The sequence below is a fragment of the Apodemus sylvaticus genome, chromosome 11, assembly GCF_947179515.1.
Source record: "Apodemus sylvaticus chromosome 11, mApoSyl1.1, whole genome shotgun sequence".
NCBI lineage: Eukaryota > Metazoa > Chordata > Mammalia > Rodentia > Muridae > Apodemus > Apodemus sylvaticus.
Genome location: NC_067482.1, coordinates 3,945,343 through 4,089,521, shown reverse-complemented (window position 1 = coordinate 4,089,521; position 144,179 = coordinate 3,945,343). Strand labels below are relative to the sequence as shown.

Below are 144,179 nucleotides of genomic sequence, written 5' to 3'. Positions count from 1 at the left end.
TCCTGCAGCAGTGGAAATAAATCTCAAAGGAGGGGTCGCTTTGTGCAGAGCTCTGACGCTTCCTTCCGAGTCCGGTTAGGTGGGTTGACTCCAGGTTTCCTGGGCTGCTGGCCCACACTGTCTAAACTCTGGACACAGTAAGAACATGGTAAATATTTGCTTCTACTGTTCGTAAGTTGGGACTGCAAAAGAATATCAGAAGAATTTCTCTAATCCTGAGCAAGAAACTAGGAAAGAATAGCTCTCAAGGCCATGCTAGAGGGACTGTGGGGACGGCTCAGTCAGTAAAGTGCCTGCCACAAGCAGTGGGACCTGAGTTGGGTCCCCAGAGCCCCGCACACTGACATGCCTGTAGGCCCAGTGCTGGGGAAGTGGAGCCTGTGGAGCCCTGTGCAAACCCTGAGCAGCCACTTCAGATCTAGACCAGTGAGAAGCTCTAAAAGCAAGGTGGACAGGTCTGAGGATTGACATCTCAGGGTGACCTCTGACCTCTGCACACACTCACATGTGAAACTGCGCACACGTGTGAACCCCACACACTCGTGAGAAAGGACTGGGAATAAGCACCAGAGGTCGGGGATGGGATGTAACTCAGTAGAAAAGCTTAGAATTTGGGGGCTTAGTCCCTGATAATCTCTTTCTGTCTCCCCATCTCTCTCTCTCTCTCTCTCTCTCTCTCTCTCTCTCTCTCTCTCTCTCTCTCTCTCTCTCTCTCTCCCTGTCTCTCTCTCTCCCTCTCTGTGTCTGTCTCCCTTCCTTCCTCCCCCTTCTTCCCTCTCTCTCTTACACACACACACACACACACACACGTGCACGCGCGCGTACGCACACACGCACACACACACAAACACACACCATAAAAAAGAAAACCCAGAATGAGTGCCATTATCAAAATCAAACCCTTGAAACCTCCTCAGGGACGTTGTCCATAAGTGAAGCAACTGCAGAAGGAGGAAAATTTGGAAATCACACAGCTAAGAGACACGCGTGTCTAAGATATATGAAAATGCAATTCAATAATAAAAGGATACATCCTTCAATTTATGGGCAAAATCATGCATGTGTGGTGTGGAGCACTCATAAACATAAACTAAAACGTATTTTTAAAATACCAAGAAACATAAAAGGGCATATCTCTAAAGAAGGTTCGTAAAAACACCGACAAGCACGAGGGAGAAGCGTTCCACATCTTCAGCCTTTGGGAGAAATGCAAAGAACCGTGGTGTAGCCTCTCACGTACACTAGAGTGGACACAATTAATAAAAACAAAGAAACTAATAATAAAAATGTTGTCAAGGCCACAAAGAAGGCATGTATGGGCCTTAAACTTTTCCAGTATAAATGTAAAATAGTACTGCCACTTTGGGGACCAGTCTGGTAATTTCTGACAAGGTTGAAAATAGAGTTACATTCATAACTGAAGCTCGGCCTCCATCAGACTGGCCTGCGGACATATCTGTGGAGCATTTTCTTTTCCAGGCAGTACAGGAGTGCTGTACTCACCGGGGTGGCGCTGTCCTCAGGCGGGTGAGCTTGGTCTCTATACATAGAGGGAGTGGCCAGGAAGGAGTCTGACTCTGTTCCTGCCTTCACGTCCCCACCTCGAGTTTCTGTCTTGGCTTCCGATATGATGATGGCCTGAAATCTGAAAGTATGAACCAAACAAAGCCCATGTTGCTTTTGGTCACCGTCTCATCACGACATAAATCAAATGTGATGAGGTCACCATCTGTGCTAGCTATTTTTCTTATGACCGTGACAAAATGATTGACAGCCTCCAGGAAGTTGGCTCACCACTTGGAAGGCTCAGTCCATTGTGCTGGGGACAATGCGGGGGGAGGGTAGGGGGGGAGAGTGGGGGGAGGGTGGGGGGGAGGGGTGCAGCTCATGCCACAGCAGAGACGAAGCGGAGAGAATGTTTGCCTGACCTTCGCCCATCTCCATTCTGTCCACACACGCTCCACAGCCCATGGAATGGAGCCCTCCACATTCAAGGTAGATCTTCCACTCTGAGTTAATCCTATCAGAAATGCCCTTACAGAAGTACCCAGGGGTATGCTCCCACTGTCCTGTGTGCTCCCACTGTCCTGTGTGCTCCCACTGTCCTGTGTGCTCCCACTGTCCTGAGTGCTCCCACTGTCCTGTGTGCTCCCACTGTCCTGTGTGCTCCCACTGTCCCGTGTGCTCCCGCTCTCCCGTGTGCTCCCACTGTCCTGAGTGCTCCCACTGTCCCGAGTGCTCCCACTGTCCCGTGTGCTCCCACTGTCCTGTGTGCTCCCACTGTCCTGTGTGCTCCCACTGTCCCGTGTGCTCCCGCTCTCCCGTGTGCTCCCACTGTCCTGTGTGCTCCCACTGTCCCGAGTGCTCCCACTGTCCCGTGTGCTCCCACTGTCCCGTGTGCTCCCACTGTCCTGTGTGCTCCCACTGTCCTGAGTGCTCCCACTGTCCTGTGTGCTCCCACTCTCCTGTGTGCTCCCATTCTCCTGTGTGCTCCCACTCTTCTGTGTGCTCCCACTGTCCTGTGTGCTCCCACTCTCCTGTGTGCTTTGAAGTCCAGTCCCTGACAAGATTAGCCATCGTTCTATGTGGACCAGCTGTCCTGTTTCTAAGTATATACTTTTTAAAAAGATTAGTTTGTTTTTGTTTAACATAAAAATTATTTTATGGGCTGGTGAGAGGGCTCAGCAGTCAAGAGCATTGAGTTCAAATCCCAGCAAGCACATGGTGGCTCACAACCATCCATAATGAGATCTGACACCCTCTTCTGGGGTGTCTGAAGACAGCTACAGTGTACTTACATACAATAAATACATCTTTTAAAAAATTGTTCTGTGTGCACAGGTGTTTTACCTGAATGTATGTCTGTGTGCCATTTGCACACCTGGTACTAGCAGAGGCCGAGAGGGTGTCAGAGTGTCTGGAACTGGAATTACAGTTAGCTGTAAGCTGCCACGTGCTTGCTGGGAATCAAACTTGGGTCCTCCAGAGCTGCAGGCAGTGTTCTTCACGGCAGAGCCATCTCTACAGTACTGTGTGTGTGTGTGTGTGTGTGTGTGTCTTCTTTGTTTATTCCTTTAAGCAGGGTCTCTCCCTGACCTGGAGTTTGCATTTTCTTAGGCTGAAGACCAGCTAGCTCCCCCTCTCTCCACTGCTCTGAGGGTTGTATAGGTGTGTACAATATGCCTGGCTTATTACATGGGTCCTGGAGCAGGAACTCTAGGTCTCAAGATTGCTCGGCAAGTTCTCCTATGTGGAACCATTTCTCTAGCTCCCAAGTATATACTTAACAGAAACGATAGCCTACGTTTATAAAACTAAAATGTCCACATGAACAGGTAAGTGCAATGTATCATTGCAAAGTATCATTAAGTAGGAAGAAGAAACGAGGCACTGCTGGCGTGCGTGTGTGCGGGACTTTTAGAACACTGTACTTTTAAAAAAAGATGCTGCTAGTGTGGTGGTTTGAGGGAGAAAAGTCCCGCGTGATCTCGGACTTTTGAATACTCGGTTCCCAGCAGGAGGGTGGCGCTGTTGCGCGGAGCGTCTGGCGGTGAGGTCCGCCTGGAGGAAGCGACACCCACCAGGCTCAGGCTGTGAGATGGAAAAGCGGCCTTGCCCGCTTTCAGTTTGCTCTCTGCTGCACACTTGTGGTTGAGGTGCGGGCTCTCAGCTTCCACATTCAGCTGCTGTGTTAGTTGCTATCATGCCCCCCATCCCCACCCCCACCCCCCACGCCACCCCATCCCCCACCCCATGAATGGCTCCGCCCTCTGGAACTGCAAGCTCAAATGTCCTCCTTCTGTAAGTTGCCTCTCTTGTGGTGTTTTTTCACAGCTACAGAAAAGTAGCTGACAGATAAAAACCACCAACATGTGTGTGTGGCTTTTTGGTTTTTGTTTTGTTTCTTTTTGTTTTGTTTTTCTTACACACCATTCAGAATAGAATTTCTAACTGTAGGTATCTATCTATGTGGGAGGTTTCCAGCACCAACCTGTTCTCTGATTTAACTCGGTAGCAGCAGCCCTCAGAGGCTGAAGGCTCAGATCAGCAGAAACTCTCCTTGCCTTGACATCAGATTTTAATTGCAAGCCTCAGGTTGTAGTTTGTGCTTCTGACTGAGCAGCTATTAATCAGGGCTCCTATGGTCTCTTCTGCCTGTTAGTTTGCTAAAGTTGAGGGTGGATTCCAGGGACCCAATGAGTTTATATTGAGATATTCATCATAGAGCTTTAGAAAAGATGCAGAGCTCTAGGTGTGGCAGCAGGGCCTCAGAGGGTGTACGCTCTCTGTAGGCTGGTGTGGGAGCCTCTCCAGAAGCTGGCCTGGACCATTGTTTTGGGTTCCTATGGGAGCACAATTGATTACCCCGGGCATTGCTGATTGAGTCAACCTTCAACTCCTTTCCTCCCCAGAGTTTAAGAGATGGGGTTGAGAAACTCTGAAGTTTAAGCTCGAGATTGTTCCCCTGGTACCACCAGGCCCCTAGGCTGAGACTGAGCAAGGGCCCAGCCACTAATCATCTCAAACAAAAGACATTCTCACCCAGAGTCCCCAAGGTCTTCTAGGGTTATACGGCGGAAATCAGAGTCAGGCACTAAACATGTGTGTATGTGTGTATTATGGTATTATTATCATCATCGGCATCAGCGTCGGCGTCGTCGGCGTCGTCATCATATCACAATTTCAAAGTCCACTTTCTTATTTCTGGCCATAGAACATTAGATCCAAATCATACAAACTTCAAAAGATACTGGCGTATGGCCAGGACAACTTTCATGCGTGGGTCATTAGTTTGGCCGTTGTCATATTGTATGAAAATGTCTCCCCGATTTACTTGAGACGTTAGGTCTCCATTCTGCCTTTCCAGGTCTGAGAGGAAAGAGCGGCATCTGTAAGCTGCATCTCTGCTCTTCCATGCATTCCTAAGAGAGTTATCTCTATCTCTGAGCATTCCTCGAGTGTTAATGAACACCAGAGTCCCAACATTACACAACCCTCTAATTATGTTTCTCAATGACTCAACGGACATTCTTTCTGTTTCACCCAAACTTTCCACCTTTGAAGGGACATTAGTCTATTAAGTTGGTCTGGAGCACTAGAGCACCTGAGTTTAATACCCAGCAGTCACATAAAGAGAGCTGGGTGAGCTGGGGTGCTCTCGGTACCAAGGAGTTAGAGACAAGCAGTCCCTCAGCCTCACTGGCCATCCAGCTTAGAATAATAAGCCAAAGAGATTGTCTCAAAATAACAAGTTAGATGGTTCCTGAGAAATAGACCTAGGGTTGACCTCTGGCCTCCAAACACATATGCACGCACGCGCATGCGCACGCGCGCGCGCTCACGCACACACACACACACACACACACATGCACACACATCAAACACAAGCAAGAACAACAAATAAGCTAAAAGAGAGAGAGAGAAATCATATGAATTGCATTTTTCTGATTAATGAATCAACAGGAAATGAAAGATAATGTCTAGGTTGTGGTAAAGAGTTCTGTGTGCTCTACATAGATGTTCTACATTTTAAGAATAACCTAAAGAGGTTCACTTTCCCCCATATCCACTTTCCACCTTGCTCTGGAGACAGGAGTGACTTCTAAACTGTCCAATGGCCTCTAGAGCTTACAGCAGGGTTGGCCATGGGGATCCCAGGACATCACGTGGAGGGAGGATATGGAGCACTGTCCCTCCAGACAGGCCAGCGGGTAACTGTCACGCGGAGGGTGACAGGACGCCTGCCTTATCTAGCTCCTTCCTTACCTGTTCCTTGGAGCCTCTCTGCAATCACTAGCCTTGCACCACCCTTAAGGATTCCCTCAACTCTGCTCAGTTTCCTTTTGGGACAACAAACCAATCTCTACCATTGCTAAAGGTAGAGGTAGACCAGAAGGACATGGCTGAGTAGAACAAAGGGATGGGCAGCAGCAAGATGATGTTTAATATACAGTGCTGGATACTGTGTTTTATAGAAGTACTGTAATACACACACACACACACACACACACACACAGATGCTGGGAAGCTCTGGTTACTGTCAACAGAGGTGAATGAACATGAGGGGCTGACATGAGGGGCTGGGAAGATGGGTTGTTCAGTGAAGCGCTTGCCCCTTAAACATGAGGGCCAGATTTCGCTCCCCAGGACCCATGTGAAAATGCACAGGCGCAGTGTTGTGTGACTGTGATCCTAGCACTGTGATGCCAAGGCTGGAGGCTACCATAGGCTTGCTGGCCAGCTGGGCCAGGTGAAAGGGCGAGCTACAGGTTCAGTGAGAGACTGTCTCCAAAAATTAAAGTGGAAACTGTTTAAAATATTTTCTGACTTGACCTCTGGCTTCCACAAGTATACACACACACACACACACACCAGCCCTCCCCCCACACCCCCACATGCTTGCACAGGAACATGTATGCATACAGACACAGAGATGATATACCTATTCTCAATAAATTACTAGTTGTATTTTAAAATAATATTTTATACATTTGTTGAGAGAAGGAGAGAGAGAGAGAGAGAGAAGAGAGAGAGAGAGAGAGAGAGAGAGAGAGAGAGAGAGAAAAGAGAGAGAAAAAGAGGGAGAGAGAGATCTCCCTTTTACTGGGCGAGTCCTGAGGATTGTACTTGGGTTGTTGGGCTTGGCAGCAGGTGCCTTAACTAGCTGAGACATTTTTCTGGCCTCTGGGTTTGTCCTTTTGTGGTGGCAGGGATAGAATCCCCGGCCTTGTGAGTACTGGGCACGCACTGTACACTAAGCTGTATCTCTAGCCACCCCAAAGTAAAATTCTAGCTTCACAGCCTCCCAAGGGTGAAAGTGCCCATTTTATCTTCCCTGTGGCTGGGCCACATCCAGAGAACTGTTCTGCTCCCGTGGCACATGGGAGGGTCTCTGGGCCATCGCTGCACACCTCACTGCATGTGTTCTTCCTGCTTCTGGCCCAATCTCTTGCATTCTCAGACATGAGAAAACAGAACATTGAAATCATATAATTTGACAGGTAGCCAAGAAACCATTTTCAAAATTGTCTTTCTCCCCTAAGTCTTAAAATAATTGTTTTCCAACTAAATTTCCATTAGAGTAATCTCTTAGGAGAATTCTGGGCTCTTCATGTCCTGCCCATAAACTTCAGCCTCGAGCCTGGCACCTCTAGAGCAGTCAAGGGTGCAGAGCAGACTATAGATATAATATATTTTCAGGCATAACACAGATGAAAAATAGTGTCCTGTAAGTCTAGCGTTAGGTATATAGTGAAATTCAAGTTGAGGTCAAATAGTGCAAATAGTTTCAGGACATTCACCCTAGAAGTGCTTCTAGTATAATTTAATGTACATCTCTGGCTTTATGGTGTGAGGAACCAGGACTCAGAGAGGCTCTGGTGGGAATAAGCTGAGTTGGAGGGAACTTTGTAGGCCTTACTCTTTTCTCCGCAATTACCATATCCAAGAAGTAAGAAAACGTTTACAAGTCATTAATCTGCTTTACTTGAAACTGAACAGATACATGTTTGTCAATTTTACCGAGACTTCTAAAAGAGGCGCTCTTATCTATTTATTACAGAACATATTATGGAGACTTTTATGTGCTAGAAACCGTCTCAGATGCTAAGCAGTGAGCAGCAGAAGAGCAGAGCTGACTGCCGACTCTGGCCTTTTAGACTTGGGAGGGTCTCCTGGTGCAATGAGAGAATTCTTGTCCTATGTCCTTGGTAGTACCCAGGGGTACCCCGGTGATCCTTGCCCCTGGTGATCACCCCCCCTTGCAGTTCTGCGGCAGGTGAGTACTGCAGAGGGGACACTGTGTAACTCTGAGTTTGCCCTGAGGACTCTACAACTGTTCTTCCCTTGGGTCACTTTTGTAGGGGAAGTCCTCCATCATCAGTACTAAGTTTCTAGCATGTGGGGGAGCATCCTAAGAGAGCAGACCTTCCATCGTCAGGCCAGCAGATACTGACTCCCTGGGTGGCATTATCACCACTGCTTGTGACAACCCTGTATGTGACAGGCACATACCCTGTGACAAAGCTGTGCACTAAGTGAGCCCCAAGTCCCTTGTTCACAGAACCATGAGTCATACTGTGTCTGACATTCTTCTATCCCAGTGACATTAGATGGTTGGTGCCTGACCTCACACTGAGCTTACAGAAGGCTCCCTATAGAAGATTGGTCCACAGGTTAAAAGAGATGATGGGCGTCATAGCTCTATAATCCCTCCAAGTTTGAGGCCAGTCTGGGCTATAGAATGAGTTCTAGGTCATTAAAAGTTAAAAAAAACAAAACCAACCAACGACACAAAACACTGGCCGTTTCCAATGCCATTTCCCCCCTTTGTTCTGGTTTTGTGAGAGTAAAACGTAGCCCACCATCCTCCCTCACACTCACCGGGAGATTGTGAATTCCTGTTAGGAATTCTCTGGAATGCTGGGGGCTCTAGGCCTGGACCACCAGTCCTACCTCAAATCTCTAACTTCTGCTGGAATCTTCCAAACTGCGGGGCAAATGGGAATGGGAAAGACAAGAGCAAGCTCGGCTTTCTAACCGACCAAGAGAAGGTGATCTTCGTAATAAAGAGAAGAAGGCCTCTGCTGTCACTCAGCAGAGGCAAGGCCACAGAAATCACTGCAGAAACAGCAGCAACCCAGAGAGACGATTTGCCAATAATCTATTTTCATTAAAAAAAGACAACATATCCTTGGCAGTGTGCCAGTTCTCAACAAGTCTCTCTCGGGAAAACAGACGATTAAATCATTCTGAAGTCTTTGCTACCTGAGGTCATTGTGGCTGTTCATAAATATTCTAGCTCTCTTTTCTTCCCAATCTATGGTGTACTTTTTTGTTTTTGATAGAATCCAAATTGGCTTTGAATTTGAGGATAAGTTCCTGTCTCTACCTCCCCTAGAGAAAGCTACAGGGTTAGAGAAATGGCTCAGCATTTAAGAGCACTGACTGCTCTTCTGGAGGTCCTGAGTTCAAATCCTAGCAACTACATGGTGGCTCACAACCATCTGTGATGAGATCTGATGCCCTCTTCTGGTGTGTCTGAAGACACCTACAATGTACTTACATACAATAATAAATAAATCTTAAGGGGGGGTTGTGATTAGAGTTGTGTGACTCCCATACCCAGTTTGTGCAACCCCAGGCCTCATGAATGCTAGACGTATACTCTACAAAATGAGCTGCTGCTGAGCCTGCTGGTCTGGTCATCCTTGGTTCCCACCCACTGACGGCAGAAGGTACTTCATCATTTGCTCTGGCAGACAGAATGTACGTAGAAACACTGCAGCCCAGAATGACCGTAGAGTCTGACCCTTTCTGTGTCAGGGCAACCAGTCATGTTTCTGAACTGGCCAGCTCCGTCAGCGTGGGGCTCACAGTGAAGACGGCACCGTGTAATGAATGGAAACACTTCCGGGTGCTACCCTTAACCCTGGCAGAAATTCCCTGGCATGACTCAAACACTAGGAACGGAAGCTCACGTTGCCCAGTCCTGTCTTGGTGTGTGGCTCTCTGAGCAGAATGGGGTCCATCTTTGTCAGACCTTGTAGGGTCTTCATCCTGTAACCATGCTTACAAGAGGCCACCACGAGCAGGCCTGATGACCGCTGACCCTCTGTCAGAGAGGAGGGGTTGCGTAGACTCATTAGACCCTCACCTGGAACTCTAGCCATTCCTCTCAGACACTGGCGTACAGTTCTTTCCTAATTACTCGACAGCCGCTGGAGTATGTAGCCAGAGGGAGGATAACCGGGAAGCCCTCACGGGTGCTGGATGAATGCTTTCCCGTGGGACTGCACTAGGGTCACCCTTGCTCCTACCTGCGACCCTTACCCATGCTCTGTAAATAGCGCAATAAACTCATTGGTTCCCCAGAGCAAACTTGGATGGAATCATACTTTGGTTCTGTTGGGACTTTATACGGGAGAGGGGTGTAGATGCCTTTTTATTGTCTTCTCAGAGAAGGGATTTTCCTGCACGAGTCTCTCCCAATGCTGGTGTCACAGTTTTTGGTTAGTTAAGAGTGGCTGTGTCTGAGTCTGGCTGAGTGTGTCTTCTGTGTGTCATTCACTGTCATAATAAACTGGAAAGTCAGGTATTATTAAACTTGAACTTACAAAGACCCTGAGAGCACAGGGCAGTGGTGATGCACACCTTTAATGCCAGCACTTGGGAGGCAGAGGCAGGCAGATTTCTGAGTTCGAGGCCAACCTGATTTACAGAGTGAGTTGCAGGACAGGGCTATACAAAGAAACCCTGTTTCGAAAAACCAAAAACCAAAAACCAAAAACAAACAAACAAACAAACAAAAAGATCCTGAGAAATGAAGTGATCTTTTTCCCTCCAAGCTTGCTGGTGAGAAGGATGACTGGGACAGGAGCCCAGGCTTTGTGACTATGAAACCCCCTCGGAGCTACTGTGCCGCACCAAGACCACCCATCACCAACGACAAACCAGGTGATTTGATGCTACACGGAAACTCCTGTGTCCTTCCTCCAGGGTCAGTCACTACTGAGTCATCCTCTCGGCTCTGCCTTCCTATTCTCTCCGAGAAGTAGGTCACGTGAAACATTCCCCGGGTTCCTCTGCTTAGAGGTAATTGCCGCTCTCCCACTTAACAGTAAAGAAACAGTTGACACGCTGCCTCTGCGAGGTACGTTCAGCATTCTGTATATATTACGTCACAGATCTGTTTTAAAAGTGGGATGAAGAAACACAAGGCAAGTTCTTTAAACTGTCTGAAGATTTAGTTAACCCTTCGTAGGTGCGATTTTTTTTTTATTTTGGTTTTTTTTTGGGACAGGGTTTCTCTGTATAGCCCTGGCTGTCCTGGAACTCACTCTGTAGACCAGGCTGGCCTCGAACTCAGAAATCTGCCTGCCTCTGCCTCCCAGAGTGCTGGGATTACAGGCATGTGCCACCACCGCCCAGCTGGTGGGATTTTTTTAAAAAGATGTATTTATTTTGTGTATATGCGTACACTGTAGCTGTACAGATGGTTGTGAGCCTTCATGTGGTTTCTGGGGATTGAATTTAGGACCTCTGCTCACTTCAGTCCGCCTCGCTCTCCCCAGTTAACTTTGCTCGCTCAGTCCCTGCTTGCTCCGGCCCAAAGATTTATTATTATAAATAAGTACACTGTAGCTCTCTTCAGACACACCAGAAGAGAGCACTGGATCCCATTACAGATGTTTGTGAGCCACCATATGGCTGCTGGGATTTGAACTCAGGACCTTCAGAAGACCAGTCAGTGCTCTTAACCGCTGAGCCGTCTCACCAGGCCTGGAAGTGGGATTTAAACCCAACTTCCAACTCCTCATTCTGTCTGGTACCTTTTCCCACAGAGACAGATTCAATGTATCTCAGTCCTCATTGAGGACGTGGTGAGGGGGATGGGGGGTAGGGGGTGGGGAAGTGGGGGTGGGGTGGTGGGGTGGTGGTGGTGTTCCCAAGCAGCTGGAGAGGACTAAACAAACCCACAGCATGGCTGCCTGGGCTCTCCTCCCTACATGCTGGCCAGTCTCCAAAGACTCAATCCGTTTGAAAGGGCGGGGCCCTCCAAGTTCCTCAGAATCAACCCTGAAGTGAGATCAGCTGGAAATCTATTTTTTTTTTTTTTGGTCTTTTGGTCTACATGTAGGAAGTGATTGATATATGTTCCCTCAAATTTTTCAGTTTTGCTCTAGATAAAAAAGTTTTGTGTAGTTTCTGTCTTCAAGAAAGTCTCAGACACTTGGCAGATTCTTTGGCTGGGCACTTCTGGTCCATCCACTGACTTTTTCAGTGAGTCCACTAACGTAACGCAGCAAGGGTTTCTTATACATGTTAATTTATTTTAATTACTCTTCATTGGTTCCCCTTTTATATTATAGTTATGGCTTAAATGAAAGTCCTGTGTTCCAGCAAGCCTCAGTCCTAAACAGATTAGGACTGTTGGTCATCCTAGATGATGTGTTTCCTCCTAATGTATGTGCATATGTGTGTAATGTATGCACATGTGTAATGTATGTGTATAATGTATGTGCATATGTGTGTAACGTGTGAGCATATGTGTGTAATAGAGGCCGAATATTTTATTTCATGATGGTAAAAGGTCTCCAAAGCAATTGTGTCAAACAGGGGCGGATCAGAGTGGGACGGGGACACATCATCCTAGAAAAGGCTCTGACTCAGGGACTGCTTCAGAATGTTTCCACAGGCTTTCCAAAGAGGGGAAAGTCCACCCAGATCCGAGTACCAACCCTTCCCACACAGATGAGACAAACAGCTGTGAAGCTAGAATCCTGCTATGGGTGGTGTTGGTACGAGACCTGCGAGCCCTGTGATGTCATATAGGTGACAATTAGAACTATAGCTGCCATATACCCAGAATTCAATGGCCCACCTTTACCTGTAATCTACGTCATCACCCGTATATAACTGGGCAGCATTTCTCCCCCACTCTCCTTCTCTCTTTCTTTCCTTCCTTCTTCCCGCCCACTACCCCTTTCCCATTTTAAATAAAGTCCCACATGGAACTGTGTGGCCTGGTGTATCTCATTGCAGCCCACATCTCCACCGCATTCCTGCGCCCGCACAGCTGGCAGACAGGTGGCCTGTGCCGTGGTGCAGGCAGACGGACCTTTGCGCAGAAAAACCAACATTCTGGCAAGCCATCCAGGAGATCCTGCCTACAACTGCTATGAACAGGGCTGCAGACACCCCTGGGACTTCAGATACCCCCACCATTATCACCACCACTGCCGCCCCCCCCCCCCCATCGCTTCTGCTACGCCGCCGCCGCAGTCATACTCGCCACTCTGCGCTACAGCTTGCCACGTGGGTTGTCTCTGGGCCAAACAGTTCCACACTCCCGGCTATCGGATTGCGCATCTTTAACAAACATGCAGTGGCTTATCGGTAAGGTGCTTCGGTTGGCTGGAGGGAATCTTAGCTGCAGAAGGGATCTGGCCAACCTTTTCTAGAGCTAAGATTTGCCTCTCCAGCTAACACTCATGATAGGACACTTAACCACCAGCTGTACCCTAATCTGGAAGTGGCCCTAAAACCCCCATTAGCTTTTACAGCTGCAGACAAAGTCCTGGCCCAGGCGGGGCACTTCTTCAGGTGTTCTGAGAACGCCCCAGCTCCTAAAGGCCTTCGTGACGGCCTAGGCCCTTTAGCTTAGCTGCATTTTTGTTGTTGTTACTCTTCCAGGACACTGGATTTGTATCCAACAACATTCCTACTTTCCTACCCACCTGATGGGTAATAAATTGTCTTTGTCGGTACCTCCAGGCACCCCACTGGGATGTCTTCTGGAAAATCTCAAGTCTCTAAAACTAACGCACAATTTGAGGCAGTCAAAACTAATAAACCTCTGTAATAAGGTCTGGACTCAATATAAGTTAGACAATAATTCCAAATGGCCACCTAATGGTACCCTAGATCCAATTGTTTTAAGGGATCTTAATACATACTGTCAGCAATCCAGTAAATGGGACCAAATCCTATACGTTCAGGCCTTTATCTATCTTCAGTCTAAGCCTTCTCTTTGCGCTGCCTGTTCCCCATGTCAGCTTCTCCTAGCCATGAAACCTACCCACCCTCCGCTAGATGGTGCTACCTTTGATCCCACTGATGAGTCACCACCCACCTTCCACAGGCATATTGAGACTGCGAAATCCCAAACTGCAGCCTCTGTCTTTCCTTCTCACCAGGTCCAGGAGTCTACCAACCCGACCTCCCCAGATCCCTCCTCTCCCTCTGTGCTAGGTACAGGTCACCCCAACTGGCGCCAACCTTTACTCCTCCGTTTACGCGTTCTAAGGCTACAGCCAAACCCCCAAGTTCTTCTCCCCTGAGGACACCTGACCCAGCACCAGTCCTTCCTCTGAGGGAAGTGGCTGGAATTGATGGTCTGGTTAGAGTACATGTTCCTTTCTCATTGAGTGAACTTTCTCAAATAGAAAATAGACTGGGTTCTTATACTTCTAACTCCTCTAACTTTATTAAAGAGTTTCAGTACATTACTCAATCTTACAACTTGACTTTTCATGATGTTCATATGATTCTTACTAACAATTTACTTCCTGATGAACACAGGCGAGTTTGGGAAGAGGCAAAAACGCATGCAGACGAAATTCACCAGACAGAAGAAGCTATCCAATTGGATCTCAGGCAGTGCCTGACCAGGACCCTCAATGGAATTATAATTCCACAGCTGGTATTTTGGCCAGAGACAGGTTTGTTACATGCCTTCTGGCTGGTCTCAGAAAGGCAGCCTTAAAGCCAATACATTTTGAAAAACTCCAAGAGGTTGTCCAGGACAAACAGGAAAATCCATCTCAGTTTTTAGAACACCTCACGAAGGTTTTATTACAATACACTAATCTAGTTCCCAAGAATCCAGAAGGTAAGCAACTTTTAATGACTTATTTCTTTTCTCAGAGCTACCCCGACATAAGAGCTAAACTTAGGTGCTTGGAGAAGGGGCCCCTAACCCCACAAGTGGAAGTCTTGGCACTGGCTTTCAAGATATACCATGGGAGAGATGAAAAAGCCCGAAAACAAAAGTACCACATGCTGGCAAAAGCTGTCCGACCAGCTCCAGCTACCACCCCGGGCCCCTGGCCTTCCAAGGCTCAGGTACCACCAGCTCCCCGCTATAGATGTGGTCAACAAGGTCACTGGGCAAAGACTTGCCCCCCCCCCAAGCCAAAAGGACCATGTCCTAGGTGTCATCATGAGGGACATTGGGCCATCGATTGCCCTTGGGTTACACAGAACAGAGGGCCATCCCGTCCAGAAACCCCTACAACTGACCTCCTAGGCTTGTCTGTGGACGAATGAAGGGGCCGGAACCCCCTCAACTTGACCTTGCCCATCACCAGCAGAGAGCCCCGGGTAACTATCGTGGTATATGGGAGGCCCATCTCTTTCCTTTTGGATACCGGGCCACTTACTCGGTCCTGGTGGAGTTCTGGGGTCCCACCTCACCTTTGTATCTTCCCATAGTTGGGATAGGAGGACAGCCTTACCTTCCTCATCAGACCCCACCACTTAGCTGCACTTTTAGAAATATACCTTTTACCCATTCCTTTTTGGTAGTGCCAACTTCTCCTGTTCCCTTATTAGGAAGAGATCTTTTAGTTAAGTTGTGGGCTTCAGTTTCTTTTGCTCTCCCCACTTGCCTGAACCCAAGCTCGCCAGCAGTTTCCGTACTTCTCCTTCTAGCCATTCAACCTAATACTAACATGTTATTTCCTCTACCAGCTTCTCAGGTGGACCCCAGAGTTTGGGACGTCCAGAACCCCCCTGTTGCTAGACATCATTCTCCTGTTGTCATCCAGTTATTGGACCCTACCAGGTACATCACCCAAGCTCAATACCCTCTCTCTCTCCAGAGCCTCAGGGGACTTAAGCCTATCATTTCTGACCTCTTAAGGAAAAAGCTCCTTTGTCCCACCTCTTCTCCTTTCAATACCCCTATACTTGCAGTTAAGAAACCTAATGGTACCTATCACCTGGTTCAAGACCTCAGGCGCATTAATGCTGCAGTGGTTCCTCTCCACCCTGTCGTAGCTAATCCTTACACACTTCTACTATCCCCTCAGGAACTTCTCATTTTTCAGTCCTAGATCTAAAGGACACATTTTTCTTTATTCCTCTTGACACCCAGTCACAGAACATATTTGCCTTTACCTGACACCCACTTTTCTACCCAGCTTACCTGGACTGTTCTACCTCAGGGATTCCGAGACAGCCCACACCTATTTGGCCAGGCTCTGGCTTCTGACTTACTCTCTTTATCTCTCCCTAGATCTAAAATTCTTCTTTATGTAGATGACGTCCTTGTCTGTAGCCCATCTCTAGAGATTAGCCAAGCAGACACCTCTGCTCTTCTAAATTTCCTTTCTAGTTGAGGCTACAGGATCTCACTTTCCAAAGTTCAACTGTCCACTCCTCAGGTTACTTATTTGGGATTAACAATTACCCCAACCCACAAGGCTATTACCTTAGATAGAAGGAATCTGATTCAGTCTTAACTGTTCCTTCTACAAAGGAAGAGATTTTATCATTCCTAGGAATGGCTAGCTTTTTATGTTCCTGGGTTCTTTCCTTTTCCCTCCTCTCTTGACCTTTATATGAGGCAGCGTTAGGCCCCACCCACGAAACTCTTCTCAAATCTGTTGCCAAGCCCTTTCAGAGGCTCCAACAGGCTCTCCTTAAGGCCCTAGCCTTACATCTCCCTGACCTGACTCGCCCTTTTTCCCTCTATGTAACTGAAAAAGAGGGATTTGCCCTTGGAGTCTTAGGCCACCAACTGGGACCTTCTTTTGCACCTGTATCATACTTGTCAAAAAGACTAGATTTAACCATCCAGGGATGGGCACCTTGTATTCGTGCCTTAGCAGATGCTGAACTCCTTATTCGAGAATCAAAGAAATTAACCTTGGGATCTCCTATAACTGTGCTCTCTTCTCATAACCTGTCACAGCTCCTAACTTACAAAGGCTTGCAGACTCTACCTCCCTCCAGAGTTCTTTCTCTCCAGGTAGCGCTAATAGAGGATTCCACGTTCACCTTCCAATCATGTCCTCCTCTTAATATTTCTATTCTTCTTCCCCGACCTAATACTAACTACTCCCTGTCTCATTCCTGCACTGAGACTTTAGAGCAACTATTACCCCATCCCTCACAGATACAGGAGGGCACAGTGCCTCAAGCCACTTATACTTGGTACACAGATCGAAGCTCCTTTCTATATGAAGGGACTAGAAAAGCTGGCTATGCCATAGTGTCAGACACCGAGGTGGTAGAGGCACAGGCCCTTCCTGTACACACCACTAATCAACAGGCTGAGCTGATAGCTCTCACCCATGCCTTTCAACTGGCACAGGGACAATCCCTCAATGTCTATACAGATTCCAAATATGCTTTCCATATCCTCCTGTCCCACGCTACTCTCTGGACAGAGCGCGGGTTACTTACCACAACAGGAGGATCAGTAACTAACGCAAACCATATTTTAGCCTTGCTAAAGGCCTCTCATCTCCCCAAAGCTATTGGGATTGTCCACTGTAGATCCCACCAGACGGATGACTCTATTGTATCTAAGGGAAACAACCGAGCTGATGAGGCAGCTAGAGCTGCGGCCCTTAGGGGGCTAAACTCATCTCATCTTCCCCAAGACAGCCTTACACTACAACCCACATCTCTACCTCCACCCCCTGAACTCCATTCTATCTTCAACTCTTTCATCCTAACAGTCGAGTGTTATCTTCTTTTGTTAAGACCCGCTTACAGCCTACTTCTGAAGACTTAAATTTCTTAAAATCTATCACTGCTTCTTGTAAAATCTGTCAGATGTCATATTCCAACTCGAGGTATCGTAGTACCCCTTTCCCTACCCATTAGGCTAGAGGTTCCCTTCCTGGAACTGACTGGCAACTTGACTTTACCCATATGCCTACAGTCAAGCATTCCAAGAACCTCCTGGTCTTGGTGGACACCTTCTAGGGGTGGGTAGAGGTCTTTCCCACCACTAACAAAAGGGCTCAGACAGTCTCTGATCTCCTCCTCTGAGAGATCATCCCCCGATTTGGTGTTCCAGCCTCCCTTCAGTCAGACAATGGTCCTGAATTTACTTCCCAGATCTCTCAGAGTCTATCTAAGGCCTTAAACATCCCTTGGCATTTTCACATTCCCTACTATCCTCAATCTCCAGGTAATGTAGAAAGAACTAATCGCTCTTTAAAAACTACTCTTGCTAAGCTATCACAGGAACTTCACCTTGACTGGGTAAAACTCCTACCTCTGGCTCTTTTCAGGCTACGAGCTCTCCCCAAATGACCTCTTCTTATCTCACCCTTTGAACTCATGTATGGACGTCCAGTTTTAACTCCTGGTCTCTCACTTAAATGCTCTCCCTCCCAGACCACCTACTCACACCATTGCTTTGCCACCTTCACTCTCTCCTATGGGACTTTGCTGACCACCACCTACCGTGGCCACAGACTGTCTCCTGTCCACTGCCTATCAACATTGGAGACCAAGTCCTCTTATCCCCTCTGGATCATTGGCCCTCACCCCTCTCTCCCAAATGGCAGGGCCCTTTTAAGGCGATTCTCGTGACCCCTACAGCGCTAAACTCGAAGGATTTCCTCATTGGGTCCCTCTATCTCACCTTAAACCTTTCATCCCTCCACCTAAAGATAACTCTTCTTCATACTCGTCAACCCTGACAGGACCGTGCTCTATTAAGCTCCGGAGGACATGGAGACCACCCACCTTGTCCCCAATTCCAGAACATGAGACTCCACTCCGGCAGCCGAGCTCGACCTCATTGGATTAGACATGGGTTTCTTGTCCTACCCCTGCTGTTCTTCATTTCCATCCAGGGCAGTCCTTACATTTGGAGATTCGAGGTTCAAGAAACCCCCACAGATAACAGTCTTTCCAAATAGGTCCAGGAAACTGCTCCATAGCTGGATGCCAGGAACCGATCCAAATCGCAATCATCCCTGTATCTGTTATCCCATCTAAGTATTATGATCTCTATACTTGCTTTCTCTTTGACCAGACAGAAGATTACTGTAAAAAAATGGCCAGATGAATATGGGGGCTGCCCATATTGGTCTTGTCAGATACATATGCTAGGATCACGGGTCAATCATTTCTTCTATCAACACCGCAAGACACTTTTCTTCTACATACAACACCCATGGGATTCCAGGTGGGAAACAGGAGTTTTTGGTAAGCTCTATCGTAAAAACCAGCCCAGTTCCCCAATAAGTACCATCCATATTCAGAGAAAATATATCTCAATCGCCCAACCCCTAGATATTGGAAAAGTAGGGGAGATAATTAAACACTTCTCTGAGGTCCTTGATTCTTTGACAGCACCCCTCATAAATGGCACTAACTTGTCATTTAGCCTGTTGCTTCAAACCTTGACCTCAGCATACCAGCTCCTTAATGTCACCAGGCCTGGTCGCTTTAAAGATTGTTGGTTATGTGTACCCCCAGGAATTGACTCAAAACTGTCACTTACAGCTTCTCCAGTGATACTGCCAAATAACCTTACCTCTCACCTTTTGTTAGCTGTCCTGACTCCGATGTTAACATGACTCCGTACCTTACCTCTGTCCCTCTCTTTAGCATGGCAAACTGTTTTAAGACCTCTGGGACATGTTCCCTAGGAACACTAAGCTCCCTAGACTGTAATGAAATCGTAAGCCTTGATATATCATCTCTGCCACAATGCCCTGCAATCCAGAGCACGTCAATTCTTTGTGGCACTCAGGTATATCATCGCCTACCTGCCAGCTGGTCAGGAGTTTGCACGTTGGTACTCCTTTTCCTTGAGCTGGGAGTGATCCAGGGAAATGAGCCCCTGCCAATCCCAGTTGTAGATATGATAGCTGCTCGACTCGAGAGAGCAGTTCAGATCGTGCCACTCTTGGTCGCTACAGGAATAGCCGTAGCTGTTGGTACTGGTGTGGCAGGAATAACGACTTCTCTGGCCCAATACAATACATTCACTTCCCAGTTTAAAAGCAATCTCCAGGGAATGATTGAAACTGTGCTTACTATCCAGAAGCAGATCAATTCTTTGGCAGCCCTGGTGCTTCAGAATTGACAGGGCCTAGATGTCCTGACAGCTAAAGAAAGTGGTCGTTGCCTGTTCCTCAAAGAAGAATGCTGTTTCTATGTCAACCAATCCGGGATAGTGAGAAACAAACTCCAGGAGCTTCAGTCAGACATAAAGAACTTCAGAGATCGTGAGACCTCCAGTTCTGGCATTTTCGAAAACCCTATATGGAAATGGATACTCCCTTTTGTAACGCCTTTTCTAGTCATCTTCCTGGTGTTATTGTTTGCTCCCTGCCTAATTAATCTTGTTTCTACATTCCTCCAACGGCAAATAAAAAAAAATTCTAACCAAACTATTAATCAACAGAATTACCAGCCGCTGCCCATGAAAGAGCCGCTGTCCCTAGATGTACCTGATGCCAACATGCACCAAGTGGGCCCTGATGATGAAAGTCAGCTACACCCTGAAGTTGGCAACGCCCCTAGACAGCAGGAAGTAGTTTAAGAGACACAGTGCCCTCACTCCTTTTCATCATCGGGTCCCCCCCCCCCCTTTTCTTTTTCTTTTTAATGGAAGAAATGCAGGAGTGTTGGTACTGAGACCTGCGAGGCCTGTGACGTCATATAGGTGACAATTAGAACTATAGGGCTGTTGCCAAGGCAACAGCCGCCATATACCCAGAATTTAATGGCCCACCTTTACCTGTAATCTATGTCATCACCAGTATATAACTGTGCAGCGTTTCTCTCCCTCTCTTTCTTTCTTTCTTTCCTTCCTTCTTCCCACCTGCTACCCCTTTCCCATCTTAAAAGTCCCACGTGGAACTGTTTGGCCTGGTGTATCTCATTGCGGCCACATCACTGCATCCCCACGCCCTGCGTGGCGGGCAGACAGGTGGCCTGTGCCGCGATGCAGGCAGATGGATCTTTGCGAAGAAAAACCAACAGGTGGCGTTTGACATCTGTATTCCCAGTACCCAAGGCCTCCAGCATGCGCTCAAATGGCGCCTGGGCTGTTTCCCTTCAGAAAGCAGAGAGCAGGAGAGGCCTGCCTCTTCACCATCCTTCTGTTTTGTGGCCTGTTTCGTTTTGTTTCTGTTTTTTTATTTTTTGTTGTTTATTTTTTTCTTCTCCTGGATCTTTACAGTTCCCGCTGTCCTCAGGTTGAAAACTGTCTACAAATTATGTAATTTGTTTAAGTTCTGGCTTTACAGGCTTTGACTTCACTCTGACCAAATCTTTCTGCATCTAAGCTTCCTACATGGTAAAGTATGGGTAACTGGCACAGTAATATGTATTATATGCCTCACCGAGTTAATGTGAAGAATGTAGAGAAGAAATGGGCTAATATCACCCATTTTTAGTCCAACACAGCATGTGGCTAATGAACTTTATGCATCGTTGATCCTGAGCCTACCCGGCTCTACTCTTCCAGGACAATTTGTAAGTCAACAGCTATTATTTTGGATATCTTGACCTTCTTTTTTGACTTGGTCCACTGATTGCCCGAATCTATGTGGTGCATCACACAGAAACCAGCAAGTGGCTAGTAGGCAGCCATCTTGGCATCCTGCATGTATTTATTTTTTTGTGTGTGTGTCATTATTTTTATTGTTCAGATGAATCCCTTCACTTGTACTTCAAGTTAGATAAATGACACATGACATTTCCTGAACAGTATAACAATGTTTTTTCTTGCCAATCTTGTTATGCCTGATCTTCTTAACATATTTTAACTACAATTGTTTTGGTTGTCATTATAGTACAAGCATTTCTTTGTTCACAAAATCACAAGTAGCAGTGATATACTCAGCCCAGATATCCATCTGAATCTTTCCCTCTTCTATTTTGGTAGAAAGATGGGAACAGACACCCTCTATTTGCTTGACTACACCATACAAAGCTGCTTCTTAGGGGATGCTCTTAGGGGTAGGGGGGTGAGGGGGTAGAAGCGGGAGGATCAGAGGCCGAAGGTCATCCTTACCACACGAGACCTTGCTCAAAACTCAATAAATCTAATAACCACTACGGTGAGGTAATATGGCTGGCACGGCCCCCTTCTGCATGCTTACCGTCTTTATAAAACAGGGGGCATGGTGTGTGCCTGCACTCAAGGAAGGCCACATGAAGCCTGCTGTGGCATCCATGTGGTGGGTAAACTGAGGCAGCAGCTGTTGGGGGTCAGCGCTTAGAGCTACTGAGGTGGGTGGATCCAGACACCTACAGAGGTTGTTGCCAATGGCAGCCAGAGATTAGAGAAGTTATTCAGCAGACTTCTCTCTGAGGGAACAAAGCGTAATTTACTGGGGCTGGCACTACCTGTGGCCAGCAGAAAAAACTATGAACTCTTTTAACTCCTTGGGGCTGGCAAGGAAGAGAAAAAAATTCACACACACCCCCCACTGAGTGGATGAAACAAAAGGCAGAGTAGAACAACTTCATACACACAAATATATACATGCAGACATACACACAGACCTACAGACAGACATACACATTCACACATAGAATGGTTAAAGCAAAGCTCCAGGAGGCAGGCTCCAAGTATTTCACGCATACACATACATACATGTATACACACAAGCATGCTCTAACACACACCCAGACAAGCTTTACATATATACATACATACACAGAGCTTATGGGCAGAAGAGTGTCCAGCCCCCCACTCAACACAAACCTTACATATATACATACACAGAGTTGAGGGAATTATGTTCCAACTTGCACTCACACAAACTTTACATATGTACATACATACATACATACATACATACACATAGTTGATGCATGGAAGGAACAATGCTTCAACCCTCATACTTTTATTTTTTTCTTCCATAGCTTATAGACCCCAGCAAAATCTTTCAACAGTATAAAATTACAATGGGTTTATGTTTTAGTTTTCTCCCAGTGAATGATTATGAAAACTGTGGTTTCCAATACCATTATAAGAAATAACATTATGTAGTACAGGTAGAGAAAACAAGTTATTTCCCAAACCCACGCACATTTGTAACTAAGCGACTTGTTATAGATTAACAAAGTGTAAGTTTTCGAGGGGAGTTCCTCAGCCAGTGTCTCCTACTGGCAGGTAGCGATTGTCGTTATGAAGAAAGGATTAATTATGCTATGATTTATCTTTAAAAGCAAACTTGTGAGAATCTTGAGAGAATCACAAATCTAAACTTTTATGTAAAAATCAGTCCTATCTACCTTAAATCCTCAGAATGCATATCTATTCATCAGCAAATCTTAATAAATCATATCAGAAACCCGAGGGCAAAAAATAAGTATTAGAAATCAGTCATCAGCAGTCCAGCCTCGGGAGGGTCACGTCAGCCAGGGCTGCCCTTGTTCTTGCTCCCTGGCCTTAAAAGCTCCCCAGCCTAACTAATGAGAGTGCGCCTTTCTGAACCTCAGATTGTTCCCCGAGACGATCTACATCACAGCCAGTAGGAAAAACATCTCAGCCTAGCTTCACTAACATTATTTTTCCAAATACTTTCTAAGGCTGGTGGCCACTGCTCACAATCTGCGTCTCTAAGTTCTTCTCGAGGGTAGTGACAGAATCATCAATCTGCTCCAGGACCGTGAGTGCCAGAGATGCTGCCCAGGGAGGGGCTGAAGACCCCTGGAGTTTTCACACAGTTTTTAGATCAAGAGGGGAGTGAGGGCAGCAAGCAGAGCAGAACTGCACCGCAGCATGAAGTCCTCAGAGCACATGGTCCCAGGACCGTGCCACACTGAGGCGCACCCATGTGGCTGTACTAACTGGTGGGCTAAATTCATTCCATGAGTTCTAAAGGCATTTGTCTTTCCTCCTGCTTGGCCCTCGGCAGGAGCTGTAGCGGGAAGAAGAAGCGGTGCTGCTGACACCAGCATCCAGGTGAAAGCACCCGGGTTAATCCGCCCAGAATTTGGTCCTTTGTCATGGAGCCCTGGGAGTCTGCTATGACTTCTTACTCACCTTATGGATTGTTTTTTAATTAAAGCTGCTCCTGGGACTAAATCCCATCTAAGTTTCTTTAATTCCTCATCCTTTCTCAAATCCTTTTAGAAAATCCCCAAACCTCGGTCTGTAGGATCCCAGCGAGGCAGGGAAGAGTGAGTGTGCATTGAAGATCTTGGCTCCGCACGGTGACTTGAGCGCCTATCATCACAGTGACTTATTAGTGATTATCTTTACAGATTAGGAAAATGAAGGCCAGAGGTTACATGTTGACTACAGTGATCAGGCACTCAGCAAATGCTCATTAAGTATCAACCGAGCTCACAGTGCCTGGTGACACACATTGTAATTCCAGCTTTTTGGAGGCAGACCCTGAGATCATTCCAAGTTCAAGGCAAGCCAGGGCTACACAGTGAGACCCTGTCTTCAAACAAACAAGATAACAATAATAAGTCTCCCCATGTCTAATAGGAAAAGAAGGCATCAAACAAGCCTACAGATGCGAGAGGATAGGAGAGAGATTTTTGTAGGAACTCTGAGCAGAAGGTCATATAGTATATCACGTCAGAGCAGGGGGTCAGGAGAAACCACCACGTATGCTAAGCTGCACCCCGAAGAGTCAGGTAGCAGGGTGAGGAAGAGGTGTGGGAGGCGCCCTCTTTATTGTCTCGTAGAGCCCTCATCTTAGAGGGAGACTAGGTCAGTTCTCCTCCGCTGTGGCACACACTGGCTTTAGATTATCAAAGCCCGTTGCTCTTTATTTTTTAATGTATTTTTATTTCTGTGTTTGCCTCAAGTTTTTATGCAAATACACCATATATATTGAAGCAATTTTTCTTACCTGACTTCTGCCACAGAAGCCAGAATGTCAAAATATCTGTTCTCATTCAAATGTTGGGAGAGGTCACTAAATCTCTCGCTCTTAGGTCTCCCAGACCCTTGTTTGTTTGTAGCTGAACACATGACTCACGGGCTCCTTCACGGCCCAACCTGCCTAGGGACAAACAGGAGCCAGAACACTAAGTCCAGGGCTCGATGCATCGCTGGAGGACTGTAGCTTGATGCATCGCTGGAGGACTGTAGCTCGATGCATTGCACAGAGGACTGTAGCTCGATGCATCGCTGGAGGACTGTAGCTCGATGCATTGCACAGAGGACTGTAGCTTGATGCATCGCTGGAGGAGTAGCTGCAGCCTGTTTCTTCTTCTCCCATCTGTTCCTTATTTTGTCTCTGAGACCAGGTCTTGCTCAGGCTAGCCTAGAACTCACTACATAGCTGAGGTCGGTCTACAGTGTGTAATCTCGTGCCATTGTCTTCCTGGTACTGGACTGACAGATGAACGCCACCCGCATGGCTCTCTGTTCTGGTCCGTGCTAAGCTGTTTGGAAGCCTCCAGGCTGTATTGCAAGATCCGGCTGAATCTATTTGTAGACTCTATGTTTGGGCTCACAGAGCCAGCAGCCTTTTGAAGAACCCTAATTTAAACTCCCTGGGCTGTCCTGCTGTTGATGCTTCTTGTTAAGACAGGTAGAAAGTATCCAAGATGACTTTTCCCCAAAGTCTGAGTACAATAAAAACGACACAGAGGAGCTTAGAACCCTCTGGCTGAAGGGGAAATGGAAAAAGACGGAGCGGAGGAGGAGAGTCCAGCCTGTCTCTTTGTTAGGCCCAGCAGAGCGGAAGGTACAGCCTCCTGAGGAAAACCATTCTGGAGACAGAAAGGCCCTCTGTCTGGCTTCCTCCTCCTGTAAGTCGTTAGTCCCACAGAGGTGTCTGTAAAAACAGACTGGCTCACCGTGTAATGTCCATGTCCTCTCACTGAGAAAGGCTGCTCTGTCATTTACCCTTGGAGCATACTCTGGGTCTTTGTAAACCAAAGCTACGTTTGCCTTATTATAGAAAGTGTTCTCTGAGTCAGACATTTTGATCCTCCTAAAGCTGGGAAGGGGCCAGACGAGCACCACCGCCCTCCACCCCACCCCCGCCGCCGCCCCTAGGCTCAGTAGCCTATCCTGGGTGCCACGCCCCTGAACAGTGGACCCGGAGAGAGTTCAGGAAGCTACACTGGCTGGCTTTGCCAAAGTCTCTGCCAAACTCACTCCAGGCGGAGCACGGAGCGCCTCTCTGGACTTGAGACTCGAGGCTGTCTGGGTGAGAGAGCTTCACTTAGCCGTACAGTTGCAGCTGGAAAATTCTTCAGGGATTGACGGAGACAGCGGTAGGGAAGGCTTGTCTCTCTCACAGTCTGAATCAATCCCTTTATGTCATCTCTCTGTCCTTTCCCCCATGATGTGCCTGCTAGTTCTCTTCTTTTTATTAGCAGACGAATATAATGATTCCTTGGTGTGAATCCAGAGAGAGCTAGTGCGAACGACTTTGCCCTTTGAGTAGATCCTTCTGCACAAAGCGCCTTTGTGAGCCATCAACAGGCCTGCCTCAGACCAGGTAGACAGACACCTTTGAGCCAGTCAAAGTCACGTGGGTGACTTGGGCGGGCATGGGCCCACGTGACTCCTCTGAGCCTGGGGCCTGTGGATTTGACTCTTCCTATTAGAAGCAGCTGTGGAATAATAAGATAGTCCCTGGGACTTCAGGCCCCGGGTGCCTGATGTGCCTGAGCAGACAGCCTTATCCGTAATAAAGACCACAGGGCCACAGTGAGGCGTTAGCAGAGTAAAGGCACAGGCAAAGGCACGTTGTAACCTGTTAAATATTATACTAACGATAACCTTATCAAAAGGGATAACCTCTGGAGCCTTGTCTATCTATTTGGTTTTGTAGAGAGGTTGCCTAGGCATGTAAGAAGGGAACAATGACAGGTTACAATGGTGGGCACTTGGGAAGGGAGTCTCTTGTCTACTGAAGAAGGGCAGTCATGTGACTGGCCGGGAGCTCTGTCCTCCGGTTCTCACATGGTTCAAGTACTTGGGGTAGAGTGTGTGCGTGTGCGTGCGTGCGTGTGTGTGTGTGTGTGTGTGTGTGTGTGCGCGCGCGCGCATGTGCGTGTGCGTGTGCGTGTGCGTGTGTGTGTTTGAAGATAGCCTGGGTTCCACAGAAGCTGGTCTTTAAAAGCCTAAACAAACAGCAGCAATCCAGAGCCCCGTCTGGATGGGCTCAAGTTGCCTACATTCAGGTTACACCGTGACCCTTCCTAATTTATCCATAACCACAAATGTTCGAAAGCTCACTCCAAGCTGGAATGCCTCGGCCCAGCACAGACTCTCTCCTTAATTCTGACGGCTAAAACGAGCCCGTGTGGTGCTGTGTGGGATGGGAAGATGAAATGAGGGGCAGGACAAGCAGAAGCAAAGTTTGAGTCTTTCTTCCTTCACAAAGGATACAGGAAGGCCACTCGAGGGCAGATAGGGAAGGGAGGAAGGGGTGAGTCCCCCTCTCTTTACTAAGCTAGTTTCCTTGAGGGCTTTGGCAGATATTAGTACTGGGGGAGTCCTGGCTTTCTTCTCCAATCGTTTTCAGTTCTCTGCTAATTAGAGCATTGGAGAAATTGCCATGATAATTATGGTGTCTAGACTTGAGGAGCTCCAGAAGGCAGTAAGAGAATATTTAATTGCAGAGCTAAGAAGCATGAGAAGATGACAGTCTTCCTTGAGAACAGTACTTCTCAGAATCACCTCAGCACTGTCTGTTATGTCAAGGGGAGTCTGGGGCGTTTGTCTGAGCATTCAGTTCTGATTCTGCTGGAATCTGACAGACTGACTGTGGAAGGCCCACCCCACCCCACCCCACCCCACCCCACCCCGCATCTGATGGGTAGTACATGGCATGCAGGTGCACTGGGCTGGCTATCCAGCACGGAATAAAACAGAGATATGCTGTATTCCTATCATCCAAGTATGTGGGATGCAAGATCAGAAGTTCAAAGTCATCCTCAGCTACATAGCAAATTCAAGGCCTATGATACATAATCTTAAAAAAAAAAAAAAAACCAAAAACCAAAAACCAAACCAAAACAAAAAAACCCCAAGCTGGGCTAGAGAGTTGGCTCAGCAGTTAAGAGCACTGACTGCTCTTCCGAAGGTCCTGAGTTCAAATCCCAGCAACTACATGGTGGCTCACAACCATCCGTGATGAGATCTGACACCCTCTTCTGGTGTGTCTGAGGACAGCTACAGTGTATTTACATATAACAATAAATAAATCTTAAAAACAAAAACAAAACAAAAAACAAAGCCTTTGCCCAGTGTAGTGCCTCAAGCCTTTAGTCCCAACACTTGAGAGGCAGAGGCAGGAGGATTTCTGCGAGCTTGAGCCCAGCTTGATCTATAGAACAAGTTCCAGAACAGTGAGGGGTGTTACCCAGAGAATCCCCCCCCCCCCCCCCGACAAACCAAAAAAACAAACCCAAACAACAACATCAAAAACAAAAACTAAACTAAAGCCTTCGTTTCCTCAATGGCTTCCAGGGGTCTGCAGAGAAGGGTGTGTTGTGGCACTGCGGTCTTCATCATGATACTTTGGTAGTGTGTCATCACGGTGCAGGGCAGACACTCTGGGGCCTTAATTTTAATTTGTTTGCTTGTGAGACAGGGTTTTCTGTAGACCGGACTGACACCAACCTCACTGTGCAGCTGAGGATGATCTTGAACTTCTGATCCTCCTGCCTCCACGTCCCAAGTGCTAGGACTGCGGGCCACCAAACCCAGCTTTATGTTTCTTGCATAGTAAGCAGACACTCGACCAACTGGTCCACATACTCAGCTAAAACGTTCTGTTTCTTGTCCTGGTTGATGAGATGTTGACTGGGTCTTTTATATGAGAAAAGTGAACAGGCAAGCAGAGTTCCATCTTACCAGGCTTGGTCACCATGTTTCGTCTGTCTCGGTTACATCATGCGTGTTTCTAAAGTGCTGGTTAGTGGGAGAGCTAAGCAGCTGGACTTCCTACTTGACGTGTCCCTGGCGCCAGGCATCCCTCCACCAGCGCTGCCCTGCTCGGAGAGGACAGAGTGACTGCTCGTGCTGTTGACTGGTGTGTGCCAGGCCACACTTTCCCTATTCCCTTCACTTTTTCCAAATGGGAGGATCACCAATGTTTCTGCTGACCTTACACGCAGACCTCCGTGTGGTGAAGATCAACACAGAGGAATGGGCAAGCGAGAAAACCCTTACTTTCAGTCAACCTCCCAATTAAGTGTTCTACAGTGAGCATAGGCGATTCCTTGTAAAATCTCATGCATTTAAATATATGTGCATTATCTATTTACGTAAGATATAGTTATAAAAATAATATCATGCATACTGTTCAATGACTGCCTTGTTACTTAAAATGCTGTAAACATTCCTATGGAAAATATAGAGCTACATCAATCTCTTTAAATACAGTCTAAACTCATAATCATTGATTTTACTAAACATCTGTTAGTTCTGGTTCACTCCCTTCTCTTTGTGGTTATATTCAGTTCTAGTTTCAAAAAATCAGCTTTATTGAAAATATATCCTATGCGTGACATAGTAAAACCTGGAAGTATGTGCAGCATGAATTCTGACAAAGGCGTCCACTTCATGTAACCTCGACTTCAATGGAGCTGTAGAAAGTTTCTCTTTCTTAGCAAGTCTCTGGATGCTGGGGCTGATGACACTGTAATCCTGGCGCTGAGACAGGGTTGAGAGTGTAGGTTAGCTTGACTTAGCTAGCGAGTCTGAACCCAGCTTCTGCCTCACAGTTCCTCTTCCGGTCCTGCCCCGGAAACTCACCTCATGTCCCTTTGCTAGTCCTACCCCGCACCAGACGACCGGTGCTCTGCTTCTGTTCCTGTAAACTGTTGTACATTTTCTGGAATTTCATATATGAGGAATTATACAGAATATACTTTTCTGAGACTGGCGTCTTTTACATGTTTTAAAAATACCGTCATGCTGATGCCTTTATAAGTGGTTGATTTCTTTTTATTGCATTTCATTGTATACATATCCCACAATTTATCTATTCATTTGATAAGTACATAGATAATTTCCAATTTCACTATTATAAATATTATCACATTAATTATTATATTAAATAAGATAATGTAGGAAGGAGAAGGTTTGTTTCAGCTTACAATTCTCAGACACACTCATCACTGAGGGAAGTCTGGGTAGGAACTCAAGGCAGGAACGGCGGAGGCAGGAACGGAAGCAGAAGACACGGATGATCACCAGTTGCTGGCTTGGGTCTCCTTTCTGGCTCGGTTAGCTTTCTTCTATACCCCTGGACCACCTGCCTGCCAAGAGATGGCACCGCCCAGAGATGGCACCGCTCACAGTGGGCTGGGCCCATTCCTGTCAATCGCTAATCACGTCTCACAGACTTCCCTACAGGTCATTCTAATGGAGGTGTTCTCCCAGATGAAGTTTTCTCTTGCCAGATGACCCTGGCTTGTGTCAAATTGACAAAAACCAACAAAACAAAACAAAACAAAACAAAAACCCCAAAATCCTAACCAGCATGACAATAAATGCCAAATTGCTTTTCATAGCGGTTGTATCATCTTATATTCCCATCATCCATAATGAGAGTGCCACAGTCTCTGTGTCTAATCTCAGTCATCTGTTACATCATAGTAATATGCTAGTATAGCTTTAATTTGTATCTCCATGAGTAAGGATTGTAAGAACCTTTCACAAGCTTTTTATTTTCCTTTCAGTTTTTTGAGACAGAGTTTCTCTCTGTGTAGCCCTGGCTGTCCTAGAACTCACTCTGTAGACTGATCTGGCCTCCAACTCAGAGATCCACCTGCCTCTGCCTCTTAGTGCTGGGATTAAAGGTGTGCCCTACCACACCAGCTGAAATATTTTTTTCTTAACGAGTAATCTACAGAGGTCTGTCTCAAATGCAAATACAGGTTTTTCAAAAAGAATACATTCAGGTGTGTGCACATGCACACAGCCATATATGTAAAACCTCTGTAAATACCCGTGTCCATAAACCTAAGAAGGGAGAAAAAATAAGCTGTCAACAGTCAGAATGAAGATGGGGATAGCCCTGAGCCAGGTCTTACCGGCTCTGAGCAGAGTGCAGGGTGGTATGTATGAATTCTTTCCAGGGTCCATTTCATCACACGCGGCACCCAGGTATTCAGGGGAGCTTCATAGCTGGGGTCCGAGTGGCTCGGACTGTGAGTCAAGCGTGAAGCATTGTCAACATGACATTAGTTTTCAAGCATATAACGTGGAAGAGTCATGGGGTCAGAGGCAGGTCTATCTAGATATCAAAGGAACGCCAGGGAAGCCAGGCGATATGAAAATAGAGTTCCCCCTCTGGAAGGACAGTACCTGGACCTGGGAGAGTGAAGCAAAAGTTACAGCAGGGACTCCTGAAAGGGACACATGTGAAAATGTGGGACGTCTGTTGAGGAAGGCCACGGGATGAAGAGGGCCAGCCGAGACAAGGCTCCGGGGCTGGGCTGGACTGGGTGGGGCTGCCCACACCGTTTGGAGCTTGTATCCCATCACCACAGCCTGGGTGCCAGAGCCAGAGGTACAGGATTCAATAACATGTGTTCCCCGTTGGGCAGTGGTCTTGCTCTAACTCTATCCCTGGTTTATGCTTTTATTTCTCCCTTTGGGGAGTGAAATTGTTTCTCTTGGGCTGTCGTATTTTGGAAGTATGTAACTTGCTTTTTGGCTTTTACAGACACCAAGAGTTTGCCTTGAGTCTCAGACGATGCTCGGGTCTTGGACTTGTGTGTGCTGGTGGGGCTGTTAGGGCTCGTGGAGGTGGCCTGGGGGCGGGTCCTGTGAAGTCTGTGAGCCGTACAGGAGCCCGCCCCGGCCCGGGAGCCAGGGCGGGATGCTTTAGCCTGCATCCGTAGTGTCCTCTGGAGGCTTGTTCCCCGCCTTGCTGTCCGGAGGTGTTGGGAATGTTGGGAGGGAGACAGAAAGAATGCTTTGGAAGAGGGTTTCTCATCTCCGCGTCTCCTCTGCTTTCAGGGAGTCAGGAAGTGAGCAGGTTGGCTCACGCCGGCCGGGCTTCCTGCTGTGGTGGTGGGCTCACCCTGGGTCCAGAGCTTAATGACCGTGGACCTGAAATCATGAGCCCAAGGCTGAAGAGCAAACACTCCCAGTGCCTCAGGAAGAGGAGGGCTGGTACTGATGCTTCCTCTGCAAGCCCACCGTAACATGGAGCAGGTGGAGGCGCGCGCGCGCGTGTGTGTGTGTGTGTGTGTGTGTGTGTGTGTGTGTGTGTGCGCGCGCGCGCGCGCGCGCGCGTGTGTGTGTGTGTGTGTATGTATGTATATACACATACATACACATATACACATATATACACATATACACATATACATATATACATACATACACATAGACAGACACATATACATATACACATACATACACATATACATACATACACACATATACATATATACACGTATATAATACACATACACGTGTACAGTCTTGACGGTTATCCCATATGATATGCTTCCTGACTAAAAGACAGTGACTACTTGCTACCTTCTTTTTGGGCTGGCTTCAAGAGCATCTTCCGCATCCACACAGAAATTAGGGTCGCCTATCAGATACACCGCCTATCAGACATTTACATTATGATTCATATAAGTGGCAAAATTACAGTTAAGAGGCAGCAATGAAATGATTTTCTGTGGTTTGGGTCACCACAACACGAGGAACTGTCTTAAGAGGTCGCAGCGTTGGGAAGGCTGAGAACCCCTGGGCTGGGCCACCTCTTGGCTTCGTGCTATTTCTCTTTGGGAATCTTGACCATGCCCAGAGCAAATGTGTACTTCGTGAGAAATCGGCCAGGGAGATGTTCTTTCTGGGTGCAGGGCTCTGCCTCAGCGTCTCCTGGGTCTTCCACAAAGTCTCTTTGACTTCTTCCAAACTGGGCTATTCCGGCCTCGCTGTACTAGATACAGGAGTTTTATCTCCTGGCTCTATTCCTGCTTCCGCTGTGCCCCACAGCCACGGCTCCGCAGCCTCTCTATCACGTGCCCTGGGTATTTCTGCCTCCATTGAGGTAAAGGGGGTTCGTTTGTCCCCCTAAGAATTATCTCACAGGCTTGCTCCTGGACTCGGCCTGAGTGGTGCCACACCCACCATGTACTTTACCACCGATGGGGACTTTGTCAAGGCCACCGAAGTGGGTCGGATGGGCTGGCTGTGTTGGCTGTGCTTCCCCATCAAGCTGTGGGGCACGGAGCTGGCCTGCAGCTGCTCAGATTCCTGAGCGCTTCTTTCCTGGAAACTGACACATGGTTCCAGTCTTACCGGATTTTCCGTGTCCAGGTGGTGTGGCAGCAGCTTTTGTACAGTTCCACCGAGTCGCCAACTGTCAGGGACCCCACTCTGGCTTCGGAGGAGGTTCTACCTTTCTCTAAGCGCTCCTGTCGGAGGGGCGGAGAGGAATCTCCCAAGTGCTTTTAAAACCAACTTCTTTGCTGAAGCAAGAGGAAGACTCTGAGCTGTCTGTTTCTAGAAGAGCCCTCCTCTTCGAGAACTGAGTTCCGGTCATGCTGCAGCGCAGCCACCCAGCAATAACTTCCCGTTTCCACTCCCGGGCTGGGGGTGGGGCATCCCTGCTGGATTTTAAGCACAGGTTGGGATTCCACCTGTTCCTCCAGTCATTTTGGGGGAAAATATCAAACTGGGATTCTTCAGAAATTATGTTTTTTTTTCCTCGAAATGTCCATCTCTTCTTGTAAGCTGGCTGGTAACAGGCCACTCATTTTTATGGTACACTTTTCAAAAACGATGATCTGCCCTCACCTTTCTCCGGCCTAGGGCAGGACAAGCAAAGCCACTGCCCTGATCGCCCCACAACTAATTACAGAAGTATGTCCCAGCCTCAAGTAACTTGAGTTTAACAACATTTTTGCCTTGACAAAGTAATGAAAACATTAAAATGGGGGAGACACTTAATATTTAATACTAAGCTTTAAAAGGGAACCGGCTCCCGGCACTGTGGCACACACCTCTGATCCCAGCACTCGGGAGGCTCAAGCAGGTGGATCTCTGAGTTTAAGGCTAGCCTAGTCTACAGAGTGAATTCCAGGACTGCCAGGGCTATACAGAAAAAAACGTGTCTCAGAAAAGACAAAAACAAAACAAACAAACAAAAAACCCCAAAACAAGCCACCATTGCTATGAGTCGAAATACAAAGATGATGATGATGATGATATACTTTTTATATCATCAAAACAAAAGCAAAACAACAAAAATATTGTAGATTGATAACCATTTTCTCTTGGACCACCTAGTCTGCCCCTCTTCTGGGCAACACCTGCCTCCAAGCAAGTTAGAGGACTGCCCCGACTTTATCCAAAAATCCCCACAGTAAAACCTGGTATTTTGTTGTAGCAGGAACTCCATTTCTGAAAGAGGTGATCTTAGGTCTTTGATTTGTAGGAAAGCCCATTAAAAATTCCTTTTGTTTTCCTCAGATGAAAGGTTGGAAAGATGATTTTGGTTGCAAAAGAGAAGTCGGCTACAAAGATGCATCAGATTGTCTTTGGTTGAGAAATATGGCCAAGCAATGCAAATCCTTTGTGTGTTTCCTGGGCTTAGCATTAACACAACATATTTCACATTTAAAGGCCCTTTACTATCATTACTAATTACCTCTCAAGGGCTTCAGGGCAGTTAGAAAAAACTCCTGGCACAGAGCCAGCCTTTGGAGCTGTGGAGGCAGCGTGTCTGTACCAGTCTTGACTCCGGGCTGTAGTTTCCCAACACTAACCCACTGGGTCACGTGTGCTTGGCCAAGCTCTACAAAGTTTCCTTTTTTCTCAAGTACAAGTTTCTGAAACACAAAATAACATTTCTTTCAACAGTTAAATACTGATGACAGTTTTAGGTTTATCTTCAAGCCAGAGTCCCTGGAGAGACAATAAATAATGACACTTCTAAAAATGCACTGGAAGAATCCAGAGCAGTGGATGTAAAGAGCCAAGAGCCTCCCACCATTGTATTTCCAGAGACAAATTATGGTATGAGTACACAGTGCATCTCGTGTCAAATACGTGTATGTTCTGTCTTAGAGAGTGTACAGGAGGTGTGCACAGTGTGCGTGATCTAGGAGAAGTCAGTACAGGAGCAGCTATCGGTCATGCATTGGATCCTTCCTGTCTTAGTCTGTGCTTTGGGCTATCAGATGTTTTGTTCACAAGTAATTATCAAATCCCACGTGCAGTTTCATATCCTGAACTTCAAATGTGTCACTTTAATATAGTTTGTAGTGTTGCAGTCTTTTTTTTTTCCTTAACAAGCTCTAAAAAGTAGCATCTGACGAAATGAGGCAGAGGGAGTTGTCTCTGATACACTCAAAGAGAAAGGCTGGTGGGGGAGCACAGCCCCACTGAAGAGAAAGGCTGGGAACAAAGCCCCTCTGGGCCATTCTCTACCTCGGTGGGTGTTTCCTCTGAGTTGCTGGAACCTGTGCTCTTAAACGGAGCCAACGCTTACTACAGCTGGTGTGTGGTGCCCTCTGCTGGCCATTCTCGGGTAGTGCCGTTTTCTGTTCCTCGTAGGAAAGTTCTTTCTGTTTAGGTGCCCTGTCAGTAATTATATTCTAAGTGTGGCCTGAATGTATAATGATGACTGTATGGACATAGGACCTGGTCCTGGGTCCCTTTTCTATTCATTCAACAAGCATATTAAATTATCTCCCAAGAAGCAAATATATCTTCTCTGTGGAGCTGTCCCAAGGGTCTGAGTGACACAGCCACAGCAAGGGATGACCTCCTCGACAAGACTTGATTAATACAGCAAGTAAGTTGATTAGTTGAAGAGCCTCGTCTATTCTTTAGTTTTTAAATTTTACTCATTGGTGTGTGCTTGTGTGTATGCGAAGGGGCCAGAAGGGGCCAGTCAGATCCCTCAGAGCCGGAGTTACTGATGCTTGTGGTTTGCCCAGATTTTGACCTGGGTCCTGGGATCTGAACTCTTGTTCTTAAGATTATACAGCAGGTGCTCTCAACTGTAGAACCATATTTAGCCCTGAGCCTTGCCTATTCTCACAATCAGTTGACAGATGTCACAGCTAATTTTCTCCCAATTCACCTGGTAAAATCTATGATGGACTGTCACATATTAGGAAGACAAAAATGAGGGTATTCTTTAAAAAGGAGAGTTTCTTGGAACCTCTCCCATTCTCTGGGGTTTTTATTACATAACCTTAACAAATATATGTTTGCTTTGCTAAAATAAAAGAGACAAAAATGATCAGACAAAACAGTTTTAGCTAATGATCCCCTAGAGAAAAACAAATGCTATTTCCTAGAAAAGTAAAACACATGTAATCTGTACCCAAGGAAGGGGTCCTAATTAGAGGCCATCTTCGCTGTGCACATTTTCTTTTCTTTTCAAAATGTATTTTATCTATATGAGTACACTGTAGCTGTCAGACACACCAGAGAGGGCATCGGGTCCCTCTTCAGATGGCTGTGAGCCACCATGAGGTTGCTGGGAATTGAACTCAGGACTTCTGGAAGAGCAGTCACTGCTCTTAACCGCTGAGCCATCTCTCCAGCCCTGCTGTGTGCATTTCCAAGGGAGGGAAGCCACCAATACTCCTACCGAGCTGCAGTGCCAGTGAACTACAGTGACGGCCTGGCAACCTTGAGGCTGCAACGGTGGCACTGGTATCTTGGCAGTAACCACCACCGGTCTATTTGGACTCTTCAGTTTGGTCCACTCACTAGGAGGGAAATCATGGTGGGTGTGAGAGACCTCGCCAACCACCTGGGGCTAGTGAGGTCATGGATCTTAGAGGAGAACATTACCGCTCCCCCCCCCCCCATTTCACTATTTTAAACCGGCATAATTTTTAACTGCATTCTACACATCTGTCCTTATAACCACAGATAGGTCTTCCCCTGAGAGGACAACTATTTTAAGTTCAGACTCCATTTTAAAGAACCTGACCTAAGTTTGGACTCAGGTAAACTAACATGCTGTTACCTAGCATTAGTTTCCAAGTTGTCCCCCCTCTCCAACAAAGCCGGATCCTAATAACTTCAGTCTCTAGGCTAATCCCCAAGACCAGAGTCTCCAAGTTACACCCTCAACAAGACCAGCATCTCCAGGTTATTCCCCAACAAACCTGAACACCCAGGTTACAAGCCCACCCCCTGCCTAATGACCACCAATGCAGAGAGAAGCAGGAATTAAGTTTATGATATGACTCCCAGCACCAGCTAATTGTGTTAAAGGCCACAATAGCTTCCCAATTAGATGCTTGCAAACCTACTCCCAACTAGATGCTTGCTGTTTACTATAAAGCCTTGCCCCAATAGATATTAAGAGGTTCCCCCATTCCCCCTCCCACCTCCACCAAAACCATCCTGTGTGAAGGTGGTGCATTGTGGGGCCTGAACTGGCTCGAATAGAATGAAGACCCTGCTGTGAGTCGCATCAGTTCGGCTCCTGTCTGTACTTTTTGGAGGATCAAACACTTCCTTGGCACTATACCCTATGTCAAAGATGCTTGCTTTGCCACTGGAGATCGGTTCAGAAACACAAATGCATAGGACTCATGATTGTGGGGTTTCCAACCGCGTTAACAAATCTGTAATGCAATCCTGTACCTAAAGTGCAGGGAACATTTGGAAGGTGAGGCTGGAAGGATGGTAAGGGTCAGAGGACCAGGAAAGCTGCTGTGAGAGTGTGTCTCCTGGGAGTGGTGCGGAAGCTTTACCCATGGTACCGCAACAAGGTCCTGAAAATGACCAACAGATGTGTCATCGTGGGAGGAGGAGATCTCACAGGGCCCCACCCACAGACAAGGAACTACAGGCAACTGAGGAGTGCTGAGAGTCCTCAGGGGAGGAAGCAAGGATCAGTACACAGGAGAGGTTGGAGAGACGAGAAAGAATGGGGAAATGATGTAACTATATTTTAATTGGAGAGATTTCTTAAAAACTTCCTGGCATACAACAGCTGCTCAGCGGTGCACAGTAGGCACTTTACAACGCTGGCCGCACAAGCTTGGGCTCTAGGGCCAGGCTGACAGTCTGACTCTTTGTGCTTTGGTAGCTGGGTGTATTGTGCATGTAAGGTTAACTCATTCATAAATTGGGGGTGGGGGAAGTACACATATCCTAGCTAGACAACCAACACATGCAAAGTGCTTTGAAAACTCATTAGCATTTAGGTTGTAACAAAAAATTATTATTTTACTATTATTCCTTTCAGCTTTTGGAGATGCCTTTGTTCTTTTGAAGTCCTAAATTAAAGTCAGGGAGAAACTTCGAGTAAGTCTTAGGTGTAAAAGACATTCTGGTTTGGCTGGGGAAGATGAATCAGCAGTTACAAGTGCTTACTGCTCTTCGGAAGGACCCAGGTTTCATTCCCAACACCAACACAAGGTGGCTCACAACCATCTGTAACACTGGTTTTGGGGATCCAATGCCCTCCATTTTTGTAGGGAGATAAAACTCATGGAGAATGTTCCCCCCCCCCCCCCCAGCATTTACAGTGACAAGTAGGCAATCATCTTAGGGTTTTACTGCTGTGAACAGACACCATGACCAATGCAAATCTTATAAAGGACAACATTTAATTGGGGCTGGCTTACAGGTTCAGAGGTTCAGTCCATTACCACCAAGGCTGGAACATGGCAGCATCCAGGCAGGCATGGCACAGGAGATGAGAGGGCCACATTGCCATCTGAAGGCTGCTGGCAGACAGAAGACTGGCTTCTAGGCAGCTAGGATGAGAGTCTTAAATCCCACACCCACAGTGACACATGTACTCCAACAAGGCCACACCTCCTAATAGTGTCACTCTCTGGGCCAAGTATATACAAACTGCCAATCACAGCAATCTAAGGGAAAAAGCATGAACAAGGTATCAGGCAAAGCTATAATAAACTCGTTCATAAGTGGTGACAAAAATCCCACTGTGAAACTGTGGGTGTGCTTACATACGACGGGGTTCAGATGAAGACCTCAGGGAGACCTTTAGAAAGAGACCATACTCATGGTGAACTTGAAGAACAGAGACGGAGGAGAGGGAGTGCAGAAGAGGGAGTCAAAACTGTGTTCATGGTGGTCCTAGGAAGGGCCGCTTTGTTTATGGGGGTGCTGATGGTGTGGGGACAGAGGGTTAGGGGCTGCAGATAAAAGGGCTTTGGGCCATCAGTGAGGTCAACCACCTAACTCTTCTTGGGTTTGAGCTCGTAGCTTCTCTGTTGTAACTCCCTTAAGAACAGGTCCTAGGTAGAACGTCTCTTTCCTTCCTGTCCCTGCAGCCCGTGCCTGATCCCTACATCCTTTGGCCTCCGCCCATAAAATGCCCAGCCCCCGTATCTCTTTAAACTTTTAATAGAGTTGTTGGTCTGTGATTCATTAGCCTGTCGTCTACTGTAAAAAATACAGAAATAACACACAGCTTTTTGTACAGAGGGTTGGGCCTTCAGGGCACGAAACTGAGCCCAACAAAGATGAACCTAGCTGGGCTCTGGGGACAAAGCGACAACAATGTCGCAAGACAATGATGCTTGGCACCTGCTCGGGGCTCACAGTTTGTGGAATAAACAGGTTGGTTGGATGGCGTTTTGATGGGGGCCAAATATATGAAGGTATATTTGTCTGAAGTGGACGCAGGTGAAAGGATGTTCTGTTAAAGCACGCTTGTGAGAGGACACACAGCTGGTGTATCTGTGAAGTGTTTGTGAGTGGATCGAGCTGCTGCAGCTGACCTGTGAACTGAACTGCCTATTTCCAGACAGCACAGACAGGAGTTGCTCCCAAGAATGAGAGAGAGAGAGAGAGAGAGAGAGAGAGAGAGAGAGAGAGAGAGAGAGAGAACAGGGGGGACAGAGGGGAGAGGAGGAGGAGGGCAGTACAAGGGTCAGGCAGTATTTCTACCTTTTGCTTTTGTTTTGTTGCAGCTCTGACAGATCTACTCAGAGCCTTGGATGTAGGAATGACATGACCAGTGGGCATCCAGATTCCATTACTGATGCTTATGAGTCACTATGTGGTTGCTGGGGTTTGAACTCAGGACCTCTATAGAGGAGCAGTCATTGCTCTTAACCACTGAGCCTTCCCTGTGGCCCGGTAAAGCAAGCATTTTGTAGGGAGACAGTGAGTGCCCTAACTCAGGTAGGAGACAGTGAGTGTCCGAACTCAGGTAGGAGACAGTGAGTGTCCTAACTCAGGTAGTGGCCGTGCAAACAGAAAGGGTGGGCGGACCTAAGATATTTTAGGTGGGAATAAGTGGATAAAAGGCTTCAGTGTGTAGATGGGAGGCTGGAGTTGCAGAGAGCGAGTCTTGAGTGGATGGCGGTGGGCTCTCTGGCTGGGATTAGTGGGCGGTTGCTCACCGCGTAGTGAACAGCCGGAAGAATACACAAGGATGAGGATGAGCAGGTCTGAGAGGGGAAATTGTGACTTCAGTTTTCAACACGTTCAGCCCAGGTGAACAGAAAAACATGTGTGGGAGGGGAGAAGAGAAGGGATCGGGAAAGGGTGGAGAACCAGATGAGTCAAGGCGGGCGGAGGAGGAAGAGATGTGCAGGACACAATGCAGCGCCCAGGTCTGGGGCTACTGTGGAACACCTTGAGGTGCTTCCCGTTTTATTTCCTGCTTCCTCCGAACGAACTGGGGTTAGCAAATTGGCGGAACCCCGAAAAAGTGCAAAGAATTTGATGCCTGGCTTCCTGTCTGGGTAACCAATTTGTTGTTACTGCCATTTGCTCTGTGAAAACAGAAAGGAAATTAAGTTATTTGAAACTGTGGTTCAAGACCAAAATAGTCTTCTCATAGTGTTCCTGAGTCTGTACCTTTGCGCCTGCCCCATCACAATTTTTAAAGTGGAATAATCTCTCTCTCTTGACTTTGTCTGTCTGTCCGTCTCTTTCTTTCCCTACCCCCATCGAGCTGTGGACTGCCTTCTCCCTGCCAAATACTTCCCATCTGTGAACTTTCACAGTTGTTTTGCACCTTAAACTCCAGCAGCGGCTAGCAGCCTGTCTTGGGACAGTCTTATGATCGTGTTGTCGTCTTTGGCAATCTGGCTGGGTTCCAGTGCACGCCCCGCACTTCTGTGTGTCAGGAGACGGAACTCCGTAAGTAGTTAAAATCTCTCCTCTTCACTCCTCCAGCCAACAGTAGCCAAAGGTCGCCATGTGATTTGATGAGTCTGTGCAAGGGAAAGATACTCCTTCCCGGACCCCGTCGCTCTTGCCAGGCTCCAACATGGCCGGCCCCCCGGAGTCCTTCCAGAACATCCCTCTCCAGCCTTCCGCGCTCCCGTTTCACCTTCCGTCCGCCGCGCTCCCCAGGGTCAGGACCCAGGAGCCCCACAACCGCCTGGCTTCCCGCCCCCACGAGACCCGCCCATCGCCTAGCATCGGCCAATCGGAGTCGGTGCTGCGACGACTGGCAGGCCCGTGCGGCCCCGCCCCCAGTCTCTCTGTGGCCTGCGGCTTCCCGGCCAGTAGCGCCGCTGTCGGTCGCGCGGGCCGGTCGTGTGGATATCGTCGCGTCGCGGGCGCTTGCCGCGGGCCACAGCTCAGAGCCGAGACCGTCAGCCCCGCGGCGTCGAGCATGGACTTCGAGGACGGTGAGCGGCGCGCGGGGCGGGCCGCCGCGGCGAGCGGGCGGGTGGGAGGGCGGCGGGCGGGCGGCCTGCGCCGGGGGTCTGTTTACCGCCTCAAGATGGCCGTGTGGCTTTGTTCTGTGGGCCGCTCAGCGGCCGCGGGCCCGGGCCGGAGCCCTGTGGTCCCGGAACCGCACGCGGGGGTGCGGCGGGCGCGGGGCCCTGCTGCCTAGGGGGTCGGCTTCGCCGCGAGCCCCGCGGCCTCGTCCGCGGACGCCTGCAACTTCCCGGCCTCGCGGAGGGGCGACCGGGCCCACGGGGCCCTCGGGGCAGCGACCCGGTGGCGGGTGGAGCCGGTTCTCGCCGCGTCGCCCCGGGCTTTGGAATCTCGGTCGACACAGGCTGCCTCGGGCTCGTGCGATGGTCCTCCGTGCGAGACGAGTATAAAGGGCGTCCCTAAGCGTTCCATCGAGGTGGGCTTGGGTTCTCCCAGAAGCAGAACCTACAAGTTATTAACTACGTAGCCGATCGGGCTGTTTTAATATCTCACCCGGTTTACCTGCTCGTGAATACCGCATCTGAAGCAGTTCCGTGACCCAGTGCAGCATCATCATCATCATCATCGTTATTATATTTTTATTATTATTATTATTATCATTATTTTTAGGGGTGGTGGTGGGGCTTGTGTATGAATGCTACCTAAGTTAGAATTCTAGCACAGCAAGCCCCAGATGCCCTTCACGTTCAGCAAGATCTGTGCACAGCAGCCCGTGTTGGACTTACTGATTAAATAAACCGAATTGTAACGTCGCTTTTCAGCTTAACCCGCGCTAGTTCTTACAGCCGTTCTGCCCAGGGCTGTGAAGTACAGTTAATTTGGCATCTTCAAACCTTGCTCAACTTTTATAGGAATCACTGTCAAGATAAAGTGATGTATAATAGTGACAGTGTTAGGGAGACGAGGGACGGTTTGTAGGATTAAACTGGGTGTAGTCTCGAGGAACTAGGTATTTCTAAATAGAACTGGTTCATTTCTTGTGAGGGGAGCCTCTGTCTCCACCAGAAATGGGCTTTGACTTTGAATAAGGTGTGATTTTTAGCATATGTCCTTTTGTTTGAGCTTTTGATTTTTTGATTTGCTACAAGAAGTTGAGGTTGTCAAGTGTAAATATAGGAAGAAGAATCAACCTTTTCAGAGTACTTTTCAGTTCTTTGAAATAGTTCAACTCTTCAGAATAGCACACTGCTCTGCTTGAGCTTTGGTGTTGGACTGTGACTCATCCTGATATAGGTGATTCTAAATTACAACTATTTGCAATAGTCCGAGTTGACATTGAAGAGAAAAAGTATGCTTTAGACCAAAGTTTGACGATACTACCAACATATGTTGGTGTACCAGAAGTTAACCTGGTAGTGTGTGCAGAGTGGGAGGAGTCAGTCAGTAAGGAAATCTATTTTCTGTGGAGAATTGAAAAATAGCTGTCAAATTTGGAGTCTTTGCTTTCATTATAATTATAATAAAATAATAAACAATGTTAGTGATAAATAATCTCTTATGCATTCATCCTTAGCCACCAATGCTGCAGCTGGGCTGTAGATTTGAGTGTATCTGATTCTGATCCCGTCATGTGCCAGGGTTCGGTTATATCTAGAAGCTCTGTATTTAATTCTGTTCTTTCAGTCTTTATTTGTAGAGTTAAATAAAGGCTTTAACATTATGCTTGGATGGATGCAGCCCACACACTCATGCATATATGCATATGTGTTTTTTTTTAAAAAGACAAGCTTCTAAAGTAGTTAGAACAATGCAGTGATAAAACAAATACTGACCTTGAAACATTTGTATTCCATAGGATCAGTTTTCACATCCATCATCACCTTTTTGCAAATTTGCTTTACCTTTGCTTTGTGTAAATTGAATTAATACTGGGTCTCCTCTTTTGGCAGTTACAAATATGGAGAAACTAGTTTTTTTTTTTTTTTTTTTTTTTGAGACAGGGTTTCTCTGTGTAGCCCTGGCTGTCCTGGACTCACTCTGTAGACCAGGCTGGCCTCGAACTCAGAAATCCGCCTGCCCCTGCCTCCCAAGTGCCGGGATCACAGGGGTGCGCACCATCGCCGAGGCTTAAACTAGTTTTTATATTGCCATTAGGCAGTAAAGGAGTGATGTGTTTCCCCAGGTGGATATTTGTAACTATTTGTACCCTAGTTTTTTGGTAATTGATTTAATGATTGAGTAGATGAGTATGTAGGTCTGGGCTCTTGCTCACACTACACTAACTCCTTGTTGTTTATGTGTCTTTGTAGATTACATGCACTCTACTTGCAGGGGTGCTTACCAGGACTTTAACGGTGAGTGCCCCCTTGCATTTCCTTTTAACTTTGCTGAGGGGATATAGTCTGGCTTTTCTCTTCATATCCATAGAAACACAAGTATTAATGTAGAAAGCCTGACCCACTTTGTTTCAGATATTCTTTTGCCTCTTGATTTATAAATCTTAGTGTTAATGTCATACTATATGTAGTGTTTGTAGTGAAATTGTACATGCACACTTGCTAGAAATCTCATGAATGCCATCCACATATTCTTCCACAGTGATGTCTCCAGTTCTGTGTATAGGATTTGAACTTGGGATCAGAACAAGAAGTTCGATTACTTGGATTTTGTGTCTGTTTTATTTTACTTAGGATTCTTTTATTTTATTTTTGCTACTTTCTCAGTGATTGATTTTTCAGGATACTGGCTGAATTACTTTTGTTGACAAGACATTGGTGTTCAGTTACATAGATTAAGTAGATTTTTATCTTGGTTCTGTGCAGCTTTTGTTGTAATACGTGTTGACTTTGTTTTTGAGGCCATTTTTCTCTGACCGTGATAAAATGTTGTCCAAAGGAAAACATAAAGATCCCTGAATACTTGTTAACAAAAGCCTGATGTTGGCTTGTGATTAGCTGTAGTTGTAAGAGATATGCAGAATACCATGCTTATTGTTTTGATAGTTATCTTTAAGACCTAAGATGATAACAGAAAAAGGAAGCATAGAATAATTTGGAGGTTAAAAAAATTACATGAAAGACAAGAGGGAGGAGTGGTAAATATCTTTGACTACCAGAGAAATGCAAAATCCAGCTGTTGTATCAAATATATATTCATGAAACCAAAGCAAATATACTACTAAAGTCTGTGCCATTAAAAATGTTTATGTGGGGCTGGAGAGATGGCTCAGCAGTTAAGAACACTGGCTGCTTGCTCTTCTAGAGGTCAATTCCCAGCAACCACATGGTGGCTCACAACCATTTGTAATGGGATCCAATGCCCTCTTTGGTGTGTCTGAACACAACTACAGTGTACTCATATAAATGAAATAAATAAATCTTTCTTTTAAAAAAAGTGTATATGTGTGACCGAGTTTCTTTGTGTATACCATGTGTGTGCTGTTGAACTCCAGAAGAAGGTGTTGGATCCCCTGAAACTGGATTACACGTGGTTGTGTGCAGCTTGATGTGGTACTGGGAACCAAACCTGGGTCCTCTGCAAGAAAAGCAGGTGCACTTGCTCTACCTGCTGAGCTGTCTTTCCAGACTCATTTTTGTGGATATAGTTAGTTTTTAGCATCTCTAAAAATTAAGAGATATTTCAGATTTGGGAAAGGCTATTGTCATATAGAAAGTAATGTATATTTAATGAGTACTAAGGAATCTCTTTTTAAGACAGTGATGTACCATAATTAACAAAGTTTTATTTTGTGTCAACATTAGGCCAGATTAGAGGATGGAAAATTGGCTAAAGAAAACTTTAATACACTTGTATGTAGGGAAATGATACTCATTTAAAAAATGTTACGATGTTTCCTATAAGAAACTAACAATATGGAGGCTATTAATAATGAATAGAAAACAGTTAAATAAAAATGAGTTCAAGATTTTAAAGTAAGGTTAGTGAGTTTCTGAAATGATAGAAAGCTTTGCTGGAGAATTAGAGTTGATTTCTAAAAGGAGTACTTGGACTTCAAAATTACATAGGTCACGTTTATTTCATTACTAACATTAAAAGATCCCTAATATTGCATCTTTTATATTCTTCCTAATGTAACTCCAGTAGTGATTCACCTCTGAAGATTCCTTAGAAACATTCCTTAGAAACATTACCACATGAATATTGTTCAGGCTATATAGCCTAGACCTCTTGGTGCTAATTTTAGGCGAAGGGTCCCTAACTGTGGTCAGAGTACTCTGAGTAAAAGATGTTGACTCTTACCTCTGTCTAATGTCCCTACTTGAAAATACTTGGAGGTCTTAGTTGTTTGCATTTTATAAACGAGAAGCTTAATTTTAGGAGTTTTAGTTCTTGCTGTGTATCCAGGGACTGTTAGGAGGCCTGGGACTTTATCTGTGAACAGACTGGACAAATAATTCCACCTTTGTGGAACTAATTTCCAGTCTAAAGGGATTAAACACGTAGACCATAGTTTAAAAATAATATATTGTAAGTTAGAAGGTAAAAAATTTGAGAGAAGAGCTCAAGAGAAAGATGACATTTTAGCAAAGAATTAGAGGAGGTGGGGATGCAAACTGAGGCAAAGACTGACAGAACAAAGACTGACAGACTTTAGGAAGTACTAACAGAAGTTGTGGGTTCCAAATGAGGCCAAAAATATATTGGTAGTCTTGGGTTTTTTATCTTTCTACTGAAATAAAATAGGCTGCAATACAGATTTTCTCCACAGCAGGTTTTAGAAGGATTTTTATTTCTTATCCTCTGTGTTTCCTTATTTCATCCCTTCTTATGTAAATAGCAGATGGGAAAGTAAGAACAAAGGTAGGACTGAACTCAGAGGAAGAAGACTGGTTTGAGCAGAACAGCCTACTTTTGCTAAGCAGTTTGAAGACAAGGCTAGAGAGGCGAGGTGTAGCCAAAAGACATTGGAAAATCAAAGCCAATCTGATTATATATAAGAACCAACAGAAAAAAACGTCCTGGAAGAGGTGTGTTAGTGAGCACTGCATGCACAAGGGGGAAGCATTGTTGGTAGAAGGAGCAGTAAATGGAAACATGGGTATATACCTGCTGTGCTCTGGAAACAGCAAGGAGCCTTCTGTAAGAGTGAAACAAATGAGGGTGTAAGGTAGTCCTTGGGGTTAAGGGGTGATGGCGCAGAGCATGTATGGTTCTCAGTCTGGGCGCTGTTGACATTTTGGATTAGCTGATTTTGTACAATCACTGCAGAATGTTGAACGGTATCCTTGGTTCCTATGTGGTAGATGTCAGTAGTACTTACATGCCTAGTTGTGAGAACTAGAAATGTTTATAGACATTGCCAGTGTTCCTTGGCAGGTGTGTGAGGAGGAGGGAAGTGGTGTGGTTAGAAATGCAAACATGAGGGAGGACCTGAGTGTGAGTCCCCATCACCCCAGTCAACAGTGGAGATGGGATCAGTGTGGCTTGCTGCTTGCTCTCACCAGCTCCAAGGTTCAGCGAGAGACCATCTCAAGGGAATGAAGCAAAGACAGTAGAGCAAAACACTTGTCATTGTCCTCTGGCATACACACACACACACACACACACACACACACACACACACACACACAGAGAGAGAGAGAGAGAGAGAGAGAGAGAGAGAGAGAGAGAGAGAGAGAGAGAGAGAGAGAACGAGAATGAACACCGCTAGTATAGGACTATACAGGTTATTTTAAGGCTTTGACTTTTAAGTTGGCATAAAGTGGGAAACCATTATTGGATATGACATATTGCAACAGTTGTTCTGGCTTTTATCTTTACAGAAGGGGAGTAAAAAGGGAAGTAGGAAAACCAGTTGGAAGACTTTGTAGTAATGTAGGTGAAGGTTGTGGTAGTTGGCACTGCTGTCAGTACAGGAGCATGAAAGGGGTTTCATTTGAGACCTGATGTTACACAGCTAGTTGGTTTGATTGTACTTTAGTTTTTGCTGGATATTCCACAACTCAGCATATTATTTATGCAATAGAGATTCAAGTAAGTAGAATACAGTTGATTCAAATGATTAGGGCAGATTTATTTTTCTGAATAAGTTACTTTCTCACTTAATAGTAAAGAGATAAAAGTCCTTATAGTTACATTTTTTTTTTTTTTTTTTTTTTTTTTTTTTTGGTTTTTTGAGACAGGGTTTCTCTGTGTAGCCCTGACTGTCCTGGAACTCACTCTGTAGAGCAGGCTGGCCTCGAAAACAGAAATCCGCCTGCCTCTGCCTCCCAAGTGCTGGGATTACAGGCATGCGCCACCATGCCCGGCTTATAGTTACATTTTAAAAATGGTTCTAAAATGTATTTTGGTAAGCTGGGAGAAAAGTTATTTACAGTATTTCTTTCTCCATTAGCATACTGGTTATGTTCGATAGACTGTCCATCTTCACTAGTCACAGCACGTGAGTAGCCGTGAGAGAAGCGCCCAGAACACCAGTCATCCTGGGGCCATGAAGGGAAATGAAACACAGACTGAAAAGTAAAAGCTAAGATAGCCACTGCTAATTCAGAAACTGGCAGAAGTAACCATCGTAGAGAACTGCTTTCTCTATTGGGCTAAAGTTCATGTTGAGGTTATTTTTTATGTAGAGGTTATATGCAGGAAATGTAATATTGATGTTATTTTCATCTTAGAATTGTCTTCTGTATGAGAGATACAGGCATATGACTTTCCAAATAGTGACAAGTTTTAGAGTACAATATAAAAAATCATATTAATAACACCAACTACTTAGGAAACTTTTTAAGAGTTGGGTAGCTATCAGTGTTAGCAGTGGTAGATACAAATTTTGAGTTTTTTCAGTTTAAAGTATGTATTTTGTCATTAGCAGCAAATAGTTTTCTTTCTCTTTATAGCAACAGTTTTATTGCATTTCTGAGAAAATGTTTGCTAAATGCCATGTTTGAAAAACATGGGTTTGCAAAATATAATTTATTCTTTGACAATTTCATACATGATACAAATGTATTTTTAGTATATTCATTCCCATTTCTTTTCTAATTCCTCTTGTACTCTGTGCCTCTTCCCAATACCCCCTTTTATGTTTATGTATTTTTTCTGTGGCCTGCTGAGTTTAATTAGGGCTGCTTGAATGAATATGGGCATGTGTTTAAATAACACGGAGCATGGCAGCTTACCAGTGGACACCTTAAGGAAAACGGTTCCCTCTCCCCAGCAGCCATTAACTGCCAGTGGTTCCTCAGCCTTCTGATGGTGTTCTGTGCACCCATCTCCAGTCCACAATGGAATACGGGCAGGTAACCACGGTGCCCCTGAGTTAGGAGTGCAGGTGCGGTGCCCAGCTCACAGCATTGCACAGCACTCCTCCTGAGTCTCTGACTCTTACATTCTTTCTGCTCCATCTTCAGTGTTCCCTGAGGTTGTAGGGGTGATAGTGATGTGCTTTATAGGGTTGGTCATGCTTCCCAGTACTTGGACCAGTTACGAGTCTCTCCATTAACTGCTGCCTACTGTACAAAGGAGCTTCTCTGACCAAGAAATATTAGAAGTTTTTACCAACTCCATTTAATAAGACCATAGTAAGGAATAGGTTGCTAGGGCCTGTTACCCTGCTGTGGGCCGTTGGCCAAGTTTATAGTACCATGAAAACCGTAATTTCTTCTTCCATTCCTCCTACTGAAAAGTGTTCTTAACCACTTAATGCTGCAGTGGCTTTTTTTGGGGGGGGGAGAATTGATACTTTGGTATGTAGCACAATTGCTTTATGTGCATTTCCTCTTTCATTACATTGAGTAACAAAAAGATGTAATTAAATCACAATTAGCAGTTATTCCATCAAGGGCATTTTCAGGCAAAGGTGATGTAAAACTTGGTTGTTTTTCATGGGGGTGTGTATCTGATATTAATATAATGGCTGCTAGATTAGCCTGGTGTTTCATACTTCCTTGTTTTGTACTAAAACGCCAGTTACCCACAATGTCTGTATATTTTTTAATGCAAATGCCATAAAAAAGGCAAATAACATTCTTGCTATTTATGAAAATAGTTTTGGCCTCATGAATTCCTGGAAAGGGTCTCAGGAACTCTGGTCAGCAAACCATTCTATGATAACTGCTCCTCTAAGATGCATTAAAAATTAGAAAATTTTTGAGTGTGATGGTGTGTGCCTTTAGTCCCAGCACTCCAGAGGCAGAGGCAGGCAGACCTAGAGTTTGAGGCAGCCTGGTCTACAAAGTGAGCTCTAGACAGCCAGGGCTACAAAGAGAAACCCTGTCTTGAAAAAAAAATATGGGCTGGTGGTGTGGCTCAGCTTACATGCTGCTGAGCCCGACCTTCTCAATCTGTGACTTCTACCATGTGTGCATGCGCGAACACACACACACACACACACACACACACACACACACACACAGATTAAAAGTGAAGGAGGAGCCCGCAACAACAGACTCTTGTGGTGCTGTATAAACCTATAGGATTTTGGAAATAGAAGAAAGATGATATTCATCTGAGACTACTGTTCAAAGTTTCCTTGAATGGCTTAGTTGAAAAAGATTTTTCCTGAGTCTCAAAACATCAATCATGGTATACACTCACTGATAAGTGGATATTAACCTAGAAACTTGGAATACCCAAGAAATAATCCACATATTAAATGATGTCCAAAAAGAACGGAGGAGTGGCTCCTGATTCTGGAAAGACTCAATGGAACAGTATAAGGGAATACCAGAACAGGGAAGTGGGAAGGAGTAGATGGAGGAACAGGGGGAGGGAAGAGGGCTTATGGGACTTGCGGGGAGTAGGGATCCAGAAAAGAAAAGGGGAAATCATTTGAAATGTAAATAAAGAATACATCGAATAAAATAAAATTTAAAAAAAAAAAGAAAGAAAAAGATTTTTAAAAGTTAAAAGACTCCAAGCAGATAGTTGGGTTGGGAGAAAGAAATGTTTGCTGTAGTGAAAAGCAACATGAAGTTGAGTAGAACATCCACAAGACCAAGAGACCCATTTCCTCATCTTGGTCGTTAGTTTGTAAACCTCGGAAGTGAAAAGATTAAATAATACTTTTCATTTATTTGATTAAAGTTACTTTCAGGCTTAAAAGGCAAGATTTTGAGTAGTATTTATGTAACGTCATCATCTTTGTTCAGAGTAGAGACATTAACTAGTTGTTAGTACAACTCAGTGCTTGTAAAAATATAAATTAAGGTTTTTAACTCAGAATATTGTTGTATTTATAATAAAAATACGGGATAGTAGTAGTAAGGCACTTTATAGAAAACATTTAAATAATTAATAGTTTTTATAGTCATTATCAATTAATTTTATGACCTTTAGTTTTTCAGTATAGATTTGTTTCCTCCTACACTAGAATTTTTTATTGTTTGTGATACAAAAATTTATACTCATTTCTTTTATCAAAAAAAATTTGAGAATTGAAATATTCATTGAGGCCTTGTTGTTCTCAGGCAGAGAGCCAAAAGATTGCTTTTAGTTTGTCGTTTTACTTACTAAAATATCTGTATCCGTAACTGTGAGCATTTCTAGTTGAAAATATAAATGTTCTTGAGATTTTAGATATTTTGGGAGCAATTAGTACAGGAAAACAAGTGTAGTATATTTACACCATAGAATACTCAGGACAAAACCTGCTGGTATTTACTAAATGCTGACGTTTTGAGACTAGTAGTTATACAATAAGTTTATATATTACCTTTTTTGTAATACTATAATATTAAGTTTCAAATATAAGGCATTAAAGTAGTAGCCCTGTAGTCCACTAAATATTGCTTATACTGAAAATACTTTTAAGATAGAATTTTGTAGTTGATGGTTTGATTTTCTTTAAAATATGAAGCTTTGTTAGCAAGTAGTTTTTCAGTAGACTATCATTTTGGCATTTTTAAAATCTTTATTGAGTTAAAAATGTTAATGCAGATTATTTAGTTGATTTGTGTACATATATTGTTGGCTTTTTGTTTTTTGTTTTTGTTTTTTTAAGATTTATTTATTTTATGTATGTGAGTACACTGTAGCTGTCTTCAGACACAGCAGAAGAGGGCATTAGATCTCATTACAGATGTTTGTGAGCCACCATGTGGTTGCTGGGTTGAACTCAGGACCTCTGGAAGAGCAGTCAATGCTCTTAACCACTGAGCCATCTCTCCAGCCCCTATTTTTTGTTTTGTTTTTATTTGTTTGTTTTGTTTTGTTTTATTTTTGAGACGAGGTTTTTCTATGTAGCCTTGGCTGTCCTGGAATTTGCTTTGTAGACCAGACTGACCTGAAACAGAGATCTGCCTGCCTCTGCCTCCTGAGTGCTGAGATCAAAGGCTTGCATCACCATTGCTTGATGAATACTTTGTATTTAATGAAACATTTTATGGAGAAAATGGTGTATTTTATTAATAATCTCTTGTTGACTCTTTCAGGAATGGATCGTGATTATGGCCCTGGATCTTACGGAGGTCTGGCATTCAAGGATATTTATCTAAAATGTCTTCTTTTGAGTGCCAGTAAAGGTGAGCAGCATTTAATGTTTGTCTCTTTAAACTCTTATAGGGCTGGATCGTGACTATGGCCATGGATCCTATGGGGGTCAAAGATCCATGGACTCCTACCTAAACCAGTCCTATGGCATGGACAATCACAGTGGTGGTGGTGGGGGTAGCAGGTAATACGTTGCTTAATCACTTGGCCAAATAATTAGACCACTGTAAGATTCTGGATGTATTAAGTTTTCCTTAGGCTTTTATGATACTTGAATTTTGCTGGTATTGAATACTCACCTTAAATATTTAAAGATACTAATTAATGGGCATAAAAATTTTTTCTGTCTCATTGGCAGACATTTAGGAGGATAGCATTTATCTTTTATTTCAGCATAATAGAACTTTTACTTTTAATTCCTTATCATCCAAAATGTTCTGATGAAATGATAAAAATATTATTAGAAATATATATTTATTTGTGAATTATTGATTTTTAATTGTTGAAAGAATTTGGGTTTTGTTTTTCTGATGTGGGCACTGTGACAGTAAAATAACCTACCTAGAGTGGCTCTACCTGAACCAGACTATCAGCTTTCAGTTTCTAAGAAACATTTAATTTTAATTTTAAAGCAAGTTCAAAGAGCATATTGTAATAATAGAACTATTCTTTAAATCATGTCAAAGTTGTTACAGGCAGCTACTGCTTACATTGGAAACACTTGTGCTTAAAAATTAGGGGTGTTGTATTAAAGCCATGAACACTGCACCTTTAAACTACAATCTAGACTGTTTCTATTTCAGTGTTGATACTCTGTGAGATTTAAGTGAAACAACCACAGGTCTTAGGGTTGCTCATACTTTAGTAACTTTAAAGGGGTCTGTTTTTTTGAGATACAAAACTTGCTTCTAAATATAAACTAGTTAGACATTTGAGATCATCGTCCTTCGTAAACTGAAGGATCTGGATTCCTTAATGATGGGCTTGAGTGATACTTGCTTTTGTTTGTGCTTCAAGTGTGCCACTGAGGTTTATAGTAGAGTAAAATCAAGAAAACAAACAATTAATTACTGTCCTTTGTAATGTTTGAAACGCAAAGTTGGAAAGAGAAATAGTGTTTATATGGCTACCAGGCTTCAGAATTAAATAGTATCTTCAATTGAATGACCTGTAAATCATTGACCAATATAACTTCGTTTAAATGTTTTAGTGTATCAGTTATTGCCCTCTTACATTGTAAGTGTATTTCTGTAGCTGTTATCATTCATCTCCTGTGTAATTGTGAGCTTTTTAAAAACTTTTAAGATAATAAGCAACTTCTGTAATCCTTGTTTTGGATTGTGATAAGTAAAATGATTTGCTTTTTTCTGTTGAGACAGTGTGCTTACCTTTTAGAGTAGTTTTATGTGATAGTTTTCTGATAGGAAATACTTTTTCAAATAATTGCAGGCATTATAAAATGTTTTCTTTCTCATCTGCTTTGAGAATTCATATGTAGGGTTATTATATGCTAGTGGTCCTTTACTTTTACGTTCTGTTTTACATGTTTAGTCTTCTAGATCTGTCAGATATACTAGTCTATATCAGTGTTTAAGGACTGGCCCTGGCTGAAGTTTGGCAGAATGTCAAACTTTATAACCTGAGATAATTCCTCAGCTTTGGCTATTACAGTCAAAATGAGGCAGTTTTGTGATATAGATGATTATTGAGGTGCAAAGGATCAATGTCACAAAGACCCCCTCCCCCATTTATGCAGTCTTCAATTTGTGTCCCTACAAAAAGCCAAATATTGTAAATGTTTTGTAATTTTAAGAATTAGGGAAGAATTAAAGAAAGTTTAATTAGTTTGTGAATTTTAGCAAATAATCTTTTCTAAGACTAGGGCTGGGCTTTAATTATTAGACAGATGAGTCTTATTAAACTAGAAGAGCTGCTAAAAGGCAGAGTTTAAAAACTAAGGTTAACTGAGCTCAATTTATATTTAGAAACTGACTCAGATAGCTTTCTGTCTGGTCTCATGTTGAACTGGCCCAGCCCTAATCAAGTGTGAGCAAAAGTAGAACTATGCAAACCACTATGGTATAAATGAATTTTAGTTGATAAATGTCATCTGATAACTTGTCTTTTGAATTGTCTAACATTAGTAAGCTTACTTTTGTTTTTTCCCTCACTGTGCAACTTTTCCAGGTTTGGACCTTATGAGTCTTACGACTCCAGGTCTTCTCTGGGTGGGCGAGATCTGTACAGATCTGGCTATGGTTTTAATGAACCCGAACAAACCCGCTTCGGAGGTAGTTATGGTGGTCGATTTGAGAGCTCCTACCGGAATAGCCTTGACTCTTTCGGAGGTAGAAACCAGGGCGGGTCTAGCTGGGAAGCACCTTACTCCCGTTCAAAATTGAGGCCTGGGTTTATGGAGGACAGAGGAAGAGAGAATTACTCTTCCTACAGCAGTTTTTCTTCACCCCATATGAAGCCTGCACCTGTAGGCTCTCGGGGGAGAGGAACGCCTGCTTATCCTGAGAGTACGTTTGGAAGCAGAAACTATGATGCTTTTGGAGGACCATCAACAGGCAGAGGCCGAGGCCGAGGAGTAAGTACAACAGAATCTTTTCAGATTCTTTTCAATAGTCACTCTTTTAAACCCTTTCAAGACCATGGTTTTCAACAAGAACAAACACTGTTTGTCCCAGTGTATTTTAACCAGAAGCTGAGTTATGACATTTTAGGTTGGCTGCAAAAGTTTTCCAGCACCTCAGAAAATAAGTTGCAGTGTGAGATGATTATTTATGAAGTTATCTCAAATCTCCCTTTATGAAAAAGGTGAGGATATTAGGTTTGGTCTAAAAGGGGTTAAAAGGAGTTGCATTTTTTCCTTGTAAACACTAGCAGTTTTGCTAGTGAGATAGTTGTTGGATTACTGTAAAAGGTAACAACCCTTTTTGAGCTTCTGAGTAGGTTAAAGGTGCAATGTATAATATGCAATTCATCCTTTGTAACTAAACTCTAGCAAGTAGAATCCCTTCAAGGTTCCATGTTTCCTGTTAAACACATGAGATCAGAAGTCAGTGATAGACGAGGAAAGCTTAGCTCTGTTTATGTGCTGAAGGAGCTGATGTGTACTCTAGATGGTAGAATGATTTGAGGTCAATTTTATTTTGCTAACTTGCTCTCTTTCTGAATGTCCTATTGGCGACTGTTTAATTTCCCCTAGCTCTATTGAGAAAGAATCTCCTTCTTGAATATATATATTTATGGATCCTTCCTAGGAAGTAATATTTTGCAAGTTATTGCCTAACCGGATAATTATACTAGCTTATAGGTGTTTAATTTTCAGACTATAGTATAACAATTATGCTTTGTGATTTGGGTAACTTGGTGATAAATTTTTACCTATTTAGGGTGTGTAGATTATGGGATTATGTAGTTTGGGCATATAAATGCTATTGTATATTTATATTTTTATAGTCTAAGATATTTTACCAAAGTCAGTTGGGTTAATTCTCCTTTCAGAAGAAAGTATTTTGAGAAAAACCATAGTAGTATAGTTTTGACTGTTCATTAGTCTCTGATCATCACTGTAGTTGGTCTTGGTGTAGAGATTTTGCATTTTTAACAGTCACTCTTTACTTACATAAAATGCATTGCACCTTTAATATGTGTACTGAAGGTTTTTCTGATGTGACCATATAAATTACGTGTAAATCTCCCAGGTTAGGTAGACATTTCTAGCCATATATCACTGTGTAAGCAGCAGTGTTGGTGCTCCATACATGGCGGCTTGTAGGTTAGTTCAGAGTAGTTGGAGTAGTAGGCTTTGGGCTTTGAAACGGAAAATACATTGTAGTCTAAAAATTTGGAAAAATATTTAATATCTTCCATACTGTATAATTTTAGGCAAAGGGTTTTTTCTTAATGAAGACTCAGGCATCTATTCTGTTTTCTTGATAGTAAAACTGAATATTCCTATACTTTGTATTTACGCTTCTGGTCTGAGTGGACTTCTCTTTCCTTCCTTCTGTTAGTCAAGTAGATGAACTGGTAGGATCTTTGTTTTAACCTTCACTTGTACAATTCCCATTGGGACCTTCTCTTTAGATTACTCCTCAATCTTTACCTTCTAAAAGTAAGACTATCAGAATAAATTTCTATGCACATGGCCTCTTGGTATAGTGGATTTTATTAATGGTAAGGGAAGAGGTAGGGGCAGAGTCATTTGCTGGTGTGACTCTTTGTCTGTAAACGTGTTTCTCGGCTTCCGGGTCATCCTGTGTTGTTTAGGTAGGGATGTGAGGGCACATCAGACGCAGCTCTGTCTGAAGTGTGCCTTGGAGGTTGACGCTTGCTTGTGCTTTAACTTTCCTACTCCATGCTAATGTTCCATCTTGTCTTCTCATGCCCGTTTCAACAGGGAGAACTCCTAAATGATTCTTTTTTCTCTAAACTACAAAGATGATCATCTTTTAAGCAAGGTTTTAGTATAATAAAGATTTCTTCTAAGGTCTTTGATGGGAAAACATCAAGTAGGAACTCTGAAGAGGAGTTGTCAGAGAGTTGTACAAGTGGTGACCTTCTGACAGGCACACGGTGTTTATGATCTCAAATAATTTTGAATTGTAAAAATTGAAAAAGGACATACCTACCTATGTAATATTGGAAATTCTAATTCACTGGAATTAAGTTCATGTAATAATTTATAAAATTTGTATATGTGCTTTCACAGAGTGGACATGTAAAATTCAGTTACGTTCCACAGAATTTTCAGGTGAAAACTAGTAAATAGATGACAAACGAATTGCATTAATTCCTATTTTATCTATTGACATTATGCTAATGTTTCTTGATTTCACAAATTACAGCATATGGGTGATTTTGGAAGCTTCCATAGACCTGGAATTATTGTTGACTATCAAAACAAACCTGCCAATGTGACGATTGCTACTGCAAGAGGAATAAAAAGAAAAATGATGCAAATATTTATTAAGCCCGGGGGAGCCTTTATCAAGAAACCTAAGCTAGCAAAACCTATGGATAAGATGAACCTCAGCAAATCACCTAGTAAGTAAGACCGTTGCTCAGGATGCTTATTCTCTTAGAACACATTGATCTGTGGTGATTGTTAGTGCTCATATAGAAAAGTACATAAGAGTTATGACTGAAAATAGACCTGTGAATCCCCTTATCTACTTTTTAACCACTTATTACTGTTCAGATGTATGTCTTATTGTTTTGTATGTATGTATGTACAGTGGGCATGTGCTTGCCACAGTATACATGTTGAAGGGCGGGACTTCTGTTCTTCTGTCACTCCACTGTGTGGGTCCCAGGACTGACCTCAGGCCGCCAGGCAGGTGGCAGGGGCCTTTCCTTGCTCATCCACTGTCAGCCTCACATGTACCTTTACAATTAATGTGCACTGGTCAGTTCAATGTTCTCTGAGCCTTATTACCTCTCTTTCTTGGGACAAGGTCTCACTATATAGTTCCTGCATGGCCTAGAACTTGATACATAGACCAGGTTGGCCTTGAACTCAGAGATTCACTTCTCTGCCTTCTGAGTGATAGGATTAAAGGCATGTGCCATCACACCCAGCATCGTTTTTAAAAGGCTTTGCAGATGATTTTGATTCCGATTCTTTTCTTGGATGTTATATTTATTGTTGGATGAGTATATGTCATACTGTACAGAACTCTCTGTCAGGACAAAGGGAAGAAAAATTTCCTAGTCCTTGGCATTAGGTCATATGCTTCTTCTAGAAAACTAGTTTGCTTTTAGTCTTCTGGAGATGATATCTCTTAGAGATAATTATTTTTCTGTTATTATAGAGTTGGAAAATTCAAGTCCAAATAAGATAATTTATACTAGTGCTGAGGGGTGTTACTCTCCTAGTAATAAGCTTAAAAAGAATTGAAAAATTTACACTTTATAATTTGCAGTCTTAATTCAAACAAAGAGGTACTGGCCCAGTGACATGGATCTGTAGAGAGAGTTGAGAAATAGGAAGGGAGCCATCCATGATCCCTTGGTTTTAACCAGACTGTGGAGACTGACTATTCAGCATAGGGGAGAACAGTCCTTGTGTCAAGTAGTTAAACTAGCTGACTTGCCTTATACAAATGCTAACATGAAAGAACTGCTTCTAGAAGAACAAAATTCAAAATCCTCTTAGCAGAAAGCATAGGTAAGTATTCATAACTTTGTATTTAACAAGGAATTTTTATACAGGACACCAAAAGCACTAGCAACAAATAAAAATAAAAACTAAATTTAATCAAAATTAAAAACCTTTCTGCTTCAAAGACTGTGATTAGTAGAGAGTTAAAAGAAATTGTGTATGGTCGTATACACCTGTAATCTCGGGACTCTGAGATCTTGTAATCTAGACTCGGGACCTGTAATCTTGGGAGCCTGAGGCAGAAGGATTGTGAATTTGAAGTCCTATTGCACACATAAGACTTTGTATCTTTCTTTTCTTTTTTTAATATTTGTTTATTTTATGTATATGAGTATACTCACTGTCTTTAGACACACCAGAATGGGCATCCGATCCCACAAACGGGTGTGAACTGTCATGTGGTTGCTGGGAATTAAACTTGGGACCTCTGGAAGATCAGTCAGTGTTCTTAACCACTGAGCCATATCTCCAGCCCAAGACTTGGTTTCTTTTACTCCTCATAAAATATAAAAAAATATTTTTGCCGACTGTGTATCTAAGAAAGGACTTGTATCCAAAGTATATAATGAACTTTAACTCACTAACAAAAAGACATAAATAACATAATAGACACAGAATATATTCAATATTTTTAAAAAGACCTATAAATAACCAACAAGTACACATAAAGCTCATCAACAATCACTTATCAGATAAATGCAGAAAGTATCATAATTATATATTTCATGTTCTCCAGAATGAGGAGAATAAAAAAGATTTTTAACCAGCCTAGCATGTCTATGGAGAAAATTGCTTTATAAAAAATCAGTTAATTGATTTATAGTAAGAGGGAGAGAGGGTGTGCATGTGTGTCTGGAGTTAAGAGGACAGCTGGGTGGAGTTGGTGCTTCCAGCTTTTTTATGGGTTCTAAGGATAGTTTCAGACTGCCAGACTTGTATGACAAACACTTTCTGCTGAGCCATTTCACTCCCTCCTTCTCCTTCCTTTGAAGATGTGATCATGTTCTGTAGTCCTGACTGGCTCATTATTGGCCTATAGAATCTGAGATGGTTTCCAATTCAAGGTGGTCAACTTAGCTTTGGCCACAAATAGACCAGCTCAGGGTAGTCCTCCTGCATTGGGTCCAATCGTTGGAATTATGGCTCTTTGCCAATGTGCTTGGTAGCTGTGTAGAAATTTCTACATTGCTGTAAAAACATGAACAACAGGGCATGCACTTTGAAAAAGAGCCTGGCATCCCTAACGTGATTAAAGTGAATTATATGACTCAGCAATCCATTCCTAGAGGTAATACCCAGGAAAAAACCTAGCGGTCCACACAAAAGCATATATAACTATGTGCTGTGCAGTGTTTTGGCTAAGGATAGATTGTATATACAAAGAGAATACAGAATAAGTTCTTGCAAACAATGTCATGTTTTTCAAACTTGTTTTGAGAAAACTATAAACTTTTTTTTTAAACCAAAACAACTTCAAAATCTGAGCTGCTGCCTCTTTCTTTCTTTCTTTCTTTCTTTCTTTCTTTCTTTCTTTCTTTCTTTCTTTCTTTCTTTCTTTCTTTCTGTCTGTCTGTCTGTCTGTCTTTCTTTCTTGGTTTTTTTTTGGATTTGTTTTTTTCGAGACAGGGTTTCTCCGTATAGTCCTGGCTGTCCTGGAACTCACTCTGTAGACCAGGCTGGCCTTGAACTCAGAAATTCACCTGCCTCTGCCTCCCAGAGTGCTGGGATTGCAGGCGTGCGCCATCACCGCCTGGCTTAAATCTGAGCTTCTTATTGAGTAGTTTCATTGAAGGAATTGTGCTTTAAATAACATTGATGATAGTAAAAATTCTTCCTAAAAGGAGTAGGGGAGCAATCAAGTCCAGAATAGTTTCTAATTAAAAACATTTTAACTTAAAAGTAGGGGCTTATAATTCTGAAATACTGACAGTGTATTTGTTTTTTAATGTTTTATCTCCATTTAAATTAAGTTAGTAAGTGTATACAATTTGATAAAAGCATGCTTTTAAAGTGTTTTTTTTTCTTTTGAGGGGTCTTTTCCAGATTGATTTATTTATATTTTATGTGTATGAATGTTTTGCTTAAATGCATATTTGTATACCATATGTATGCCTGGTCCTCATGGCGGCCAGAAGAGGGTGTTGTGTCCCCTGGAACTGGGATAGTTGTGAGCTCTCAGGAATGCTAGGTGTTGAAGCCAGCCAGGCCCTTTGGAAGAAGACTCAGTGCTCTTTACTGCTGTCCATCTCTGCAGCCTGCCCCGATTTTAAGTGTCAATAGTAACACAGTATTTACTGAATGCCTCCTATACATGGCACTAAAGATGGTACACACATTACCTGGTATATTTTTAAGCCAAGTTGATGAGGGGTAGTTATGTGTGTCAAACTTTCTAGAGCTGACAAAACAGGCAAAGACAGATAATTGGCGTCTTGGGTCAAACACCCAGGAAGTGACAGAGCCAGATTGTACTAAGGCAGCTTCTGTGCCTAAAAGCACTGCACCTGGACCTCTGTTTGGCCATAACAGAGTTTGCTTTGTATTATTTCCCATCATTTAATTATTTTGAATATATTTATCCCATGCCTTGAACTTACTTTGTAGCGGAGGAGGAACTTAAAGTTTACATGCTCCTCCCTCTGCTTCCTAGGTGCTTGGAATTATAGGCATGAAGCACTGGATCTGATTTATTTATATTTTGTGCTATGTATAATGCTATGTATTTATATATATGTGTTGAGATGGTGAGGGGTACATGTGTTCATGTATGTGGAGACCAAAGATCAGCATCAGGCATCTTCCTCAGTTGTGTGTTTGTTTGAGGCAGGGTTTCCTGCTGAACCTGGAACTTAGCAATTTTGGTTTGATTGTTTGGCCAGCAAGCTTCAAAGATCCTTCTTGTGTCTTCCTCTCCAGTCCTGGAATGTGTCTGCCGCCCTGCCCTGCCCAGCTTTTTAAGTGGGGGTTAGGGGTCTGTGCTCAGGTCTTTATGCTTGTGTGGCAAACATCTTACCCACTGAGCTGTATCCGTAGCACCGCCCCCTTTCTCCTTATCTCCCGCCCTCCTTCCCTCTCTCGCTCTCTTCATCATTTATATATTTGCACATGTGTGTTACCCATATCTGTGTGTGCATATACAGAGGCCAGAAGATAATTTTGGGTTTTTTGCTATATCATTCTTTATCTTATGCCCTTGAGACAAACTCCTTCACTAAATCAGAAGTTAGAACGGTAGATTATAAAACCCCTGACTCTCCTTTATTCACACCCCAAAGTGTTGTTGGGGTTTTAGGACTGGTGTGACCTTTACACGCGCCTGGAGACAGACCCTTCATGCTTGTGCAGTGAGTGAGCTTACTATCTCCTCAGCTTCCTTTTTAAAGAACTTTTTCTCAGGGCTGGAGAAATGGCTCAGTGGTTAGAGTTCCTTCTGCAGAGGACCCAGGTTTGGTTCATAGCACCCACATGGCAGCCAACAACTGTATGTAATTCCAGTTACAGGTTCTGGTCTCCACGGACATTGCATATACATTATACATGTGGTGTATTTACATACACGCAAACAAAAAATACTCATTTGTAAAATAAAAATAGCTAACAAAAACTTTTTTCTAATTATAAATATTTTGATCTATCATTAAAAATAGGAAATATAGTATTTGCTTTCTCCAGATATATTGAATATAAAACATAAGAATAAGCAAAAATAAGCATATTTAAACAAAAATATGTAGCAAATAGTCATATAGAAATGAAGCAGACATAGAAAGTAACAGTGTATTAAAATGAAGGGTTTTTTTCCTTTTTTTTTCTTCCTAATCTTAGCAAAAACTGATCCTAAAAATGAAGAAGAAGAAAAGCGGCGAATTGAGGCTCGTCGAGAGAAGCAAAGACGTAGACGAGAGAAAAACAGTGAGAAATATGGAGATGGATACAGGTTTGTGGTCACTAAATCAAAAATGAGACTTACTAGAAGGTAGATTTTCTTTTGTAAATGAGGTGCTTTTCCTGAGTATAGTGTCACATGCCTGTACCCTCTACTTACAAGGTTGTGCAGGAAGAATGTTCAGGTTAGACCACAGACTGAGACCCTATCTTGAAAAAGTTTCCTAAAATTGGCAAATAATATTTTAACGAATATGGAAAAAGTTTGAATCAACAGAGATTTGACTAAATTAATAAAGGAATGGGGCTAGGGCTGTTGGTAGAGTGTGTGTCTTCAGTACACAAAGACACTAATGCTCTAGACTAAGAAAGCTTGAGTTTTATTAGTGTAAAAGTTATTTACACTAGAGATGCCAGGGAAGACTGTGAAAGAATGATACTTGAAGAGGCACTGGCAGTCTTGGATAATGACACATTGGAAGTCTTAATTGTGGGCCTGGGAGGTGGGCTGGTGGGCACGAGGGTCTCAAGGAAGAGCTAGCGCCGCACAGCACAGGAACTTCCCTCCCACACAGGTGAGGACCCGTCGCCTACAGAGAGGTGGGTCAGCGGTGGGCAAGAGGGTCTCAAGGAACAGGTACACAGATGTACAAAGGATACAGGGAAGCTCACTGGTAAGTGTATAGTATGATGCCCAGCACTGAAAACAGGTTGTGATAGGCAGAGGACAGAATTATTAGCCTGTAAGCAGACTGCATTTATATAAGCATGTAATATATATGTAAAAAATGATGTGCTAAATAAAAAGGGTTGATTAAACAATTAAATTTTAGAGTCAGTTTATCCTCTTATCCTATGTAGGGAGATTAGAAATTAAAAAAAAAATGCAAAAGGAGAGTAAAACGAAGGATTTTCCTTTCTATAACATTTTTTTTCCAGGCTTAAAGTTAGTTTATTATAGGTATGAAAGAAATGGTGAGATCTGGGAAGATAACTCAGCAAGAAAAAGGATGTTTTGCTTTTCTAAACCCATGTTTAGTTCCTAGCGTGTTGTGAGGCACAGATCTGCCTATTACTTCATCTTCAGAGGATCCAGTGGCCTCTTCTGGCCTCCTTGGATAGGCCCCGAACACCACCTAAACAAAAGTAAGATGAATTTTAGAAAAAGATGAATAGATTTGACTATGGACTTAAAATCTTTTTTTTTTAAACAAAAGATTTATTTATATTTCATGAATCTTTGCCTACATGTATGCATATGATTATATGTATGCAAAAGCTACAGAAGTCAGAGGGCAGACAGAGGGTCTTCTGGAGCTGGAGTTAAGATTGCAGCCGCCCTGTGGGTGCTGAGAACTGAACCAGGCTCCTCTGTAAGAACAGCAAGTGCTCTTAATCACTGAGCCGTTCCTTTAGCTTTAGGACTCAAAACCTGAAAGGAAAGCAAGTGGTCTTAGAAAATATAATTATAAGAAGTCACTGATGTCTAATTTAAACATTAACCTTTATAAAAATTACCCTCTTATTTTGAAAGAAAGAAAACTAAGGTATCTGGTGTATAATTTAGTGAAGGAACATAGCTACTTAACACCTTGAGGGAAATGTTGAGATAGTAATTTAAACCAAATGAAAAATAAGTAGCATGCTGTTTCATTAGAAATATGGGTTTGCCCGCTGGGGTGTAAGCACATCAACTTATTTAGTGGGCAATTGTATAGTGTTATAGCTATTAGAAATCAGATGGCAGTTTTAAAAAGTTAATCAACTTTGTATCATTGATTTTTACCAAGTAAATAACCTAAAAACACAGCTTAATCTACAGAAAATATTATTATAACATGATTACATTTAATCCTAATGGGAATTAAATATCAGTTCTAGAGAATGATGAAGTTGATGTAAATTTTGACGTATTGCCTTATGAGCTCATGTTAAAAATGAATATTACTATGGAGAAAAGGGTAAAAGTAGAAAAACACATATTTAAAATGTAAATTATGCATCAGGAAAAACATGGGAACAGGGTCTCCCTATGCAGTGCTGGCCTTGACTCTGTGAGCCTCCTTGCTCAGCCTTTTGGTGCTGAGATTACAGATGGGGGCCACTCTGCCCATCAGGACGTTTTTAAAGAGACTCCTTATGTTAGGGAAATAAAGAATATAAAATCTCCAAAGTACAAATACAAAATCTTATATCTAGCTTTAATAATCTGGTTCTTTTCTGGTTTATCGCTTCTAGTTTACAATTATTTGAGAAACAATAGAATTAAACATAATAAGAATTACTCCATAAAGAAGAGTTACAATTTTTTTTCTTATTTTTGAGATAATAATATACTTAGGTTATTTTCCCCTTTCCTTTCTTCCCTGCAAACCCTCCCATATCTGCCTCCTTCCTCTCTTTGAAATTTGTGGGCTCTTTTTTATTAACTTTTACTTGCATGCACGTATAAGTACCTATGTAGATGTTCCTAATGTTGGTGTAATGTTACTTGATTTGCATACTTGTGTGTTTTCCGGGCTGACTGTTTGGCACTGGATGATCAGTTGATGTGCTCTTCCCTGGGGAAGACTATTTCTCCCATTTTCAGCATTCTTTAGTTGACTATAGTTCATTGTCTAGAGACCTTGTGGGCTTTTCCTCATCCACTTTGGCATGTCCTTGTTCAGCTCCTGTTTAGGCGTCATGTTGGTGAGTTTTTATGGTGTAGCTTTTGCCATTACTGGGAGACAAAATTTCACAACAAATTCCCTGGTCCTTTGGCTTTTACAGTCTTTCCCCTTCTTCTGCAATGTTTCTGAGACTTAGGTATGGGGGTTGTTTTGGGAATAGGTTCTACAACATTGATTGCATTTTGATTGGTTGTAGTTTTCTATAATGGTCTTTGTGGCAAAGACAAGTTCCTTTCTGAGATATGAAAACTGCACTTACCCATAGCCACAAGGACAAGGGTTTTGGTGTACTTGGGCATTATGTTGGTTTGCTAAGTGGTGGTTGTAGATTGTTTGGATCCATGAGCTCACTAGCCTTCGGTAGTTGGCTAGGTTTCTAGAATCAGCCATGATTCCCTCTAGTTGAGAGGGTCCTAAGTCCAATCAGAGAGCTATTGGTTATTGCTGGGGTCTGGGTGCCTCTGCTGCACTTCGAGAGAGCATGTAACATCTGTCTTTCTAGGTCTGGGGCAACTCAACTCAGCACAGTTTTTTTTTAAACTTTCATCTGTTTACTTGCAAATTCATGTTTTCTTCTTTTTTTTTTGCAGCTGAGTAATATTTCATAGTGTATATGCACCTTTTTTTGTTAATCATTTGTTAGTTGAAGGATATTGAGGTTGTTTGTATCTTCCAGCTACTGTGAAAGAGCAGTGATCACATGTGAGCAGTTATCTGTAGAGTAGGATGTTGTGGTCTTGGGACATAGCCAAGGAGTGGTGTAGCGGGTCATATGGTAGATTTATTTTTTAGCTTTTGAGAGGTCTTCATGCTGATTTCCATACTCGTTTGCAGTCCCTCCAACAGTGAATGATGTTGCATCCCTCTAGCATTTGTTGTTGGATTATTTATTTATTTGTTTATTTATTTATTTATTTTTAATTTTTGACATTCTGATGGAGGTAAGATGAAATTGCCTTTTTTTTTGTTTGTTATTGCTAGGGATGATGAGCAGTTTTTGAGATTTTTCTTAGCCTTTCCCCCCTTCATTCAAGACCACTCTGTTTAGGATCCTGGTCCATATTTTGAATGCCCCCTACCTCTTTTTTAAAGTCCTGGATATATATATATATATATACACATACATACACACACACACATATACATACATATACATACATACACACACACACACACACGCGCGCGCGTGTGTGTATGTGTGTATATCTATCTATCTATATCTATCTATCTCTATCTATCTATCTATCTATCTATCTATCTATCTATCTATCTATCTATCTATCTATCTATCTCTATAGCTATATAGCCTGGAACTGGATATTAATCCTCTGTCAGATGTGTAGCTGGCTAAGATTCCAATTCTCTGGGTTTCCCCTTTTGGATTGTTTCTTTAGCTGTGCAGACAGTGTTAGCTTTATGAAGTCCCGTGTGTTAGATGTTAGCTACTGTGTAGTATTGCCTGTGTTTCCTTCTAGCATTTTCAGGTTTCCTTAGCTGTCCAGCCTGGTAGATGTGGGTCTGTTCTCATTCCTCTGTGTGTGGAATTGAGTTTTCTCAGCACTGTCTGCTGATGATGCTTTTTTCCTCCAGATTGTGTTTTTGGCGTCAAATATTAAATGGTTGAAGCTATGAGTACTCATGTAGGTCTTCAATTTTGTTCTGTTGTCTGCGTGTCTGTTTCTGTGCCAGTACCCTAATCCTAACTCTCATTTTCATTACTATGGCTTTGCAGTGTATCTTAAGATCTGGAATGGTTTTGTTTTGTTTTGTTCAGGATTGTTTTGACTATCAGGGATCTTTTGTGGTTCCATATGAATTTTAGGATAGTTTTTTTTTCTATGTTTGTGAAGAGTGAGATGGGGATTTTTTTTATTGGGATTGCATTGAATCTGTAACTAGCTTTTACTGAAACAGTCATTTTCCTAATGTTAATTCTTCCAGCCCCTGAGTGTGGGGTGCCTTTCCATTTTCTACTGTCTTTTCTCAATCTCTTTGTTCAGAGGCTTAAAAGTTTTCATTTTTGAGATCTTTTGCTTCCTTGGTTGAGTTTATTTGAAGATACTTAATTTTCTTTGAAGCTATTGTGAATGGGGATGTTCATGATCTTATCTTTGGATGTTTTGTTGTTGGTGTATAGAAAAGCTATTGATTTATGCAAGTTGATCCTGTATCCTGCCACATTGCTTAATTTGTCATTTATAAAACTTTCCTGGTACAATATCTGGGGTCTGTAGAGTTATCATGTTATCTGCAATAGGGATAGTTTGATTTCTTTCACTATATGTATCCCTTTAATTTCCTTCTCTTGCCTTATTGCTATAGCTAGTACTTCAAGCACAACATTGGAAAGGAATGGGGATAGTAGACATCCCTGACTTCAGTGGGATTGCTTCAAACTTTTGTCCATTTATGATGCTGGTTGTGGGTGTCTCATACATAGCGCTTACATGTTGCTATGTCCTCTAAGCCTTTGGGGGCATGTTGGACCTTGTCAGTTTCTGCATCTAATTGTTGTCATTTATTGACTTTAGTATGTTCAACATCACTGTACTCAGGGATAAAGTCAACTTGGTCATGCTGGATAATCTTTCTAATGTATATCTGTATTTTGTTTGCAGGTATTTTAGTGAGTATGTTTGAGTCTTGTGATGAGGGATATTGGCCTGTAGTTTTTTTTTTTTTAGGGGGTAGGGGACTGTTTTTACCTGGTTTTTAGTATTAGAGTGATAACTGGCTTCGTAGGACTTTGGAGGGCCTCTGCTTCTATTTTTTGAAATATTTGGAAAGGAGTTTGCTATAGTATTTGAATGTCTGTATTTGAATGTCTGGTAGAATTCTACTGTGAGTACATTTGGTCCCAGCCTTTTTGTTTTTAACCGGGGAAAGCTTTAGGTTGCTGACTTCTTGCTTTAATTTTGGTAGTTTTGCAGAATCTAGAAATCCATCCATTTCTTTTAGGTTTTCCAGTTTCATGGAACACAAGTTTTTAAAATATTTCCTTATAATATTTTGAATTTCTTTGATGTTTGTTGTAATGTTTCCTTGTTCATTTCTGATTGTGTTATTTTTGCATACTCTCTTGCCTGCCTGCCTGCCTGCCTGCCTACCTACCTTCCTTTTTTTGAGGGAGGGTTGTTGAGCGGTGGGTCTGTCAATCTTGTTTATCTTCTCTTAACAGCTCTTCGGTTCAGTGATTCTTTGTACAGTTTTGGTTGTTTATTTCATTGATTTCTTTGATTTGTATTTTTTTGCAGTTGATTTGGTTTGGCTTTGGTTTGTTCTTTTTCACGCCTTCCACTTGCATCACTGTCATCCATGTGTGCTCTTTAACCTAATGTAGACGTCTCCTTATGGGGCTGTGCTCTCTGCGCCAGGGGTTTTGCTGTGTCTGCATTTTTATTTAACTCCAAGAAATTTTTATTTCTATCTTGTTTCATTTTCAACAACACATTCTTCAATCTCCATGAGTTGTGTATTTACTAGAAGTGTGTTTAATGTCAGCTTTAAATCTTACTGCATAGTGGTCAAATGGGATACAAAGAGTGATTTTAGTCCTTTTGAACTTGTAAACATTTGTTTTGGTTCCCAGGATATGGTTTATTTTAGCAAAGCTTCAGTGTGCTACTTTGTACAATGTATATTCTTTGGTGTTTGGGTGGAATATTCTGTAAATCTCTGTTAATTCCATTTGTTGTATGATATTAATTAAGTCTGGGGGCTGGAGAGATGGCTCAGTGGTTAAGAGCACTGAGTGCTCTTCCAGAGGTCCTGAGTTCATTCCCAGCACCCATCTATTTTTGTTTTCAATGATCTGTTCATTGGGGAAAAGTGAGGTATTGAATGAAATCCCTTACTATTTTTTTTGTTTTTTGAGACAAGGCTTCTCTGTGTAGCCCTGGCTGTCCTGGAACTCTGTAGACCAGGCTGGCCTCAAACTCTATGAGATCTACCTGTCTCTGCCTCTTGAGTACCAGGATTAAAGGCTTGTGCCACCATTGCTGTTTTGAAATTTCCTTCTATTAATGGACTAGTGTTAATCTGTGTTATTAAAGCCAGTAGTGAGTTTTTTTTTTTTTTAATAAAATAGCATGCTCCAGAATTTGATACCTATGTATGTTTAGGATGGTAAAGTCCTCAAAAAACAAAAAAAAAAACAAAAAACAAAACAACAACAACAACAAAAAACCCTCCTTAATGCCAGACCGTGGTGGCGCATGCCTTTAATCCCAGCACTGAATTTCTGAGTTCGAGGCCAGCCTGGTCTACAGAGTGAGTTCCAGGACAGCCAGGGCTACACAGAGAAACTCTGTCTCACACACACAAAAAGATGGTAACGTTTAGTTAACTGTTCCTTTTATTAGAATGAAGTATCCCTTGTTATCTTTGCTGTTTGGTTTTAGTTTGAAGTCTGTTTTGTTAGGTTTTAGGATTGAGAAGCCTGCTTGCTTCCTGGTCCCATTTTATTAGATATGTTTAAAGATATGATGTGTTGCTTCTTGTAGACAACAGATTTTGTTTCTTGCCATTCAGTAAGCATGCATATTTTGATTAGAGAATTGAGGCCACTGATATTTAAAGTTATTATTATTTTTTAAAGTTATTATTGAAATGTACTTGTTAATTACAGTCATCATGCTGTTGATTCTTGGTGTTCTGTTCTCAGGGGTACTTTGTGTTTTAATAATTATGGCTTCATATTTTTCCATAGTCTCTGCTATGTTCAGTTTCTCTCTTCAACCTAAATTATTGCTTCCTATATTTTCCTTAGGTTTGGTTTTTGGATATATATGTATTTTTTTTCCTTTTTTGGTTTTTGTGTGTGTGTGTGTGTGTATGTATATATATATATATCCAAAAGAATGTATATAGGAGAAGAAAGAAAAAATAAACCTTTCCATGATATAAACAGAACAAAACAAAAAGTGTGTGTGTGTGTGTACATTTTTTTGTGCTGCTTATATCATGGAAAGGTTTCTTTCTTCTTCAGTCATGGTAGATAGTTTTGCTGTGTATATTAGTCTGGGTGGAGTCATAGTCTTTTAGGACTTGGGATGCATTGCTCCAGGCTTTTCAAAAATTCCTTTGAGAAACCTGCTCTTATTCTGATAGGTTTTGTTTACCTGTGACTTCTGTTTCCTCCTGCAGCGTTCTCCTCCCTTTCTCTGTGTGTACACTCAGTGCTCTAGCTATGCTCTGCCGATGGCGGCTTCTTCTCTGTCCAGTCAGTGTGCTTAGTGTCTGCGCACTCCCGCCTGTGTGGGGTGACTTCCCCTAGTGTGGGGTGACTTCCCCTAGTGTGGGGAACTGTGCTTCTGTCATCTCGTCTGTGCCATTGACTTGGGATTCTTCTCCTTCATCTGTGCCTATAATTTGGAGGCCTGATTAGTTCATGGTGTTTCACTTTTCCTGCATGTTTCTTTCCTATGGTTTTTGTTTTTTAATTTTTATATGTCTTATTTTGTTGGTCTAGGTCCTCTCTACTCTGTATCCTGATCCATTCTATCTTCTGTTTGATTCTCTTTTATCAGGGTTTCCTGTGAGTTCCAGCTGAGTTACTGGACTCTCCCTCTCCGTCTCAGCTTGAGTCCTCCTCAGTGTTTCTGTCTCCTCATGGAGTCCCATTCTCAAGCCCCGGCCTGTCTTCATCATTTCCTTCAGCCTGATTTGTGTTTTCTAGGCATCACTTAGGAATTTATTCTCCTTACGTTCTGTTTCCTTAATTTCATTGATGTATTTCTTTGTGGTTTTAAACATCTTGAATTTTTTGGTGAAGTTTATCATTTTTCTTTTAAGTTCTGTGTCCTCGGTTTCACTTAGGTGATTTTTTATTGGCAAACATTTCTACAGAACTGGTAGAGTTGGAAAGACGATACTACTTTGTTCTTTCATAGTGTTCCTAGTTTTCTGATGAGATCTGGCATGTAGAGTTGTTTTGTTAGCTCTTGGTCTGAAGAGAGGATGTGCAGGTGGGTTGGAACTAAGGGTGGGCGTGGCTTGTGGAATGAAGTGAGGTGGACAGGACATGGTCCAAGCCTGTGAGCTGTGGGCACTGGATCAGGCTCAGTGCAAAGGTTGGATGGAGGAGTGGGCAGGTGGATAGGTAGGTAGTATTCTGGCAGAAACGTAGGCCAGGGCATCAGGTGTGGGGCTTGGAATTCATCTGAAGGGTTGGGGAGCAGAGGTGGATGGGTAAGGTCAGAGAGACTCACTGAGCTAGATCTCAGTGGGAGAAGGAAGCAGGAGAGCTGGCTGAGTAGTGGAGTGTTAGAGTGTTTTGTTTTGTTTTTTACCGTTTAATCAATTTATTTATAAACTTGAGTCTAGGATATATGAGACCTGGTCTCAAAAAAACAACAAAAACCCCAAATAAATGGAGAAAGTGAGACCAAAGGGTATGAGACAGGTCCGCGAGTCTAAGAGGTTTTCTAATTTCCAAAGAGGATTCATAGCTAAGGCCTTGGGTGTGTCCTCGCTTTGGCTGCATCTCCAACCCTGAGTCTTACCCTCTAAGTAACCCCTCCTTTCTTCTTTCCCTTAGGGTCCTCAGGGTTGTCACTTCTGTATGGAAGCTCCCGGTTGCGAGTGTTAGAGTTTTAACGGGACCATTTGGTCTTTGTTTCACCCTTGCTCCATATTTCTTTAAATTACATTTGGCATAAATAATAGTTATGTTATACTGTAGTGTGGAAGTTAAACAGTTTGTGTTAAATATATAGGAGTCTGAGTACAATTATTATATTAAAATTTGTATTTTAATTATTCTGAGTACTGTTCCTATTAAAATTTGAAAATAGATTTGAATTTGATAAAACTGTTAGTAGAATAAACTTTGCAATTAGGAAAAAAATAAAAGAACTACATTTTTCATTTTTTTCTTCATAGCTTTAAGCCTTACAATTCAGTTTGTCATTTTATAGAATATGAATCTTAAGAAAAGATCCTATAGTGTTTTATGCTTTAAAAACAATATTTGTGATCGATTAAACCAGGCGCTAACACATATTACAGATATGCACTACTAGTGAGTTCCATCTGTAGTCTTGTGTACAGTTATTTTAATTAACCAGTCAGTTTAATTAACTAGAGCAGTTTTACTTTGTTAGGAAGATTTGAGGTTGATGGTAAATGACTACTTTTGGATAGGTTTCTTGATAATTGAATATTTTCACTATGTTGAAGAGGGAACTGTGTGTACTATTTAGGTGAACCTAGGGTGAGACTCAGCAGTATGTGCTGAAAAAATGCCAGAAGAGAAATATGAAATAGTCAGTCTTATTAGCAATAACTTTTGGATCACTGGCAGTAAATTCCAGGAGGCAACATGATGGTGTTATTTGAACTGAATTCAGTTCTAAGAATGGGAAAATTGCAAGGACTGTGAGAGGCAATCCAGGTAGACTGCTTGCCTTAAGGTAAAAGCAAACAAGTAGGCGTTGTACTGATAATGCAGAAGTAGAAAACTGGATTGGAAAGAAGGAATGATTTTAAAATGTAACAGTTAAGATATTTAATAAAGACATAGGATGTGCTATGTATTGCTAAGAGATTCTTGGGTACAGATAAAAAAAAGAGAGAGTAGCAACTCAAGGCATTTGGAGGTTATGTTTTTTATTTTTAGTGTTTGTTTTTTTGTTTTTTTAAAATAAAGATTTATTTATTTTATATATGTGAGTGGTGCACTGTTGCTGTCTTCAGACACACCAGAAGAGGGTGAGTGGTGTACTGTTGCTGTCTTCAGACACACCAGAAGAGGGTGTTGGATCCCATTACAGATGGTTGGGCGCCACCATGTGGTTACTGGGAATTGAACTTGGGACCTCTGGAAGAGTAGCCAGTGCCCTTAACCACTGAGCCATCTCTCCAGTTCTCACACCCTCCCTCTTCCCACCTTGGAGTATTAAGGAGTCAGTTATGCATTTAAGCAGTAACCTGTTGTAGGAAGTAGCACTAATTAACTGAATAATGACTGTGACATGAGTCATCTTAAGGGGTTCATGTGTCACCTCTGTGAAGACTGAGGCCATAGAAATAACTTACCCCAGATGACACAGAGAGATATGGTATGAACTGAGCAGTTAGCTCCTGAGCTTAGTAACTAAGGACATTAACACAGCAGAGACCCCAGTCAGTCAGGAGGCTGTTGTCATCAGCTAAGGAAAAAGAACTAACAGCATGCCTTCAAAGTAGGAACGTCATGGAGGAGTTCATTCTGGGTGGATTTTCACCTTCTAAATAATGTATATTTGTGCATTCTAGGCATGTAACTCTGAGGATTGTACATTCCAGAGTTTTGTGGAATTGAGTAACTGCTGCTTTGTGTCTGTTTGGCTTTAGACGTGGGTTTAGATAGTTTAGAAACTTGCAGAGAGGCCAGAGTGTGAAATTTGTTTTGGAGGTTTTAGAACCCGATGTTTCTTTATATTTACTGTAGCTTTTTAATGGCTCAGGCTTGAAGGTATCACCTTTTTGGTCTTTATATTTTTTATACTAGAAGCTTAAAATGCAAAGTACTTAAGTGACTGCTGTTTGAACTTAAATACCATTTCCCCCCTCTATCTTAATTTCAGAGTTCTAAGATAGAAAGAGAATAATTTCAGCTAATAAAACTATTTTTAGAAGCTCTAAATGAATAAGATAATATTTAAAAGAAAATTTCTTTTCTTTATAGAATGGCATTCACATGTTCATTTTGTAAATTTCGAACCTTTGAAGAAAAAGATATTGAACTGCATCTGGAAAGTTCTTCACATCAGGAAACATTAGATCATATTCAGAAACAAACCAAATTTGATAAAGTAGTTATGGAGTTTTTACATGTAAGTAGATTTTTTTGAGTTGGGAAACATTTTATTTGATCTGCATTTATTTGATCACTTTTACAATTTTTCTCTCACTTGTTTATGTTTCTAAAAAACTGATAATTACTCATTTAAGGAAACTTGTTAAAATTAGTTAGATGTGATTTCATATTAGAATTTGGAATTTTAACTGTAGAACTCAATTCTCAGTTATTTCAGAGAAAGAATCCCTTTAGCTGCTCTTTGCTGGTTCAGCTCCGTCTGTCCTTCCTGCAGAAGCCACTGTGCCCCCAGAAATGTGCTCCATGCGTGTGTGCATCCTTCATTTCAGAGGAGCTCATGTCTGTAGGAGCTGAATGACCTTGTCACTGTACAGCAGAGTCACAATCTCAGTGCCAGTCTTGGTATTTTTCGTGTGGTCGTCAATTTAATAGATTATTTTGAAGACCATTAGCATTACTTTTAATGAGCCAACTATAATTGGAAATAAATTATGTACAATGGTGCATAGTTAGTTTTATTTAGGTGGAAATGCCAAGACTGCACAAATACTTTGGGGACTTGAAAAAGCAAACAAGAGGAGGCTTGAGCTGGACTGCTAATTGCACAAAACTAATTTGGGTAGAAAGTTAAAAATACAGTATTCACTCAGACCTCCATAGCTAGCAGAATTGTGTCCTCTGATTGGATTAAAATTTGTTCCTGTAATTTTTCCGTAATGGGTTTCTATCTGTCAGTTATGATTCACCCATTTACCTGAGAAGGTTACTATCCAGCCTCTGAGTTCTTACTTCAGATGCTTAGAAGACATTGTGAAAAGTGAAGCAGTTTTCTAGTGTTTCATGATAGTCTCTTCAAGTAAATTGTGGGTTTCTTGTTCTTACAACAATCCCCATCAGTGATGGTGTTTCCTATAGGATGAACATACAGTAAGTGCTCCTTGGAAAGAGTCTGATTCTTTCTTTTTATTTTCTAGGAATGTATGGTGAATAAATTTAAAAAAGCATCTATTCGTAAGCAACAGACACTTAATCACCCAGAAGCTTACAAAATAATTGAAAAAGATATTATGGAAGGTGAGTATTTAGGCAAGTTGTTTTTATAAATTTATGTTTATATTTTATCTGTCATAACATGAAAACCTCAAGACTCCCACAGTTCAGTCATACTTGGAATCGTGTATCAGACGTCCACTTCCCGGCTTCTCGTTTCCATGCTTACACGTTTATCATTGCTTATAATTACCGCTTTCTCTTCAGTATAGAGTAGAGGTTCTCACCCTGACAGTCTTGACTTTGGCAAACCTGTCTCTAAAAATATTTATATTTACAGTAGCAAAATTATAGTTATGAAATAGCATGAGATAATTTTATGGTTGGGGTCACCACAACATGAAGAACTGTATTAAAGAGTCGCAGTATTAGGAAGGTTGGGAACCAGTTGGTTGCTACTTCATAACTGTAATTTTGCTATTATTATGAATTATAATATAAATATTTGACATGCAGGATATTTGATGTGCAACCCCCAAAGGGGTCCCGACCCACAGGTTGAGAACCACTGCTTTAGATGAAGGATTTGTCTTTAATTTTTCTGCTGTTTTTCATAACTTCCTTTAATTATTTTTAGAGTTAAGCAGTTTATTATATGGGTGCAGGGACGTTCGTGACTGCTGTGCCCAGGGAAGCTAGAAGAGGCTTCCTATACCCCTAGACCTGGAGTCACTCAACCCCTGATGTGGGTTTTGAAAATCAGACTCAGGTCCCCTGCAAGTGCAGTTCTGATTTTTAATCTCTGAGCCTTCTCTCCAGTTCTGTTGTTTCTCTCTGAAATTCAGATCATTAACTCTTTTTTCAGTCTTTCCTTCTTTTTTGAGTCTGAAGCCTGTATAAGCCTGTTCTTATTTAAAAAATAAAAACGAAAAAAGAACAAAAGCATAGTTCTATTGTAACTTGCCTTTTTATCTGCAAATAACCATTCTATAGGCCACAGCTCCACTGCTGAGCATTATATATTTCTACCCTCACCTACCTGACACCCGTCCTTTAGCTCTCTTAGTTACACTTAATAAACACCTTCTACTCTCATTAGCCTGCTGAGACTGCTCGGACAGGAAGCAGGCTACTTCGTTTTGAGATATGGTCTTATTACGTAGCCCCCTGGCCTTCAACTTGCAGCAATCCGGCCTCCTGAGTGCAAGGATTACAGGTGTAAGCCCAACCCAAAATGATTGCTTTTGTTTAGATCATCATCAGTAGGAGTCCACCCACTCTGGCCTGTGACTCCGCCTCCTTCACCCTTTACTGTCCCAGTGCGCTCTTATCCCCTGGATCTGCCTTCAGTCTTTGCACTTCTCCAGTCCATGTCTTCAGTATTCTCTTCCTTTATGTTTCTTTGAGGTGAACTCATTTACATACAGAGTTTAAATTAACATGTTTATGGGAATTATATCTGTAGGTCTAGCACGGATCTGTTTTCTGAAATCTTGTTTCATTCATTCACCTGCTGCTGTCTTTTCTGTAGTCATAGAACATCAACATTTGGGGCTGGAGAGATGATCAAAGTTAAGAGCGTGCAGTGCTGCCCCGGAGCCTCATTTGGTTCCCAGCACCCGTCCGTATCCAATGGCTCAGCACCGCCTGCAACTCTAGCTCCAGGAGGGTCTGACATTCTGGCCTCCTTGCACACCAGCACTACCCACACAAACACAGAGATGCAAAAAAATTAAAAGATAACAAAAATAAATCAAAACAGCATATCTCCAAAATCTGTCATTTCCTTTGCTAGTCTTTAAATAAGGAAACAAAAACTTAAAATACTTTGTTTTTCTTGAAAAAGATTGCTCTTGAAAAAATCCACCAAAGCAGAAGTAAGGAGTTATCCAAGGTGCTTCCATTCATGTGCAGCCTGATTTCCTGTAGTTGCATTTTTTACATGTTGAACAAATCTGTTGGTTTACCCCTCCTTTAAATCATTAAGGAGGGCATTGGGGGTCTGGAATGAGGACTCAGCGATAGAGAAGCCTTGTTAGTATGGCCAAGGACCCAGGTTTGACTACCAGGACCAGCATGACCACTCTTAACATTCGTAGCCCCCATCCTGGAGTCCAGCAAGGCACCAAGCACCTCTGTGCTACCTAGGCATCTGTGTGAAATAAACCTAAAAACATACTGCATGTGTTCAGATCCTCACATGTTCTCTGAAGAGTTCATAGGTTTTTTTTCCTCTGTCTAGTTCCCTCCCTCCCTCCTTCCCTTCCTCCCTTCCTTTCTTTTTGAATTCTACCATGTGATCACATAATTTCAGGAAATTAATGGTCCTTCATCTTGTACAGTGCAAGGCTAGCGGTCCGTGGCATGGTACGTAGAAAGCATGGGCACAAGAGGGGGGGCTGAGAGCTCACGTCTTACGTCTTACACCTCACACTCAGGCAGGAGACAGCCTGAAAGCAAGGTGAGGCTGTGAGCACCCCAAACCTGCGCTCACTGACTTCCTTTAACAAGGCCAAGCACCCCCAGATGTTACCACCATGTGGGTACCAATTGTCAAATCCAAGAACCTATGTGGCAAGTGCTCTCTACCAGTGAGCTACACATTCAGCTCAAGATTCCTCTAGATTGAGAATGGATGTTTTGTTCCTTATAGCATCTTTTTTTTTCTTTTCCTGCTCACTCATGTACATAATAATAGAACTCTTATTTTACTAAAATTACATCCATTTAGCTGTGTTTTTTGAGGAGGTAGACTAAAAGCTCTAAGCATGAGTAACTTACATGATGAGAAAGTATGACATGGGACTGAGAGGTGGCTCGGTAGTAAAGAAAATGTACATCAGCTGACGTACACCACCTTCAGCTCCACATCTACGAGGACCTGACACAAACCAAGCCCTATATATGCAGACATAAGATGCGCAGAACTTGACACATGCCTACATGCTCTGATCCTTTGTTGTAAGGAGTAAAATGATGATGGGAACTAGAGAGAACTTGATCTGTCAGAAGTAAAGTGTGGGCATTTCTTCCCTAAATAAACTTGTCTGCAGGTGTTACTGCAGATGATCACATGATGAAGGTGGAGACTGTTCACTGTAGTGCTTGTAGCGTGTACATCCCTGCTTTACACAGCTCTGTTCAGCTGCACCTGAAGTCTCCTGACCATGGCAAAGGGAAGCAGGTATGACTGCAGTCTTTATACAGTTCTTGAACTTTCTAACAGTTCTTGAATTTTCCTTTGGCTATTGTTTCTGTCCTAGATCTTCAATGTGAACAGCTAGTAGAGGCAGAGTCATATCATAGTTAAGATCATAGACTTGGAGCAAGGCTTTCTGAGATAGAACCCTAGTGTTAAAGAAGTTCCTTATCTAACTTTCCTTATCTGTTGGATGAAGCTGGAATCATTCTTTTGTGCTTGTTTAAGGAGTCAGTTAGCTACCATGTAATACCTAATAAAATGGTGCCTGTAATAGTGAGCGTTTAGGAAATTACACTTGAAAAGCAGTTTTTGTTTCTACTTTTGTTATTTTTAAGTTGCTACAAAATGGTTTTGTGAATAAACCATGTGTGCTAGAACAAAAAGGAAAGGAAAATTTTATTATGACTTGCCTGTTTTTCTGTTTGGGAAAGCCCATTTGAAACTAGTCTTAGCATTTACTATCTCTTGTGGCTTCTGAACAGGAAGTCTTCAACAGCATGTACAGGCTGCTTGTTCCCCAATTAGGACATGCTGTTTCTTCCTTACACTGGGCTTTATCTAGTTGGCTTTACTTCAGAAAACATGAGTGCTTATATTGTAAAAAATGAGTTCATTTGTAAAATAGACACGAAGATTTAAAAATTAAAACGACTAAATGGAGGAGACTTTGAGTCTCTGTTTTGGAATGATGGAATTTCAGTTCACACTCCTTTACACACTTACAGCTGTGATGTCCAGCTGGTAGACCTTCATATTATTACCTTGTCTCCTCTGTGTAGTACTTTTTTTGTGATAACTTAGAAGCCTTGAAGAAGACTGATTATGTTGGATGTTTATTGATAAAGAGTGGAATAAAAGACTTAGACTTGGGAGTGCTGTATTGTTGTATTGTATTGCGTTGTATTGTATTGTATTTGCTTATGAAAGTTCATGGTCTCAATCCATGAATGATTTAAATTACAAGCACAATGACTATAGTTATTCATAGCTTAATTTGTTGTGAAAGTCATTTAAATATAGGAATTTGAGTGTAAAATATCACTTTAAGTCTCTAAACTTTCCATGCCCTGGCTTTCTAGAACCCCACTGTTCTGTTTTCCATAGGCTTATAAGGAACAGATAAAGAGGGAAAGTGTGCTGACTGCTACAAGCATCTTAAACAACCCGATCGTGAAGGCTCGGTATGAGCGCTTTGTTAAGGTGAGCTGTTTAGGATGTGATATATAATTGTATGTAACCTGACACTAAACCCGCCCCGGCACAGGGTGGAGGGGAGTGGGAGGGGATAGGATTCCTTTCACTATTGTTGGATTCGAGGGCAGAGGGCAGCAGTCATTTCCTGCTTCTAGCTCTAAATCAGTGAGTTAGAGGATCAGGATGTTAGTCTTAGTCACATATTGTGGTACATTTGTAAGTGCTTCCGGTGGTGGTGGTGGTGGTGGTGGTGGTGGTGGTGGTGGTGGTGGTGGTGGTGGTGGGTGTGTCTGGAGAATGTCACCTCAGGAGCTTTGCACCTTGCTTTTGACACAGGGTCTGTGATTGGCCTAGGGCTTGCATAGTTAGTGAAGCCGCTGGCCACCCAACTATTTCTGCCTCCCCAGCTCTGGGGTGACAGACCTGTGCCACCAGGCCTGGCTTTTGATTTGGGCTCAGAGGCTCATACCGCGGTCTCTTGGTTTATGTGGCAAGTGCTTTATGACGGCACTATTTCCCAGCCCTTAGCGTTGTCGATGACGTATGTCTGCCATGGTTATTGCTTCAGATGGTCCCTCTTCACTTAGCCCAGCGTTATTCTTGTCTCCCACGGCTGTGTTCTTTGCACTAGGAAGATGGTTTCTTCCTTAGATTTATGGATATTCCTTGTCTTGGTCACTGTTTTCTCCTCATCCGTGTTCTGTTTCACCATTCTCACACCCTCATTTGGATCCATACCTTGCCCCTTCTCAGGGTCCTCTGTAGACAGACAGCGCTCAGCATTTTCCTGAACTAAAGAGTGACCTGATTGTTCTTGGACTCTGGACTTCTTCTTTATTATGGCCTTTTCTTACCATACTTCAGAAGATACCTTGCCCCATGTTATGCTCTTCAACTCCTGTTATTTGCTGTCACTGAAAACTTCTCACCTGGAAGAATAGAATCAAGATCTTTTTTAAAGGTGTGGTTAAATAGGCCTCATGAAGACCCTCTGGAGTAATTTCCCAAACTTCTCAGATTACTATTCTGAAGTGGTTTCTTTCCTTTCCTTTCCTCCTCTTCCTTCCCTCCCTCCCTCCCTCCCTCCCTCCCGATCTCTCCCCTCTCTTTCTCCCCTCTCTCTCCCCCCTCTCTCTTTCTTGTCCTTCCTCCCTCTCTCTTCCTCCCTTCCAAGTTAGGGTTTCTCTGTGTAGCCCTGGCTCTCCCGGAACTTGCTCTGTAGACCAGGCTGCTGTCAAATTCACTGAGGTCCCCCTGGCTCTGCCTCCTGAGTGCTGCAATCAAAGGTGTGCATTACCACTGCCTGCTCCTGAAGTGTTTCTTGTTAGGCTTCTTTCTGATAATTTTGATTCAGAAGGTCTGAGGTTGGTTAGAAATTAGTATTTAAGAAAGGCTCCAGGACTTGACAGCTTCCGCTTGTGTGGGGCCAGGCATGTGCTTTCTTGTGAACTTACAGTTAATTGTGAGACATGTTCTCGGACGCGGCTGTTGCTCTAACTCCCACTTATGACATACTTCAAAAATTGTTATTAAGGTTATTAAGTGATCTAGTTGTCACATTTAGTGCTTTAAAAATTAACATCCTGGTGCTTGAGAGTTAGCTCATTTGGTAAACGACTTGCTGTGCAAGTGTAAGGACCTGTGTGTGACCTCAGAACCTACCTAGGAGAAACTTGGACAGAGGGTGCATGATTGTTAGTCAGTGCTGTGGGGGAGAGAGGGGGCATCCCTGAGGCTCTGCTGAGCTAGCCTAGTCTTAACTGGCCTCAAAAATCATGATGCACAGCTCTTGAGAAAAGACATCAGAAGTTGTCTCCTGATTTCACATACACTTGAACATACATGCACTCACATGCAAACACACAAAAATCCTCAGCCTTCCTCATTCATCTTTGATAGTGATGGACGCGAGTGGTTTTTCAATCCCCCCTTTTTTTTTTATCTGTTTTGTTGTTTGACACTGGTCATTGATCACGTTTTCTGTAAATGTCCACTTTTGGCAAATACTGTTTCTCTGAGCGCCTTCTCTCTCCTGCCCCTGTGCAGGCTGCTTCTGGGCTTTGTCCCAGCCCTAACTTAGTTCTGACGTGCACCCGAGGCTGCCCCGTGTGGGAATGACTCTGAGTCACTGTCAGCTCAGCGCTGACCTTCCTGCAAATCCATGGGACTGTTGTTCTGGCCACTGCTCTCTATGGGCTGGAGATGTATGGACGCACACTAAACATTTGTATCTCCCTCTGTAGTTGAGCGCAGCATGCCCCACCCCTTCCCTCTCCCCACGATAGTGTACATACTCTGTTCTGATGTTCCACATCTTTCAGAATTTTATCGGTGGATTCTTACTAGAATCGTCTTCCTTAGGGTCCACCCCCTTTTCATGGTATGGAGACTGAACACCGGATCTTCTAAGCCCATTCTGAACCATTATACTGCACGACCCTGGCAGTTAGTATACACGTCATCCTACAGGCTTCTGTTTGACCATCTTGAAATGTAGCACCAGCCTGAATAGGTGCTTCAGAAGCTTCACTCCTCTTCGCTGCACACATTGAGTCGTCCAGTGTGCTCACTGCACATGAGACTTAACGCAGATAAATACTACTAAGATAAAACACAGGGCTCTGGTGTGGCTCAGCCAGATAAAGGCACTTGCCACTGAGCCCAGTGACCAGAATTCAGTCCTTGGGTTCTGGAAGGAGAAAACAGATAGCTGATGGTTATGTGACCTCCACATGTCAGCATGTGTGCACGCATATGTGCTCACACAGCGCATCAAAGCAATAAATAAAAAGTACCTTTGAATGCTTGCCCAAAATGTTCCTTTAATTTTTGCAAGTAAAAGTCATGGTGTCTAGTGGCTGAAGCAAGGTGCATATGGTTTTCATTGAGCTCCTGGGAGACCCAGAACAGAGCACAGCGAGGGGTGCGTTGTTAAGTAGATCATCTGTATCAGCCGGTTTGCTGGTATCAAATCGTGTTTCCACTTGTATATAGGATTTTAGAAACTCAGTTAAAATTTTTGGTTTTTTAAAAAGTGCTCTAATTTAAGGAATATAAAATAACTAATAAATTATATACTCATTTAGAATGAAGTAGATTCTTAAAATATTTAATAGATTTGTCATAAGTAAAATAAGCTTCAAATATGGGTTTTTTCCCCCTAAAATTCAATAAGTATCAATCGTAGAAAAACAATAGTGTTGAGTGTAAAAGCCATTTGTCTTGTTTAGGGAGAGAATCCTTTTGAAATGCAAGATCATGCTCCGGATCAGCAGCTAGAAGGAGATGAAGAAGACGAAGAGAAGATTGATGAACCCATCGATGAAGAGGAAGAGGAGGAGGAAGAGGAAGAGGAAGTGGAGGAAGAAGGAGAGGAAGGGGAGGAAGCTGGATCTGTGGAGGAAGAAGGGAATGTGGATGGAGAGGAGGGCACAGCAGTAGCAGCAGCAGTGGCCGTGGCAGGGGAGGTGGAGACAGTGGGAGAGGCAGAGGGAGCAGGGGAGGTGGAGGAAGAGGTGGAGGAGGCGGCGGTGGAGGCGGAGGGGACAGAGGATCTTGCCACCCATGCCTGTGCTACTGAGCAGTGTGAGCTCAGTCAGATGTAGGCGCCACACTTCACAGGGGCCTTACTGGCTGCTACCATAGAAAATGGAAGATGCTGAGTAGCTTATGGTATGAGTTGACACCATGTTGCATGCATTCCACATATTAAAGTTTGTTTTATATAATTTCTAAATGTTTGGCACTTGTTTAATAAAATGAAGTTAAGATGATTTCAGTTTAGTTTTTATAGATACCAAACTTAGGTATGATAAATTGTTTGTATGATTTTTAAGCTTAGTTTTTCTTACCTTACTGGTGTTGAGGGCTCTAGGTGTGTGCTGCTCCTCTGTCCCTTGTAGTCATTTGGACTTAACTGCTGCTCTTGGGAGGGAACCGTTCAGTGTGCATTCAGTTTCCGAGGATGTACTCTAGATTGATTGGACAAGTAGTTTGTCCTGATTTTAGTATTTCTTTTTTACACTGAATAGTGGTTAGCACTAAGATGGCCTAAAGGGTTTTATGTACAGTTCCCTTTGTAGCAATAAAATGTTTTCTTTTTTTTTTAAAACAAGGACTTTCTCCTTTGATTGCAATTTAAACATTTCATCAATTAAATGAGTATTTAAAAATCAATATCTGCCTTAATGTATGAGTTTAGCTCACAAGTATTTCAAGTGATTGAGAAGACTTGAATTAAAGCATTTTTCCTCAGTCATATTTTTAAAAAGTGTGACTACTGTATATTTTCTAACACATTTCAGAGGTCAGTCTGTAATTGACCTTGTTTATACTAGCTTTAGTTTGTTCTTTTCTTTGTGCCTATGTCAAACCTTGGAATCTTCCTGAAAATACAATTTAATACAAATTATTTGTGGTTTTTTGTCATGTCTTTTTTTCCGGGAGAACCAGGAATCAAGCCTTCTGTTTTTAAAAAAATAATTGTTTCTCCTTCACTCTTTCAAATATTTTCCTTTAAAAAAACAAAACTACCTACATATTAGCCAAGAGGACTGGAGACTGCCTATTTTAAATCATTATTGTAAGGTAGTTTGTGCAAATGAAAAAGCAGTGCTGTACAAACCACCAGCCTCTCAGTGATCACCAGGAGTTGTTGTCCTTAAATCATCAGGATGCCACTCTTTTCTAATGACACAGATCTTGAGAATTTGAGGCATTGGATGGGCAGCGTCTGTGATGAAGCACTAAGTCAGCGAGTGCATGGGTGTTTGCAGACGTGTGTGTTTGTGTACACAGGTATGGGCACATATGTGTGGATACATGTGTCTGTGGAGGTTGCCAGGTGTCCTGCTTTATTGTGCTTCACCTTATTCCTTTGAGAGGGTCTCTTACTGAAGCTGGAACTAGGCTGGTAGCCTGTAAGCCCCAGATATCTATCTCCATGCTCTGTAAAAGTAACTTCATTTGTCTGAGGGAAATGTCGTCTTGAAGGCCTGCTGCTGAATCAGCTCACCCTTTCTAGTTCTTTCTGAACTCAAACTCCTCTCCAAGGTAACAGATTCAAACTCGCTTCCCTCAGCTTCTGACTGAATTGCTCTGCTTGGCTTCAAACGAACTCTGGCAATCTGTTTTAATCTTCTGGTTCCTTGTCATTCTCTGGCTCATTCTGTCTTCACCGTTGTTTAGCCTGTTTTCTCTGCAACCTGTCTCTAAAGCTCTTCGGGTAAAAACCTGCCTCTGAACTCTCTGGACTGAGAGCCACTAACTCAGCTCCCTGCACTGCCTCTCAGCTCTCTGACTCAGTGACTCAGCTCTTAACAGTTTATCTTTCCTGTGTTCTTGTGAGAGTTGGGCATATTCTATCTCTGACTCATTCTGTCAGATCTTTCTTTTGATTCATAACTTTGCCCCTCAATTAGACATCACTTTCAGACATCCCTTGTCCTTCTACCAGCTAGTCTCACGTTGGCATTAAAGGTGTGCACTAAGGTTGGAGTAAAGGTGGCTAAGGCTGAGCCACACCACAAGTAAAAAACAGGATTTTCCATTCAACAATATAATCTTAGGGTTCATAGTGTGATCAGATACCTGCAGCAGATTTTCTCCTTTTACCATGTGGGGCCTGGGAATCTAACCTAGGTTGTTGAGTTTAGAAGCAGGTGCTTTAGCCCACTGAGCCATCTTGCTGGCCCTGAATTGAAAGTTTTTAAATAGAACATCTCTGAACATCTGAGATTTGAAGGAAGAGTCATGTATACAAACATCCACACATCCATACAAACGCTGCAACAGTTTTTAAGATATTTTAGAATGAGATAGAAAAGAACTGATGTAGTAATGTTTATATAGATGAGCTTGTTTGCAGGACGGTATTAAGGTCTATTTTTAGACATTCAAATGAATTTTCCATTTGATGACTTGTAGGTTTGCAGTACAGTGTACATGCAAATTAACTTTTGCACTCGTTACTGTCTCTGACTCCCTTCCTGTAGCAAGGACAGTTGAGCATTTGCCCTCCACGCTGTCCTCACCGCCAGCCCTTGTCTAAGCGTCTGCAGGGACTGCCCCTTTCCTCCTTCAGTGCTCGAGTGAGCCAGTGCTGCTTCTAAACCTTACAGGCTCCCTCTTTCACCTGAGCTGCTACCAACATCGTTTATGTCACGTCATCGTTGGTACCGTGCCGTGCATAGTTGCCTTTTAATTAAGACAGTTCCTTGCCATCCCTAGATGGCTGTAATAGAACTTTAGAAAGTTGCTTGACTCCGTATGCCACGTTGATCTGGAGCTCTCCTGTCATAGACTCATCTAATAACGAAGCTGTGTAGAGTTTCCTGCTGCACCTCATACTGTTTTCACATCTGTCATCATCACAGAGGTCTCACTTGGCATCAGCAGCACTGCTCCCAGTACATTTGACTATTTAGTAGTTGTACTGTACCTAGTTGGGATCCTGTTGGAATGCAAACAGAACCTGCCTAGCTAGGGGCAGTGGTGAATGCGGTTGGCCCTAGCAACCTTGAGGACTCCTTTGAAGCATCCATACTCACCTCTTCCCACTTTCTCTTCCTTTATTCTTCAATTCTCTAATTTTTGTCTTTAATGGCAAATTAGGATTTCTTTTCCATTCAATTCAACGTAACCCTTTTAACTCAGCCTGAACAATTACTAAGGCATTAAGTGGGAAACAGACACAGGATGGTCTTGGTAGATGCCAGGAAATCCCTCCTTAACTAAAATGTGTTTTAAGTTACTGTTGGGCTAAGAGCAGACAGAAACAAATGGGGTCAGGGTTAGGGGGAGATTTCTTATCCCAAGCGAACGGGTGTTTTGTCTTCTTAGATGCCTGTATACCATGTGCATGCAGTACCACTGGAGGCCAGAAGAGAGCATCGGATTCCCTGGAACTGGAGTTACAAATGGTTCTGTCTTCATGGGGTTGCTGGGTCTTGAACCCAGGTCTCTTCAGCCCACGGAAGCCTTTTTACTATAACCAATGAGTCCCTTCAGCAAACATTCAGTTTACAGTCCTGACAGAGCTGCTGAGGCTCACCTAACCCTGAGAAATATCAGGAAAGGACACAGTAGACATTTCAGGCAGGGTGATTGATGATGGAGGCAACGTCCCAAAGGATCAACTGAAAAGCTATTGCTGATAGGTAGTTTTGAGTAGTTCCCCCATGAGGACCTGTAACTTTATACTAGTGTTGGCCAGTAGGAAATTTAAAATTGAATCTACAACAGAAATCTGAACTATGTGCTACAGAAATGTGTTGGAAGAAAGGGATAGCCGGATGAAAGAAACCACATATTTTAATGAAGACTATGAAATACTTGAGAAAACAAAGCAACTTATATCCCTGTCTATTAAAAATTGGTGGCCTATATGTCAGTTTTTCAAATTGACTATGGGTTAAAAGTTAATAGTTTATGGAAGGTTGAAGTGTCTCAGGGATTAAGAGCACTTGCTGATCTTGAAGAGGACCTGCAGTCTGTTGTCAGCACCCACAGTGTGGCTCAAAGCTGCTTGGAACTCCAGTTTCAAGGGATCCATGCATCACCTGGCCTCTGCAGGCACCAAGCACACATGCCACAGACACACATGCAGGCGAATTCACACACAACTCAGTCTTAAAGGAAGTCTTGAGTAGGTGATGTGTGTGTGGCAGATGGGCACATCAATGTGTCGAGAGACTGAGCCTCCTCAGAGGTTATTCTGCACCATAAAGACCTGACTCCTGTGAAGAGGGGGGGAAAGGGGGTAAAGCTATTCTCCACTCTGCCTTAGCAGTCCTCAGGAACTGTTTTTTGTTCTGTTTATGGGAGCCATAGGAACTTGTGGTAGCTGCTAGGAGTAAGGCTTCAGATGGAAGGTCAGGGTTTCCAGGTTGATGAATGAACACCACATAGGGCACCAAAGACATCATACAGTTTCACCCATGTCTAGTGAGCCAGTGAGTTTATAGGGGTCACTCAAAGGCAGCTGCATCCCTGGACCTTCCTGCACAGCCTTTTGGCAGTGTGGTCCAGCGAGAGTGAATGTCGTGGGATTCTGAGTCTCCCAAATTTCCTCTCTGGAGCAAGGGATGCTTCAATTTGGGGGCAGTGGCTACATAAGAGGTTTTATAGGAAGGGTAGACATCAGTAGATTAATGCAGCTATAACTGGCTCAGAAATTCGTGTGCAAAGATGGCTTACAAAGCAGTAAGGACAAGGTAACTTGCATTTCATACTAGAAAACAATACAGTAAGAGCTTAGATACGCATTATTTGTGGAAGATAACGTAGGAAGGAGCTAGAGACACTGGGGAAAAGACATGCCAATATCACAGTGCACATAAATATACATTGAGGGGGTAGACAACAGTATTAAAATAAGGTTTTTTAAAAAAGCCTTCTAGTTTTGGAATAAAGAATCTTAAGATACACATCCCAAAAGTCTTAAACAAATAGTGACATATTTGGTACATAAAAATTAAAAAAAAACAACAAAAAACTGAGCAATGTGGTGTACAGCTGTAAACGTAGCATTTTGGGATGCTGAGGCAGGAGGGGCTTGAGTGTAAGCCTGGTCTCTGAGTGTGAGTGTAGCCTGAAGGTGGTGGGGATTGGGGACATCAGAGGGCGAAAGAAGCCATAGGGAAATGGACGTGTAAAAGAAGGAACTACTGGGGCTGAAGAGATAGCTCAGTGGTTAAGAGCACTGCCTGCTCTTCCAGAGGTCCTGAGTTCAATTCCCATCAACCACATGGTGGCTCACAACCATCTGTAATGGGATCTGACGCCCTCTTCTGGTGTGTCTGAAGACAGTTACAGCGTACTCATATAAATAAAATAAATAAATATATAAATGTAAAAAATAAAATATAAATTAAAAAAAAAAAAGAAGGAACGTCTGTAAGTGCACGCCCGGGACAAAGGTGCGGTAAGTCGGTAACTCCAGGGAACCCAGGGATTCGCCATGGCCTTTGCTGGCGAAGAAACGTCCTTTCGAAGACGCAGTGGGCAATTTGGATATTCACAGCAACACCTGAGGTGTATACTCTGCAACCGGCCGTTGTGCTAGTGAGGGAGAGGCAGTTGCTTCTAAAATATCCTGTGGCTGTCTTGAAGCAAATGCTGTTTTTGTTCTTACCGGAAGATGCCTCAAAGATTTTCACAAAGCAAATTTACCTCATAATCAATGGCAGAATGCTTCTCAGCATCAGAAATGACCAAGTGTGGGGGAAACTGCATGGGTCTGTGAGGCTGGCCTTCCCGGCATTCCAGGCAGTGACAAAAAAGACAAAAAAAATTTGGGAAAAACCTGTGTACTCATCAGTAAGAGTCATAGTTAAATTGTGGGACAGGTACCACGACAGCATGCTCTGTACCATCATAAAGAGCCTGCCTATGCTGACTTGCGAAAGAAAAAGCAAGCTACCTTCTATATTAGACTCCCATTTTGCAAAGTCTCTATATGTGTGTAAATACACAAAGTCCAAGCTATGTGTATAACAGCCTGTAAGGACAGTTTATTCCCAGGAAAGAGTCTGAAGGGAAAGGCAGATAGTGTGCACTTCCAAGGAAGAAATGCACATTTGGATGGGGGGGGGTGTCTCCAAATCTATTATTTTTGGTTTTATTTTGAAAAGATATGTACTGTTAGACTCCCATTTTGCGAAGTCTCTATATGTGTGTAAATACACAAAGTCCAAGCTATGTGTATAACAGCCTGTAAGGACAGTTTATTCCCAGGAAAGAGTCTGAAGGGAAAGGCAGATAGTGTGCACTTCCAAGGAAGAAATGCACATTTGGATGGGGGGGTCTCCAAATCTATTATTTTTGGTTTTATTTTGAAAAGATATGTACTGGCCAGCTTTTTACATCAACTGGACACTAGCTAGTCATCAGAGAAGGAGCCTTAGTTGAGGAAATGCCCCCATGAGATTCAGCTGTGAGGCATTCTCAATGAGTGATCAAGGGGGGCGGGCCCAGCCCACTGTGGGTGGCTCCACCTTGGGCTGTGGTCCTGAGTTCTATAAGAAAGCAGGCCAGGCAAACCAGTAAGCAGCCTCTGCTTCAGCTCCTGCCTCCAGGCTCCTGCCCTGTGAGTGCCTGCCCTGACTTCCTTCTGTGATGAACAGCTGTGTGGCAGTGTAAGCTGAATAAACCCTTTCCTCCCCAACTTGCTTTTGCTCATAGTGTTTCTTCACAGCAATAAGAACCCTAAGACAGGATATAATACTGTGTTTTTTTTAAATTAGGTATATTCTTTATTTACACATAATACTGTGTTATTGTGTAAATGCTTAAAAGTATTGAAAACAGAAATATATAAAATAGAATTCCCCAACTTAGATATGACATTTCTAACAGTTTTTGCATATTTCCTCATATGACCCCTTATATATTCATTGATTATTTCTAAATGGAAGATAGATGTTTGATACAGTTCCTTGAGGTAAGAAAAACAGAACCAAAGGGTTAGGAGGGAGATGCTAAATTGATTTGGAAGCATGTAAAGTTGGCTTTCTTCCCGGGATGTTGTGGTGTCCTTGATGCATGGTCAGATATGTGGTCCTGGTGCTTGAGGAGCGTGCGGTCAGCAGCAGCTGTCCTTCTCTGTGATGGGATTTCTTACAGTGGTGTTAAGGAACAGTTGATTGGCCTTGGGACTCGAAGATCTTTCATTCCTGCCATTCCTGGCATTGCCAGTGCATGTTTTCTCTCAGCTCAGGAAAGGCCTTTAAGCAAACACCTTAATCTCTCATCTGTGAGGTGAAGGTAACATTGGCTTTCCACGCGGGATTACTCCACAGGATAAATGGCCGTGAGGAAGTGCTGCTCTCCATTGAGACACTGGCTGTTTTGCTTTTCCTGCAGTCAGAATTACTTGTGTGTATGTGTGTGTGTGTGTGTGTGTGTTTTGTCAGTGATGGAAGTAAATCAAATGTTGGCCTGGTAAATCCATATGTAGAGTTAATATAGACATAGAGACATTTGGGCTTAAGTATTTCTTAATTTTGAATTAGTGTTTGTTTGTTTGTTTGTTGCTTTTGAGACAGAGTTTCTCTGTGTAGCCCTGGCTGTCCTGGAACTCACTCTGTAGACCAGGCTGGCCTTGGACTCAGAAATCCACCTGCCTCTGCCTCCCAAGTGCTGGGGTTACAGGCGTGCGCCACCACGCCCAGCTTGAATTAGTTTTAAAAGTGTTTTTATGATGTACATTGATTATACATGAGGATTGGTTTCACTGTGGAATTTGATGCATTGAATGCATTGAATGCATTTTAATCCTGTGCATCCTATCATTTCCCTCCACTATGTCCCCTCCTTGTTCCAGATGTCACCCTTTAACCCTCGTCCTTACAAGTCTCTTTGTGTGGCTCTTACAGTTCTATTAGGCTCATTACATGGGCATGGGCATCTCACCTTTGACTGCACTACCCTAAAAAAAAATCGGCTTAGTCTTGAGTTCTCATAGCCCACTTTGATGGTTATCTTGAGTTTCATAGCCCACTTTGATGGTTATCTTGAGTTCTCATAGCCCACTTTGATGGTTATCTTGAGTTCTCATAGCCTACTTTGATGGTTATCTTGAGTCCTCATAGCCCACTTTGATGGTTATCTTGAGTTTCATAGCCCACTTTGATGGTTATCTTGAGTCCTCATAGCCCACGTTGATGGTTATCTTGAGTCCTCATAGCCCACTTTGATGGTTATCTTGAGTTTCATAGCCCACTTTGATGGTTATCTTGAGTCCTCATAGCCCACGTTGATGGTTATCTTGAGTCCTCATAGCCCACGTTGATGGTTATCTTGAGTCCTCATAGCCCACTTTGATGGTTATCTTGAGTTTTCATAGCCCACTTTGATGGTTATCTTGAGTCTTCATAGCCCACTTTGATGGTTATCTTGAGTTCTCATAGCCCACGTTGATGGTTATCTTGAGTCCTCATAGCCCACTTTGATGGTTATCTTGAGTTCTCATAGCCCACTTTGATGGTTATCTTGAGTTTCATAGCCCACTTTGATGGTTATCTTGAGTCCTCATAGCCCACTTTGATGGTTATCTTGAGTTCTCATAGCCCACTTTGATGGTTATCTTGAGTTTCATAGCCCACTTTGATGGTTATCTTGAGTTCTCATAGCCTACTTTGATGGTTATCTTGAGTCCTCATAGCCCACTTTGATGGTTATCTTGAGTCCTCATAGCCCACGTTGATGGTTATCTTGAGTCCTCATAGCCCACGTTGATGGTTATCTTGAGTTTCATAGCCCACTTTGATGGTTATCTTGAGTTCTCATAGCCCACGTTGATGGTTATCTTGAGTTCTCATAGCCCACGTTGATGGTTATCTTGAGTCCTCATAGCCCACGTTGATGGTTATCTTGAGTTTCATAGCCCACGTTGATGGTTATCTTGAGTCCTCATAGCCCACTTTGATGGTTATCTTGAGTCCTCATAGCCCACTTTGATGGTTATCTTGAGTTTCATAGCCCACTTTGATGGTTATCTTGAGTTCTCATAGCCCACTTTGATGGTTATCTTGAGTTCTCATAGCCTACTTTGATGGTTATCTTGAGTCCTCATAGCCCACGTTGATGGTTATCTTGAGTTCTCATAGCCCACTTTGATGGTTATCTTGAGTTCTCATAGCCCACTTTGATGGTTATCTTGAGTCCTCATAGCCCACTTTGATGGTTATCTTGAGTCCTCATAGCCCACTTTGATGGTTATCTTGAGTCCTCATAGCCCACTTTGATGGTTATCTTGAGTTCTCATAGCCCACTTTGATGGTTATCTTGAGTTCTCATAGCCTACTTTGATGGTTATCTTGAGTCCTCATAGCCCACGTTGATGGTTATCTTGAGTCCTCATAGCCCACGTTGATGGTTATCTTGAGTCCTCATAGCCCACGTTGATGGTTATCTTGAGTTTCATAGCCCACTTTGATGGTTATCTTGAGTTCTCATAGCCTACTTTGATGGTTATCTTGAGTTTCATAGCCCACTTTGATGGTTATCTTGAGTTCTCATAGCCCACGTTGATGGTTATCTTGAGTCCTCATAGCCCACTTTGATGGTTATCTTGAGTCCTCATAGCCCACGTTGATGGTTATCTTGAGTTTCATAGCCCACTTTGATGGTTATCTTGAGTTCTCATAGCCTACTTTGATGGTTATCTTGAGTCCTCATAGCCCACTTTGATGGTTATCTTGAGTTTCATAGCCCACTTTGATGGTTATCTTGAGTTCTCATAGCCCACTTTGATGGTTATCTTGAGTCCTCATAGCCCACGTTGATGGTTATCTTGAGTCCTCATAGCCCACGTTGATGGTTATCTTGAGTTTCATAGCCCACTTTGATGGTTATCTTGAGTTCTCATAGCCCACTTTGATGGTTATCTTGAGTTTCATAGCCCACTTTGATGGTTATCTTGAGTCCTCATAGCCCACGTTGATGGTTATCTTGAGTCCTCATAGCCCACGTTGATGGTTATCTTGAGTTTCATAGCCCACTTTGATGGTTATCTTGAGTTCTCATAGCCCACTTTGATGGTTATCTTGAGTTTCATAGCCCACTTTGATGGTTATCTTGAGTTCTCATAGCCCACGTTGATGGTTATCTTGAGTCCTCATAGCCCACGTTGATGGTTATCTTGAGTCCTCATAGCCCACTTTGATGGTTATCTTGAGTTCTCATAGCCTACTTTGATGGTTATTTTGAGTTTCATAGCCCACTTTGATGGTTATCTTGAGTTCTCATAGCCTACTTTGATGGTTATCTTGAGTTCTCATAGCCTACTTTGATGGTTATCTTGTATGTACTTTCGTCCCAAGGTTTGTGTAGGCTTGTGGTCCAGACTAAAAATCAAGGCATCATTTAATCCTAGTTATTCATACTTTCTCCTTTGGTTTCAAAGATCTTCATCTAACAGGCATATCAGTAACTGTTTATGGCAGCTTGGCTGCCCACAAAGGGGTAAGTCATCCTTCTCAGCTGGGACTTGAATTGCTTGTCAGTCTGAGGTCATTGTCACTATTAAATGACAGATATTTTCCTGAAAACTCCCAGTATCCCTTCTGGCGGCATAAAGTTCAGTGTTTGCAGCAATGGGGTGGTGCTCTTCAATAACTGTTAAATTTGTTCTTCAGAGATCTGCAGAGACGGCCTGTTGCTTCTGGAGGGCCCTCGATGCCTCAGCCTGAGTTTTCTTTTAGCATAATACCTACAATTTAGAGTCACCAGGCTCCCTGCCACGCAGCTTCTGCATCCTTGCTTCAGTGTAACCCAAATGCTCATAAATCCCCCCCCACACACACACCTTTTACCAGTAGCTTTCTGCAGCAGCTGGGGCACAGCAGTGATGTCCCTGTTCCACAATTCCAGGCGGCCCTGGGGTGATCCAATCCAAAGCCGCTCAGTCGGATAAAGCGATGCTGCTGGAGCACAGCTCAGCCTCCTCAAGAGGGAATTGGGTGACGCTTCTGCTTCTGATTTGTACTCTGCATAAAACTGCTCGGACAAGTTGTAAACTTCCGATAGGGGGCGCATTACCCCACTGAAGGCTGCAGAACGTAGGGCTGGCCTCATTGTAAGCTCAGAATGATGGGATAGACCTTTTCCTTGTTATGAGCTGAAAGCTATAAAAAGAAAAAAGAAAAGAAAACCCCTCAGTTTAGAGTTAAATATGATGTTTTTCAGTTCGGAATGGTAATTGAATAATGTTTTCTTGAGACCCTGGACCTAATATGTAATATTAAGGAATATGGCTGATTAATGTATTTGAGGTATATGTGTCAAACTTCACTTGTAGTCATTACAAGTCGTATTTGTATTTCATTGATCTACAATTGAGGCACTTAATGGAATGACTACTGTGTTCCTATTAATTGCATTGGAGAGACCTTGAGTAAACAGTGTGTTTGTTTCTGACTTAAAAATATGTGTGTGTGCATGTGTGCACGTGTATACCTGACATGGAGCTACCCACACGGGCCGGAAGAGGGCACTGATCTCCTGAAGACAGATTGGAGGGGGGGGGGCGCTGTGAGCTGCCACCTTAGGCCCTGGGAATTGAACTTGGATCCTAACCACTGACCCTCCTCTCTCTGGTTCTACATTCTGGAGTGTGGATTCTTAGTCCTGGCGCTATGGACATTCCAGACTGGATAATTCTTTGTTGCGAGGGCCTGTCCAGTGCAGTGTAGGCCCTTTAGCACCAATCTTGGCCTCCTCTGAACCAAGTCCTGGAGTAGAGTCAGTTACAACAATCAGAAACAGATCCAGACATGGCCAAATTCCCTTAGGAGGCAAAATCACTCCTGGTTGAGAACCACTGGTCTAGATAATACAAACAATGTGAAATTTGGACTTTGTATAAAGGTGTTACGACTGCCTGATGCAAAATTGAAATGAAGAAGCTCTCTGACTCAGATTGTTCAGAGTTAGCATCTTGGGATTCCCTAGCCTCCTCATCTTGCAAGAACTCCTGAGGGCCATGCCCCTGGTTAGCTTGTCAGAGCCTGTACGAAAATGCAGCAGAGCAGGCACAGATTGCAGCGGAAGTTTCTTTATCCACCAACTTTTGCTTCTCCAAAAGTCGCCCTTTCTGTCTCCAATTTCTCACATGGTGAGTTCCACATATGGGGACCCCCCAAATGAACTTGATGTTACAGATCCTTTTCTTAGATGCATATATCTGTTGTTACATTGAGTTTATTTTGAATTCTCACTCTGTGTATAGTGCGTAAGGAGCTCAGTAGCCAGGGACAAAGCAGCCAGTCCTCTGCTTGGGAATATTAAAGACAAGAGGCAGTCAGGACTCAGGAGCTACACAGGTGTGTCTGGCATTCCAAGTTAAGGCGTATAACAAACCAAACCAAACCAAACCAAACCAAACCAAACCAAACCACACCACACCACACCAAACCAAACCACACCACACTACACCACACCACACCACACCAAACCACACCACACCACACCACACAACACCAAACCAAACCAAACCACACCAAACCAAACCATACCACACCACACCAAACCAAACCACACCACACCACACCAAACCAAACCACACCAAACCAAACCACACCACACCACACCAAACCAAACCACACCAAACCAAACCAAACCACACCAAACCAAACCACACCACACCAAACCAAACCACACCACACCACACCAAACCAAACCACACCAAACCAAACCACACCAAACCACACCACACCACACCAAACCAAACCACACCAAACCAAACCACACCAAACCAAACCACACCACACCACACCACACCATACCACACCACATCAAACCAAACCAAACCAAACCAAACCAAACCAAACCAAACCAAACCACACCAAACCAAACCAAGTTCCACAGGCCCCTTGGGTTTCCCTTTCCCTTCAGAGTCCCCAGCTTCTTCCAGCCTTATACTCAGTGTCGCTGGGGTCCTCATCAGGAAATAATGAGAGAACATGTCTCCTACAACTGGTCTCTCCAACCACATGGCTGCCAAGGAATCTAAGGCCTCACACTGCGGGACCCTGGATTTGAGGAAGAAAACACAGTGTATGACAATTTTACAAATGTATCCCTGTTCCATCAGAAACCAACGAAAGACAGGCAGAGGTATCCTCTCCAGTGACCCATTCACCGAGTCAGTCTCACTAGCTTTTCTTTTTTCTGAGACGTTTCCACCCTCCTCTCTCTCTGAGTAGGATGGACATAGCTCCTGTATTTGGCTCATACTGAACGCAACTGGACAAACGCAGGCCCCCTGTGCACCTTTCTTTGGTATCGCATTTGTTGGTAGTTTAGGTGCATGCCCTTCTGACCTTGTCCTCTGCCATGCTGTCCTCTGGTCGTGGGGTCACAGCTGTGCAGCCCACCATGTGCCTCACACCCACTGGATCCACAGCGCCCTTCTCTCCAGTCTTGGCGTGACAGACTCTCAGCCCTGAGCAAGGTTAAGCTGCGGCAATGCCCAGGTGGCTCCTGCACTGCCGTCCCTTGCCACTATCTAGAATAATTTGATACTGTTTGTCACCTGTTTCTTTCACCGGGAATGTCATCTCAGGAGAGAAGGGACTCTGTCTTCACTCCGCACAGGCTTCTCAGCAGCTTGTAACCCACGGGCAGAATCCTGTGTGCTGTAAACCATCTCTAGACTGTTTAGAAGACCCAGTTTGATGAAGCTGTTAGATTCTTGATCAGGGAATAGTACAAAAGGACGTCTACCTGTTCACTACAGAGTCAATCTTTCTCCAAAGGTTTTTCACTATGATAGGCTGAATCCATGATGCAGGACTCACAGATACAAACCATAGAAGTTGGAACTTCATATGTATCAGACTGGCAGTCAAGAACAGGGATTGTGTGCTGTTCTTTGCCTGCTGTGCCCAGACTCAGTATATCTGTGGACACATTAGAACCATAATATATTTGCTCCTTTGAGTCAGAGTGATCACAGAGAAAACATGCCAACTGAGTTAGGGAAGGCTATGTGGGCAGATGGTATGTGTGTGTGTGTGTGTGTGTGCCTGTGTGTGCATATACATGTACATGTACATGTATGCATGTGTGTGTGTGTGTGTGGTGTATTGGGTGATTCTGTCTGCCCTATGCAGTATTTTATAATGGTCAGCAGGGGGCAGCAGAGCCCCACTTTTCAACTGTGAGTCCCCGCTCCTCCCCCCCCCCCCCCATATTCTATCGTTGAGTAAATACCTCCCTTTTTAAAGTTGGAGAGAATAATTTCGTACTCAAGTTTCTGTCTTGGGACATGTGGATCTGAAACTTTGCTTGGGAGAGCATGTCTCTGACTTGTTTATGGTGACTTCAACTAAGAAAAAAATTAAGAACCTGTCTACCAATCTGAAGCAACTGTGGTGGAGTTAGAACTCCAGTAGGAAACTTTTCGCCCCAGGGCTAACTCCACTCTAAAGATTGGTGTTTATATAAAGAAAAGAAATATGTGGATCCACTGGTCTACGTAGCTCTGTGTAACAAAATGTTTGCCTCAGATGCACGCGGCCCCGGCCTCCATCCCCAGGACTACAGTCTGCCTTGGTTAGAGGCCGTCTGAGTGCAGTCCATGTCCCCGCTGCTGCCATTCTGAGCATCATAAGTCTCGCCGGACTGCAGGAAGGCTGAGAAGTGAAACAGCTTTCATAGCTTGTAGTAACTTAGATTTCCTGGGGTTTGTACCGCACACACCATTGCAAGACCGCCCGTTCTTTCCAGGCTTTCCTGGATGATGCCAGAGGAGACAAGAGACCTCAGGTGTGTGTGCAAGAAGCGCTTTTCTTTAGAGTCTAATATTTCTAACTGGTGTGGGGGGGAGGGGGTTGAGGGGTACAACTCCAAAGAACCCATAGCACTGTCAGCCCCAGAAGAAGGAAACAAAATAAGACCGAGGAGTTTTCATTCCTTCACCATGCTCTCTGTTTCTGGCAGGGTCCTAAGCCTGGCCAGGAGGAGAGGGAAGGCGGGCTGAGGGCTGCTTTGGCAGTGGTGATCCCACAGAGGAGACCACACTGTCCTGTGATGACCCTCCCCAGGGTGACTTCAGCTGAGAACTGTTAGAAGTTGCACACGCCTTTCCCCTCTGGGCGCTGTGTTAGCTCTTACTGTGTTTGACCTTCTGACAGTCCTGCTGGTAGGCACTCTTATATCCTGCCTGCATGTAAAACGGCTAACGGTGAAAGCTTACCGCCTTCCGGGTTTCTGCGGCAGTGAGAAGTAGCATCATCTGCGCACGTGGTTTCACTCTTGTCTGCTTTCCTCAAGAATAGGCCTGCGTCAGCTCAGGCCTGGCCTCACAGCTCAGCCCAAGTATGTGGTTTGGCTTTCGTTCTTTTGTCTTTAAACTGTGTACATGTATGTGAGTGTGTGTAGGGCGTATGTGTGTGAGAGAGAGAGTGTGAGTGTGTGTGGATGTGCGTGTGTGTGAATGTATGTATGTATGTGCATGAATGTATGTATGAATGTATGTGTATGTATGTATGTACGTTCAGGGTTTGTATGATTGTGTACATGAATGTATGTGTGTATAGGGCATGTGCATGTAAGTATACACATATGTATGTGAAAGTACGTGTGTATGATGTGTGTGTGAATGTGACTATGTGTGACCATGTGTGTATGTGTGTGTGTGACTATGTGTGACCATGTGTGTATGTGTGTGTGCGAGTGTGACTATGTGTGACTGTGTGGGTATGTGTACAAATTTACTTTGCCGTCTGTTCAGAAGGTTCAGTTCACCACGGCAGGGAATGTGTTGACTTGTATCATGGTGTCTGAGAGGCACAGTGGGGTGACAGGGAAGGTCAATATATATTCTGACCCCAAGGATACACCCCTCCCTGTGACTTTACCCACTAGACCTCAGTCCCTGAGGTTTTCAGCACCTTCCAAAACATTGTCCCCACCTGGGTATTAACTCCTAACAATGAGCCTTTTGTGGGGGACACGTGCTAGCCAAACCCAAGCGCACGCTTTGCCGGTTTAGTCCATCAGAACATGTGTATGTTCATCTGTGCAAACTCCTTTGGCAAGTGTTTATGGAACAAAGACCTTTTCCTACCAGTGTGTTCCCGCCACACGTTCCCTTGGAAGCAGAATCAAGATGGTGGTGCAGCTTGAATTGCACAGTTGCCAGGGAGGAAGGGAGCTTCCAGGCCCACCAGCTGGGCTGTCTGGGGGGTGGAGGAGCAAACTAGGAAAGACGGAGCCTTACCCAGAGCCTGGTGTAAAGGCTCAGCTTTGGATCCCTGTTTACGGTTCTCCTGGCTCTCATTCCGAAGTGTGCATTAATAACCTCGACGTGCATGAGGACTGGGACCTTCCGGGGCACTATTCATATCCCCCAGTCATCCACTCATTTGAATCTCACAACAGCACTGGGAGTATAGCTCAATTGTAGATGCTTGCTCTAGAACGAAGGCAGCCCCTGCGGCAAAAAGAAAAGGAAAAAAGAAAGCTGCTGTACTCAAGGCTGGGAGTTTTTGCCTAAACTCAGGACGTGGGTTTATTGGGAATATGTTGACGTGCATCCGGAGAAGTATGCTGACATCACGTTAGATACTTGAAACAGCTGAAACAGCACAGCTGTAGTTTCCTGTTATTGTTCGTTCTTGTAACTACAGACTCCAAAGCTTAGAGAATTTAAGCAGGTAAATTACTGAAATCAAGTGGTATGGTCAGACCTCAAGACTAGGAATTTTGATAGGAGGTGCTGTGCACACATGGTTCTCGATTTTCTCGTCTACGCCTTTGGACACTTGAGAATCAACTCAGCAGCTCCGTTGACTACAGAGGCCATTGTCTTCGCTATAGTGCTTAAATCAGAACTGCCTCGGAGGGAATCCACACTCCGGACCTCATGTGTGTATCTGAACCTGCCCGCCTTTTCCCTTTCAGAAGATTCTATTTTATAATGGAGCGGAAGCGATCCCAAAGTGCCCCGAGCCCGTTTGCACTCAACATGGAAGCCGTGAGAGATTCCTGAAGAAGGTTCCTGAGAGCTGGAGGGTTAGCAGTGGTGGAACGCCTGCTTAGAATGCACCGTGTATCCTCCGAGCTGTGGGGAAAGGAGGGAGAATACTGAATCTGAGGAAAGGCTGTAACGATTGTGGCAAATCCCAGAGAGAGGGCAGTTGACGAGCCCTGAGAGGCAGCAGTGGTGGCCAGAGCAAGAGAGGTCTGTGTGCAGTTCAAGGAGCAGCGGGGGAACTTATTAACTCTGCTGCTGTCCTTCTGCACATCACTGCCCTGAGCAGCAATTGACTGGTACTGTCTGCCATCAAAGGGTGGGTGTAGCAGAGTCCTAATTGGTGGGACCAGGGAAGTGACCTCAGGTTGTACCTGAGGCAGGGGAGTGACCTCAGGTTGTACTTGAGTCAAGTGGGGAGGAGGCAGGAGCAGATAAACACCAGACGTCTTCGTACCACCCCACGTCACAATTGTTTCCGATACTAAAGGGTGGGGGTTGTACTGAGGGGACCTTACCTGATGCCTGAACCGCCAGTGGGAAGGGGTCAAATCTGGACTGTAATGCTAAACACTGTCCACTAGATGGCACTTTTCCCACTTAAGGTCCCTAAACTAAGGGGAAGAAAGGAGGGTCTAGGTTTTTGTTTCTCTCTCTGAGGAACAAAGCATTCTCCAGGGGGCAGATTTCCTGTGGAAAGAAAACATTAGAGAACAAAAAGATTGCTCTGCCATAGAAGGAAACTAAAATCAACAGCGAACCACACGGAGAGGAACGACCCGACGAAGAGCTAGGTGCGCACCGAAGCACCCTCGAGCCTTTGCTGGAGCCACAACGGGCACAGAGAAGGTCAGGAGGACTTGCTGCAAACATAGAAAGTTAAAACTGTAAAATTAAGACTTGAATAACTGAGAACCAGACTGAGGTAGCCAATGAATGAATCGGTGGAATTTAGGTCCAGGACAAGAAACTCTGGCGTGCCCTGAGCGGTGCCTCAGTAGTTTACAGTGGACCCACATTTGAATCCCAGCACCAGCATCTGGCAGCTCAGAGCCCCGCGTAACACCAGCTCCAGAAGACCTGACACCGCTAGCTCTGCTGAACACCTGCACTCACATGTACATAAACGAACACAAATACACAATCTAGGCTGGAGAGGATGATTCTGATGAGAGCACGGACTGCTCTTACAGGAGGCCCGTTTGGTCTCGGTACGCACACGGCAGCTTACAACTGCTCGTAACTCTGGTTCTAAGGGACCTGGCATCCTTCGCTAGACTCCATGGGCACCAGCATTTCCAGGTCCACAGACACACACAGATATGAATAATTAAAAAATAAATCTTTAAAAAGAAGATATAGCCGGGCGGTGGTGGCGCACGCCTGTAATCCCAGCACTCTGGGAGGCAGAGGCAGGCAGATTCCTGAGTTCGAGGCCAGCCTGGTCTACAGAGTGAGTTCCAAGACAGCCAGGGCTATACAGAGAAACCCTGTCTCCAAAAAAACAAATCAAAAAAAAAAAAAAAAAAGAAGAAGAAGAAGATATAATGAAGAAAATGGATATGAGGACCAGGCATGGTGGTGTATGCCTTAAATCCCAGCATTCAAGAGGCAGAAACAGGAAGATCTCTCTGAATTTGAGGTCAGCCTGGTCTACATAGCGAGTTTCAGTCAGTGAGGGCTTCTGTACTGGCTGGGTTTGTGTGTCAACTTGACACAGGCTGGAGTTATCACAGAGAAAGGAGCTTCCGTTGGGGAAGTGCCTCCATGAGATCCAGCTGTGGGGCATTTTCTCAATTAGTGATCAAGAGGGGAGGGCCCCTTGTGGGTGGTACCACCTTTGGGCTGGTAGTCTTGGGTTCTATAAGAGAGCAGGCTGAGCAAGCCAGGGGAAGCAAGCCAGTAAGGAATACCCCTCCATGGCCTCTGCATCAGCTCCTGCTTCCTGACCTGCTTGAGTTCCAGTCCTGACTTCCTTTAGTGATGAACTGCAACGAGGAAGTGTAAGCTGAATAAACTCTTTCCTCCCCAACTTGCTTCTTGGTCATGATCTTTGTGCAGGAATAGAAACCCTGACTAAGACAGCTATACAGTGAGACCCTGCCTCAAAAAACCAAAACCAAACCAAACCAAAAAAGTAACGAGATAGTAATATATCTCTTCTGAGAACTAAGCAAAGCGAATAGATAAATGAAAGTAACAGGTTGGAACTAACACGTATGTGTGGATATCTCACCAGTGTGCCCGGATCCTCAGCAGAGAGTACAAACCCTTCATTAGTAAGGACAGACACGACAAGCTTCATGAAAGTCTGGGCATTAAAATGTCTTTTATTCACTTTATGTAATTATTGTCTCAAAGACTTGCTGCTGAATCATCTCACCCTTTCTAGTTCTTTCTGAACTCTGGCTGGCTGGTTCAACTCAGCTGTTTGGGCTCAAACGCCTCCCCAAGCTGACTGATTCAAGCTGGCTTCTCTCAGCTTCCTACTTAACTGCTCTGCTTGCCCTCTAATAATGCTGGAAATTTGTTCTAATCCTCTGGCTCCTTCTTGTTCTCTGGCTTCAACAGCCCCTGCTGACCTGCACTGACCTGCCCTGACCTCATGAGTGAACTCAACTCCACTGCACTGCACTCACTGCACCGACTCCTGACTCCCTGACTCTCCCTGAGCTGCCCTTAGCCTCCCTTTCCTGCCCCTCCTTGTGAGAGTCGGGTGCTTCCTACCTCTGACTCATTCTGTCAAATCTTTCTCTGATTCGTCACTTTGTCTGCCCCTCAATTAGACATCATTTTTAAACATGACTGCTTCTTTATACAAACTAACCTTACCTACATTGTCTGGGATTAAAGGTGTATACTAAGGGTGTGTCTGTGTTCCAGCCAGAGGGGTTAACGTTGTGTTGCACATCTGCATTCCAGCTGGATCATGAAGACCTAGATCTTTGGATGTGGACTTCGCCAGAGCAGCCATGTCGTCAGATTAAAATTCCTCTATGTCTGAGGGTGAAGCACGGCAGAGCATCTGCCTAGCATGTGCAGGAGGATTCCATGTTTCACAGCACGCCAAACACCAAGGCAGCTCAGTAAAGGTCAAACAACACCAGGCAGGCCATGTTCTCTGATAAACATTGTAATAAAAACACAAAATCATTTTTTACCTGAAAAATCATCAGAAAGGTTGATCAAAGTAGAACTTGTAAATGACACAGCCTGGAGAACTAACGGCCATGGTGTTTCCATGGTGAAAATGAAATTGGGAGAGAAATTTGTAGCTATAGGACATAGATAAGATCTAATAAGCTAATAGCTCAGCTCATATTTGGAAAGGATGACTTGAATATGCTAAGAAAAAAAATAACCACAGGAAAGGAAATTAAAAATAAACTCAGGGGCAGAATTAATGAACTATGTAATGCCTCCTAATCAGTCAATGTGAAGGTCCTTGGAAACTTTTAGTGCCATGAACAGCAACAACCAATGCTTGTATCATGCTGTTTCTATGGTTACACTTGTATGATGTTTGTATATTGTTTTAAACTCCTTCCATCCATTAGTATTTTATCTCCGTGATAACTCAATAAAGCATACAGTGGTCTCGACACTGTATTGAGAAGACAGAACAAGCAGCTAACATTTTCAAAGGACAGAAGACAGAGCTCAGAAACAGCTCATTTTAAATGAGTACCTTAAACAAATGTTTATGAAAGATGTTGAAAAAAGAAAAAGACTAAATTTATAGAAGAGTATAAAATGTCAGATTTATTTCAAGAAGAAATAGAAAACTTGGGCCAGGCATGGTAGCACTCACTTTTGATTTCAGTTTTTGGGAGCCAAAGCTCTGTGAGTTTGAGGCCAGTATGGTCTGTATAGCGAGTTGCAGGACAGACAGGGATACATAACGGAGAGACCGTGTCTAAAAACAAACAAATGAAAAAAAATCTGAGAAGGCATAGAAAATGTGACCAATAAAGACAATCATTCAAGAATTAAGGCCCCACAGTGAGGCAGATTTACAGGTAACTTGCATTAGGCTTTTCAAAGTCAAGAACAGCTTCATCTTAAACTGTTCAAAACTAAAAGTAAAAATGTTGAGAATTGGCCATCATGTTAAGAAGGGAGGAAAAGATTCACGTAAGACAAAATTGCTTTAAGAGTAAGAACATTGATAGAGAATCTGAACTGACGTAGTTCAGCAGAGGAAGAGTTACAGATCCACTCTGCTTATGAATGCGATTAAACACAGTGAAGAAAGAGAAATAGAACCAAAAGCCCCCTGACATTATATATATAGAACGACACATTGTAGCCAAGTAAGCTTCATCTGAGCAAGGCAGAGGTGACTTCAGAGTTTGAAAGTGATGATAATTTGTTACAGTGAAAGACTTAAGGGTCTTCTAGCTGAGCTACCTTGTCTGGCCTTGGTGGGAGAGGATGTGCCTAATCCTGCAGAGGCTTGATGTGCCAGGGTGGGGGGTGGGTACCAGAGAAGAGGAGGGGATGGGGGAAGGAGTGTGGCAAGGGGCCAGTGAGTGGAATGTAAAGTGAATACATTTTTAAGAAAAAGGAGAAAAAAAATCACTCTCTAATTTCCATATAAAAATCATGATGCATCTTATCATATTTATCCCAAGAAATATCTTGGAAAATTGATGATATAAGGAACACCAGACAAAGAAATTTTATTTTACTCGGTCTTAAACAAAGACAATATTTCTTTAAAAACCCAGGAATCCATAAGGTGGATTGTTTTAATAGTGATCCAACATTGTTCTGTATTTCTAGTCAGTGTTACTATGAGAAAAACAAAGAGAAATGACGTGCAAAGTGTGCATATGTGGGGGCGGAGGTAGACAGAGTAGCTATTCTCTATAGATGGAGTAATTGTTAATAAGGAATTCCTAGCAGCGTTGGGCAGTCTATTAGAGTTCCAACAAGTTCCACAACATGCCACACAAGATCGACCCCCACAGGACAACAGCACCCAGCTAAGAAAGGCTTACAGTGATGTTACTCAGAGTAGCAAGGAGATGTAACTATGTAACAGATCTAGGAGTTAAGCAATAGGGGAGACAAAAAGATCGGAAGGACCCAAGGGATCGCAGGATGGATGGGCTGGCACATTATCCGCACACCCAAATCCTCTATTCAGTTATCCATTGTGCGGTCTGAGTTTTAAAAAAGTCCTTACTGGATAGTCTCAGGAACTGAACAAACTGTTAAAAAAGCTTGTGTGGCACAAAAATATTCCCGAAGAGCTGAATTTTTTGAGACACTATAAATGACAAGAAGGGACATACACAAAACTGCATCCTGATAAACCATGTGATGCGCTTTCCACAGCAAACGGAGAAAGAGGAAGTGACCAAAAAGCTGCAGGCGCCGATCAATCCGTAGGTGTAAGCAGCATGCGCAGATCCGGGCTATGTGGAGGCACCGCGTGCGCATGTGCGTTTGCGTGCGCGCCTGCGCGCTGGGTAGAAAAGATTTGTTTTCCCTGGTTTCTGGAGCGTTAATAACTGGGCCTCATACGGTTGGATTTGCAGTTCGGATCACATACTAAATTGAAAGGAAGATGCATTAAAGATCAAACGTGGCCCGGTGAAGAATCAAGTGAGAGAGAATTTATTGTAAATACTGAGCTGGAAGCCATGGGACAACATTTATTGCACCTGTGGATTTTATTAATAACAATTTCAGATATTTTCGCTCTTCATTAAGTTGTGAATGTGGTGCTCATAACTTTGACATTCTGGTGGCGATTAGATGCACTGCATACCTTCTCACTTGATCCTAACAAAACAGCTCATCGCTGTATCACACGCAAAAAAAGCTCAACAAGCCGGCCGCTGTATCACATGCAAAAAAAGCTCAACAAGCCGGCCGTGGTGGCGCACGCCTTTAATCCCAGCATTTGGGAGGCAGGGGCAGGCGGATTTCTGAGTTCAAGGCCAGCCTGGTCTACGGAGTGAGTTCCAGGACAGCCAGAGCTACACAACCCCTCTCTCGAAAAAACAAAACAACAAGAGCAACAAGAAGCTCAACAATGTCTCAATTCTTACTCTGTAATCCCGAGTCTTTCATGTGCTTAAAGATAGTATTTTGAGCAGTGTAGACTTTGTCAGACTGCAGGAGAGTTCCACAGCTCAGTGAGGTTCAGAAATTCTGAGAAAGAAGGGAAGACTTGGGGTCAGACTCTGCAGAGAGAGAAGTGGGGGCTGGGCACTGCTAATGAGGCCTGGGGTCTGGCCAGCAGCTCAATTTGACTTTAGAGAGTGCTTGTACTAGGGTAAGTCCGGAAGGCGACGCTGGGTTACAGAGAACTGGCCAGTGAATCCAACTGCAGATGTGAGAACAAGGGGCCCCGCAGACACCGTCGGTCGAGCGCCCCGTAGTCCCAGCTACTCCAGAAACTGGGAAAGAACGAGCTCACGTGTTGGAGACCAGGCCTTGCAGCATGAAAAGACTCTGTCTTAAAGGGTAATGAGAGTAGACTAATTCCTCAGTGGTAAATGAGAAGGCACACAAGGTAAGAACACCAGGAAGAAAGCTTGGCTGACCTGGACACAGCTGAGAGAAAAGCAGCAGGGTGGGGCCACTAGGCCTGTGGCGATGACGTTTCTGACCAGAAATTCAGACAGGCCTGCAGCACACAGCTAGGGGACCCAGTGCCAGGGTTACTTGTGTGCGATCCTGAACAACGGAGCAGAGATGAAACAGCTCAGAGCAGCTGCGAGGAGAGTTCAGGCTGGCTGCTGCGGACAGACCTGGGAAGTTTCTTTTTAAAGCTACGCATTTCATTTTCGATGGTAATGAAAATAATTTTCCTGGGCTGGTGAGATGGCTCAGTGGTTAAGAGTGTGTACTGCGCTTGTAGAGGACCTGATTTGGTTCCTGGCACCCATACTGGGCAGTTCACAGCTGCCTAGAACTTTGGCTTTTAGGGGAGTACATCCAACGTCGCTGGTGTCTGTGGGCACTGAACTCATGTTCAAATTTCCCTCACCCCCCATATACACATAATTAAAAGTAACTTTAAAATTGCCTTCAGTGGGGATGTTGCTATTTTATGTTGATTTTCAAAAGCTTTTACTTAAAACAACAACAACCTCCAGAATTGTTATGCCCAAGGCCCCCTGAACTCTGCTTGCCTTCTCTTCGTCCCCACCTACATAGTGTTCAGGAACGCTTAAGAAAGGCAATGGAAGCTACATTATTTCTCTATAAGGGAATACAGTTATTAACATACAGCAAAATCTATGTCTCTGATGTACTTAAGAAATATTTCTTTTGTTTGGAAACTTGTTTTTTGACTAACGGTAATAAAATATATAAATTCAGGAATGCATATTTTAAAGCTTTACCTTTGGAAAACGTTCAGCATGGACACCACTGAGCTGAAACACTTGGCTTATTACTAAATTGTTGATTTTTTCTTTTTAAAGAACTGTAGGCTGGGCTTGGTGGTGTATCCTGAAATCCCAGCACTTGGGAGATGGAAGAAGGATCAGGAGTTCAGGGTTAACCTTGGCAACCTAATGAATTTGAGTATAGTGTGGGCTATATGGAACTAATTTTAGGTACATTTAGCTATAGAACTATCTTACCTTTAACTTTTTCTTTTTACTGTCTTCTCCACAAAAGAAGGATGCTCAAGAGTTGCTCAGAAATAGTCACTTGGGAAGTCAGAGGCAGGCAGATTTCTGAGTTCAAGGCTAGCCTGGTTCTGCAGAGTGAGTTCCAGGACAGCCATGGCTACACAGAGAAACCCTGTCTCAAAACCCATTAACCACCCCCCCAAAAAAAAGGAAAGAAAAGAAATAATTAGTTAAATTAATTATTTAATAATAGTTTTTATTTTAAACCTAAAGATCCAAAAACCCTATAATACAAATTCCCACTCTAATTTATTCATTCTTTTAGAGAACACGACACATTAAAATAGTTTGCTTAACGTATAGATATTGCTGTTTGTGTTTTTACTCTTTGAAAAGTGCCTTAAATGCTGAGGTAATCAAGCAAAAGGAAACAAAGAATACAGACTGCCTTGAGCAGGAAGCCACCGTCTACTTAACTAATGCTTTACATGAGAAGGACAGAGGTATGTCAGTCTACCTGGAGACTAAAGACACCGAGCAGGGGGCTGGAGAGGTGGCTCAGCGAGTAAGAGCACCGACTGCTCTTCCAAAGGTCCTGAGTTCAAATCCCAGCAACCACATGGTGGCTCACAACCATCCGTAATGAGATCTGACGCCCTTTTCTGGTGTATCTGAGGACAGCTACAGTGTACTTACATATAATAAATAAATAAATCTTTAAAAAAAAAAAAAAAGACACCGAGCAGGTGCATCGGTTGCTGTCCAGGGCCTTTGCTTAATAGTGAGCTCTTCAGAATGTTCTGCAAAGATGGGGCGGGGCCGGGACGGCATTGGGGGCGGTGATATCTGTGGTGAACACATCGTTCTTAGACAGTTTCTTCATCTTACTGTTGATGTTTTTACTAACAGAAACATTTCTCTGAATGCGATGAGTTTTGTTGTTGTTGTATTTAAAGAGCAGAAGTTCTCCTTAGAGAGATCTAGGGACTAACAGTGAAGCCACTCATGGTTAGACAGGTGCAGCGGGCTGCAGTGAGATCGTCCCTCTTCCTGGACTGGTTGTTGTGACGGTGACTCGTGTTGTGGCTTGTGTACAGACCACAGCTCAGAATGGGAGGGATTCACAGGACAGAGGCTGGGTGACAAAATGCTGTCTTCAGTGGGAGTTTAAGTGCTGGTGCAGAGCTGGCAGACAACGCTTGGAAAGCCAGCCTGCTTGAATCTAGAATGTTTTGGTTTTCATCTAAGGAACAGATACAACAATTTCTTTTTAGGAAAAATGAATGGTTTGGCACCCTTTATTAGTAAATAGGTGGTCTGGTCTTAAGCGAACATTCTCTTTGTAGATGTTAACAGAGTGAGAAAGGAGACATGGGAAAGATGAAGGGGTCGTGATGACCCCTTGGTACTGAGCTCTTACTTTGACGGATTGAAGCATTTAGTAAGTTATAATTGAAAATGATTCAAACATGATATTATCTTCTTTGCATAATCCGAATCTTCTCTATGCCCAACATTTGGAAATAATATTTTATCTGTAATTAATTTGCTCTTTATCTATTTGGAATCAAAATTCTTTTTGATTAAATTGGAAAATTCTGAGTTACTTTAAAGCCCTTTGCTTTTCTGTACTAACTCATTAAGTTCATACTTCTCATTACATACTTCTCATTTGTTTCTGTTCTGTTCCTTCCTCCTCTCCCTCCTTCTTCACTCCCCTCTTTCTCCCTTCCTCCTCCTCTTCCCTTCCTCCCCTTCTCCTCCCCTTCCCCTCCTCCTCCCCTCCTTCGCTTCCCTCCTCCCCTTCTTCTCCTCCCTCCCTCTCCCCCTCATCCCCTTCTCCTTCCTCCCCTTCTCCCTCTCCTTCTCTCTCTCCTCCTCCCCTTCTCCTCTTTCCCTCTTCCTCTTCTTTTCCTCCTTCTCCTCCAACAAAGTAGCCCAGGTTCATCTCGAATTTACCATCCTCCTGCCTCAGTTTCTTAAGTGCTGGGGTTATTTGTGTGTACAGATCAAATCTTGTTTTTTGATAAGTTCCTTATTTTCTGTCACTAAGAATGCTCTGTAAACAATAATGGGTTCCTAATGGATCTTTGAAGATTCAGTTCAAACCTTCTCTAATATTTAACTGTTCGTTCATTTTGCTCCGTACATAATTATTAAGTGGTTTCCACAACTGATCTCCTACTGAGTCCCATAATAAAGAACAAAATAGAGGAAATCTCTCTTTTCATGTGCTCGGGAAAACGGGCTTAGGCAGTCCAGGCTAGTATTATGTCAACTTGACACAAGATACCATCTGAGATGACAAACCTCAGCTGAGAAAAATGTCTCCATAAGATGGGCTGTAGGAGAACCTGTGAGGCATTTTCTTGGTGATTGATGGGGGAGGAACCAGCCCATTGTGATGGTGACATCCTGGGCTGTGCTCCTGGGTTCTATAAAAAACCCAGGCTGAGCAAGCTGGGAGGAGCAAGCCAGTCAGCAGCGTCCCTCCCTGGCCTCTGCTTCAGCTGTCTCCAGGTTCTTGTGCTGCCTGATTCCTGCCCTTGTGGATTTAGATGATAAACTGTTATGTGGAACTGTGAGTGAAATAAACCTTTTCCTCCCGAAGCTTTTGGCCATGGTATTTCATCACAGAAACGGTAACTCTTCTGTTCTAGGGTTTCTATTCCTGCACAAACATCATGACCAAGAAGCAAGCTGGGGAGGAAAGGGTTTATTCAGCTTACACTTCCACACTGTGGTTCATCACCAAAGGAAGTCAGGACTGGAACTCAAGCAGGTCAGGAAGCAGGAGCTGATGCAGAGGCCATGGGGGGATGTTCCTTACTGGCTTGCTCAGCTTGCTTTTTTCTTTTCTTTTCTTTTCTTTTCTTTTCTTTTCTTTTCTTTTCTTTTCTCTCTTCGCTTCTCTTCTCTCTCTCTCTCTCTCTCTCTCTCTCTCTCTCTCTCTCTCTCTCTCTCTCTCTCTCTCTCTCTTGGTTTTTTGGATTTGGTTTTTTCGAGACAGGCAGCAGGAAGAAGACGAGTGCCGGGAAAGAAAACATCGCTTTTTGTTCTGAAAGTCTCACTGCACAGCCCCTGGCCTTGGGCTCGCTGTTCTCCCACCGTGGCCTCCTGTGTGATAGGGCTATACCTTCCTTTGCTAAAAATTGATCTTTATAAAAATCCAATCTGATTATGTGTGATGGTTTGTATCTGCTTGGCCCAGGAAGTGGCACTATTAGAAGGTTTAGCCTTGTTGCAGTAGGTGTGTCATGGTGGGCATGGGATTTAAGCCCCTCATCCTATGTGCCTGGAAGTCAGTATTCTCCTTGAAGCCTTCAGATGAAGATGTAGAACTCTCAGTTCCTCCTGTACCATGCCTGCTTGGATGCTGCCACGCTCCCACCTTGATGATAATGGACTGACTCTCTGAACCTATAAGCTAATCCCAATTAAATGTTGTCCTTATAAGAGTTGCCTTGGTCATGGTGTCTGTACACAGTAGTAATACCCTAACTAAGACGTTATGCTTAAAATCTTTCATTCACTTTCTGTAGCCTAAAGAATTAAATCTATACCCTTAAAATAGCTTTTAAGAAGCCATGTTTGTAGCCTACTGTCTCACATACTGCCAAAGTCAGCAACAAGTGTTATCTAAATAGATAGAATTAAAAATGGTTTAAAAAACAACCCTGAACTTTTGTGCACTAATAAACTTTGTTGATTCTGAAATGGATTTCCCAACATTTTATTAAAGGGAAAAACCGCTTCCATCAGCTTTGGAGCCCAGATGACATTAAAACTACCAATTTTAATAGTTGAAAACACTGCTAGGATTTTGATGGAAATATCAGAAATGTCTTATTTCTAGGAAGAGAGACTGTTGCCTTTTTGTGTGGTAGAGGTCTGTACGAAGAGCAAGGAGAAACAGAGTGACATTTGGTCATTATTTCTTATCAAGGATGTTTCGCTTGTAATGCTAGTTGACAGCTATATTCTGGGTCTGACAGCATTGAACCGGCTTAATTCCCACTGAACAGCTCTAAATAGGCAGTGCTGCAATCAGTTAACAACCCCTGGAGGCAATAAAAATCTCTCCTTTGAAGGAATACTCAAGGGGAAGAAATCTAAGATTTATAAAGGGCAGCGAGCATCCAAGAAAGGGGCAAAGTTTATGTGTGAGCCTATAATTGATGTTTCCTTTGTTGGAGAAGAAAGCTTGACGATGCTTCAAGAATTAATCTTTAACAAGTTCTAATTTTCACTAACAAGTGTGTTCAAGATGTGAGAGAGATCTGTGAGTCTGAGGGTCTGTCTCTTCCGGCCAACTGAGAACATTTGGAGGGGCCATCAAAGTATGAGAAGGAAACTTTAAAATTAAACTGGAAGGCTGTAGCTGAGCCTCTTTGATGTCTATGCCAGAGGGTGGCCATCACTGCAGACTTGTTGATTAGACTTTTTGGTCGTGGTGTGTGCACTTGCTTAATATGTATGTACTTGTATGAAGAGAAATTCCAGCCCAGCATAGTGTCATCCTCCTTCTAAGTGAGCTTGGCGGCTCAACTTCTGTAGGTAGCCGTTTAACAAAACGAAGCCCAAACGGGGGTTATGTAGTGTCTTGGTCTGGGATCTCCACTCTCACTGTTACTAAGTGTTGTGTTGTGCAGGGTATCACAGTACTGTGCATAGTTTTCTCATTTGTAAAATAAAGACAATAGTTTTTAATTGGGGAGGTTTGCTACTGTTTAATAAATGCGGGCCAAAGGGGAGGAGCCAGACTTGATGTCTGACTATGTGCTGAACGACGACGTCATGAACCCACTCTGCTTGGTGCCCACCGGTGCTACATGATGTAGCACTCTGCTGTGGTGGGGCAGCGAGAGGGCTGGGGTGCTACGAGAAATGGGTCTAGATTCAGAGTCTATTTGTTTCTCTTTGTTAGACTCAGCTCCTAGGGAACTAACTCTGTCCTTGTAGATGGACTCCAAGTGTTTGATCCTGAGACTTCAGAATTCTCAGATACATTAGTGTGTTCCTGTTACATAAATACTGGGGCTCAGGCACTCCAGTGACATCTGTCTCCATTTCTATCCTATCATCCACTCATCATCCATCCATCCACCCATCTATCTATCCATCCATCCATCCACCCATCTATCTATCCATCCATCCACCCATCTATCCATCCATCCACCCATCTATCTATCCATCCATCCACCCATCTATCTATCCATCCACCCATCTATCTATCTATCTATCTATCTATCTATCTATCTATCTATCTATCTATCTATCCATCCACCCATCTATCTATCTATCCATCCATCCATCCATCCATCCATCCATTTATCTATCTATCTATCTATCTATCTATCTATCTATCTATCTATCTATCTATCTATCTGTCTGTCTATGATCTCTCTATCTCTGTCTATTATCTATCTACCTATCATCTATATCTATCAATCATCTATATCTATCATCTATTTATCATCCATCAATCATCTGTCAACTACATATCATCTACCTATCATCTGTCTGTTTATCTATTTATCATCCATATCTTCTATATCTATATGCACCTCTTCACACTTGCATGTTTGTAGGCATGCATAACTGATGATTGATTCTTACAGTTCTCACTATTTGACTTTATTTTCTTCAGTTTTGTTTTATTTTTGATCCTCCCCTAATGAGTGTCTGTAGAGAGCCTTATTGAGGTGCCATGCCACCTGGCAGGAACTTGACATCAACCAATGTAAAGTTCCTCTCCCAGCCTTTGAGTGGGAACTCCTGTGTCAGCCATAATCCCTTCCACTTAGGGTGGAGCGCTCAGACCAAGGTGAAGCCCATCGTTCTTCAAGGACCTGCGGTTTCCTGAGAAACACTAGCCACCCCTGGAGCAATTGAATCAGTTCTGCTGAGAAGCTTCCAGCCTTTTCCCCTACCTATATTTTTGGAGTTCTTCATTAAACTTTGAGACCTTGAATAGCAGGTGTTGTCTTGGTCTCCATCTCTTTTTGCCGCCTTCCCATACATCCCCAGTTTCCCTTCCAGGTAACCCGTTTGATATAACTGCGGGCAGTTACAGGTGTCCATGCTTTGGGTGTGTTCTCTCTCACACATATGAGCTGTAGCCTTAGGAGCAGTAAGGAACACGGGCAGGAGGGAAGCCCCAAGCTTGCTTTATGTAGCCTGTTCCTTCCCATGTGGATATTTTAGATCTTAGATGAAATATCTTTTCTTTCAACAGGCTTTCCTTGACTACCTTAGACCTTAGTCCCTCCCCGCAGTGGTCCTCAGGGGTCACCTGGGTCACCATTGTCAACTCTATGAGCACTGTCACTGGGCACTGTCCCTGATCCTTTATTTTGAGCCTGCAGAGGGACTGCTCCTTATTCCTTTCCTGGAGGTAGGTTGGTCACATGGTGTGACAAGACTGGTGATTTATGAGTAGAACTGGACTCTGCACTCAACCCCAGGCTGTTCCCAGGCCTGGCAGTGCTGGAAGCATGTGCCAGTGCGGATGTGTGTGATGGTGATGTGGAGAGCAACTGGGTATTAGCGAGCTAGTCACACGTGGCCCCAGTGAGGTACAGACCTGCCTCGTAGCCACCAAGGGCCGGAGCTTCTCCACTGCGCACTGTATCCATGTGCGTTCTGTGTGCTTTAATCTCACTTTGTGGCCCTGACGGGCCTGGAATTCACTACGCAGCCCAGGCTGACTCAAGTGGCAGTCCTGTGTCAGCCCTCAGTACATGCATCGAGGCATATTCCGATGAACCCAGCGTTGCTGAGCTCCTGTCTTGTTTGTCATTGTGTCTCTAGAGCCTTGTTACAGGACTGCCTGACATAGGGACCACAGCTAATGCATCATTCATGGAATGAAATGATTATCAAGAAAGGATCTGGCTCAAGATTTAGCTTTATACTCAGGCCCGTGGCATGGTACAAGTGTAAAGAGAAAAGCAAAATGGGATATTATCTGCCGGGGAAGCCAGGATGGTGTTCCCATATCTAAATGCTAAAAAGTATTTTCTTAAGAAAATAAAGTCAACGAAAAATGTAAGAAAATAAAAGCTTTCCCCACTGGAAGAGAATTGTGTACAGAGGACACATGTTGCTACTTATGGACAGGTAGCCATGATGCCATCAGGCGGCGGAGAAAAAGCTTGTGGTCAGTGACACAGAAAGCGAAGGTTCTGAAGCCTGCATTCCCTTATCCTGTGTCCTCACTCCCGTGTCCTTACTGTCCCGTGTCCTCTCTGTTCTGTGTCCTCACTGTCCTGTGTCCTCTCTGTCCTATGTCTTCACTGTCCTGTGTCCTGTGTCCTCACTGCCCTGTGTCCTCACTGTCCTGTGTCCTCACTGTCCTGTGTCTTCACTGTCCTGTGTCCTGTGTCCTCACTGTCCTGTGTCCTCTCTGTCCTGTGTCTTCACTGTCCTGTGTCCTGTGTCCTCTCTGTCCTGTGTCCTCACTGTCCTGTGTCCTCTCTGTCCTGTGTCTTCACTGTCCTGTGTCCTGTGTCCTCACTGTCCTGTGTCCTCACTGTCCTGTGTCCTCACTGTCCTGTGTCCTGTGTCCTCACTGTCCTGTGTCCTCACTGTCCTGTGTCCTGTGTCCTCACTGTCCTGTGTTCTGTGTCCTCACTGTCCTGTGTCCTGTGTCCTCACTGTCCTGTGTCCTGTGTCCTCACTGTCCTGTGTCCTGTGTCCTCACTGTCCTGTGTCCTGTGTCCTCACTGTCCTGTGTCCTCACTGTCCTGTGTCCTCACTGTCCTGTGTCCTGTGTCCTCACTGTCCTGTGTCCTGTGTCCTCACTGTCCTGTGTCCTGTGTCCTCACTGTCCTGTGTCCTGTGTCCTCACTGTCCTGTGTCCTCACTGTCCTGTGTCCTCACTGTCCTGTGTCCTGTGTCCTCACTGTCCTGTGTCCTCACTGTCCTGTGTCCTGTGTCCTCACTGTCCTGTGTCCTCACTGTCCTGTGTCCTCACTGTCCTGTGTCCTCACTGTCCTGTGTCCTGTGTCCTCGCTGTCCTGTGTCCTCACTGTCCTGTGTCCTCACTGTCCTGTGTCCTGTGTCCTCACTGTCCTGTATCCTCACTGTCCTGTGTCCTCACTGTCCTGTGTCCTGTGTCCTCGCTGTCCTGCGTCCTCACTGTCCTGTGTCCTGTGTCCTCACTGTCCTGTGTCCTCACTGTCCTGTGTCCTCACTGTCCTGTGTCCTCACTGTCCTGTGTCCTGTGTCTTTGCTGTCCTGTGTCCTCACTGTCCTGTGTCCTCACTGTCCTGTGTCCTCACTGTCCTGTGTCCTGTTCTCATTGTCTTATGTAGTGTCTTAGTCAGGGTTTCTACTCCTGCACAAACATCCTGACCAAGAAGCAAGTTGGGGAGGAAAGGGTTTATTCAGTTTACACTTCCACACTGCTGTTCATCACTAAAGGAAGTCAGGACTGAAACTCAAGCAGGTCAGGAAGCAGGAGCTGATGCAGAGGCCATGGAGGGATGTTTCTTACTGGCTTGCTTCCCCTGGCTTGCTCAGACTGCTCTCTTATAGAACCCAAGAATACAGCCCAGGGATGGCACCACCTACAATGGGCCCTCCCCACCTTGATCACCAATTGAGAAAATGCCCCACAGCTGGATCTCATGGAGGCACTTCCCCAACTGAAGCTCCTTTCTCTGTGATAACTCCAGCCTGTGTCAGGTTGACACAGGAAACCAGCCAGGACATGTAGGCTCCAGAGGGAAGAGTGCAAGTGGCACGGCTCTCTGACCGTCATGTCACAGTGGAGTAGAGATGAGCGGAGCTGTGGCTCACTGGGAGGCAGGGTACTGATAGCAGTGCCCTTGGGGAAGACCACAGAAGACAGATGTATCACTCCTCTCGTGGGGACCAGAAATTCGCAGACGTGGTGATTGGGGGTTGGTCCCTCTTCACTGTAAGAGCTCATTTGGCTTCCAATGACTGTCACCCTTACTCCATTTCCTGCCATGCTGTCTTGTGGCTTTTCTCACTGCCCAGACTTTACCACGTGACCACACAGCCTGTGAGCCCCTTCCTCGTGACCCCCTAGTCCTCCCAGTTTATGGAGTTATGGAAGCTGCTGCAGCGTCTTGGAGCTTACCACAACGTCCTCTCTTAGACCATCCCTGCTTAGAGCTTACGAGCACAGAGCTCCGAGGCGCGCACGCTGGCCACACTCTGCAGTTGTTTTTAGTTTGTCTACTTTATTGTGCTTTAGCAGGTTTACGTGGAAAATCCCACTTTAGAGTAAGTCATTTGTCCTATCTCTGTATTTGTACTTGGACTGTGAGAAAGAAGAGGAAAATTGGCACATGTAAAAATCACCATTCCCAAGTGAGTCTGATGTTTCTTAGTAAGACTTTTGTATTTCTGCACTTAGAGGTTTTCCAGGTCTTCCATGGAGACTGATTAGAACTCTTCTGTCCCAGGACACTGAGATCTGTCCCTTCTCCTGCTTGCTCAACAGATGACCTTACCATGACCTTGTAGAACAATGACTCACAACCAGTGGGTTGCGTTCCCTTTGGGGGCATCGAATGACCCTTTCACATGGGTCACCTAAGATCAGCAGAAAACATATTTATATTGCAATTCATAACAGTAGCAGACTTACAGTAATAAAGTAACAACAAAAAGAATTTTATGGTTTGGGGTCACCACAACATGAGGAACTGTATTAAAGGATTCCAGCATTAGGAAGGTTGAGGAAATGCAAGCTATAGATTGATACTTCATTAACTTCCCGTAATTGTCTTAAAGGACATTAAATGCTATGATTACCCATTCGTTCTTCTATCCAATTCAATGGACCATTGGGCTTCTATCTCCATTTAATAACTTGGGTGGGCTTGGAAGATGGAGAAATAATTTACAAAAGGATATTTAAAACTTTTTTAATCTTGATTGTTGTGAGACAGGATATCATGCCGTCTACGATGGCTTTAGACTCTTAATCTCAATGTCAGCTAAGGCTGACCTTAAACTTGTGACACTCTTGACTCCACTTCCAAGTGCTGGGGTTATAGATGGCCATCACACTTGGCTTCCTAAGAATCTTGAGACAGAAATACTAGAAATACAGGCCGGCAAGATGACTCGCTGGGGAAAGACTCTTGCTGTCCTAGTTGGATGTCCAATACTGTGAACCCACACAGTGGAAGGAGAGATCTGGCTCATTCACATATTCTGACCTCCACATGCGTGTGGTATGTGCTTCCAACTCACACACATAACCACTTGTGTACACACAGTAATTCATACAGTAATGATAAAGGTTTTTGTTTTTTGTTTCGAGACAGGGTTTCTCTGTGTAATCCTGCCTGTCCTGGAACTCACTCTGTAGACCAGGCTGGCCTCGAACTCATAAATCCACCTGCCTCTGCCTCCCAAGTGCTGGGATTACAGGGATAAAGTTTTAAAAAGTGAAACAAATAATATATCCTGAATAGACAAAGAAGAGACAATGAAAAGGGGCTGGGAGGGGCAAAGGGTGGGGCAGTGGAGAGGAAAGGGGGCGGGGCTATGGAGAGGAGCAGGGGGCAGGGTAGTGGCCGGGGCACAGGGCAGCGCAATGGAGAGGAGGAAGAGAAGGAAAGCAAGGCAGGAAGCGCTTTGAGCGAGAGGGCGAACTGTTCGGTGTTCCAGTCTCTAAAGCCTGGAGAAGTCAGGCAAGGTAGACAGCAGCAGCCGGCGAGCACCTGGACAGGGCCTGTCTAAGACCGTGGATGATTCTGATGCAAGCACTCAAATGGAGGCACGGGCGGCCGCTGAGGAAAGGCAAAGAGGACCCAGTTCTCCATTTCCATTTTACAAGGCTCAGCTCTGAAGAGGAGAGAGCGACAGGCCTGCTGCGGCGTTGTGGGGTTGTCAAAAGATAGGATTATATTTTATATGATAGAGAAGCATATCTTAAAGCCTGTGAGGAAGAGTAGTGGGGGGATACGAGAAGCAAGGAAAAGATGGTTGAGTATTTGATAGACTAAGGTCTAGGTGAGAGCAGGAAAGAATAAGATTCAAAGCCTTTTGTAGCCTCTTCCTTCCTGCCTGCCTGCAGCAGTCTTTTTTGCTCTGTATAATGTTTTTAAGTATCATCTACATGATAATGACTTCTAAGCCCACCGCCGCACGCACAATCAATCTCTAGAGCTCCAGGAACCCCCATCATCCAGCCGCCTATTGGGCAGCTCCTCCTGGGTATCTCCAGGAACCTTAGCTGCGTAGCATTGAAAGTAGAGTTTAGTATTATTTATTCATACGCTATTTCCAAGTTTCTTATAACAGGAAAAGGAACTACTATTCAATCTAAATCTAGCAGGTATCTTCGGCTTTTCTTGACCTTCCCTTCTGTGCCCTTCGTGTTTTACTTCCTCCACTAATTCCAGATTGGCTCATCACGGGTCTGTCTGTTTTCTGTCTCTAGGAAGCCGTCCGCAGCCCCACAGGTCAGAACTGGGCCTTTTCCTTGGTGCGTTTTGGAAATCCCATTTTTTTTTGCATTTACCACTTACTTTATAATCACCTTTTTAGGAGACTCAAAACCTATGCTGACAAGAACGGACCTTGTGTTCTTTGTTGTTTTGGTTCAGTGCCGTGAACACGGTGGCTCCTGGGAACATGTTACTAGAATAAATAGTTATAGTTGGTAATATGTGTGCGCCACCATGGTGGCTAATCTTCATTATCAACTGGATCGGGGCTGGAGAGATGGCTCAGTGGTTAAGAGCACTGACTGTTCTTCTGAAGATCCTGAGTTCAAATCCCAGCACCCACATGGTGGCTCACAACCATCTGCATTGAGATCAGATGCCCTCTTCTGTTGCGTCTGAAGACAGCTACAGTGTCCTTACACATAATAAATAAATCTTTAAAAACAAAAAGCTTCACTGGATTAAGAATCGCCTAGGACTTGGTGAAACGTGTGTTTAGAAATGTTGGGCCTGTGTTTCCAGAGAGGATTGACTGAGCGGGATTGAGCCATCTTGGATTTGAGTGACACCGTCCTGAGCTGGGAGCTAGGGTGGAATACAGCGCTCAGGCTTCGGCTTTGTGAGCCTTTGCTTTCTTGGCCTCTCTGGCGTGAATCTTGCTGTGGCTTCCCATGCTTTAGTTGTGCTGCTATAGGGCATTGGTGTGGTTCTGCTAGGACCAGCTGGGCACGATGTGGACCTGAAAGCCAGAGACAGGCCAGAAATTGGAGACGAAGATTCAGAACACACAGGGGACAACAGCCGGCGAGGAGGAGGATGGGTCACCTGGTTGAAAAAAAACAAAATGGGAAGAGCTTGGATAGGTAAGTTACCGATGGCTAACACCGATGCCTCAGGTCTTAAGTTAGGTGGCTCTTATAACAACCTGTCAGGAGGCTGAGGCTCAGAAGTGAACTTGCTGAAGGCCTCACAGGTGGAACCAAATGGGGAGCACAGTAGGAGTGCACACAGTCCACACTGAGCCAGAGGTGAGAGCGCGCATGAGCACAGTAGGAGCGCACACAGTCCACACTGAGCCAGAGGTGAGAGTGCATGAGCACAGTAGGAGCACACAGTCCACACTGAGCCAGAGGTGAGAGTGCATGAGCACAGTAGGAGCGCACACAGTCCACACTGAGCCAGAGGTGAGAGTGCATGAGCACAGTAGGAGCGCACACAGTCCACACTGAGCCAGAGGTGAGAGTGCATGAGCACAGTAGGAGCGCACACAGTCCACACTGAGCCAGAGGTGAGAGTGCATGAGCACAGTAGGAGCACACAGTCCACACTGAGCCAGAGGTGAGAGTGCATGAGCACAGTAGGAACGCACACAGTCCACACTGAGCCAGAGGTGAGAGTGCATGAGCACAGTAGGAACGCACACAGTCCACACTGAGCCAGAGGAGAGAGCGCGCATGAGCACAGTAGGAGCGCACACAGTCCACACTGAGCCAGAGGAGAGAGTGCATGAGCACAGTAGGAGCGCACACAGTCCACACTGAGCCAGAGGAGAGAGTGCATGAGCACAGTAGGAGCGCACACAGTCCACACTGAGCCAGAGGTGAGAGTGCATGAGCACAGTAGGAGCGCACACAGTCCACACTGAGCCAGAGCTGAGAGCGCATGAGCACAGTAGGAGCGCACACAGTCCACACTGAGCCAGAGGTGAGAGCACGCATGAGCACAGTAGGAGCGCACACAGTCCACACTGAGCCAGAGGTGAGAGCACGCATGAGCACAGTAGGAGCGCACACAGTCCACACTGAGCCAGAGGTAGCAGCATGTTTGAGAATCTGCTGCAGTGCGGATATACACTGTTGTTTCTGCAGGTTTCACAGTAAGTTTGCTTTGTTGGGTCCACTGAAGTCATCCCCTAAAGAGTTGACACACCCAGCCTCACACTGCATCCCTCTCAGAGTTTTTAAAAACAGAGTCCTGGTCCACCCTCCCTGAGGTGCTCAGTCAGCAGGGACTTTCAGAGTATACGATGGTTTCGGTCATCATCCCCCCAAATTCTGGAGATTCAAAGGCCTCTTACTTCATCCCACTTACAATGACTGTCTCATGGGTGAGTTCTCCTGTCTGCTAATGTCTGCCACAAAATCATCTCTTCCCATCCCCTGCCAGGTCTGTGCTCACTGTGTGTGAGCATGTGAATGTCGATGAGTGAGTGTGACTGTGTGTGAGTGCATAAGTGTGAGCGAGTGTGAGTGTGTGAGTGTGTGTGTGTGAGTGTGTGTGAGTGTGTGACTTACCAGTAAGCCCCAGTGATCTTCCTGGTCTTGCCCCATTACTGGAATGATAAGAACATGCCGCCATGCTTGGCCTTTTGTGTGGGTTCTAGGGATGAAACTCAGGCTCTCCTGTTTCCAAGGAAAGAAGAATATGACTTTAGTGCTCAAGGAGCTGAGACTGCCTTTGAGGGAGTTGAAGGTGACAGGTCCCCGGAGAATCTTAACTGTACAATCCTGTGGAAAACTAGTTAAGCATGCCCGTCTCAGATTTTCTTTCCAGGGAATTTCCTCCTTGACCCAGGCTTTCCCTCTTCACTTTATTTTAAAATTTGAAGGAATACCAGAGACAAAAAATGGAAAATTACATGTTTTTACTGATCCTTCATCTGGATAATCCAAATGCTTATTTATCTATACCTATCACATATATATATACATATTACCATATGTGGTTTATTATTCCCACTCCAAATATGTGCACGCAAATATCCACATGTAAAATGCCTTTTCTGACTCCTTAAAAATAGTTATAGAGGGGCTGGAGAGGTGGCTCAGCGGTTAAGAGCACTGACTGCTCTTCTGAAGGTCCTGAGTTCAAATCCCAGCAACCACATGGTGGCTCAAAACCATCCATAATGAGATCTGATGCCCTCTTCTGGAGTGTCTGAAGACAGTTACAGTGTACTTACATATAATAAATAAATAAATCTTTAAAAAAAAAGTTATAGATATGCACTTTTATTCCTGAATGGAGTGTAGGTAATGTGTGTATGTATCTGATTTATTTTAAGCTATATGATTTGTGTGTGTGTGTGTGTGTGTGTTGTGTATGTGTTTGTCACTGTGTGCATGAAAGGTCCTTGGAAGCTAAAAGAGGGTGGCAGGTCCTTCATGTGAGTCCCAGAGCCGTGGTGCTGGGAACCCAGTTCAGGTCCTTGCGAGAACAGCAGGCGCTCTGCTGCTGAGCCATCTCTCCAGCCCTAGCTGTCCATCTCTGGAAGCGTGATATTGTCTTATAGAATTACAGTCTGACTATCTAAATCAAGAAGCTAATATGGATGTAGGGTGATACAGAGTTGTCATCTAATCTGTTTGCCCGTTTTCTTTATTGTCCTTCAGGGTAACAGAAGGAAGATGGTTTGAGATGATGTCTTCTAGGGGAAGGAGAGTCATTTTTTTAGGGTTCAGCCCCTGGTAGGGTGACCACTCTCCAGTAAACAGCACTACACCCTGGAGTATATGAACAGCATTCACTGGACTCAGTGGTTATACATTAAGACAAACAGAGGATATGGAGTTTCAGGGGTCAGGAAGGCGGGAGACATGGGGAGTGAGGCTGGGAGAAGCGGGAGAGGCAGATTCTGGGAAGAATAGGACTGAAAATGTATGCTTGTATGTGATTTTCAAAGACTAAATACAAATTGCATTAAAATCCCAGTATAGGATTTCTTTGAGTTGGTTTAACATTTACCCGTCCTGTCTTCTCAGCCCCCTTGCATGGCTCCCAGTTTTCATAGTGATGACCTTTCTGTCTTTGAGTTCTGCCCTGCCTCTTTTGCAGAGTCCCTCAGTTCGCATTTATTAATTTTTTTTTACAATGACATTCAGACCATGGGCGCAAGATCAGCGAGTCATATCAGGAGATGCCTGCTATAAACACGCCTTAGTAACATGACAACTGCTGGCCTTTGAACCCTGACCACCATAGTTTGTGCAAATTTCTCTACTAGAATTTTACCTCTGGTGATTAATATGCATTTTGTAGAGAGATACTTTGAGAGCAAATGTGCTTATCAAAGCGCATCTACTACTTTCTGCATCTTGTAATGACTCCTTGTCTGAAGCAGTTACTCCTGTGGTGACTGTAAAATGGTCATTTTGATCAGGCCCTTCCTTCTGTACTTAGCAGTGGACATTTTACTATGGGGAAAGTGAGATTTTTTCTTCACTTCCCATAATCATTTTTTCCTTCCTTCCATTTATCCATTCTTCTTACCCTTCTTTCCTATCTGCATGGGCTCACAAAGTTTTACTTACTATATGTTATGATTGTTACTATACCATAATGACTTTTTCATACTTGCCTAACATTTACATAGTGGAGGGTCTTTCGAAGTTGCCTTTTGTTTTCATCTGGCATGTCCCATCTGTCCCTGAATACATAATTTCCTTACCTTGTGGTATAGCAGGTGTTCTAGGATCAAAGCTCATTGGGTACACGTCCTACCCCAGCCCTGAACCAGTCTTTGTATCTTGCAGCCCTGATTTCCTTTGGTGAGCAGGTTGGTTAGTTTTATGTCAACTTGACCCAAGCTATTTGGGAAGAAGAAACCTCAGTTAAGAAAAATGCCCTCACTAGATGGGCTTGTGAGCAGGCCCATGGGATGTTTTCTTGATTCGTGATTGGCCTGGGAGGGACCAGCCCACTGTGGTCATGATTGGCATGGGAGGGACCAGCCCACTGTGGTCATGATTGGCATGGGAGGGTCCAGCCCACTGTGGACTATACTACCCTTAGGAAGGTGGTGCTGGATGTGTGAGAGTTGGCTGAGTAAGACATGGGAAGCAAATCAATAAGCAGCATTCTCCCATTGACTGCTTCTGTCTCAGCTCCTTCCTGTAGGCCCCTGCTTTGAGTTCCTGCCCACACTCCTGTCAGTGATGGACTATTACTTGGAAGTGTAACATGAAATAAACCCTTTCTTCCTCAAGTTGCTTTTGCTCCCAGTGTTTATCAAAACAATAGAAACCTTAATTAAAATAGTGAGTGCTCAGATTTTTTTCTTTTGAGACAGGATTTTGTTATATAGTGTTGTAGGATATTTGATCACAATGTGAACCCTGAGATTGTGTTATTTCCTGAGGGGGAAAAATGTTTCTAGTTGTGGTGTGGCTCAACCTTAGCACATATCTTTAATTCCTTCTAGCTAGAATACAGACACACCCTTAGTACACACCTTTCATCCCAAACACTGAAGGTAAAGTTGGTTTGTAGAAGGAAGCACTCACGTGTGAAAGTGAGGTCTGATTGAGTGGCAGACAAAGTGAATCAGAGAAATTCAGGAGAACCCTGACTGAATTGGTCAGCTCGGAGAGGAGGCTGAGCCAGAACAGCTGAGCTGACCAGCCGGAGCTCGGGTGAGCTCATTCAGCAGCAAGTCTCAGAGGTAGAAGACATTCTAGGCCTAGATTAGGTTGTGTGGAGGGTAGAAGCTTCCAGGCCTAGGCCCAGGTTAGCAGACGGAGGCAGTATGTCACGGAGAGAACAGTTACAACAGGAGAACAAAAGATATATTTACAGTGTAGCCCTGGCTATCCTGGAACTCACTCTGTAGACCAGGCTAGTCTGGAACTCCCAGAGGTGCAATTGGCTCTGCCTCCTCCTGCTGGAATTAAAGGTGTGCACCCTGCACTTTCTAGGAGCTAAGATATGGGCGCTGCGCTGGCTGTGCCATTCAGTACCGAGGTGCCCATATTTCTGGTCCCTCTCATTGGATGAAGTTAGAACACACACACACACACACACACACACACACACACCTCTATATAATTTCCATATCTATCCATGGAAACCAAAGTTTTTCTTGTTTATGTCATAGATCATTGGTAATCTTAGGAAATGGTATCTTAAGAAAATGTCCAGGACTCATACTTTCAAGTTTAAGATGGCTAATTTCTTCTTTGATTCTGGAACACATTTCTCTCATCTCTTTTTAAAGATTGTTTATTTATTTATTTATTTATTTATTTATTTATTTATGTGTTTGTACATAGGTGTATATGTGTGTGAGTGCATGTGTGTGTCTATGTGTATATGTATATGAGTATGTGTATGTATCAATGCATGTATTGTGAGTGTATATGTCTGTGTATGAGTGTGTGTGTATATGTGTGTGTTTGCTTGTGTATCTCTGTGCATATGTGTGTATATGTCTGTCTATGTTTATATGTGTATATGTATATGTGTGTGTACATGTGTGTATGTGTGAGCATCTCTGTATGTTTGTATGTGTGTATATGTATGTGTGTGTGAATACATATGTATATGTCTGTGTGTATGTCCTCTCCATGACATACTGCCTCCGTCTGCTAACCTGGGCCTAGGCCTGGAAGCTTCTACCCTCCACACAATCTAATCTAGGCCTAGAATGTCTTCTACCTCTGAGACTTACTGCTGAATGAGCTCACCCTGAGCTCTGGCTGGTCAGCTCAGCTGTTCTGCCTCAGACTCCTCTCCGAGCTGACCGATTCAGTCAGGCTTCTCTCTCAGCTTCTCCTGAATACACATATGAGTGTGTGTGTGTGTATATATATATGTGTGTGTGTGTGTCTCTGTGCATATGTATGTATATGTCTGTGTGTATGAGTATGTGTGTGCATATGTCTGCCTATGTATATATGTATCCGTATCCATATCCGTATCGTATATGTATGTGTATGTGCATGTATATGATGTATATGTGTGTACATGTGTGTATGTGTGAGCATCTCTGTGTTTTTGTATGTGTGTATATGTATGTAAGCGTGTGTGCATGAGCACATATGAATGTGTATATATATGTCTATGTGTGTATGTGTGTCTCTGCATGTGTGTGTATATGTCTGTGTGTGTATGGCTATGTGTGTGTATGTGTCTGCTTATGTGTGTATGTATATGTGTGTGTGCATATATATATGTGTGTGCATCTCTGTGTATATATGTGTGTATATGTATGTGAGTGTGTGTTTGTATGTATGTATGAGTATGTGTATATATGTATGTGCATATGTGCATGTCTGTGTATGTATGTGAGTATGTGTTTCTGCATATGTGTGTGTATGAGTATGCTGTGTGTGTGGGGGTATGTGTGTATTCATGTGTGTATGTGTGCATCTCTATGTGTATGTGTGAATATGGATGTGAATGTGTATATGTGTGTGTGATTGTATGTATGAGTGTGTATATATATATATATATGTGTGTGTGTGTGTGTGTGTGTGCATGTCTGTGTATGTATGTGAGTGTGTATCATGCATTCGTGAATATGTAGGTCAGACACCTTTGAGGAGTCTGCTTTCTCTGTCCACCATGCAGGTCGCCGGGATACACTCCCATTGTGAGGCTGGTGGCAGGTGCGCGTGTGGAGTCACTCCCACCGTCCCCCTCTTTGAAAGTAGAACATTCTAGCATATGTGCTACATAGACAAATCAAGCATACAGCGATGCAGTGAGCCAGAAGCAGAGGCAGAGCTAATGCCTTCTCACTGCTGCTCTCCTTTTGAAGAAGGGCATGACGTAAGGCTGAGCTCGCACTGCGCATGCGGACTAGTCCCGCCCTGGTAAGGTGAGAAGGACAAGTTCCTGTGGACAGATGTGATCACCACGGCTCTATGGTAATGAGTGCAGACGTCTCGTTTCTATTCCAATGTTCCCTACTGCAGCCTAAAGCTGTTGTACCATATTAGTTGGCATTTCACAAAAAAGATTCTTTAATAAAATGTGTAGAATGTTTAATATTTGAATGGCTATAATGATTCTTCAAAAATAGAAAACAGTGCAAAGTTTCTCAAGTTGTTTGTCTGTGGAGGCTCCTTGCTAGGGAACATCTACATCAAGTTCATTGCAGGAAACCAGTGTCGAGGGAACGCACTGCCACCACTTCCTCACAGGGCAATTAGCTGGCATGGCTGCATGCTCACACAGTTGTAGAACATTTGATCTGAACTGGGTGCCTGGATTCTTTGCCTTGATCCCATTTCATTCTGCTCTAAGCTTTCTATCATCAAATGACCGTGGGCACATGCGACCACGGTGGGGGTGGGGCCGGGATGGGGGAGCTGGCCTGGAACAAGAGTGAGACTGAGCTATACCCCAAACCCCCAACATCCTGAGACTGGCAGGAGTTAGGCCCGCCCTCTCTCCCTCTGCTCCTTTATAGCCGCCGCCCCCCCTTCCCCCCACACCAGACTTATAGTCTACGGCCAAATTACAGGTTCAACTTCCTCCCTCCAGGATAAAAATCTGCCAGGCAGGATTTTGGAATTCCTCTTTATGTCAAAGAAGCATTCCCAGGCCTCCAGCCCAGCCTCCAACCCACCTCTGAGACCCCTATCCACTCCCCAAAATCTATATAGGCCTTCTTCACCTCAAATAAAGTTGATCTGTCTCACTGAAACTGACCCTGGGAGTCAATCTGTTGGTATTCATGACATCTGAACCCTGCCCCCTTGGTCCTGAGGGTGGTGGCCAACAGCACCCCCCACCCCAAGCACAGGGTTGAAGGGCCACAGGTGGCTTTTTCTTTCTTTATCACTAAAATCTTGGAAACATTTAAGACTTAGCAAATAGGGGCTGGAAAATTGTCTCAGTGGTTATGAGTGTACACCACTCTTTCAGAGGACCTGAATTCAGGTCCCAACACCCACATTAGGTGACTTACAACCACCTTTAATTCCACCTGTAGGAGGATTGGATGTCTCTGGCCTCTGTAGACATGTGTACTAACGTAGACATGTGTACTAACGTACACATACCTACCCATACACACCCACACAAATAAAAATAAGTCTTTAAAAATTGGCAAATGTGTGATCACTCTGAATATACATTTGTGTATGTTTGTGTGTGTGTGCGTGTGTATTTTGGGTGCGTCTGTGTGAACATGGAAGCCAGTGGACAGCATTGGGTACCACTCCTCAGCATTGCCCACCTTGTATGTCGAGAACAGAATCTCTCATAGACCTGAGATTCGCCAAGCCGGCTGGGCTTGTCATTGTGCCACGAGTCTTCTGCAGTCTCTGCCTTCTCAGCGCTGGGGTTATAAACTGAGCCACCGCCCCGCCGTGCTTGGCTTGTTTGTTTGTTCAATGTGAGTTCTAGAGCTGGAGTCTGGGTCTTCATACCTGCAAGACAAGTGCGGTGCTGGCTGAGCCCTCTCTTCAGCCCTGAATGCATACTTCTGGGGCACATCTCGACTATCTCTGACTCCCTAGTAGTTCTCTGCCAGATGTTCCCTGATTCTGCTCCCTGGAGGGAACTGTGGAACGGAACGCATCTGTGAGGCCCTTGTTGGGGCCACACGCAGTGAAATGTCCCTGTGACTTACACTTTTCACCTGCACTTGTTTTTAATATTCCAGAGGGCCACAGGAAATGCAAGTTAGATTTTAAATGTTTTGTAGGTAGATTGCAGTATGCAAACGTTTCTATATTTACGCATCAAGCGTCAGGCAGTTTACAATGAAGTCTTTTCAATACTAATGACTTCTGTTCATTGGTAGGTATTTACTAGTATCATTAACTACATTCCTCCAGTGTTTAAAGAATCATGGACAAAACATTTTGGGTCCCAGAATGGGCTTTAGATGTGTAAATCAATCCCAGGGATCATTTTAAATTACTAATCATAAGCAAACAGATAAGCAAAAATGACTATAAACTGGGTTAATTACTGTAGCTCAAGTTTTAGCTCATAATTTTGACTTTCAAAGGCTACACAAACCAATTTTGTACTCTTAGATTATAATGAGCAGTCTTTATTCTTTAATCAGCTCGCCCGTATCTAGCTGTCTAACGGAACATTCCTTTGAAGTCGAGAAAGATCTAACATAATTGAAGAAATGTCGAACTACTTGACTCTTTTTTTTAATATAAAGGAATTAAACATTAATCAGGTTTGTGCATCTCAATTAAGCCAATTAAAATTATCACAGAACCAGGAGCATACTGAGAGAGGTAGCTTTAATGCTTGAATACATTACCAACTTTTACATAGAATTCCCATATCCATTTATGCTTGTTACTCAAAAAGTAAATACAGGCCCAGAGTCCACATTAGGCTGCCTGCCAGTCAACACGAAGCTCTGGAAAAAAACCGAGCATACATCGTACATGGTGACTGTTTGACGGCTGTGTCCCCAGCACTGAAGCATCTCCCAAATCTTCCCACCAAAAGGGGGATTCCGTAAGCTCTGGTCGGACTGGTACCTTCCTCCAACGAGCCCGTTAACTGTTCGGTTTGCTTCCTTAACAACGGGGGAAGGAAGGCAGTTTTGGTCTTTGCAGGCTGTAGTATACATACAAAGTCCATATAATTACTAATAATTTGTAACAAGTGTTAATTGATAAACAGCTCCCTCCGGTAGCTTAATTAAAGCTGCAGGATAGCTAGGCGTTTTACAGCTGGGATTGATCCCAATTAGTCAACAAAATCTGTGTAGTCTGTTCAAAGGAAAGGAAGGAAATTTAGCCTAGCGAGGCTTTGGGGATTTTGTCTTGTCTTCTGTTTCGTTTTTTTCCTTCTAAAAGAGAAACCCAATCGGAGGAGCCACACTGCGGGGTCGGAGCCGTCTACCTCGTGTATGCGGAATGGTGCTCGGCGCCTCCTCCGCACTTCCTCAGACATTTGTTTATTCTGTCAGCTTACTGAAAAATAGTCAAGCATTTTCTTTTATTACACCCAGTGGTTCACACTGCTGAACACCAACCCAGAGGGACCCGAAAGCACAAGAAAATAACCATTTTGTTTTAAATAAATAAATAAAAAACGAAAACAATGCCTGGTTTTCTTTTCACAATCTGTTTGCAAACTGGCTTTTTGGGGGCCATAATTAGAAGGAAGCCCAGAAAGTGGGGGGACAGGGACACCACTAGAGAGCTGGTGGCCTGGGGTTCCTGGAAAGCCAGTGTGGTGGTTTCAGGACTCGACTTATTTCATCTTGCGGGTCTCTGCAGCACAGACCTAATCTGAGCATTGCTGGAATTGCCCCTACGGAGTAGACGACGGCAAAGTGTCATCTGTGCTCCGCGAGATCACAGACTGGCTGCAAACAGCTGCTGTAACATTAATTAATCTGTTTGCAAATAAGTTGTGGATCTGCGCAAGCTGAAATTGCTGTTATAAGCAAGCCAGGATGCCGCGCTTGCAAGGTTGGCCTGTGCTTTGGGTGTTTTCCTCATGTTGTAAACTCACCAGGGCCCGGGTCCTTGCATAGAGACCTGTGGGTGTTCTGAGCATGCGTACTGAGGTACTCCCTAGATGCCCAGTATGGAGGCAGTCCACGCCGGCTTAGGAGCCTGTGAAGGCTGTACAATACCGCGTGGAAGCGGCCATACCTCATTTCAGTCAGATTTATTAATCAAAGAGAATGATATATTCTTCAGAGCAAATGGATGTGGATTTAGTAATTTTGTAATTTTTAAACACTTCATAAGTGTCAGAGTTGCTTAATTCTTTCTAACTAGGGTGTGAAAAATTCTAGTTGCCTGAATGCTTAGAGAATCAATGTTGATTTCTAATGTTTACTCTGGGAGAGAGAGAGAGAGAGAGAGAGAGAGAGAAAGGAAGAGGAGGAGGAGGAAGAGGAAGAGGAGGAAGAGGAAGAGGAGGAGGAGAAGGAGGAAGAGGAGGAGGAGGAGGAGGAAGAGGAGGAAGAGGAGGAAGAGGAAGAGGAGGAGGAGAAGGAGGAAGAGGAGGAGGAGGAAGTTGAGGAGGTGATAATCTGTGGTTCAGAGAGACATCTGAAGTTTGTCTTAGTGACATTTGACATTCTGAGACTCTGCATCCTGATTCTTTGCCCATTTTTCTTGACTATTCGAATCTGGGGAACACGTGTGCCTTCTCTCCAGATTTTTGGCATGTATTTATTGATTGTCCCATTGCGTTGGTTAGGTTTTCATCAAACTGACTCAAGCTAGTCATCTGGGAAGTGGAAATGAAGGCCTCCATCCGATTGGCCTGTAGGCAAGTCTGTGAGTTATTTTCCTGATTGGCAGTTGAGGGAGGGCCCCGCCTGTTGTGGGCCGTGTTACCCTGGGCTCTCGGGTCTAACAGCTGAACAGTGTTCCTGAATGGTCTTTGCTTCAGTTCCTGCCCTGGCTTTCTTTAGTGACAGGTTGTGTAGGGCAGCGAGGCCTTGCCTCCCATGTTGCTCTTGGTCAGATTGCTGAGCCCCAGGAGCAGGAAACAAAGAAGAACAGGCCGTGAGCTCTGTGATGTGCTAGGGCACACAACACGCTGGGATGAAACTGCTGCTCCCACGAGTTTGGGTTGTATGCCAGGCTTAGCAGATCTTTTAATTTTCTTTTGTGTTTGTGTGAATGCATGCATGCATGCATTGTGTGTCATGTTTGTGCATCATGTATGTGCATGTATGTGTGCATGTGTGTGAAGCTGGAGCTTAATCCTGGTTTTCTTCTCTCAACTGTCTACTAGTTTTCTTTCTTTAAGAAGACTTGTCTCTTACTGACTGTAGCTCACCAGATAGACAAGGCTGGCTGGCCCGCAGGCCCCAGGGGTGGGTCTACCCCTGCCTTCCATGTGCTGGGGTTACAGGCATGTGCAACCATGCCTGGCTTTTTTTTTTTTTTATATGAAGATTCTGAAGATCAAAATTCAGTCCCTCATGCCTGTGCTAAAAGTGCATTTTAGGAAGAGTTGTCTTGCTAGCCTAAACAAACATTTTTCTAAAGGATCAGGTGGCAAACAGCTTACCCTTTGGAGTCCAGACAGGCTCTGTGACAACTACCCGCTGTGGTATAAGGTGTCACAGACTATGGAAATAAATGGACATAACACATTCTGATAAAACTTTATTACAAAAAGTGAGTGTCAGGCTGGATTTAGCAAGAAGATTATCATTGGCTAGAAAAGAAGCAGCTCACAATCCAAACTGCAATCCCATGTGACTGTGTCATCAGTTGGCCAGATTAGCTGGGGAAGGACATTCTATCCAGATGTGATGTCTAGGAAGCCTTAAGAGGGATACTGGGAAAACATCTGGATGGGAAGAAGCCATCCTGTTAAGGGAGCAAGGCTGTTGGCACGTCCCAGGCAGAGGTAATAATTGCTTCCGGGTAAGAAAAGGCCAAGTATGGTGATGTCATTGTACACATGTCCAGGATTTCCTCCTCCTTCCACTCTAGTGTGAAATTGAATTCCTCTACCACACCTGACACGGAGGTGGCCTGCTCTGACCAGTGAAACATGAGAAGAAATGACGTGGCTTCCTCTAGGAAGAGGTTTTGAAATTCCTTTTCATTTGCATATGCTGCGTGCATGTGTGTATTCATGTGTATTCAAATCCGTATGTGTGAGTGCAGGCATGTCCCTGTGTGAGTGCAGGCATGTGCATGTCACAGCATGTGTGGAGGGCAACTTTGGGCACTGGTCCTCATTTTCTACCTTGTTTGAGCCAGAGTCTCTCATGCCTGGTGTCTTAGTTAGGGTTTTACTGCTGTGAGCAGACACCATGACCAATGCAAGTCTTATAAAAGACAACATTTAATTGGGGCTGGCTTATAGGTTCAGAGGTTCAGTCCATTGTCACCATGGCAGAAGCATGGCAGCATCCAGGCAGGCATGGTGCAGGAGGAGCTGAGGGTTCTACATCTTTATCCAAAGGAAGCCAGGAACAGACTGGGCATGCTCAGGTATCTAGGAGGAAGATCTCCAAGCCTATGCCAACAGTGACACACTTCCTCTAACAAGGCCACACCCTCTAATAGTGCCACTCCCTGGGATGAGCATACACAAACCATCACACCTGGGTATGCCCAGGCTAGCTGGCCCACAGCCTTCTTGAGATTTTCCTGATTCCTCCTTCTCCCCTCACTTCCTCTCTTTTTCTTTAAATAGTACGATATCCATCCAATTTGTACAGACCAGGTATGGGGCCATCCACTGGAACATGGTTGGCTTACCAAGGTCATATCTGTAAAGAAAACTCTCCCTCCCGGAGAGGCCAACAGGTGTCCGTAGCTCTTCAGTTAGGGTAGAGCTTGGGCCCCTTGCTACTCCCTGCTGTGGTGTTGACTGGTTTGGTCTTGTATAGGAAGCATGGCTACAGTGTGTTCATGGATGCAGTAGTCCATCCATCCAGACCATACTGCCTCACTCCGGTCCCCCTTAACCCCTGACCTCTGGCTCTTATCGTTTTCTTGTCCCTACCCGTACAGTCCCTGAACCTTGTATGTCGGGTGATGTAGATGCTCCATTGTGTCTTAGCACTCACGTACACCTCTTCTCTGCATTCTGACTGGTTGTGAGTTCCTGTACGTCCTCGTCCACTGCATAAAGAATCTTCTCTGACAGGCCAGAGAGCTGCACTAATCTATAGGTAGATAGGTCTGAACTGAGAGAGTGGACTGATACTGTCTGCATGCTGGCTAGTGCTTGCCAATTCGATACAAACTAGAATCACGTGGGAAGAAGGAACCTCAGTTGAGGTATCTATTGGACAGGTCTGTGGGCAAATCCGTGGGGACTTTTTTAATTGCTTAATTCTATTAATTGATAATGATGTGGGGGGGCAGCCCACCGTGAGTGATAGCATCCCCAGGCCGGTGAGTCCGGGCTGTGTAAACAAGGGGACCGAGCGAGGCAGGGAAAGCAAGCCATAGGCAGGATTCCTCCATGGTTGCTGCTTCAGGCAAGGCTGGCTTTTCCCTCAGGGATGGACTGTGAGGTGGCTGTGTACACCGCACAAACCTTCCTCCTCCAGGTTGGCTTTGGTCATATTTCAGCTTAGCAATGAGAAGTGAAGTAGGATGTCCCATTTAATCGAACTGTAGTAGTAGGTTCATCGCTGGGGCCATGCGGGCTCCCCAGTCATGAGTGACTGGCTTGATTGGTAGTAAGTGCTTGAGTTTCCTTCTGTGGGACTCTAATCAGATTTCAGAAAATCTGATCTCAATCTGTTCCTAAATCTAACCAGAACATGCTAGGTTTCCCTGTAACAGTCAGGCTACTGCCGCGCCAATGGGTGTTTGCTGTTATGTTAGTCATTATTGCAGTTCACAGGCTCACAGTTGTACGTGACAACTGGTGACTTGATCCCCTCAGCAGCCTTTGGAGATCCTCCCTCTATTATGAAGGCTGGCCATACAGGAGAGGGCTTCCTGGCACTACCAACTTGATTTTTCCATATGATGTGGCCAATGTGTGTGGTATCTTCAGTAACAGGATCTTATCATCAAGTGTAGAGTAGAGGTGGTGGTGTTTTAAATTATTATTATTATTATTATTATTATTATTATATGGGCACATGCTACCATGCAAGTGTGGAGGTTGGAAGACAACTTGTGAGAGTCCCTTTACTTCTTCTTCTACCACGTATGTCTTGGGGATTGAAACTGGTAGCACATGGCCTTACTCACTGAGTCTTCTTGACAGTCCTTAAATAGCTGTTTAAAAATTATTATCTTTACTTGATGTCATTTATCTCTGAAATATGAGGGAGTCACCTGGGGAGGGGAATCTTTAGTGACAATAAAAAATTCCAGGGACATCAGGTATGTAATAAATAAAAGAAGTAGCTAATACAGAACCAGCAAGCAGGGGGGGAAGACCCTGAGAACCAGCCTCCATGGTACCAGAAAGCGCTATGCAAGTTCCCAAAGGAGGGAGTCAACCAGCCTATCATCTATGACACCTATGAACCCCATATGACCAACATGCCATGATAACCTTAAAGGCGCAGTAGTGGTACACATACCTTGGTGGTGACCAACAGCTAAGATCCATATAACAATAGGCAAACCATAGTTGGTACTGGAGACGTAGCCAACTACCCAGGGCAAGTTGAAATCATGGCCATTGGAGAAGAATCTACAACAACTAATTTATTAAACTAGCATAATCTCTAATAGCAACCCTTAAATATTTGTATTTATATCCACAGATAAGTGTAGTCTTCGAAGAAAAGAAATTTCTTTTTGTAACAGAGACTGTGACAGAAAACCACAACCAATTAAAATGCAGTTGTGGAGCCCAGACCCAATGGAAACACCCACAAAACACCTCAACACCTATGGCTCAGGGAACATTTCAGAAGAGGGGCCAGTAAGATCGTAAGAGCTAGAGGATTAGGGAATTGGCTGTGAGATTGTGTGTCCTAGTAATGTCAGAAGCTACACCCATAAACTCTCACCAAGCTGAGCATCATCAACACAAGCTGAGCAAGGATGACACCAGTGGACGTGCTACAGTGGTAGAGCCATGGCTTCCTACAGAGGGAAAGCCGTGAGGACTTAACCGTACACAAAGAACTACAGGCAACCAAGGCATGCTGGGGGTGGGAAAGGTGGTCTCTCCAGGGAAGAGCTTACCAGTCAACTGTCCTGGGCCGCATTGTCCTGAAATCATACATACAAGTAATGTTATACAGACTGAGAAGGTTTCATTTAGGAACATATATATATATGAAACCTATATATATGTGTGTGTGTGTGTGTAGGCATACATGTATGCATGCATTAACAATATGTGTGTAGGCATACATGTATGCATGCATTAACAATATGTGTGTAGGCATACATGTATGCATGCATTAACAATATGTGTGTAGGCATACATATATGCATGCATTAACAAGAAGAGGCCATGAATCTGAAGGAGATTGAAGAATATATGGGAGGGTTTGGAGGGAAGAAAGGAAGGGGAGATGTTGTGATTAGGTTGTAATCTCAAAGATGAAAGAAAGGGAAGAAGGGAGTCTGTGTGAGAGACAAAGGTGGTGGGAAGATGTGTGTGTGTGTGTGTGTGTGTGTGAGAGAGAGAGAGAGAGAGAGAGAGAGAGAGTGGTAATATGTGTGTGCATGTGAGTATGTGTGTGAGAATGTGTATGTGTCAATGTGTGTATGTGTGAGTGTGTGTATCAGTGTGTGTGTCAGTGTGTGTGTATGTGTGTTGTGATGGTTTGTATATGCTTGGCCCCAGGGAGTGGCACTATTAGGAAATGCAGTCTTGTTGGAGTAGGTGTGGTCTTGTTGGAGTAGGTGTGTCACTGTGGGTGTGGACTTTAAAACCCTGGTTCTAGCCCCATGGAAGTCAGTCTTCTGTTTGCCTTCAGAACAAGATGTAGGACTCTCAGCTCCTCCTGCACCATGCCTGTCTGGATGCTGCCACGTTCCCACCTTGATGATAATGGACTGAACCTCTGAACCTGTAAGCTTGTCTCAATTACATGTTGTCCTTATAAGAGTTTCCTTGGTCATGGTGTCTGTTCACAGCAATGGAAACCCTAAGACATGTGTGTTGTGTGATTATGAGCAAGATACACAATATGATTATTTGAAGATGTCATAACAAAACCCATTATTTTATACACACATTAAAAAAAGTTAAGAAAAAGGCAGAGCATAAGGTTAGCCAAAGCTGTAAACATGATCACAGAGAAGGGAATGAAAGGGGGAAGGAGCAGAACAAATGGGGAGTTTACCTCTCTCCTCGGGACAACATGGTGGTCATTTTTACCTGAGAATGGTCTCCTTCACTTTACCTCAGGCATGAGCATCACAACTTAGGCAAACAAACATTTTCTGAAGGACAGAAACCGAGGAGCAGTAAGTGGAAGCATATCTTTCATTTTTAGTGAGAATAAATATTGCAAACATGTTAATTTTCTCTAAATTAATCTGGATATTCAAGTAATTTCCATGAAAACACATACTTTACTTTGCTCCAGGTCGAGACAGGTTATTATTCACTGGGGAAGATGAACGTGGAGAGTTTTGGTGATGAAGACAGAGGACAGATTCTCCATGATAACACAGCCATTTAAAACACAACACACAAGTCAGAAATAGAATTCACATGGGAACTAATTATTGATGAAAAGATTTCCAAACAATACAAGAAAAATTGAGTAATAGTTGGAGGCAGCTACGTAGCAATTTGGAAATAATATTTTAAAATGTAGTTTAAGGATTTATGCATACATATAGTTATGGTTGTATTTGGTGTGTTTGTGTGTGTATCTGTATTTGTGTGTGTGCGCGTGTGTTTGGTATGCTTATATGCATGTGTTTGATGTGTTTATATGTGTGTGTGTGTCTGTGTGTGTGTGTGTGTACTGTGTAGATGGCTGTGGAAACCACAGGCATCAACCTCTGGAGCTGGAGGTACAAATGGCTGTGAGGCAGCTGATGTGAGTGCTGGGAACTCAGCTCATGTCCTATTACACACTTGTAGCCAGTGAGTCACCTCTCTAATACCATCAATTTTTAATTAAAAAAATTTACTATGTGAGCATGCCATGGTATATGTTTGGAGATCAGAGAACAAGTTTGTGAAATTGATTTTCTCCTTATATTTTTTGAAGGATGGAACTCAGGTCATCAAACTTATGTTGAAAATATTTTATGAACTAAATCATCTTATGGCACTGGAAACAATGCCTTTTAATCAAATTTATATTTTGTACCCTATATTACACTGGAGCAGAGAGGTTAAAATAAAGAAGACTTAAAATAAAACCACACTACAAAAATAAGATAAAACATAGAAATCTCAAAATGTTGTTATTAAGCATTGATAGTTAATATGTTCACATGGTGAGGAAAAAAAAGGCCACAAACAAGAAGAATACAGAGATAGAAGGCCATTTTCTCAGAAAGAGTGCTTTCAAAAAGCTTAGGAAAAGAAGGTGGACATGGAGGAACAAATGCAGCTGAGACCCTTCATAGGTAAGTGAGAAGGTATGCAATGTGCATCACCGCAGGGAGCTGCCATTTTAATTTGTTATTTGACCTAAGTCTTAAAATGTTCAACATTTTCTAGGGTGTGGAATTATTAAGTGTGTATGTGTCATCAGAAGAAGGCTGATTTCATAAAGTGTTCAGAGTCATGTTGACATGATTTCTCAAGTACTGAAAAGTACCTGCTATTTGAGTAACTCCAGTCATAACAGAATGACTCTCTCTCTCTCTCTCTCTCTCTCTCTCTCTCTCTCTCTCTCTCTCTCTCACACACACACACACACACACAGAGGTACACATGCACATAGGCTGTTCACACTGTTGGCTCAACTTGTATATATGTTGCAGGGTGATAACATTCAATGTGATGGGCAAAAGTTAGATAAATACTGAAGTGCTTGCAGATGGGAATGGGTCAAATCATGGTATTAGCATCAATTAAAACATTGAGACAAATATAGAGACATTGATATGCTAGTATGTGCAAGCATACATCATATAAGAGAAACACAGATCGGAATTTTATGCCAAGTAGGACCTCCTCTACTTGACAATAAAAAGATGGTCACATAATGTGTGTGTGTGTGTGTGTGTGTGTGTGTGTGTTTGGAAACACAAGGTTTACAAAGAGAGTCAGAAGCAGCTAAAATGTGGTCACTTTGGAGAATAAGATTGAATGGCTGGGAGAAAGAAAGTCTTTAAAGAAAGAAGGAGGAAAGAAAGATCTACTCATGCCTACTGCTTAAACTTATTATAATCCACATTACGTCATAAGTTGAAAACCAACAGGAAAGCATCAGTGGTTAATAAAGGTTAATAAAGCCTGCAGCAGAGGCTATGCCACCACCCTTCTCCTGGTTTCCACTTCAGCGCATGGTACCTGGCTTCCAGCTTCCAGCAGTGACTCCTGTCTGAGGATCTCCTCAGGTTCCTAAAGCCCCTGCTCAACCATACACTAGTCCAGAAGTACCAAAGAATTACTGTTCCCAAGAGCCAACCTCCATTAATGGCAACAAGAGTTGTAGAAACTCTTTGGACCCCTTAATCTGTGATGATGACTCTTCCTTGTCAACCTGACTGGGTTTAGAAGACAGACGATAAGGAGATACACCTGTGCCTGTGCTGAGCAGGTGTTTGCTGAGGAGAGGAGACCCACTGTGAATGTGGGCACTATCCCATCTTGGACTGAATAAAAACAGGAAAAGCAGAAAGCTAGCTTGATGCCTATGTCTCGATTCCTTCGCTTTCTGATGTCCTGAGATGTAAGGAAGTTCTGCGGTCACAGTACAGAGCCCTTCCTACGGCCCTGCTTCCCCCAGCAGGACGAGCCGTGAACCCCAGCAGTGAGTCAAATCCAACCTCCTGAAACTGTTTGTTGTCAAGTATTTGATCACAGCACTGAGGAAAGCCCCCCAAATCCTGCTTAAGGGTGTTCTATACCCAATCAGGGTGTCCCAGGAGGAACCACATTCCGTTACCCACAGGGACAACCTGCCTGACCCGCAGTCTTCACGGGCTGCTGTCACCTCCTCCCACAGCTTACTCTCTTACTCATGTTTTCTTCTCCCAGGCTAACAACTAACATCATATTCTTATTTTATGGATAGTTTTGAGGTGACTCAGACAAGACAATGTTGCAAGAGTGGGTGAGCTTAGTGGTGCGGATCTGGCTTGGACCAGTTCATGTAGGTGTCACCAGATATGAGCATGTTTGCACCAACAGGAAGTGTTGGTATCTGTTTTCTCAGAGGTTTAGCCTACCAGGCATGTGGGCTTTCCCCTCCTGAGATTTCAGGGACACAGAGGAGAAAAATACCTGATCTGAAACATTCAGCCAACTCACCGATGGTTCTCCAAGAAAGCACACTTATTTCAGCCAGGATGGTGGGGAGTGTGGTATGTGTGTCTGGGGGATCCAGCCACAGAATCCAGGGCCCTTTCCCACAGCCCACGGCTCAGGTGTTTCTCCCCAGGTCCCCATCACAATTCTGTTTTCCCCACACTTGCGTTCCTCTAGGATTTGTCGAGCTGTCATCTTGTAATTGGACTGAAGGGCTGAGTTCAGTTACGGAAGCTGACTTTTCCCCCAGTTCCTGGGTTCTGAACAGTTGAGCATTTTACAGCTGGGTCGGTGCAAGGTTTTGATGGTATTGGTGTCATGAAACATTTTATAGGCAAGGATAATTGAGTTTTTATTTTTACTAGAAAAGAAAGCCATCATCCTGGCTTTGGGGACCAAAGTTGGGGAGAACTCAATTAAGGACCGGGATTCAGAAAGGCGCTGTAATTATGGAAACCACAAGGAAACAAATGCAGAAAAACAAGCCCGGAGAAAGCATACCCAAATTCTCATTCTTCTGTTAGATTATTTTCAGACGGTGAGACAGCCAAGGGCATTATAAATCCATTCATTTATTTCAAAATTTGCAAAACAAATCCCTTCTCACACATAGTATTTGTACAACATGAAATTATTATTCAATAAGTTGACATTTTAAACCTATTATCGCCTAAACCCATCTATTACTGAGCTATTCAGAGCACTAAGTTAACATTTACCAGAACGTTCATCCTCACATTGTGGGAAGATCAAGCTGAAATCCTTCATTTCATATTCAGATCTTGGCAGGTCAGGATTGAAATCGGCTACCTTTCTGATACTTTAGCGAAAAGCCACTGTGAAATCCACAAAAGAAGTATTATCAAGTTACTGGAGTTATTCAGCTACATGTTGACTTTGATATGTCAAATCTCTGATCTTTAATAGAAAATTGATGGTCGTGCCCCGAGGGTCAGTCATATGCACGACCAGGATAGGCCAAGGTTTGCATTAAATTATATCCAGTCTTGTGGTCTCATTCCCTGTCGGCTGAAGTCAAACAAAGCAGATGTGTCCCTTGATAGCTGCGCCTCTTCATTGTTTTTGTGTTGGCATATGGATTTAATTCTGTAATGGGGGACTGCTGGGCACAATCTGACTTATTGATTTTCTGAAGAGAGTTTTTTTCCTAGTGTACCCAGAAGGGCAAGAGAGAAAGGCAACTGGTACAATCTTGCTTTTCCTCAGCCCTTGGATGGTCGTGTTTGCAGCAGGTTGATTCTGACACTGGAAATCTTAGGAAGAGGTTTGGTTATATCAACCATCAATTTGATTTCAGAGGCTGAGGGTTTTTTTAGGTGAGTTGGGCAATAAGAGGAAAGAGACCAGTCAGAGGGCAAGTTATTTGGTCGTTGAGTTTTCTGGATTTGAGTTGTGCTAAATGGACTCTTGTGTTGATGGGTGATGGCTAACAGGCTCCAGGACCAGGGAAGGGAAGGCTGGGGGAAAGGGCAGGTCTGTGGTTTCTCGAAGAAACTTCAGGGTCAGCAGCAGGTGCTAGCAGGACTCCGAGCCCATGGAAAAAAATGGACCACACTTCACTTCCTCTCCAGTGACACTCTAATGGGAGGGACTGTGATACTCAGAGCAGCTGAGTGGGTACAGTCCCAGAGAAATGGATACCGTGCTCAGTCCAGGCCAGTGATAACTCGGAAGAACATGAAACGTGAAACACATAAACGTTCTGATGAGTTTCATTATGTGTACACTTTATGCTTGTCACCCTTGAGCCGCCCCTTTCTCTCAGGTTCGCTGGGAGAACCATCTGGGAGGCCCTGGCTTAGGGTGTATGTGATTAAACACTGACAGCGGGGCTTCTTCCACTTCCTGGGACTGGGCTGGCTGTGGTAGGTCCTGGGCACAGCTGGGCCATGGCCTCGTGGACAGACCTAAGCTCTGGGGGGGAACTGGGTCCTGGTTTGCAGTGCTGCTTGGTGGACATGTAGTTTTCTGGGCTAGAATGGGAAGCACCTACTCTGGCTGCCCACAGGAGGGGCCGAGCCCATTTTAAGTTCCTATGAAGAAATCAGAGAGGCCAGGGTCTCACCTCTAAGGAAAGAATGATTGTGGGGGTGTGGGGCATCAACAGCTCACTGTGAGACCAGGGCAAGTTGGGAGGTCACAGTATGTGTTATTCATGTCACCAGGAAGTAGGAAGTCTCCCTTATATTTGTATTTTTGGAGACAGGGTCCCATGCATCCCAGACTGGCCTCTATGTATGTGAGGGTAACAATGAACTTCTGATCCTCATGCCTCCATTTTTGAAGCACTATGCTAAGCAGTGCTGGCGATATAGCCAGGGGTTTGTGGTAGCCCAACAGAGCTACACGTCCAGCATAAGGCTCAGTGGTTTTTTTTTTTCTTTTTAAAATTATTTTTTATTTCATGTGCATTGCTGTTTTTCCTTCATATGTGTCTGTTTAAAGGTGTTGAATCTCCAGGAACTGCAATGACAGATAGTTGTGACCTGCTATGTGGATGGTGGGAATTGAACCCAGAGCCTCTGGAAGAACAGCCAGTGCTCTTAATCACTGAATCATCTCTCCAGTCCAAGACTCACTTTTAAACAATGTTGGTGACTCTGTATTTCTAAACTCCTCTCTGCCATGTTGACGTGAAGTATCTTGGAGAGAAATACCAACGGCAGCAAGAATGGTTTTTTTTTTTAAGATTTATTTATTTATTATGTGCAAATATACTGTAGTTGTCCTCAGACACACCAGAAGAGGGTGTCAGATCTTATTACGGATGGTTGTGAACCACCATGTGGTTGCTGGGATTTGAACTCAGGACCTTCAGAAGAGCAGTCAGTGCTCTTAACCACTGAGCCATGTCTCTAGTCCAGCAGTAAGAATGTTAATGAAAGGTTTTTCTTTTCTTTTCTTTTTTCCTGTAAAGTTTGAATGTTTGTCAAAGATTGTCAGAGACATGGATTTCAGTCTGGAGAAGGAGAAAAAGTAAGTGATGAAAGATTCCCAGAATTCTCTGCTAAGTGGCCAAGCTGTCCTCAGGTCCAGGAGTGTCAGGTCTGCTTCCATGCCTCACCACAGTGAGGTGGGGTGAGAAAGCCACACCTCTGCTTTCTTTTCTTTTTTGTGTGTTTAGGTTAAGGTTAGATGACAGTATCTCTCCATATTTTTTGAGAGGGGGGTCTCTCGCTTGCTCTGGAGCTCACCAACTGGTTAGACAGGATGTCTTTGAACCCCAGGATCCTTCTGTTTCCTTCTTCCTGCTGTTAGGATCTCAGGTGTTTGCCAGGAGGCCCAGGTCTTTCGATAGGTGCTGGGGATAGAAGTCGGGTTGTTGAGCTCACTGAGAGCTTTACCTGCTGCACTGTCTCCCTAGCGCCCCCTATCCCTTTTAGATGGAATCATAGAAAATGTGTGGGAATCCCCCTCATTCCCTGGGACCATTCATTCATTCATTCAACAAACATTTGTTAGAGTCTTTGGCTTCTGCTGTCAGCCAGCTTGTGACTTGTGAGGCAGCACCAAAGTCTTGGTTTTTGTTTCACACAACGAGATGTACTGTGAGCAGGGTGGAAAGCTGTTGTTTTGCCAAAGCAGACACAGAGGAAATCGGTTTGGGTTTTTTAGGGGCTCTTACTACTCTTTCATTGATGGTTATATGTTCTTCAAGACAAATATCCATCTTCTCCCTTCAGGGGAAGATGGTGTTGTAAGGAATCGGAGAATGTGCTTTAAGGACTGTCCTCTCCCAGATTTGTGGCTGTGCATCTGAAATAGCATTCATCTGAGTGCAAGTAAATACTCATTAAGGAATTTCAAAAATATAAGTCACAGGAGGTTCTTTCAAGTCTGGGGTCAACTGAAGCCCCCCAGATTTACACCTGCCGCTGTCCCTGCCTTCCCTGCCATGCCTGAGTGGGTTTTAATGAAAGAGGAACACTAAATGTTTTTCCTGCATTTGAAGGCATGGAACTCTCATCCGAGAGTCCTGCCTCACAGCCAGACCTGGCCTCCCTCTCACCCTACCTCTTTCATCTCCCTTTGTTGGGAAGCTACACCGAGGCTGAGATTTCCCCACCGCTCCCTGACTGACTGCAGCTCTGAAAGATGATTGCCTTCTGGTGAAGCCCTTTCCCCTTCTTCTGTACCCAAGTTCCATGTTCAATGAACATCAAAAAGCCTTATCATACCCCGATGGTTTAAATCTTTAAACAGAGCGTAACAGCCGGAGTACATCCAGGCCGCTCGCATCCCGGAGTCTTGTCACTGTGCGCTCCTGCAACAATTACCAGGAGAGGGAGGCTACGGAGCGAATGATAGCGCGTGTTGTCTCCCTGGACTGCACGCTGATGCTATGATCAGGACTTCGGCGGAATTCTGTTTGAAATGAGAATAGACTAATTTTCATCCGACTCTTCTCCGAGGAATCCCATGTGGTCCAACACGCCAAGGGTCATCATTAGAAAACCACCTTCAAAAGAGTAGGGCCTTCTTGTGGCAAAGCTCTCTCCCTTTGTTAAATTTATAAACATTTATGTAAAAATGTATACATTAATTGTTCAGGCTCTTCCTGGCCTGGAAGAGCTATGCCCGGGAATGTTCTTGGGGGAAATAAAACTCATAAAAAAATACCCCGAGTCAGAATGAAAATGGCCTCGTTTTGAGTGAAAATCAGAAGAATTCTGTGATCAAAGGCAGTTCTTGCTCCCAGCTGTTCAAAGGGACTTATACAAAAAAAAAAAAAAAAAAAAAAAATATCAGATGTGACCAAGAATAGAAAGGAACTCATTAAGAGCTTAACAAGGTGGCGGCAGGTGAAGGCATCAGTTGCTTAAACGCTATATTTTCCCCCTTTCTTAGCGTTACTCCGTTTGTTTCCCTGGAATCAATTTATATTTTCTAATAAACCACTATACAATGCAGCCAGGTTCATCACACCGGAAACACCCTTCAGTCTGGCGTCACTGGGCATCTATGTAATTAAGACGTCACCCCCCTCCCCACGCCCCGCCTCCTTGCCCTCATTCCAGAGAGAGGTCTGAGAATGCAGCCCCGGAAACAAATGATTCTCTTTCACTTTCTCTGCGTTTCCCATTTCCTCTGGAGGGAGAACCTGTAAGCATGAACAATCAGGCCAGGAAAGGCATGGTTCAAGGAAGTTTAGCAATAAGCCTCGGGACCCCAAAGGAAAGGCAAGTTTGGAGTGTCCTTAGAGACTCAAAAATAAGGGTCCTCCGGGACTCGTGACTGTGTGTGTACATTTTCATGATTTTGGTTTTGCTCCTCTAGTGTTTATAAATACCAAAACAAAGCAAAAGAACACCACCCCCCAAATCTCCTAAGGAGCTTAACTCCCCTTTCGCTTTCCCAGGGCAAAGCTGGATTCCCTTGTACATTTCCAGCGTTCACCTTCCCGATTCCTGCCCTTCCAACACCAGTAGCCAGGTTTCTTTCTTTCTTTTTTTATTCTTTAAGTGCTGGAGGAGTCATGAAAAATTCAGACACTGGGTTTCCCTGAGACCAATCTGGTGGCTTTTCTTTGTGCTAACTGCTGTTTTCTATGCATCATTCAAAAGGTACATACCAAGTCACCGGCCCTGAACTGCTTGCTGCTTGTGTTAAACATGAATATTTGTAGCTTAGCAAGGGATTAAATTTAAAAAAAAATTAATATTTGACAAGCCCAGTGAA

The 144,179-nt window shown here is 43.8% G+C and overlaps 1 protein-coding gene and 1 pseudogene across 2 annotated transcripts; both read left to right on the top strand.

Annotated features, from left to right (window-relative positions):
* Nucleotides 1-32,203: 32,203 nt before the first annotated feature.
* On the top strand, nucleotides 32,204-32,865 carry LOC127696245 (adiponectin receptor protein 1-like; annotated as a pseudogene).
* Nucleotides 32,866-40,611: 7,746 nt separating this feature from the next.
* Nucleotides 40,612-82,169, top strand: Znf326 (zinc finger protein 326). 2 transcript variants are annotated; one of them, XM_052198512.1, is made up of 12 exons: nucleotides 40,674-41,055; nucleotides 43,339-43,383; nucleotides 51,421-51,456; nucleotides 51,551-51,662; nucleotides 53,666-54,071; nucleotides 56,338-56,536; nucleotides 61,479-61,590; nucleotides 72,879-73,026; nucleotides 73,985-74,084; nucleotides 77,054-77,184; nucleotides 78,307-78,402; nucleotides 81,627-82,169. In XM_052198512.1, the coding sequence occupies exons 1-12, from the start codon at nucleotides 40,689-40,691 to the stop codon at nucleotides 81,999-82,001; spliced, it is 2,127 nt and encodes a 708-aa protein (XP_052054472.1). In that variant the 5' UTR covers nucleotides 40,674-40,688; the 3' UTR covers nucleotides 82,002-82,169. The 2 variants fall into 2 exon arrangements, with proteins under 2 accessions (XP_052054473.1, XP_052054472.1); XM_052198513.1 differs by lacking the exon at nucleotides 43,339-43,383 and having other exon boundaries at nucleotides 40,612-41,055.
* The last annotated feature ends 62,010 nt before the right edge of the window (nucleotides 82,170-144,179 follow it).

Bases quoted from the DNA above. Each gene is read 5' to 3' on its own strand.
- Znf326 (XM_052198512.1), top strand. From the start codon at position 40,689: ATGGCCGGCCCCCCGGAGTCCTTCCAGAACATCCCTCTCCAGCCTTCC. The intron at 74,085-77,053 runs GTGAGTATTTAG...ACTTGTCTGCAG, and splicing joins TGAAAAAGATATTATGGAAG to GTGTTACTGCAGATGATCAC. The intron at 78,403-81,626 runs GTGAGCTGTTTA...TGTCTTGTTTAG, and splicing joins GGTATGAGCGCTTTGTTAAG to GGAGAGAATCCTTTTGAAAT.